This window comes from Diceros bicornis, chromosome 1 (genome assembly GCF_020826845.1).
Source record: "Diceros bicornis minor isolate mBicDic1 chromosome 1, mDicBic1.mat.cur, whole genome shotgun sequence".
Classification (NCBI taxonomy): Eukaryota; Metazoa; Chordata; class Mammalia; order Perissodactyla; family Rhinocerotidae; genus Diceros; species Diceros bicornis.
This window is the reverse complement of record NC_080740.1, coordinates 43699079-43820974: the sequence shown is the minus strand read 5'-3', so window position 1 is coordinate 43820974 and position 121896 is coordinate 43699079. Positions and strand designations below refer to the sequence as shown.

At 37.2% G+C, this 121896-nt stretch overlaps 1 protein-coding gene across 1 annotated transcript; it reads right to left on the bottom strand.

Moving 5' to 3' along the window:
* Positions 1–3071: 3071 nt before the first annotated feature.
* On the bottom strand, positions 3072–70372 carry SNX2 (sorting nexin 2). Its single transcript, XM_058539288.1, has 15 exons — positions 70239–70372; positions 42970–43084; positions 38128–38291; positions 36702–36768; positions 29375–29418; positions 27910–28051; positions 22831–22909; positions 16770–16845; positions 15694–15807; positions 15348–15441; positions 13750–13955; positions 7252–7395; positions 5933–6017; positions 5740–5807; positions 3072–3571 (listed from the first exon to the last, which is right to left on the bottom strand). Exons 1-15 carry the CDS (start codon positions 70344–70346, stop codon positions 3521–3523), a joined length of 1557 nt encoding a protein of 518 aa, XP_058395271.1. The 5' UTR covers positions 70347–70372; the 3' UTR covers positions 3072–3520.
* Between the last annotated feature and the right edge of the window lie 51524 nt (positions 70373–121896).

Below are 121896 nucleotides of genomic sequence, written 5' to 3'. Positions count from 1 at the left end.
GGATAAGATTACAACAGGCCCAGAGAGCACCGGTCCAGAGAACAAGAGAAGTCCTCAAGGGAGAGGGCCCTAAGGAAAACAATTGGAATGGCTAGATTACCTGATGTGAGTGGTCTTGTGGGAAAATGTACTAAGAGACTATGGGAAGATATAGGAAAATTAGCAATAGATTTAAAAAGAAGAGGAGAAATCAAGGCATGTTTTACCTCAGGAAAAGAAGGTCATTGAAAAAGGACCTCATCCACAGATTACCATGACTTCTCTTTATGGCCCTGATTACAAAGGCAGAATAATCAACAATCATTCACATTGCTCTTGTTGTAATTCCCCCTTTTCTTGTTATTTCTGTGTCTGGCCAACATCTACCTTCATTATTACTTGAAACGATCCTCACTGTGAGGGTTAGGAATGATACTTATTTGATTCTGGATTTTGACTAAGGAAGGGATGGTGATTCTATTCAGTCTTTTTTTCAATACTTTGAAACAAAGACTATGTCACACAGAGAGATATTAACATACACATTTCCTGACTCATGAATATGACATGGAAATGCCTCCAAAGTTCTCAAGCCAGTGACTGGACTTTCTTTTCAGAGGTGTTATCTTCCCTTCTCACTACCAGCAACGTCCCTTCATTTAACACACGGTGACTTTTGCTCAGCCTATCCGTAGTTACTGAATTTCTGCTGTCTCCCCAACTCATTAATCACATGACTGCCCATGCAGGGAGCCACAAGAAAAGTGAAGTAGCCACTTAGCTTTGTAACTAGTCACATGCTTTATTTAAAACAGAAAAATAGAAGTCTTTATAATTCCCTTAGACATCAAGAAGCATTTTAAAGGAACATAATCTTCCTTCTCTACTCATCTGATTTCCTTCCTTTAAAAAAACCCTGATTTTGTTAAGAGGCTTATTCATTTTATATTTAAAAACCACTTATAAAACAATTTGTACAAGGAACTTGTAAAACTTTACTAGATTTGGATAATAAAATAGTTTAAAAACAGCAACAATGAAACAAGGGTATTTTGAGGCTAGTATCAATATATATGAATGTATAATACAAGCTGAGTAGTTGAAAACAGCTCATCAGAAAAAAAAATCAAGAAAACTTACTCTGCTTTAGAAATCATATTTTTACATATTTTGCCCTAGCCTTGTTTTACTTTATTAATAGGTGGTTTTGATTAGAATTTGATTTCTAATAGAATATTTACATTGATGTTTGATATTTTAAACAAAATATTAAAGTAGAAAGGCACTTCAGGAATGTTTTATACCCTTGTTTTACAGATGAGATTTAAGTGATACGTCCAGTCACATAGCTACTAAGTGACAGAAGCAAGACTGAACACATGTATGTTGACCCAAGTTCAGCTTGTTCCACTGTATTATGCAGCCTTAGTCCTTCTTTAACTTACATCTGGTTAAAGAAAAAAGAAATATTTAAATTCAGACCTATCCAACTAAAAGATAATGGTATCAGCACTATTAATGCTCTTGTTGTTCTATTTATTTAAAGTATTTTAGTAATATGAATAGGAGATGTGAAGATTAATGAGTGGAGATGGGAGGAATGTTGAAGAAATTAAATCCTCTTCAAACGTTGGTAGGTATCAGAGGCTCATATAATTTACCTGAAATTTCCAGCAGATTCCTTATCTTTTGGTAAAAGATTGTTAAGGGGGAATGAAGTTTGGAATGGGGTCTGAATCTGTTACTCTCTTCAGCTTGATTAAAACTGAAAATATTTATTATTTTTTTATTTGAAGGTACTGAATGATCTAATGAATGTATCACAGTGGAATGGAAGATTTTGGCTGGAATAACTAAGTTATTATCCTATGTGTAAACTGTATCTTTGGAAGTAACAGAACTATGGATATAATACTAGGACATCACTGTCATGAAACTATTCCCATTAAGTCTATATTTTGCTCAATATTAATGGGACAACGAGATAGCATCTGATACATATTACTCCGAATTATTCATTTCTCAAAGTATCTAAGTTATCTCCAGTAGAAGTAACAATAGAAGACTACTATTTCTGCTTCAGTTTCTTCTTCTTCTTGAGAGAGCAAATATTATTTTGCATCTTCCAGATTTTTTTTTTTCTGTTCAATTCATCAACTCTTTATTATTAACCTACTATATGTCAGGTTCTCTTCTGGGTTCTAGAAGTATAAATATGAATAATACCTATAGCAGGCTTAAAATTTCAAGTAAAATAAATGGAAGCAAACATATCCTGAGGATACTTTGATATATTAATTGTATCCACTAAGCTGCTAGAGAGGACTCAAGTTACACATACCATATCTGATGCCTCTGGAAGGGAGATGTACTTGTTAAGCTTAAGAAGAGGGGCATCTTTAAGAATACTTTTTAAAAAATGAAAATAACTCTGATGCCAGTCACAACTTAACTTTCAAAAGCATTAAGGATTAGACAATAGCTATCTAAACAGGATACAGAATAGATGAGAAGGTTGCCAAAGACAAATTTCATTTTACTTCAATTTGCTTTGTGCTATCCATGGTTATTCATCAAATCATGGGGTCTTTTAGCATGGTATCATTCTTTGTCAAATATAATCACAGATGATCACTTTTAGTTTAAAACAAAAAACAAAGAACAGGCAAGGAATAAATTAAATATATGCAAAGTCTTGGATTCTGAAGATAATAAAAGATGAGCAAAATCCACAGGACTTGTAACAAAAGCACATAAATAGGTTTTTTCCTAATTCTTAAATTGGGCACTTATAATAGGGATGGATAAAAACAAGCAAAGACAATTATTCTCTCCTTTACTCAGAACAAGAGCATTCCCCACAGTTGAATCAAGAGATAAATGTTCTTTGGTTTATGATGATTTCATAAGAAAACGTGAGTTTCATTTAGTCATTTAATAATGAAAGAGCTTGGCTTTTTCTGTCAATTAAAAAAAATTAATGGATCATACCATCACCTATATACATCTAGAAGAAAAAGTTTCTTCCTATTAAAATGCTTTTAAAAGATCCCTAAATATGTTTACATACCCAAATAATTTGTTACTAATACTTCACAAGGAATATAATTTTATTACTGTAATCACAAAATCATAATTTCTGTACAGGAATGTATAAGTGAACATTAATCAATGCATTGATAATTCACTTCATAAAGAGGGTGAACACACTACAGAACATACTATAAAGAAACAAGTATTGTAAAATTTCCTGGCCTTGCTCTGCACTTTTTTAGTGCAAGTATTTAAGACACAATAGTGTTCAATTCAGCAAAGTATTGCAGAATGTCATGCCACAGTCCACTTAATTCAAAGAGGGTCAGGACATGCAGCTTGTAATAAAATGTCTGAATATATATATATATATGTATATATATATAAAAAACCACATGTATTTCATAAAATATATGGTGGTTTATTTAGATGGTTTTAAATGATTTCATTGTGGAATTCAGCATAACTGGAACAAACATCCAAGGTCTTCTTAACAGGAATAATCTTGCTAGGCAATGGCTTTGGCTTCAGGTAGGAATGCCTCCCAGTATTTTATCAGCTGTGGATGATAATAAAAATAAGATATTCTCATTACCTTTTGGTCATTTATATGTATATATCTTGTAGAGCATTAAAAAAAAATCTACACAAATAGCTAACAATGATTAACATTTACTAAAGTCTGGCTCTTAAAGGGATCATTTTAATTTCTTTCTCTGAAGTTTGTCAATATAATTCATGTGTAATTATTTAAAATATTAATTACTCCTGGCTAATTTCAGTTTTTGATGTAAACAGTATAATTTAAAAAATGTGGGGGCTGGCCCCGTGGCATAGCAGTTAAGTGCGTGCGCTCTGCTGCTGGCGGCCCAGGTTTGGATTCTGGGCATGCACTGATGCACTGCTTGTCAGGCCATGCTGTGGCGGCGTCCCATATAAAGTGGAGGAAGACAGGCATAGATGTTAGCCCAGGGCCAGTCTTCCTCAGCAAAAAGAGGAGGATTGGCATGGATGTTAGCTCAGGGCTGATCTTCCTCACGAAAAAAAAAAAAAATGCCTCCATTAAGGGGCTGGCCCCGTGGCTTAGTGGTTAAGTGCGCACGCTCCGCTACTGGCAGCCCAGGGTTAGGATCCTGGGCGCGCACTGATGCACTGCTTGTCCGGCCATGTTGAGGTGGCGTCCCACATACAGCACCTAGAAGGATGTGCAACTATGACATACAACTATCTACTGGGGCTTTGGGGAGAAAAAGGGAAAAAAAGGAGGAGGATTGGCAATAGATGTTAGCTCAGGGCCAGTCTTTCTCAGCAAAAAGAGGAGGATTGGCATGGATGGTAGCTCAGGGCTGATCTTCCTCACAAAAAAAAATAAATAAATAAAAATAAATAAATAAAAAATGCATAAGAACTTAAGATTTTTTTGACATACAAAATTGTATATAGAAACAGATTGTTAGTGTAAATTAAATAAGATTACCTTAAATAAAACTGCAATGAGCTTTTCCAATATAAAGTGATAACATCTCCTAATTCAGAGGATAGTCACATTTTATGTTATTGCTAGCCAAAAAAAATGAGAAAAAAGGAGGAAAAAAAGAAAATATTGGGCAAAAAAGGGAAAAGAGACTAGAAAGAATTAGCTGCCAATCTTTCCTGGATAGTCTAGACAAAGACTGAGGTATAAACTAAAGTTATGTTTAAAACAATTCCTATAAAAACAAGCTTATATAACTTATTTTCATATTTAAAAAATCTGACATTACAAACTAAGTATTTAAAATAAAAACTAAATATAATTTGAAGATATAAGGTCATCAGCTAATTCAAAAATATATTCTATTATATGTTATATAGGCAAGTTTTTAATCCACATATTTTAAAACTAACTGGAGGAAGAAAGCCTTCTATTCAAGACATTAAATAATCTTATCTATTACTCAAATTTATATTAAAATATACTGGAAAAAAACTCTGCTATTATCTCGTCATAGACTTTCACTCAATGTAACACTAAACCCCATGGTCTTCTCTAGTTAAGAAAACAAATGCTGGGGGCCGGGCTGGTGGCGCAAGCGGTTAAGTGTGCGTGCTCGGCTGCGGCGGCCTAGGGTTTGCCGGTTCGGATGCCGGGCGCGCACCGACGCACCGCTTGGCAAGCCATGCTGTGGTGGTATCCCACATAAAGAAGAGGAAGATGGGCATGGATGCTAGCCCAGGGCCAGTCTTCCTCAGCAAAAAGAAAACAAATGCCATTTGTGCATTACAATCACTACCATCCCCACACAAAAAAAATCCAAAAATCAAAACAATACCAAAAAGAAAAAACTTAAAAAAATTAGTTTTTAGTTTGAGTTCTATCTGTAATGGAAGTGAAGAACTTACTATAAGAATTTACTCAAACAGGAATGATCAATAGGGAAACAAAACTAGGAAGACAGAGAAAAGGAAAAGTTGTCCACCGTGTTTCTCATAGTTGAAAATTGGTCAACATCTTATCTCATAAGCATGAGATAAGCATGCTATCTTAGAAGCAGAAAGGACCTAAGCATTTCCAATTACTTTAACTACGATTTTTTCCTTTGCTGCCATTGGTTTTCTCTACTCCATTTCTTACTCCTCAAGTTTGAAAGCTTATTTCATTGATTATTACCTTCAAAATGAAAAAGTATACCAAAAATTCTAGAAGAAGTCTGTAAGTTATAAAATGTTATTAAAAAACTAGCTTACCTGTTGTTGTGTTTGTACTAATGACTCTAAGTACTTGATAATAACAGTTTTAAAATCTTTCACTCGTTCTTTCTGTTAAATAAAGTACAATACATGAAAAAAAGGTCCATTAGTACAAAACTAAATTTGATTTTACCATAAAATTGCAGCAAAATGTGACCACATTGTTAAAAAAAGTGTAAAATTATTATACTTGCCTCAAATCGTCCCACTTCTTTTCGAATCGTTTTAGAGATCTGTTCAAAATCTCTTTCTCCTTGTTGTACTTTTGCCTCCCACTAATAAAAACAAACAAAAATGCACAAATTTCTTATTCTTGTCTGTAAAAAAAAAAAAACTACAGAACTAGCAGTAATGACCACTCATTTAATTTAACGTAATGCCTGAAAACCCTGAGAAGGCTCAATATTGGCAAAGCCCAATTTAGTATCATTCAAACTTGTATCTATCTAATTTTCTAGTAGTAGAAATGCCTGTTAGCTTAATTTTCCTTAATATTTCACTGTTATATTTACTCAAGATTAGGATATTCTAGGACTTAATGAACTACAATCTCCATAGCTTAATTAAATATAACTAAGACAGATGAAAAGATTTTGAGTACAAAATTCACTAACAATAATTTAGAAGTGTTAGAGTATAATTTTCTCATTTCTTTTTTATATCATTAATTATTACAAAATGCACCAACAACATTCTGCTAATTTCAAGTACACATGTGCATCTCAACCTATATGCCCATGGAAACAGTTTAAATTAAGAAAATTGTATGACAAACATTTAAAAAACATTTTTGTAATGGTAAAATGTCCAGATTAAAAAAAAATTATGGAATTATGGTCTACTGAAGACCTAGCAGTAAACATTAAATTCAGTACAGAAACAACAAAATGTTGTGATTAGTGACAAATGGAACAGCTAAAATAAAATAAAGACTTAAGCAATGAAATGATATTTTCCCACTATGTAACCAAAACATTGGTACATACTCTTCAAAGAGCAGGTACATTTACTCTTAGTAATATAAAGGTTGTCCTACCTCTTCAATTTCCTTATTGAAGCATGGCAAAAAAAGTGTATAAATTATAATAAACTTATACAAATTTACTAAAACACCATATATAATACATATATATGGGGGATAATAAGTTGCCTGGACAGCTAAATGTGGGACAAGTCTATCTCTAAACTATTTTTAGACACAAAAAAATAACTATCAGAAATCAAATTAACCATCTCAAAGAAATGTGTAATTATTAATTAAAGGTTAATTTAAATCTTTTTATTGTATGCTTCTTTATCCATTCCATAATCATGTGCAAGTAATAAATGGCTCTGGAGATTTTAATGATGATCAAAATGTTAAACTAATTCTAACACAGTTCATAAAATTATGGAAAAATAGCTACATGTTGAATGGTTCAGAAAAAAATTTATGAAAAATTATGCATATATGAATGACTCATGGAAAATTTGAGTAAAAAGATAAATAAAGCATTTTGTATTAATCACCTCTCTTATTTCATTTTTAGCTTGCTGTATCTTATCTGGTTTGTTAGCAACCATCATTTTTGCCTCAGTTTCACGTTTTTTGAGCAAAGTAATTTGAGCATCTTCCCATTTCTGCCAGCACTTCATTCGATGGTCAAACACACCCTATAAGTGAATGACATAATGCTATTAAGTGAGAGTTAACACTGAAATACTTTCATAATACTAGAAGTGCTGTAATACTGAAAACAATAAAATCAAATATTTAAATGCTATTCTAATACACTGAGATATGGAAAATAAACATGCCAATATCAAAGAAAATACATTTCCAGATTCATTAGCTTAAAAACAAAAAACTCTGTGACTGGATGAAATATAAGAGCTCAGAATAAAACAAACAAAAAAACTACAAAATCCATTTCACTAGCCTTTAAGGGTTTTAAATGTGGCTTATAATAGAGTTTTATGCTTTCAAGAAAGATTTTTTTAATAGGAAAATGCTGGTGTCATATCTACATTGGAAGTTTTCCTACTAAATACTATCAAAAGCAGATTTAAGTGTTGGAAATATGCCAGAAATTTAAAAAATAAAATGGGAAAAATTCATAACAGGAAGTAAAGTTAAGTAAAAATGTAGTGGAAGAGATTACCAATAGCAAATAGAAGAAAGGCAAAGCAATTAAAAAGTAAAGTTGTAACTAAATGAAAAAAAAAGAGACAGTTCTACACAAGATGAAAAGGGCAAAGGAATATATATATCTAGTATGCAGAACTAAATAAAGAAATAGACAATTAGACCATAACAGAACAAGTCAACCAAGTTACTTCTTTTAAGGGGTATGGCAAAGCAAGGGCAAGTGAATGAAAGAAAGAAGTGAAATATGAACAGACGAGAGTAATGAGAAGTCCCATGAAAAGAAAAATGATAGAAAGGATGGGAGAACAAAATAATAATCCCTTTCCTAGCTTAATGTTGGGGATATATTCATACTATTTTAATATTTACTAATTGAACAAATGAAACAAGCATTAATAAATTGGGTGAATAAGAAAGCACTAAATCAGAGTTATTTTCATTTATTCCAAATAAAGAGCTTTTCTGGATCAACAAACAGTAAATAAATACATGTTCTTATAGGGACCTGCTGAAGAGATGCAGATAATGTATTTAAAAAATGTAGACTTTAGAACAAATCAAATTTGGACTGAAATACTAGCTTTGTCACTATATGATCTTGAGTAAATTAATTTAATTTCTGTAAGACACAGTTTTCCCAAATATAAAAGGGGGAAATGAGGTCTGTATTTGTGAATTGGAAATAAAATGAAAAGTATGTAGCACAGTGACTTAACCTAGTGGATGCTTAATATTAAGTTAGTAGGTACTATTATGGATTACTTCTAAATAACATAAACATATAAACATAGTTGATTAGCTCTAGATTTCTACTAAAAGTACAAATAATAACAGCAGCAATACGAAAAAAAATAACCACAATCAGACTGCATTTACATTATACAGCATATTTCAAAAATGTGGGCAATAATATTAAAAACTCCAAATCAACCAGAAACCAAAGTTATTTTTTTCCAAGGGCTGGCCCAGTGGCATAATAGTTAAGTTCACACACTCCACTTCAGCAGCCTAGGGTTCGCGGGTTCAGATCCCGGGTGTGGACCTACACACCGCTCATCAAGCCATGCTGTGGCAGGCGTCCCACATACAAAACAGAGGAAGACTGACACAGATGTTAGCTCAGCGACAATCTTCCTCAAGCAAAAAGAGCAAGATTGGCAACAGATGTTAGCTCAGGGCCAATCTTCCTCACAAAAAAAAAGTATTTTTTTCCAAAGAGTTCTTAACAATTATGCACATTTTAAATTAAACAGGACAACAGACATCCAGGGCAAACTAGTAAGTCAAAGCACCCTATCTACAGATATTTAAATCCACTTTGCTAGATTTAATTTGTCATCTCATATAATTTCTCTTCTCACATTAGTAAACTGAATCTTACTGTCCACTTTGTCTTTTTGTCTTACATTTAAAGGACCATACTTTCCTTAAAACATTTCCTATTATGAACTAATATTGCTTCAGCCAAATTAACTTGGGCCAAAATCACAAAAGTAATACATCTTAACACAAAAAGAAAAAGTCACTATCTTTAAAACAAACAAACCAACAATCCTGGCCCCTTACCCCCTACACATACAGAAAACTAAAAAGTAATTTAAGATTTGAGGCCTAGTCTTTCTTTAGGGGAACAGGGCCATATCAGCTCTTCATTTATAAATTTCTCTGTTCAATAACAATTTGACTACTTAAAATATGTACCAATAGAGGGCAAAAGCTAACCAAAATGCCCTTTAATTTCAATATTTGCTTAAGTTCTGAATATATACCAACTGGCTTTTTCACTTATATATTAATATAAACTAATTTGGTCTCTGCCCAATTTGTTATCTCATAATATTCCAGAACCATCATATGTTTATTATGGTACAAATGTAGGAGCTATGGTAAAGGTAAGACTACTAAAGTCAGGTTATTTCAGGAAAAATAATTAATCTTAACTCTTTAAGAATTAACTTTTTCTTCATTTGTTTTCCTACCCTTGTAAAACAAAAAGAAAAAATAGAATCAGAACCATACTTTATCTTCTAAAAATGCTATCTTAAAAATCAATTAAATCATAACTTAATGTTTGCCTTTTATGTCAAGATGCTAATCCACTCTAGCAGAACCAGACTCTTCTATAAGCGGAATAGATTTACACTGATGATCCACTTTGGACTTTTATCCTTCAATTTATGGTACACATAAATCCTGCCAATTTATGGTACACATTTGTATGCAAGCTGGTCTGGGTTAGACAAGGTTGCAGTTGTGGAGCAGTTTTCCTGGCCCACCAGGAAATTTGATGCTGTAATTTTAATTTAATTAATACCCTATTCTAATTCAGTGGATCTGAAAGTACGCTGCTCAGCTTCCTCAAGTCCTGAAAGGATGCTGATTACTTACAGCCAAACAATGAAGCTTTTAAACTCCTTGGGGAACCCATGTATTGATTTTTCAAAAAAACTATTTTATATGTTTTACAAATTTGGGTTTCTTGTAAGAATTCTTTATGAAGAGTTCTAGTGCTAAAAACATTGAAAACCATACCCTCCATCCCTGACCCTACTCTAGTGGTTCACAGAAGGCCAATACATGAGAATGCGTGCAATGAATTTACCACTTAATACATGTTAGCTAATAATACTAGCCAAAATTTGCAGTCCTAGATGTCAGAGGCCACGCACTGTACAAAAGAGCAAAACAGGAGTTTCCTGGATACAGGGCCAGGCCTGGCAATATTTTGAATAAGTGAAATTTCTCTCTTTCTTTAGGGTCCCAATTTCTGATGTTCTCAGCTTCTCACTTTGGCTCTATACTCTAATTCCCAAAGCACTCTTGGTTTCAAAATCATCAAAGTCAGAAAAGTACTCTCAATATGGATAAAACAAAGGGCTAAGTAATATTAAACAGCTATTAGAAATAAATAAGATAGAAAACTGGATAAAGAACATGAACAGTTCACAGACAAAATGCAAATGGCTTATCATTTGTAAAGATGCTGAAATTCACACTAACTAAAGAAATTAAAACTTATACAAAAAAATACCTTCATCATTGGGTGGGAGAAGGAACATATATGTTGATGGGAGTACAAAGAAGTATAACCTCTTTGGACAGTAATTTGGCAATATTATTGAAATTTAAAATTCACATACCCTTTGGCCAAGAAATTCTACTTCTAGGAATTTTATGCCCAAAGCGTTATTATAAAAATACTTAATATTTAAGATCAGACTGGTTAAATAATTCAAGGTACATCTATATGCTACATGATGGAATACTATGCAACCATTAAAAAGTATGTAACATATCTACATATGCTGATATAGAGACCTGTCTAAAATGGAGTGGGTGAGGGCCGGTCCCGTGGTTTAGCAGTTAAGTGCTCGCGCTCTGCTACTGGCAGCCTGGGTTCAGATTCCTGGCGCGCACCGACGCACCACTTCTCCAGCTATGCTGAGGCTGCATCCCACATACAGGAACTATAAGGACGTGCAACTATGACATACAACTATCTACTGGGGCTTTGGGGAAAAAAAAAAAGAGGAGGATTGGCAATAGATGTTAGCTCAGAGCCAGTCTTCCTCAGCAAAAAGAGGAGGATTAGCATGGATGTTAGCTCAGGGCTGATCTTCCTCACACACACACAAAAAATAAATAAATAAATAAAATGGAGTGGGTGAAAGAAGAAGGCAAAGAACAGTGCATGTAGTATGCTCCCTTTTGAAGGAAGGAAGGAAGAGATGGGGGGAGGGAGGGAGAAACGGAGAAAGAGAAAGAAAAAAAAGAAACAGAAAGAAAGAGAAAAGTAGCTTCATATACCTGCAAAGCTAATTCTGTAAAGACATAAAAGAATCTAACAGCATTTGACAGAGGAAGAGAGACTAGAGATGTTAGGCAGAAAAGAAATTCACCTTTTTGGGCTGTTATTATTATTATTATGTGCATATATTACTTTTTCAAATACAAATGAATTAGTTTAAAACATAAAACAAACCAAAAATAAAGACCACAAAAACCACCTGTCACCCTATTCCATAATTTCTCAACTCCTTTATGCAGTTGACCTGGGCTAAGCCTCAGTAGAAAACCAATCTGAAAGAGCTTAATTTACCTCAAGGTAAAGATTGACCATAGCTCTTTACTCTCTTTTAGTCAATGAATCACTAATTCAGTATTTTCCAAAGTGTGTTCCATATACGTAAAAATATATTAAGTGGAAAAGGATTCTGCTCCATACGAATTTGGAAGTCTCTGGATTAAACAAAGTTAAATGTCTCATTTTATTTTTTACTCCTAGACAGTTCTGAGCTTTTAATATGCACTCTGAATCTACAAGGCAGGGATACTGTATGCATTATTGGGATACTGTATACATTATCTCCCAAACTCAGCTGACTGTGGTACATCTTTTGGTGTCAGTGTTTTGTAGAAAACATTCTGGGAAACACGAATATAACTATAATTTCACAGAATGTAAAAATACAGCAAGAAGATTTAGGCAGTATAAGGAAAGCTGTTTTTGAGGGATCAACATCCATTACACCGGCAGGCCATCCCTGCCAGGGAGTCTTTTCCCAGGTTAGCTCTTCTCAACAGGTACTCCTTCTCAAAGACACTGCCCGGCTTCCCTTTTGGAGCCACAGGTTTTTTGGAGGTATTAGACTTTTTTACAACAGCTCTCATGCTAGGGAGCTCTGGAATGAGGTTAAGAGTAGGCGGGAGAGAAAAAGGAACCATTATCTGTAAACTGGATTTCTGTACATCACAAGTTGCCTAAATATAATAAAGTATACTCTGATAACTGCTGTCTATATTAACATCTTTAAATAACTGAAAAGAAAAATTGATTGCCAGGAATATAAAGAGTAACACCTAGGAGTAAATACAAGCAAAAGTTGGTAATTTTACCAAACCTAAGAAAGCATCGTTCTGACGTGCTAAGAATCCCCTAGTAATAACTGTCGCCATTAGCTTGAGAACAGAATATCAATAAATATACAATATATAAATGTTCTGATTGTAGATGAATACTAATTTGATCACAGACTTTAGCTGAAAAAATTTTGCATAAGAAAGCAAGGAATAAGGTCACATTAACTTTCTAGATGTTTGAATTCAAAGTAAAAGGTAAATTCCCAGCCCCCCCGGTGACCCCATGATAACTAACATTTGTAACAATAATTTAAAGACACCATAACATCTTAGAGTATCTTCTGAAACATATGATAGATAAAATAACATTCAGTTCAGTTTGTCCGAATATTGGAGATATCTGTAGAAAACTAATTTTCATGAGTTAACTGGATTACTTTTCCAAGTATTCAGAAATTGAAGACTGTTCATCCTTAAACATTACCACTAGATAGCACAATTTATTATTTAATCTAGTCCCATCTCATCTATAAATACACGTGACTACACATTTCGGTATATACACAGAACATCTGCTTACTGTCCAAATTCATGATAAAGTCACCACTAAACATATTAACACAAGAATCAGTTCTGGTTTTGTCCTGCTGCTTATTATAGTTTTAGTAATAACAATAGAGTCCAGTGGGTAGTTTCAGTTCGTGCTAGAATGAGCAAACAAATGTTATCGGTTAGCTGCAAGCCTGTATATGTAAATATATAAGTAAATGTTTTTTGCTTTTATCTTATTTGGCATTCCTTAAACCTCTTAAAAACATCAATTCTGTCCATTGTGCTGTCCAAGTCATAGGCGAAGAAAATATTAAGCTATGAATAATCATCTTGAAGTAATTTCCTATGTACTAGTAGAGTACAAAATTTACACACTTAAATACATGCCTAATAGGAAACCAAATTCTTCTTATAAGCAATACACTGAAGTGAGACAAATTCAAGGAAGATTGCAAAATAAGGCTTACTTTCACTGCAGCAATAAGGCGAATGTAGTCACTAAGTAGTTCTGAAAACATATAAAAGTCAGCAAAAGCTTGTTCTTGATGTAACTGGTCTATCTTCTCCTCAACCTCTGCAAGCTGAGACAAAGCTCTAGATAAAGCAGTATGATCCTCAGAATTACCTAACATGGCAGCACTTTTAGCAAAGGCAGCTGTGTTGGCTGAAAGTTCTGAAATAAAAAAGTACTCACTTTTAGTATTCACTAATAAAGTTTTTAAATATCGCATTGATTTTTTACTTTCTCTCTAAATTTTATCTACTCACAAATTGCTCAAATAATATTTTTAAATAATTAATATGAAACAGTCATTAAAACGTCTTGGGCATAAATGCCAACTGCTCAGAGCTCTACTGAAAATTAAGAAGAATCACTGCCTATATTTACAGCAATTAACTATGTTTAATAATTTAATATAATAATCTGCCTCCCTTTTCTCCCCTAAAGTGCTCACTCTTTCTCTGTCTATTCCTAAAAAAGACAAGAAACATATTTTTAATATGGAAAGCATTGGGAACACTTAAAATTGATTTATACTACATTCTTTGCCTTTAAATTTGTCACTGAAAACAATGGCTATAATTTTTAATGAGAATATTATTTAGCTAACAGGAGGAAAGCAAGGTACAATTGTACATACAATTCATAAAAATTTCATTTTTTGTGTGTGTGCAACAACAATGCTTAGTGAAATATTAAGAACTTCTAAAAAGAGTTTTGAACATGATCATTTCAGATACTTCAAACAAAGAAAAACAAATGTTCATAGGCTGGATACTGTCAACGACTAGCAATTACATTGCCTAGAGATTGCTCTGTTGCTCTGCATTATTTCAAGTTCTCTAAGAGAACCATAAAGTCCATTCCTTATGAGACATAATACCAAAAGTAAAGGCTATTACAAACTACTTCCAATAATAAATGTATTAGGTTTCTGCAATTATTTTACTGAAATGTATTGCTAGTAATGGCACAAAACTAAATTACTTAAGTATTTTAGAAAGCTGTATTCAAAGCCTGGTATCCTTTAAAAAATAAAACAAAACCAAAAAAAAATCTCACCATGGAATTAAAAAATTACAACTCAAATTTTCTATAAATTGTTAACAAAAAAACCCCCAGATTTTTAAATATGGTGGTTCAAAAATGAAGAAAATACTTCAGAGTTGCTTAGGAAATACAGACAAAAAACAAATATTTTAAAGAAAAATTTCAGATATCAATTTTTGAATCTCATATTTTTTATTATAATCAAAGTTGCTAATAAGACATCTTCATTCATTAAATTGTAAATATGTTCAACAAAGAGTTAATCAAGTGAACAACAGTTTTAATCCAAAATTCAAAATACATTTTTATAGGCTCAGGATTTTTCTACTTCTACACGAGAAGTTAGATTACAATAGAACAAAAAAAATATTAAATAATGAAGTTGAAATAGAAAACATTCTCTTGAACTATTGTTTTTTTCTCTAATAACTTCAGAATATTCATTTTAAAATTTAAAGAAAATATATGAATTAACTTATGGTGTTAAACACATAAATAACAAGGCAAACAAACCTTTTCTATGACAGACCAAGGCTTCAACACTGGCATGAAGTTTCCTAAGTTGCTGATCCAGATTTTCAAATTGCTGCTGTTTTTCTTCAAACCACTGAGAAAAAAATGAAAAATGGAGCTAATTTAGCCAGAACAAACCACTGTAAATTAGGTCACCAATAGCAAGCTACATCCCTTGTTTTAAAGCAACAAATTAACCATGTATAACATGGTGGTCAACTGATGTGGCTGAGAACTAAACTCAATGGGCAAATTAATATCCCATTTTCTACTTGTACAGCTTTAAAATGCAATTGTTGGGCTCATTAATTCATCTCATTATTCAAGTCGAAAAATCAGCTCTTACTGCATCCGATTCATTCATCTTGATTGTCATTTTGTTGACAGCGTCGGCAGCCTTGTTCACCATCCTCAATATTCCTGCTCCACTCAGAGCCTGTGTATTAACTGCTCTAGGCAGCTGGAATTGAATGACAAATAAGGGCAAACAAACCGGTTAAAAGCCTGGAGGTTTAACTGGGCACAAAAGGGACTGCCCTCCCTCCGCCCCCAAAAAAAAGAAAAGAAAAAAAAGGAGACTGTGTTTTCTTCACTCTCATACATTTCAATAGTGAGATCTAATTTCTCAAATACACTACCTGTACATTCTCAAAGGAAAACTTAAAAAATAGAGTTTCCATTTGCTTTTCTTCTGCACGTTTACATTTAGATGGAACAACACTCTACTTGTCAAAATATATTAAGAAATTGCCAAGCACCTTAACACTGGCCACCTGTTTGCTAGCAGAAATAAACTATAAGAAAAGAAGAAAGTCTTGAGGAAAATCTCCTTATGCTCAGAACTATGTGATTTTGAACTTTTAAAAAATTCTGCTATTCAAGTAAATTAAAAAAAAAAATCTCAAACGATAACAATTAATTAGAACTCTAAACTGTTAAGAGCCCAAAATGTGCCAAACATCTCAAATATAAAGAGCAGCAGGGTTATAATTTAAGCTCTTTCAAGTCACAAATTTGTATTTCAAAACCTTATTAAGATTATTAGAATGCAGACACACAAACATACATTCAACTATCTCTAAAATGAAGTCTAAATAAACTTATTTCAGCACAATGCCTAAGCAACAACTTAGAGCATTTCAGAATTAGATTATTTATAAGCCAGGTTTTGAAATCCGGTTTTAAAATGTTAAGAAAGGGACTGATGATCCTACAGTTATCGATGCAAAGAAGATATGTTGCTAGTAATTTAGTTAAGTAATTAAAGCTAATTGAAGCCCTAAGCAAAAAAAAAAAAAAAAAATCATTGCTTTATTCCATCTATTAATCCAATTATTTACTGAATATCTATTCTTAAATTATTACAGATAAACAAAAATAATGAGAACATCCATATACAAAAATTTCAAGTAGAAATAATACCTCTGAACTTTCCAAGAACTGCCTTAAATCAGGATCCTGTAGTAAAGTTGGATGCTTTACTGTTCTTTGAAGATACCTAGATTTAAGAATAAAATTGCTCCTTTATTTATCAGTAGCATCTTATTTTAAATCTTATTTCAACAAAAGAATAAAAACAAAAAATAACTAGGCAAAAAGATGTCCTTAGCCTGCCTCATCATATCAGTCCACTTCACTCTGTTTAGAATCTTGGAGCAATTTAATGATTTAAAGCTTTTTCTTTATCCTTTGAAAATTCATAATTATATAAAAAGAGACATGACAGGGGGTGGGGGTGGAAGTGGGGAGTGGTTAAATAACTTATTAAACTTCTCACTGCTAAGTATTAGAGTCATAAAAGGACATATAAGTTCGTTGAATAATTTTATCTTTGGGTGGAGTCAACATGTTCCCAGTTACTACTTTAGAGTCCTAAGAAACATATTACTGTATATATTCTAGTCAACTATTTTTTTTAATCGCTATTATTACCAAAATGGAGAACAGCCTACCAATTATTTTCCTTGTTAGCAGATTTAAATTATCAAATCAGCTTTGATCCTTATTTGACAAGGACTAACTTTTCTTCAATATTTCTATTTTTAAGGTTTTGCTGTTTTTGATAAATATATTCCTTATATGACACCACATAAAATAAAAAGTAAACAGAAATGCCATTATTAAATCACTATCAGCCCAACGTTAGTCATTTTCCTTTACTAGAAAAGCCCACATTTCCCTGTCATCCATAACTACCATTCATTCATAAAAAGAAAAAAGGTCCACTATTTGATAATTCTTGATTACTTATCTAATCTCACTTTTTTTAATTGCTCTTTCCCCAGATTAATGATTACATGCAGTAACATTTCAATTATATTTTACCTCAAAGTTAAGATTCTTTTATTCTATTTCTGCAGAATATTCTTGTAACTCTTTAGAAGATTATAAAATATGCCTAAAATAAAGTTTCTGAAAAAAAGTGGTAACTTTCTCTAAAATCAAATTCTATACAATTGTTAAAACAACTATTTCATCGCTGCTTAAATGTTAACTCTGTTTTTGTAGATTTAAATAAAATACATACTATATTAAACTTCATTTTAAGTCAATGGCCCACATAAGAAGTCATTATAATAGAAATAGAGTGTTTAATAGATATGCGCAATACAATCTACACTGTGGTTTAAAAAAATATTTGCTGCCTACATTATCAAGCTGAAAAAGAGATGCAGCAGGAACATTAATCCTGTAAGTTTTAAGAAATGTTGGTATTTTCCCACTGGAATTTTACTTACAATTTTAACACTGAAGTTCTCTAGTACTATTAGGTAAATTATTTAGGTGTTTAGACAGTGTACTGCTTAAAGCAGTTTGCATAAGTTGTTCATCTGAGTGCACGTAACAGGTGGTAAATAACAATCACCCAGACATTTGTAAAATGAACAAGTAGGAGGGAAAATAAAACATCTAGTACTCAACTTTTAAGAAATATTCCAATATTTCAAACCTAAATGGAAATATCGAATACCACTTACATCCTAAAATAGCTTTCCAAAGTGAGTTCTGCAGAATACTAGTCTCATGCAATAGTCCATGCAAAAGATTGGTTCTACAATCAAGAAAGTTTGAAATATATTATATACACATTCCTCTCTTTAAGATGCATAATGAACAGCAGCATATTAAATGCTGTGAGAAGTCCTGCAGGAAATAAACCTGGTTTAATTTTGCTAAATCATATGTTAACAAAACTCAATTGACTACAGATTTCCTTTTTTTACCCTAGTACCACATACTAGCATTCTGAAGAATCAATTTTGGAAAATCATATTCTAGAAAAAGACAGTAAAACTTTTCTTCTTCTCAAGGGTTACATGGAAATAAAGAACAACTAACCATTAAAAAAGAAGTTTTAAGTTGACATAATGTTAAAACTAAGAACCAAAACGTAAAATGGATTTTAAAGTAATGAATATTTATAAATACACACCACTTCAGAATTAAGGTCAGAGAGGGTGGTAGATATATAAAGGAAGAATACAGACCAAAAAGAGAAAAAGAATGTAGGAAGAAGACATGAAAAGAAGTATGGGGAGAAATCGAAACACTGAAGGAAGACAGAAATGGAAGACACAATGGCACTGATGAAATGGAAGACACAATGGCACTGATGAAAGGTAAGTATCAGACTCAACAAGAGGATGGTCAGCAGGTTTTCTTGATTTGTTCTAAGAAAAGGTGACTGATAAATTCAGAGGAATCACTTAGGGCTTTCAAGTTCCCATCTACTTACCAAAAACAAAACCAAATAAAGCAGGTTACAGAAAATGCTTGAGAGAAACAAAGTTAATATTTCTCTTGCTTGGAACTCAAACACATGGGCTAACAATGAGAGAATAAAGGCAGAAAGAGCCTGGGTCTTTGATGGCATTCATTTGTTCATTCAACAAATATTTATTGAGCATTTACTACACGTCAGTTAATGTGCTGCGTACTCAGAATAGATGAGTGAACAAAAGAGAACTAGATCCCTTCCCTAGTGGAGCTTGTATTTTGGTAAGAGAAGATAGATAATACACTATAGACACAATAAACACATCAATTATGTAGTGTGTGATAAGGTGGCAAATGCTGTGGAAAAAAGAAAGGGCTGAACAGTAGAGCAAGTGAGATCAAGAGTGTAAGGTGTGGTTCGTGGCAATTTAAATAGAATAGGTCACAATGAAGCCAATGATCAGTAGAGACTTCACTGGAAAGATGGTACTTGAATATTTGAACTTGAAAGAGGTAAGGGAATTAGCTATGCAGGTACCTGGGAACAAAAGGTTTCTAGGCAGTGGGAGCAGCCAGCGACAAAACCCAAAGGTGGGAAAATCCCTGAGATCTTTGAGGAACAGCAAAAAGCAATCAACGAGGATATGAAATCAAACAGGTAACAGAGTGAGCAGTGCACACCATGTAAGGGTTTGTAGTCCATTATAAGGACTCTGGGCTTTTACTGAATGAAACTGGGTGGGGGTGGGAATATGATCTGATTTATGCTTGGAAAGGATGACTCTGGCTGCTATATTTAAAAAGAGTAGAGGTGCAAGGACAGAAACAGGGAGACCAATTAGGAGCCTACTGCAGCTAACTCAGGCATTTGGACTAGTACTGTGTACTGGTGAGAAATGGTTGTGTTCCAGGTATCAGAAGGAAGCAACAGGATTTCCTGATAAATTGGATAATCCTAAAGTGCCTACCTCCAAACTTCTGATATCAAAGAGTGGATTAATTAATCCACACTAACTGTTTAGGCCTTCCCAGTTAGGTTTTTAGATGCTCAGAATGAACACAATCCTAACTGATAGATGGCCATTTTAGAGATAAGGAAGAATGCATTTAAGTTAAATAACTCGCCCAAGGTCACACTGATAGTATGTAGTGTGTAGTGGAGTGCAGGCTTCAACAGAGAAAGGATTCTAAATTCCTATACACTGTTGTGCTACTCTATATTTCTCAGTTTATATTTGCAGAAGTGTATCCTTAACCTATAAAATAAACTCAACATGCTCTTAAGTGAAGCACTTTCAAAATCAAGTGAGCAATCTTAAGGATACTCTTAGTAGAAGTAGTTTCTGCTTCTTTACTGAGCGTGGCATAGGAGAGTACTTAAGTTCTTAACCACTTCCTTTCTTTCTCTATATTTTAATACCAGACGTTTATCCTTTTGTTCAAGATAGTCATCTGACTTCTCTAAGTTAAACAAACAAATAAATATGTAAATGAGTATTGTAGTACATATAAAGAGAAATACTTCCCTGACCAACCAGATCAAACTAGGTTGGGTATTCCACAGATATTCCTGTTCTAATGTTTAAATTTTAAGAAATGTGACAGAAAAATAACTTTACAAAAATCATTCCAGTTCCTTTGCTTCTACATCTTTACACCTATATTTTCTTTAATCATCTTTTCTAAAGAAAAATGAACTTTTCCCTCATACTACATTGTTTCTTTTTTTTCCACTACTGCAAATTCCACTAAGGTAGCATTTAACAAGTAACATTTATCAGTAAAGAAACTATCTTCAAGATTTCCTTAAAACTCTCCTCAGTGTTTCATACTGCATGAAGGTATGGTAAGTACTATGCACTGCATTCAAGTTATAAGAAAGGTGAATGCAGAATCAAATTATATGTCCTTGGTACAATAAATCTTCATTAAGTTCCTTATCAAGCATGCCATCTGAAATATTTCAAATTTACTCATAGAAAAATAGGACTTGAAAGGTTTCTCAAAGGGTCATGGTTACACTTTCAGGAGAGGACTAAGCAAAATCAAGGCAGAGCATTATCTACCTTTATTTTTAAAAATACTCAGTCTATGACCTCTTTCACAACAGAATCAATTCTAATGCATAACCTAAACGTCTCTTGATGCAATTTAATTCCTTTTCTTGAGTAATTGCTGATTCTCACAGACATAATCTCATCTTTTAAGGCTTCTCTAATTTAAGATTTTTAAACTGCATATTCTTTAGCTTTTCTTACTGCAAACTGTTCAAACCTGACTTTACTGTGGCATTTTTTTTTTTAATTATTTTATTGAGGTCATATTGGCTTACAACACTGTGTAAATTTCAGGTGTACATTATTATATCTGTGGCATTTTCTTAAGATTTAAATAATTTATTACTAAAACCCAGAAATAAGCTGCCTTAAAAATAGTTTTAAAAAATAATTTGTATCCTGGAGAGAGAGAGAGATATACATATACTACTCCCTAAAATCTGTCCTATACATCCCACCCACTGATGCTAAGCCAAAAGACAAAATAAAACAAAGAATAATAAGGTTCAATTAAGATAACAAAATTCAATTAAAATAACTAACCAAAAAAACCTATGAAATTAGAAAACGTTTTAAGTCTAGGTAATTACCAATTTATGTTCTAAAAGTTGGGCTTTAAGATAGCTGCAAATTTGTGTCCTTACATTTTCAGCACAAGAAGAAATAAATGTTAAGATTCTGGGAGTGGAATTCCTCCCTTCCATTCCCCTTTTAGTCAGCGACAATTAAGACAAGTCTTCAAAGCTATAGGAAATGTGTCAAGTCAAGTACTCTAAAGGAATGTAGAGCGCGTATATCAGCCTTTAAGTATACAGTCTATTCAAGCAATGACTAATAATTGTGCACTCAAGTCAAAATCAACTATACAAAATTAAGAGGGACCACAAATCTAATTTTTCGTTGTATTTAATAATGTTCTTACCAAGTAATAATTCAAAAGAAAAATGAATTTAGATGAACTATAGCCAAACTATCCAACACAGTACATGAATGTGGCTATAATTTCCTAAGAACCCAAATAATACTAAAGAGGTATTATTATTATTTTTTTTGGTGAGGAAGATCAGCCCTGAGCCAACATCTGCCAATCCTCCTCTTTTTTCTGAGGAAGACTGGCCCTAGGCTAACATCCATGCCCATCTTCCTCCACCCTATATGGGACACCGCCACAGCATGGCTTGCCAAGCAGTGCGTTGGTGCGTGCCCAGGATGCGAACCGGCGAACCCTGGGCCGCCGCAGCGGAGCTCGCGCACTTAACTGCTTGCACCACTTGGCCGGCCCTAAAGAGGTATTATTTTTATCCAAAGATTTTATCAACCCTTCCCCCCGTTCACATTCATGTTTTCTTTTTACAAGTTTGGCAGTTTCTTACTTCTCTTAGAGCTGACTACAGCTATGATATACTAATTCCATCCCCAACTAACTCATGCCTTTATATTCCTGCTTGTAACATATGATACAAAAATACGTTATTTTGTTAGTCAGACTATTAATGAGGATTAATAAAAACAGAACAAGTACATAGTATTGTGTTGTTGAAAGAAGCAATTTTCTTAATGAAAGTTTAAAGCACTCTTAATAAGAGTCATCAAGTGGTACTGTGAAAAGAATTAATCATTAAAATGTAGTTGTGCCACATAATGGAATCAGACTCATATTACTGAAGTAAAAACATGAGAGTAATAAAGCATGGTTGTCTGGAATTTACCTTTCAAGAGCTGCTCTCCGTTTTTCTACAAATTCAGTGGATGATGAATCTTCTTTACCTACTTTGACTTTGGTCATGCCTTTGAAAAAATTGAATGAGACTCATGATGATTTTATATTATTTTGAAAGTCTTTTATAAACATTTCTGCATAATTTAAAATACATTTAAATTTGAACTTGACAAAAAAGCTCCTAAATTTATAACTAGTATTGTACTTCTGAGAAATTAAAACACATGATATAGTAACATCTCTATTTGGTAAGTACTTATAACAGGAGAGAAAACATAAAGCAGAGGTTGAGCTGTGTCTGTAGTTTTCTTTCTTTTATCATATTTTTATTTATTTATTTATTTTTGCAGGGGAAGATTCGCCCTAAGCTAACATCTGTTGCCAATCTTCCTCCTTTTTTCTTCCTTTCTCCCCCTCAAAGCCCCAGTACATACTTGTGTTTAGTTCTAAGTTCTTCTGGTTCTACTATGTAAGCCGCCGCCACCACAGCATGGCTACTGACAGACAACTAGTGCGTTTCTGCGTCCAGAAACTGAACCCAGGCTGCCAAAGCGGAGCACGCCGAACTTTAACTGCTAGGCCATCAGGGCTGGCTCAGTAGTTTTCTGACCTAGAATTGTTTGGATTCCTTATCTGTTATATATTACACTCCTGGTAAATTAAAATGTGTTTGCATTTCAATATGCATAATGGCATTCAAATTAGTAAATTTAAGCTCAATTATAATTTCATTTCTTCTGAGCAATAGTTAAGGTTTTTTACTTTGGGGACTAGAAATATAAAATTAAGTGTAATCCATGAATTTGCTAAATATTTCCCCTATTGCAGATTCCAAGAACATGTTCTTGTTTATTTACCATAGCTGGTTTTATAATACTTGAAATAACAAGCTCTTTCATAGAGACATTTAAAACTCTTCAAATTTAAAAAATAAAAATGTTAATCATTTCCGTATTGGCAATTTCAATTTTAACACTAATATATCAGACTGTAGATTTTTCTTTTTTGCCCTGTTCTTTTTCCTTTCAAAAATCAACTCTGTCGAAATGAAGTACTGACACATTCATGGATGAACCTTGAAAATATTACGTTAAGTGAAAGAAGCTTGTAACAAAGGACGATATAGTATATGATTCCCTTTAAATGAAATGTCCAGAATAGGCAAATCTATAGAGAAAGAAGGTAAATGAGTGATTGCCTAGGGCTGGGGGGGAGAATTAGAGGATGATGGCTAAGAGGTAATAAAAATATTCTAAAATTGATTGTGGTGATGTATAGACAACTCTGAATATACTAGAAGCCACTAAATTATACACTTCAAATGGATGAATTGTATGGCATGTGAATTGCATCTCAATAAAGCCATTGAAAATGGATTATATATCGGCGCCGGCCCCATGGCTCAGCAGTTAAGTGCGTGCGCTCTGTTACTGGCGGCCCCGGTTTGGATCCCAGGTGAGCACCGACGCACTGCTTGTCCAGCCATGCTGAGGCGGCATCCCACATACAGCAACTAGAAGGCTGTGCAACTATGACATACAACTATCTACTGGGGCTTTGGGGAGAAAAAGAGGGAAAAAAAAGAAGAGGATTGGCAATAGATATTAGCTCAGGGCCAGTCTTCCTCAGCAAAAAGAGGAGGATTGGCATGGATGTTAGCTCAGGGCTGATCTTCCTCACAAAAAAAAAAAAAAGGATTATATAAAACCATGTAACTTTTATTCAGGTAGGTATATCCAGTGAATAAACATAATTCCTCTGAAATATAATAGTTTGAAAAGGAAAACTCAAACATCTAAAATTATCTACCCTGTATGGACTACTAGATGTGCGATGTTAATTATTTCACATATTCTGTTGCCCTGAAAAAAACCTTACCACTATATAGTTCCTTGCTTTGCTTTTCTTTTTTTCCTTCAAAGATGTTCTGCTCATTCTGCTTCCTAGAAGTAATCATTATGAGCCACTGTGGCAAATAAAAAAAACTTACTCTAACCAGTTACTTCTTAAAACTTCTCAACTTCTTTGCTGCTCTTTTCTAAAAGCTTAATGAAATAGCATTTTTAAGCCAACTAAGGTTCTATAAAAGTGGTAACAGTTATGTGCTCATGAAAAGACTCCTCTTCCTTCAGTGGCAGTTATACCTTCCCAGCAAAGAGAAGTCACTACTCTTATTCCGCCACCCACTATAAATGTTTGTTACTTGAAAACCAATGGCTATGTAATTAAAAGGGCCTCCCATATTTTAAATATTTCTTAGGCAATGTATTCATTTCTTTCTTTTTTTTTTTTTGAGGAAGATCAGCCCTGAGCTAACATCCATGCCAATCCTCCTCTTTTTGCTGAGGAAGACTGGCCCTGGGCTAACATCTGTGCCCATCCTCCTCCACTTTATATGGGACACCGCCACAGCACGGCCTGACAAGCAGTGCGTCGGTGGGCGCCTGGATCCGAACCCGGGCCGCCAGCAGCGGAGCACGCGCACTTAACTGCTACACCATGGCCCCCCCCCGCCCCCGGATTCATTTCTATTTAAAAAATTTATGGACAATATGAAATTTTAAAATGACTGCTACTCTAGTTGGTTGGCTGCCAGGAAGTTCACAGATCAATCTGTTATCCACCTTAAATAACTGTTCAGACTTCATGTACACATTTTGAGGCAACTGTTTAACTTGGCATTGTCTTACTATTTTACTCTATTTATTTTTCCTGCTAATTTCTTTACTTATACATTTTTTAGAAAAACTACATTATATGTAGTTGCCTCAAATCCTTTTTGGAATAAAGTGGTATATAAATAAATCATTTTAAAACAATTTACCTCAAACGTATATAAGACAATTCTACAATAACATTGTATATAACATTATTTTTAAATACTGCAATAGCATTATTTTTAAAAACTGGAAAGTTTTCTATTTTAGGTAAAAAATAAAAGCAAACCATAATTGTATTGAAAAAAATCATACCAAAATTAGAAGCAGAATAGAATAGTGGTTAAGAGTACAAGCTCTGGAGTAAGCTGGCCTGCATTCAAAAGCTCAGCTCTGTCTCTTAGTAGCTGTATGACATGGGCATGTTACATAAGCTTGATGACCCTTAGCTTCCTTACCTATTAAATAAGGACAATGATAAGTTAACCTCATAAAATTGTTGTGAGGATTAAATCAGAGAATGCACATAAATTACTTAGCACAGTGCCTCAGCACAGTAAGCACTCAATGAATGTTAATTATTCCTATAATTTAATTAATAGTCTTACAATTTAATGGGTTTATCCTGGCCATGTATATAGATAACATGAACATAACTGTGTACCCTTTGAAGCTGTCAGAATCAGCCTCAGAAAAGGATGCTCTTAAGATTTACTTTCTTCTATTTTGAATTTACATGTGCTATTTATTATATGGCAATAATTTGCGGAAAGCTGAAGATCAAGGCAAAATATTTGTTTGAAACACAATGAACTTGGGCATGAAAATTTAGTTTTTAAATCTTTTTTTTTTTCAGTCAATGTTTAAGGATGAAACTAACATATCTAGCCATCAAAATGAGAAAAATAATTTGTTGTTTTCCCTCTTTTAGTATATAAAAACAGTTGCACAACTTAAACTCAAAGAAAAAAGGATATTAATAAATAATTCATGATAAATGAAACTTAAGTTCCCTATATAGACAGTAGGATGCCAAAAGATACCACTCCAATAGTTTAGAGAACAGAGAAATAAGATTATTAACTACTCAGCAGTTCTCAAAGTATGGTCAGAATACCCGGAAGGTTTCTGAGACCCCTTGGGGACAGGGGTGGGAGGTTGCACAAAAGTCCACTTTAGTAATCATACTAAGCTATTATTTGTCTTTTGCACTCATTCTTTCAAGAGCTCAGTGGAGTTTTACAAAGGTTATATAATATATTATATCACGGCAGATTGAGTGCAGAAGCCAATATGAGAATACAGCTATCTTCTGTTAAGCTAGAAATTAAACAGAGTTGCAAAAATTTTTTTAAAAAAGCAAGCCACTCTTATCATTTAAGATTTTTTTGTCTTACAAAAATTATTTTTCACAAAAATTTTATTTGTTAACAGGGAGTGAGTTTGTTATTTTTAAATGAATTAGTAAATACATACAATAAATATTAATAGACATAGCCTACAAAAGCAAATGCTCTTTACAGTTCTCAAATTTGGAGAATATAAGGGGTCTTGAGATCAAAAAGCTGAAGAACTCCACAACTAAATTTTTGAATTTAAAAAAAGATAAAATATAACAAATCCATTTAAATATCAGGTTTCAAAATCATAAACGATACCAATAAAACTGCTTTCAAATCCAATGTTTAAAAAAGTAAAAACAATAACTTAAAGATCAGCAAAATTCATTCTAAATATTTTTCCGAACAATAATCTTATGTATAAAGAAAAGTAAGGTAAATAAAAACCTATGACTGGAAAGATTGGAAAAAAAAACTAAAAAATTTTAAGAGATGACAGATGTCTTAATGGTGGCACAATTGAGGTTCTCCTCCTCTTTTGTAATTTTCTACATACTCTTAACTAAGCCTTTATTACTTGTACAAGTGGAAATATTTTTAAACATTAAATTGTCACAAAATAAACTAAGGTGAGTTTAAATAACTCCTATGAGTGAGGCTAGATCAAATCTTTTCGCACAATGTATAGCTGAGAACCAAACACCTCCATCCCTTGGAAAAATGTTAATAGGCTAATAATATTAAACATCTTTTGAGTATTACTCAGTAATATGATACTCTAATGACCCTAAAAGGTTAGAGTTTTCAATTGCTTTCAACTTGGCAAACTCTGACCCAATATTTAACATACTGTATTATATAAATCAAAATCCTCAAGTGTTAGAAAATAAAACTATTAGCTATACATTCTTCAGTTGATGAATGACTGTCATAAATGGAATATTTCAATTTAGTACCTCTAGACATTATGAGATGTCAGGATAGTGAATGACCACGGCATCTACAAATCTACACAGTTAAAACTGAACTAGTAACAGTAACAAAAATTATTTTTTTTTGATTTACACTTACCTACTATACTCTTTTCTGGAGCTGGTGGCACAATATAACCAACGTGTAAATACTTGCTTGCTAACTTGCTATGCAAACCAAGAAAGTCACTGAATCTTCTTTTAACTGAAAATTCACTCTTAGTGAACATGGAAAGAGAAGTCTACAAGTGAAGAAGAGGCATTTCAAATTTTGAATACTAAGCAATTATTTAGAAGTTTCTGTCATACTTAATTGTGAACACACATATATATACACACACACACTGGTCTACTTTGCAAAAGAATGCAGAGTAGTTAACTAATGTGCTGTAGATTTCTAAACTGAAAAAACCTAAATCATAGATGTTTTTACAGAAACTTAACAGGACAGAAAAATGTTTTGCTTTATTCTATCCTTGACTCATTTCATCAACTCTACTTATATTTATGCTAATGATTCTTAAATCTTGACCTCTAGCCCAGATCTCCTCTAGAGCTTCAGTCCAATATACTGAAATGCCCAAAGGACACTTCCACTTAAATCTCACTGCCACCTCAAATTCACCATATTCAGCCCTGCTAGAACTTAAGTTCCATGAGAAAAGTGCACTTGCCTATATTGTTTACTACTATACCCTAGTGCTTGGAAAGTGAATTAACAAATCTCACCCCCGTCCACACTGTGTTCCTCCCCTTGTGTTACCCTTTCTCTGGGATCACTCCAACAACCACAAAGTTCCTCTAGTCAGTAACTTAAGCATCCCCTGTCCTCACTCCTTACATCCAAACTCTGTTGATTCTACCTCCCATACAATTCAAGAAGCCATTTATTTCACTCACCCCCAAAACCAATTTCTTAGTATAAACTATTACTTCTTACAGCTAGGATTGCTGCAGACCCTCTCTCTTTTAACATTTGAAGGCCTACAATCCTTTTAAGAATTGCAATGGCCTCTTAACTGGAAATCCTGACCTCTACCTTGACCCTCCCAATTCATACTCAGTCAGGGAGATCTTTCTAAAACAAAAATCTAACTGTGCCACACTCTTGTTTGAACCTCTTCAATGGCTCTCCATTATACTTAGGATGAAGCCCAAACTCCTTAATGTGGCTGTTCATAACAAAGGGAGGCTTACTGCCAAACAATTCAATTAGGTACCACTTCTTGCAGATCCTGGAAAGTGCAATGCTTTCTTGACTTCTGGCTGTTAAACAAGCAAATCCCTTTGCCTGGAACAAGCATTCTTCTCCTTTCTCCCCACCCCCTACCCCCACTCCACTACCTCTCAGATCACTTCTCCTATCTTTACCTAGATTAGGTCCTTTCCTGCATTCTCTCACAGAAGATGCTACTCTACCGACCAAACCACTCACAACTCACTGTAACTACGTCTTTGCTAGATGGTAACCTTTGTAAAGACAGAAATCACACCTTCATCATCACCATATCCTCATACTACATACAGTGAGAGCTCAATACTGTTTTAAAAGAGCAAAGGCTCACCTTTGTTGTCACTCTGTATGCCATGTAAGCATTCATGCCATCACCTATAAGAAAAGTCAAACAATACTATTAAAAATCATAAGCTTAACCACACACACACAAAAGGTAACTATGTGAGGTGCTGTGTTGATTAACTCGATTTAGGTGATCATATCATAATGTGTACATATATTAAATTATCACACTGTAAATCCTAAATACATACATTTTTTTATTTGTCAATTATACCTCAGTAAAGCTGGAAAAAAACAAAATAAGAAACAAAAACCCCCAGAAGCTTAAAAATAAAAGTACCATTTTAATACTGTAACAATGCATTTAAAGAAAAACTATGTTAACAACCAAGATAATTATCAAAAGCAAGTACAAAAAATAATAAATACTGTGTGACGTCAGCAACATGGCAGAGTAAGCTGTTCCCTGTGTCTCTCCCCCTTCGAACTACGACTACAAGGATATTCATCGATCAGTAGAGGATACCCACACAGCACACCAGGGTGCCTGAGAGACTCGAGTAGCTGTATACCTGAAGGTGGATGGACTATCCCCCAACAAGGAGGTGGTGGAGATAGGTGAGCACCCTCTGGACCCCAGGCAGCCCAGCGCATGTGTGCAACTACTTTCCTGGCTGGAGCGATCACAGCACCGCTGTGGCCCCGAGTGTGGGAGCATACCTCAGTGCGACTATGGAAACAGGTGACGGCAGCCCTGAGTCCCCTGTGTGATCACTTCCCCATCTAGGGCCATGCAGCCCACAGAGAGTGGCAAAGGCTTGGACTCAGTGGGGAAGCCTCACTCCCCAAGCACAAAGGCCAGTGTTACCTGGGAGCAGAGGGCAGCTGAGCTGCTGCTCAGGCAAACAAGCTCCTGGCTGCCGTGAACACCCACAGTACTGTTGCTGCCCTGAAGAGGAAAGCGTGTCTCGGTGGGACTGTGGGAGCTGGCGGGAATAGCCCTGAGCCCCCAGGTGATCACTCTCCTGTCTGGTGGGAGAATCCACAATCCCACCCAGTCCCAGGGAGTGGCTGGCTCAGTCCCAGAGGGGAGCTCCCACCCACCAAGCACAACGGCTCGTGCAACCTAGGAGCAGAGGGCGGCTGAGATCCTAGTCCAGGAAAACAAGCTCCCAGCTGCCATGAACACCCATAGTACTGCTGTGGCCCAAAAGCAGGGAGCACAACCCCCGGGGTCTGTGGGAGCAGATGGCAGTGGCCCTGAGCCCCCCACGTGACTACTTTCCCATTCGGTGGGACACCCCACAGGGCCACTGCGATCCCAAAGAGTGACCCAGGCTTGGACAGGCACAGCTGACAGGGATCGCGGCAGTGGGGTCAGATTACACAGCTCCTGCCCCCGCCCAAGGGGCAGCAGGTGGAACCTGTATCCAGAAACTATCACTATGTGCGCCAGCACAAATCCACTCCATCAAATGGTATAAATAAATTTATTAATACTCCAGACCTGAAGGAAAAAGACAAACAACCAAAAACCAATCATGAAGGCATGGAAATAAATGATCTCAATGACAAAGAATTCAAGACAGCCATCATAAGAAAACTCAACCAGCTACAGGAGAATTCTGAAAGACAGTTCAATGAAATCAGGAACCAAATTACTGAACAGAGGGACTTCTTCACAAAACAGATCAAAACTATAAAGGAAAACCAAACAGAACTGTTAGAGATGAAAAACACAATGGATGAGATAAACAAAAATCTGGAGTCTTAAACAACAGGGCTGATAATATGGAGGATAGAATTAGCAATCTGGAGGATGGAAACACAGAAATGCTTCATATGGAGGAGGAGAGAGAACTTAGACTAAAAAGAAATGAAGAAATTCTCTGAGAAATATCTGACTCAATTAGGAAATGCAACATAAGGATTATAGGTATTCCAGAGGGAGAAGAGAGGGAAAAAGGAGCAGAGAGCTTGTTCAAAGAAATAATAACTGAGAACTTCCCAAACCTGGAGATGGAGCTGGAATTACATGTAAAAGAAGCCAACAGACTCCTAGTTACATCAATGTAAAAAGACCCTCTCCAAGGCATATATTAGTAAAGCTGGCAAAAGTCAACGAGAAAGAAAAAATATTAAGAGCAGCAAGACAGAAGAGAATAACCTATAAAGGAAGCCCTATCAGGCTTTCAGCAGATTTTTCAGCAGAAACCTTAAAGGCTAGGAGAGAGTGGAATGAAATATTCAAAATTTTGAAAGACAAAAACTCTCAGCCAAGAATACTATATCCAGCGAAAATATCCTTCAGATATGATGGAAAGGGCTGGCCCTGTGGCTTAGCGGTTAAGTGCGCGTGCTCCGCTGCTGGCGGCCTGGGGTTCGATCCCAGGTGCACACCGACGCACCGCTTCTCCAGCCACGCTGAGGCTGCGTCCCACATACAGCAACTAGAAGGATGTGCATCTATGACGTACAACTATCTACTGGGGCTTTGGGGGGAAAAAAATAAACAAATAAAATTATATAAAAAAAAGATATGATGGAGAAATAAAAACTTTCCCAGATAAACAAGAGCGGAGGGAGTTCATTGCCACAAGACCTCCCCTGCAAGATTTGATTAAGAAAGCCCTCATACCTGAAAAAAAAAGAAAGAAAGGGTTTACAAAGCCTTGAGCAAGCAGATAAATAAGCAGACAACATCAGAAATTGCAACTCTATCAGAACAGATTAGCAAACACTTAATTATAACTCTAAAGATAAAGGAAGGGGCCGGCCCGGTGGCACAAGTGGTTAAGTGGGCGCGCTCCGCTGCGGCGGCCTGGGCTTCGCCGGTTCGGATCCCGGGCGCACACCGATGCACTGCTTGGCAAGCCTTGCTGTGGCGGCATCCCATATAAAGTAGAGGAAGATGGGCATGGATGTTAGCCCAGGGCCACTCTTCCTCAGCAAAAAAAGAGGAGGATTGGCAGATGTTAGCATAGGGCTGACCTCCTCACCAAAAAAATAAAAAAGTTAAAAATAAATAAACAAAGATAAAGGAAAACAAAACATCAAAAATAAATATTATCACTTCATTTTAACCACAAATTCACAACACATAACAGAATAAGTTGTGACAACAACAACTTAGAAGGGTAAGGGGAAAGTGATGAAACCTGCTTTGACTAAGGGAACAAGAGGCTATCAGGGAATGGACTATCGTCTACAAGATCTTTTATATACACCTCACGGTAACCACTAAACAAAAAATCGGAGCAAAGACACAAATGATAAATAAAGAGAAAACTGAGAAAACCACCATAGAAAGCTACCAAACTGAATTACCAGTCCAAAATACATGGGGACGAGAAACAAGGGAAATACCTAACAACTGAAAAGCAAGAGATAAAATGGCAACATTAAGCCCTCATATATCAATAATCACTCTAAAAGTAAATGGATTGAATTCCCCAATCAAAGGACAGAGTGGTTAGATGGATTAAAAAACAAGACCCAACAATTTGCTGCCTCCAGAAAACACATCTTAGCTCTAAAGATAAACACAGGCTCAGAGTGAAGGGATGGAAGACGATACTCCAAGCTAATGGCAAACAAACGAAAGCAGGTGTTGCCATATATCAGACAAAGTAGAATTCAAGATAAAAAACGTAATGAGAGACAAAGAGTGGCAATATATAATGATAAAAGGGACACTCCACCAAGAAGATATAACACTTATAAATATATACGCACCCAACACAGGAGCACCAAAGCAACTATTAACAAACCTAAAGGGAGATATCAACGACAACATAATAACAGTAGGGGACCTTAACACCCCACTTACATCAATGGATAGATCATCCAGACAGAAAGTCAATAAGGAAATAGTGGACTTAAATGAGAAACTAGACCAGATGGACTTATAGATATACATAGAGCACACCATCCAAAAAGATCAGACTACACATTCTTCTCAAGGGTGCAAGGAACATTCTCAAGGATAGACCATATGTTGGGAAACAAGGCAAACCTCTATAAATTTAAGAAGATTGAAATCATAACAAGCATCTTTTCTGACCATGAATAATGGTTCATAATGCCATGAAACTAGAAATCAACTACAAGAAAAAAGCTGGGAAAGTGACAAAGATATGGAGACTAAACAACATGCTACTGAACAACCAATGGATCACTGAAGAAATTAAAGGAGAAATCAAATACCTGGCGACAAATGAAAATGAAAATACACCATACCAACTCATATGGGATGCAGCAAAAGCGGTCCTGAGAGGGAAATTCATAGCAACACAGGCCCACCTTAACAAGAAAAATCCCAAATAAGCAATCTTAAACTACACCTAACAGAATTAGAAAAAGAAGAACAAAGCCCAAAGTCAGCAGAAGGAGGGAAATATAAAAATTAGAGCTGAAATAAACAAAATTGAAGCCAAAAAAACAGCAGAAAGGATCAATGAAACAAAAAGCTGGTTCTTTGAGAAGATACACAAAATTGACAAACCCTTAGCCAGACTCACCAAGAAAAAAAGAAAGAAGGCTCAAATAAATAAAATTAGAAATGAAAGAGGAGAAATCACAACAGATACCACAGAAATACAAAGGATTATAAGAGAATACTATGAAAAACTATATGCCAACAAATTGGACAATCTAGAAGAAATGGATAAATTCTTAGACTCACACAACCTCCCAAAATGGAACCAAGAAGAAATAGAGAATCTGAATAGACTAATCACAAGTAAAGAGATTGAAACAGTAATCAAAAACCTCCCAAAAAATAAAAGTCCAGGACCAGATGGCTTCTCTGGAGAATTTTACCAAACATTCAAAGAAGATCTATTACCTATCCTTCTCAAACTATTCAAAAAAATAGAGGAAGATGGACCACTTCCTAACACATTCTATGAGGCCAACATCACCCTGACACCAAAGCCAGACAAGGACAATATAAAGAAGGAAAATTACAGGCCAATACTGCTGATGAACATAGATGCAAAAATCCTCGACAAAATATTGGCAAACCGAATACAGCAATACATTAGAAAGATCATACACCACAATCAAGTGGGATTTACACCAGGGACACAGGGATGGTTCAACATCCGCAAATCAATCAATGTGATACACCACATTAATAAAATGAGGAATAAAAACCACATGATCATCTCAATAGATGCAGAGAAAGCGTTTGACAAGATCCAACATCCATTTACGACAAAAACTCTCGATAAAATCAGTATAGAAAGAAAGTACCTCAACATTATAAAGGCCATATATGGCAAACCCACAGCCAACATCATACTTAATGGGAAAAACTGAAAGCCACCCCTCTGAGAACAGGAACAAGACAAGGGTGCTCACTCTCACCACTGTTATTCAACACAGTGTTGCAAGTTCTGGCCAGAGCAATTAGGCAAGAAAAAGGAATTAAAGGAATCCACATAGGCAAGGAAGAAGTGAAACTCTCGCTGTTTGCAGACGACATGATTTTATATATAGAAAATGCTAAAGAATCCATCGGAAAACTATTAGACATAATCAACAATTACAGCAAAGTTGCAGGTACAAAATCAACTTACAAAAATCAGTTGCAGTTCTATAACAATGAACTAACAGAAAGAGAACTAAAGAATACAATCCCATTTACAACTGCAACAAAAAGAATAAAATATCTAGGAGTAAATTTAACCAGGAGGGGTGAAAGATCTATACAATGAAAACTGTAAGACATTATTGAAAGAAATCGATGATGACATAAATGGAAATGATAGATATCCCATGTACATGGATTGGAAGAATAAACATAGTTAAAATATCCATACTACTTAAAGCAATCTACAGATTCAATGCAATCCCAATCAGAATCCCAATGACATTCTTCATGGAAATAGAACAAAGAATCCTAAAATTCATAAGGGGCAACGAAAGACCCCAAATAGCTAAAGCAATCCTCATAAAAGAGAAAAAAGCTGGAGGCATCACAATCCCTGACTTCAAAACATACTACAAAGCAATAGTAATCAAAACAGCATAGTACTGGTACAAAAACACACACAGATCAATGGAACAGAACTGAAACCACAGAAACAAAACCTCACAACTACGGGCAGCTAATCTTCGACAAAAGAGCAAAGAACATACAATGCAGCAAGGAAAGTCTCTTCAATAAATGGTGCTGGAAAACTGGACAGCCACTTGCAAAAGAATGAAAGTAGACCATCTGATTTCACCATACACAAAAATTAACTCAAAATGGATCAAAGACCTGAAGGTGAGACCTGAAACTATAAAACTCCTGCAAGAAAATGTAGGCAGTACACTATTCATCATTGGTCATAAAGGGATCTTCTTGAATTCCACGTCTACTTGGACAAGAGAAACAAAAGAAAAAATAAACAAGTGGGACTACATCAGACAAAGGAGCTTCTGCAAGGCAAATGAAACCAGGATCAAAATGAAAAGACAACCCACCAGCTGGGAGAAAATATTTACAAACCATATATCCGACAAGGGGTTCATCTCCATGATGTCTAAAGAACTCACACATCTGAACAACAGAAAAACAAATAACCGGATCAAAAGATGGGCAGAGGATATGAACAGACATTCTTCCAAGGAAGATATACAGATTGCCAATAGGCATATGAAAAGATGTTCAACATCACTAATCACCAGGGAAATGCAAATCAAAACTACACTAAGATATCACCTTACACCCGTGAGAATGGCTAGAATCACCAAGACAAAAAATAACAAATGTTGGAGAGGATGTGGAGAAAAGGGAACCCTCATTCACTGCTGGTGGGAATGCAAACTGGTGCAGCCTCTATGGAAAACAGTATGGAGATACCTCAAATAATTAAGAATAGAAATACCTTATGATCCAGCTATCCCACTCCTGGGTATTTATCCAAAGAACTTGAGGTCAACAACCCAAAGAGGCTTATGCACCCCTATGTTCATTGCAGCATTATTCACTATAGCCAAGACATGGAAGCAACCCAAGTGTCCATCAACAGATGATTGGATAAAGATGTGGTATACATATATACAATGGAATACTCCTCAGCCATAAAAAAAGACAAAATCGTCCCATTTGCAACAACATGGATGGACCTGGAGGGTATTATGTTAAGTGAAATAAGCCAGACAGAGAAAGACAAACATTGCATGACCTCTCTCATATGCGGAATATAAACTAACACATAAGACAACAGTTTGGTGGTTACCAGGGGGAAGGGGCGGGGGCACAAGGGGTGAAGGGGCGCACTTATATGGTGACTGACAAATAATAATGTACAACTGGAATCTCACAATGTTATAAATTATTATGACATCAATAAAAAAATAAATAATAAATATTGACTCACCAACTTTCTCTGGATCTGATACACCAATTTCTATATCAAAAACATCTCCATTTGCTTCTTCTTCAATCTAGAAAAGATAACTTTTTTGGTGTTAATGATTTCAATTTATATTATTGTCATAACACTAACAATTATTTTTACCATCTATCTTTTATTAGGGTCACTGTCACAACAAATAACTTAAAAAGCCACTCAGCCTTTCATTTCTGAAAAACAATAAAAGCTTTCATATTTCCTGACTACACAAAAAAACACACACACAAAGATAATAGGAAAAGGATCATCTGGAGAAGTAACAGAATATCTTGTGTTCTTACAACTCCACAGATGGATAAAAAACATTTTAGTCTTCTATAGAAATACTGTAGTCTTTTTGTCGTTGTTCTATATACTGAATCTTCAGATTATTAAAATAATTAACTCCTTAATTATTTTTAATATTAGCATTTTTCAAAGTTGTATCTCTACTCTTCAATAACCAGGAGGTTATTACTTTTGCCAGGAGAATCCCACATACCTGCAGAAATTATTATACTTATAAGCAACTTTAGAATCATGATTTCTCTAACTACCTAGTAAACACATATTCCTCCTGAAGCCAATGAAAGCATTATAAGCTCACTGAGAAAAGCAGTAGGTAGGAAAAATGATAACCTTATGAGACTACAAAGAAGCATTTTTTAATGCTATTAGAAATAAGCAATCCTAATAACACCTCTGCAGGAAAAGTTTTGTTATTCTCAAGAAACCATAGAAATTGTTAAATCTTGCAAATTTTTTAAAGCAATATTAATGTATACTCTAAGACTATCTAAAAGAAAAGTGAATTTTTCTAACCATAATCTTTTTTTCCACAGTTGCCCTCTTGTATAAATTTTTAAAAAGGAAACCTTATTTGCATTGTAATGTACATAAAGTATACAAATCCTAAGTGTACAGCTCAATAACGTTCATGAAGTGAATACATTTTTGTAACCAGAAACAAACATCATTACACCTCAGAAGGCCCTCCTATGCTTCCTCTCCACTCATAACCCATCCTCTCCCCTGCCAACATAACCACTAATATTTACAGCATGCTTTTATCAAATAAAATTACTCAAAATATCACTTTACTGTGATTAAGTTTTCAAAGCACTTTCATACATTATCATTTTAACCAATACAGGAATCCTGAGAGATACACAAACTACTATCATAAGATCATAAATGAAAAACTCCTTGACTTAAGAAGAAAAGCGATGTGCCCAAGTCACTGGGTTAAAAAGTGGTGGGGATAAAATTAGAAGCAAAATCACCCAACTTGTTTCCCATTAAAATGTCTAAAAGGCCTTGGTTAGAAATGACTAACAGGAGAGTGATGTTGGGCAGGGAACGAAAACTTATTATTTACATATTAATTTAGAATACAAACATTTTTCCATACCTCTTCCCTGGATCTATCAAAGATCACAGGAGCAGACATACTCTTTGATTCAATTCTGGGAGCAATGAGTGTAGTAGGAGTCACAGGCGTGACGGCAGGAGAAGGTTCTGAGGAGAGGATAGGTTCCCTTTCTGGACTGTCCAGAGAAACTTCTTCTGTGGCTTCTAGATACAAATTAAACAAGTTAGTTAAGGACACTGGTAACAAACCCCCAATAGTCTATACAGCAGTTAATGAATTATGAAAAGTATTTGTATACTACCCACAAATAAATATCAAAATAATGTTATTTAAAAATAATAAATATAAATAATTTTCTGAATCCTTCCTTAATTGTTTATTGAAACTTTAAAACCAACAGTGACTTTGTTGATTTCAGGAAGAATTCCAGTAGGTCAGCTTATGATCTAAACTACTGATAGGGATACAGCTAGTAGGAAAGCAATGATGTGGATAATTCCACATTCATTTGTGTTTGGATTTGTAATATAGCTTGTACCTGTGGTAACTTACCTTTCAAAATCTTTTATTCAGGCTAATATTGAGATTATTTTATACATACAAACACAAATTTTATGGCAGAAGGCTGCCCAGAACTATCTCAACTGGGATTAAAAACTTGTGATAGAAAATGCACAGTTAGTAATCTAAAGCAATTAACTGCTCAAGATTACTGGATATTAGTTGAATACACAAATATGACACAAAGCAAAGAGGTGTTTAGGTTTTAATTTAAAATGCTCATTCACTTAAAAAATCTAAAATTAAATATATTTGAAACCAAATCAAATCAATAAACTCAATGTCTACAAGCTATGTAACATTGTGCTAAATGCAATGGAGAAACACAAAGAAATGTAAAATATCATACCTGCCCTCAGGGAGTTTATAATCTAGTTGGGAAAACAAGACATAAGCATGTGGAATGTTAAATAATAATAAAAGACAAATTATAGCCAAGAGAACAATAAACAGAATGTTACAAGATATTTAATTGTTATATGAACTACAGAACAAACACTACAATTTGAGTTGAGAGGGGAGATAATACTTTATGCTGGGTAAAAATCAGGAATAGTTTATGAAGTTGATCTGAGAAGATCTGAATGGATAGAGAAAGACTTGGGGAAAAATTCCATGAAAATGAAATAAGAACATAAGCAAAAAGAAAAGTGTAAGTTACAATCAGTAGCCATAACAAAAACCACAGTTCTGCTGGTTTATAGAATTGATAGGCAGGACTGTAAGGGAAACAGGATCAGATCAGTGGTTTCTAACCTGAGATTCCTTTAGATTTCCAGAGGTTTAGAAGGTAGTAATGGTAGTCAGTGAACCATTTTAATTTTAATACCTCAAAAAGCATAGCAGTAAAAAATATATTTACCTAAGGTAAGATAAATATGTTAACATTTAAATATAAACAGGTTAACATTTTATCAAGCTACTCTTACTATTTACCTCAGGTTGATGAGATCCTTACTTGGCATAGCTCTCTTTATATGTTTATATTAAAAATAAAAATTAATAACCCAAATCTTTCAAGCTGTGGTAATCAGAGGAAGGAAAACAGAGTATAGATGCTGAATAGTCTACAGATGACCCTAATATAACAAACTAAAAGCTTATATGCAACTTCAGGCTGTTAACATTGCTGGTATTTATTCTTTCTCCAAAGAAATGAAACCAATGAGCAACATAAGAAAGACAAGAGTATATCAAAGCTAGGGGGTGTGAGATCTTTAATCTACAAACAAACAAAACAATGAGCAGCAAACAAGACAAGAAGAAGTCCCAAAATTCTGTGAAAAAGGTACTGTTATTTGCAACAGACCCATAGACAAAAAAAACTGTGAAAGACCTGGTAACTTTACTCAGATATCAGTACAGATAAAGTCATTTTAACTTTTCAATCACATTTAACTTCACTGATGCCAAGTTTTGTGTTCTTTGCACAAACTCTGACAGGCTGCTCCATAAATAGTACAAGACCTCAAAATAAGAAAAGCTAAATATGATCTAAGTAGCTAATATAAATGAAAATAAATGTATAGAGATTTAGGTTCAGTATACTAATATAGAGTCTGCCTTAAATTTTTCTCATCACCTCTTTTAGTAAAAGTAAACTAACATACTATAAATTCACAAAATTTAATTTAAACCAGACCTAAAGGTTCTGGAAGACCCGAAGGTACTAAACCCCAAGGTACTAAGTATAAAGACTAACTTTTCTTTGGAGGAGATACTTTGAGGACAAGTATAAATTATGCCAATGTCAGCTAAGTAACATTTCACTAATACGATAGACATCACAGAATTTTGTAAACAAAGGAATACTCAAACTTACAATTGGTATCATTTGCTGAAAAGCACAAGCGAAATAAGCTAAGTACCCTGGCAGAAACAAGTTCTAAAAGTCTAGGACAATTTCAATATTGGCAATTTGCTCACCCTCGCTCATCCCTCTAGGACAGTTTCCTAAAGCATGTTCAGTGAAGCTTAGTGCAGGATGTAACAAATGGCGTAGAGGGGCTCTGTAGTCAACCACATTTGGTGAACACTCTCTAAGTAAACTAACAATAGTAACATACATCACACTTGAACTTTTTCTGGTACCACTTCTGACATAACAGTACTTGAAATGCTACCGAAAACACATTAGCATACATATCAATACAATCTAATCTTCTCAAGGTTTTGAAATCAAAATGGCTAGATCACTGGAGCAATATCTATATTCTTTTCTCTGACAGAGGAAATAAATTAAGTCAATGTTCTATTACTAGACAATAGTTTTCACCATTCTGGTAACACATGTTACTCTCTATTATGGTTTCCTAGAACCATACTCCTCCATAGGAGCAGGAACGATATGCCTGTTTAAAGGCATGATAAATAAGATGCAAGTGTTTTTATTCATTCAAATAAAAAGGATCAGGTCTTAGAACATCTAATGAGGTCATTATGAAATGCAGTTGAGTTTAAGATAAAAGATAGGGCTGGCCCCATGGCTTGGCGGTTAAGTGCTCATGCTCCGCTACTGGCAGCCGGGGGTTCAGATCCTGGGCGCGCACCAAGGCACCGCGTCTCCGGCCATGCTGAGGCCTTGTCCCACATACAACAACTAGAAGGATGTGTGACTATGACATACAACTATCTACTGGGGCTTTGGGGGAAAAAAAAGAAGGAGGATTGGCAACAGATGTTAGCTCAGAGCCAGTCCTCCTCAGCAAAGAGGAAGATTAGCACAGATGTTAGCTCAGGGCTGATCTTCCTCACAAAAAAATTAAAAAAAAACATAAAAGATAAAGCATAAAAAGTGTTTATGTTTGTAGATAATGAAACAGATGACTATGTTTATTGTTTAGTCTCTCGTCTTTTTTTTTTAAGGAAAAAAACACTGACACTGACCATATTTGAATCACAATATTTAGTATAGATTACTAGGTAGACTAAAATACAAAAATAATTTCTCTAATGGGGCTAAGTGGGTGAATATCATTTTATATCCTCACTTGGCAAACTGTTCGATCAGCCATGCACACTGTTCAAAAAAAAAACCCTTTCCTTATAAACACACACACACACACGCACACACACACAGGTCTGTTAAGAGTTTCAGCAAACTCATTTATAGAGAATTCTGAGACTTCAAGGTGACAGAGTCTTTAATATAAAATGGATAATCCCAAACTTCTATGTATGACCCTATACTATTAGAGAAAATACACACAAATTTTAGATTAGTTCCTACTCAGCAGAGAAAGGACTGTGTTATCTTTTAGATTAAAACATACATGCCATGAAAAAACTTTTAATGACTGCCTAGAAAAAAGTCCATGAAAGGAAACAAAAAAGAATATTACAACTTTGGTTAACTGTGATTTTACTCTAAGTTGTTAGGTAACTGCAAAAAAAAGGGTGAAATACGGTATTTTTATTTATCATATTTTTAATTTTCTGACATGATAAATATATGAATTCATCTGTAGTGAAAACTGTTCATGGAACTAATCAAGCAGGAAACTGTATGGACCTTCGTGATGGAAGACTGTATCTTCAAATATATTGGTACAAAAATACAGAATGGTTTAAATATTCAACCACTATAAAAGCCGAAGACATTAAATTTTAACTCAATAAAACCAGTTGGGGTAAACTAAGCTATTAAACACATAAAGATTTACTATTTTAATTTTTTATCTCATTAATTCTAAGCAAGATTTTGTTTTTTAATAGCCAAATACTAATTTGTACCTAAATTTTAATCTTAAACCAGACTGTTTTGAAGAGAGTCCAATGTTTTTAAAGGTGAGACGGACTACACTAAATCCTGCCCCCATATCAAAAATAAATTTCTCAAGCAACAATTTTCTCACCTAAAAGTGACCCAAAATGGTACAGGTGGTTTACTGAAGTATTTTATTAAAGTAAACAGATTTCAAATATACAGACTATAAATTAAGTGATTTTTAAATCTAGAGTTTAATTTTGCTTTGTGACAACTTGTAAGTAACAAAGAATACAATTACTGCTATTTCTCAAAGTACAAATGCCACAACCATTAGTTTTTGAGTCTAAGTAGTGATCGAAACAATCAAACTATGAGATTTATTTTCAAATACTTAAAACCAGAAAGGATCACATTTTTGCTGCTCTCAACAGTCTATATTTTTCACAAGGCAAACTAACTGGAAATTTCCTATCCTTCTAAGTTGTTAACAAGAAGAGTTATCCCTAATACTTTACACAAAATTTCAGTTTTGCTTCAGAGAATATTTTCTATCAGGAAATATACGTACTACAATTGGCCACTATTAAAAAAATAAAGATATTTACAATTACCTGCAAAAAGATCTTCTCTGTCATCATCTAGCACAACTTCTGCAGGTTTTGGACAATTGGAGTTTGTACTAATACCTTCTGCAAGACCAGCTGGTTCTGGAGATGATGGACTTGACTGTTAAAAAACAGTAATAGACAATGGATTGGTAGGTTTATCTGTTATAATTATGTCTCTAGACACACAGAAATAGAACACTCTCTTGATAAGACGAGAAGAAAGAACAGCTATTTATAGTTCCTCCTCTGAGGGTAAAAATGAACCAAAAACACACTTTCACTCATCTTCTCCCTTCTTAACAAGTCATTTAAGATTTAAAAAAGAAAATCTTTTCTAGTCACCCCTTTAGAGATACTAATTTGTCATGTTGAGTTATAATTAACAAAAACAAAATTTAATGCTTTACATAGTCATATATAATAACAGATTATTATATAACATTCAAAAATCAGATCTTGAAAACATGTTGCATGTGTAAGATGTTCAAAGTACTGCTTTACTATAAGAGGAAAGTTTAATACTAGTTCAATTAAGACTACAAAAATTCTAAAATTTCTATAGTTTCAAACCAAAAATATGTCACCCCCCAAACATTTATATATCTACTAAGCTAAGGAACAATTTTTGTACTTCTTAACCTTAAAGTATAATAACCAACAAATCTAGATTATAACGCTTTTAGCTTTATTATATAGTTTTCTTATAATAGTTAAGATCAATACTTTTTTTTTTTTTTAACGTAACATAAAAAGGAAACTGTATATGTCAAAAGTGCACAGGTAGGTATTTTCACAAACCCAACATACCCGTGTAATGAACATCCAGATCAACAAAGCGAACATTATCATCAACCCCAGAAGTTCCACTCAGGCTCCCTCCCATTCTTTACCCTCTCCCCACCCAGGCTTCTACCAGCACGGATTAATTTTTCTTGTTTTTGCTCTTCATAAAACTGGAATCATACAGAATATACTCTTTTGTGTTTGGTTTTTGTTCTTAATGATATGTATATAAGATTCTTCTACATTGCTGTGTATAAAAAATAACAGACCACTCATTCTCTTTGCTGTAAAATATTCCATTGTGTGACGATACCACAACTGATCCATTCTACTGCTGATGGGCATTTGGGTGGTTATCAGTTTTTTTTTTACCACTACCAATAGTGCTGTATGAACTTTCTAGTATACATATCTTTTAGCAAACATGTGAACAAATTTGTGTGTGGTATGTACCTAGGAAGGGAAGAGCTGGAACACCAGGTAGGTGAAGGTTCTGCTTTAGAAGATATCACTAAATAATCTTCTAAAATAGTTGCAAAATTTACACTCCCACCAGCAATATATGAAAACTTCAGTTGGTCCACATCCTTGTCAACACTTTGATATTTCAGCTATTATGGTGGGTAGAGGGTGTATCTCATTGTGGCTTGAATTTGCATTTCCTCATTTCCTCATTTCAGCTATTACGGTGGGTAGAGTGTGTATCTCATTCTGGCTTGAATTTGCATTTCCCTGATGAATAATGATGCTGAGCAATTTTTCATATGTTTAACGGCCATTTGGATATCTTCTTTTGTGAAGGATCTCTTCAAGTATTTTGCCTATTTTTCTATAGTTCCTATTATTGTAGGAGTTCTTTATATATTCTGGGTACAAGTTCTTGGTCAGATACATATTGGAAATATTTTCTCCCACTCTGTGGCTTGCCTTTCCACTTTCTTAATGGCAGATTTTGATAAACAGAAGTTCTTCTTTTTTTTTTTTTGTGAGGAAGATCAGCCCTGAGCTAACATCCATGCCAACCCTCCTCTTTTTGCTGAGGAAGACTGGTCCTGGGCTAACATCTGTGCCTATATTCCTCCACTTTATATGGGACATCACCACGGCATGGCTTGACAACCGGTGCCTCGGTGCACACCTGGGATCTGAACCCAGGCCGCCAGCGGTGGAGCGCGTGCACTCAACCACTACACCACGGGGCTGGCCCCCTAAATAGAAGTTCTTAATTTTAGTAAGGATAAATTATCAATTTTTTCTTTTATGATTACTAAGCTTTTTGTAGGACAAATAATCTTTTGAGGTCACTCCTAATTCATAAGATTTTCTCATCAGCTTTTTAAGTAAACTATCCTCTATGGCATACGGGCATTTCTTGAGAGCTTTCAAAAACAGTTTCAATTTCTTATGGAAAAATTTAAAAGAGAGGCTTTCCTTTCTCTCAGGAGCTCATTCTTACAGACCCAAACTCTCACAAAGGAGGCTTCTTGTTACCTTAGCTATTTCACTTGAAGGAATTTAAAAATAAATAATCTTATATATTACGTCTCCTGGAAGATGTTCTTGACAACCTCAACCTTATCTCTAGCTGAATCTGGTTAGGTGACTGGCCTATATGTTCCCACAGAATATCTACTTCCACCATAATTTCTCTTACCACACTATATTATAAGCTATTTGCAGACTACAAACTCGATAAGGAAAGGAGAGTATCTTCTCCTGTTCACTACTTTTTATTCAGTTCCTGGCAGCAAACTCTCAGTGACTATCTGTTAACTGAATTCTAAGAAAATGATTATGAATATGCTAAGAAGTGGCCACAAGTCTGTAAATCAGACTGTCAATAATACTGAAAAATCCGAAATAGTCTAAAGAACATCTATATAAAAATGTAGCAGAGGAGCCGGCCTGGTGGCGTAGTGGTTAAGTATGCGTGCTCCACTGCTGGCAACCAGGGTTCGGATCCCGGGTGCGCACTGACGCACCGCTTGTCAGGCCATGCCGTGGCAGCATCCCATATAAAGTGGAGGAAGATGGGCATGGATGTTAGCCCAGGGCCAGTCTTCCTCAGCAAAAAGAGGAGGATTCGCATGGATGTTAGTTCAGGGCTGATCTTCCTCACAAAAAAAAAAAAAAAAAAGTAGCAGAATGGCTCCAATACCCATTCATGACAAAAACTCTCAGTAAACTAGGAATACAGGGGAACTTTCTCAACTGGAAAAAAAAATTATCTACAAAAAACCTATAGCTAACATCATACTTAATGGTGAGAAACTTGAAGCTTTCCCACTAAGATCAGGAACAAGGCCAGGAGGTCCCCTTTTGCCCCTACTTTTCAACATCAGACTGGAAGTCCTAGCTAATGCAGTAAGACAAGAAAAGGAAATAAAGGGTATACAGATTGAGAAGGAAGAAATAAAACTCTTTGTTCACAGATGACAAGATCGTCTAGAAAAGAATTGACAAAAAAACTCCCAGAACTAATAAGCAATTATAGCAAAGTTGCAAGACACAAAGTTAATATATAAAAGTTAATCACTTTCCTATATACCATCAATGAACAAATAGAATTTGAAATTAAAAACATAATCCTATTTACACTAGCACCCCCCAAAATTAAAGACTTAGGTATAAATCTAATAAAATATATACAAGATCTATATGAGGAAAACTACAAAACTCTGATGAATGAAATCAAAGAAGAGCATATTCCATGTTTATGAATAAGAAGACTCAATATTGTCAAGACGTCAGTTCTACCAAATTTGATCTACAGATTCAACGCAATCCCAATCAAAATCCCAGCAAGTTGTTTTGTGGATATCAATAAAATGATCCTAAAGTTTATATGGAAAGGCAAAAGGCTCAGAATAGCCAACACAATATTGAAGGAGAAGAATAAAGTTGGAGGACTGAAGCTACCTGACTTTAAGATTCTCTATAAAGCTACAATAATCAACACCATGGTATTGGTGAAAGAATAAACAGATCAATGGAAAAGAACAGAGAGCTCCAAAATAGTCCCACATAAATATAGCCAGTTGATCTGTGACAAAGGAGCAAAGGCAATACAATGGAGTCTTTCAACAAACAGTGCTGGGACAACTGACATCCACATGCAAAAATATGAATCTAGACACAGACCTTACATCCTTCACAAAAATCAACTCAAAATGGATCACAGTCCTAAATGTAAAGCACAAAAGTATAAAATTCCTAGAAGATAACATAAGAGAAAATCTAGATGACCTTGGGTTTGGCAATGAGTTTTTAGAAAGCAAAGGCACAATCCATGAAGGAGAGAATTGATATGACAGACTTCATTAAAGTTTAAAAACAACTGCTCTGCGAAAGATCTGCCAGGAGAACAGAAAAACAAGCCATAGACTGGGAGAAAAATATTTGCAAAAGACACATCTGATAAAAGACTGTTATCCAAAATATACAAAGAACTCTTAAAACTCAACAGTAAGAGGGGCTGGCCCTGTGGCTTAGCGGTTAAGTGCACGTGCTCCGCTGCTGGCGGCCCGGGTTCGGATCCCAGGCGCGCACCGACGCACCACTCCTCCAGCCATGCTGAGGCCGCGTCCCACATATAGCAACTAGAAGGATGTGCATCTATGACATGCAACTATCTACTGGGGCTTTGGGTGAAAAAACAAACAAAAAAAAACTCAACAGTAAGAAAATGAACAACCCAATTAAAAAATGAGCCAAAGACCTTAACAGACACCTCACCAAAGACATACACATGGCAAATCAGCATATGAAAAGATGCCCCACATCACATCATCAGGGAAATGCAAATTAAAACAACAACAAAATACACTATACCTCATCATGAGACACACTCTATACACCTATTGGAATGACCAAAATCTGGAAACTGACACCAAATGCTGGCAAGGATGTGGAGCAATAGGAACTCTCATTCATTGCTGGTGGGAATGCAAAATGGTACAGCCACTTTGGAAGACAATTTGGCAGTTTCTAATAAAACTAAATATACTCTTACAGATGGTCCAGCAATTGTCCTCTTTAGTATTTATCCAGAGGAGCTGAAAACTTATGTTCACACGAAAACCTGCATACAATGTTTACAGTAGCTTTATTTATAATTATCAAAACCTGGAAACAACCAAGATATCCTTCAGTAGATGAAAGTGTAAATAAACTGTGGTACATCCAGACAATGGAATATTATTCAGCACTAAAAGGAAATGAGCTATCTAGCCATGAAAAGAAACAGGAGAAAACTTAAATGCACATTACTAAGTGAAAGAAGCCAGTCTGAAAAGGCTCCATGTTGTATGATTCCAACTATATGACATTCTGGAAAGGGCAAAACTATGAAGACAGTAAAAAGATCAGTGGGTTATGGGTGAGGGAGGGATGAATAGGCAGAGCACAGAGGATTATTAGGACAGTGAAATTACTCTGTACGATACTATAATGGTAGAAACATGTCATTATACATTTGTCCAAACCCATAAAACATACAACACCAAGAGTGAATCCTAATGTAAACTATGGACTTTGGGTGATTATGACACGTCAATGTAGTTTCACCAACTGTAACAAATGTACCAGTCTGGTGGAAGACATTGATAACGAGGGATAACGCATGTGTAGGGGCAATATATGGGAAATCTCTGTACCTTCCACTCAATTTTGCTACGGACTTAACTCTAAAAAATGTCTATTTTTAAAAAATGTAGCAGAGTGGCATTTACTGACAGTGTAAGAGAAAATTAGGTACCTACACACAATCCAGTTTTCTGAAAAATATTCATTAAAAATAAACGTCGTTTTCTGCTCCTTTTCTTTACCCTCCGATAAACTAACATATACTTGTATTGAATAAGATACTGGTACTAAAGTCCTACATATAACTTGTACACTCAACTTCATTTTCAACAAAGGTCTCTGCCTTTAAAATTTCAAAATTTCCTAGGAACTAGTAACTCCTGATTCTAGTTCTGCCTACACACTAACTTGTCTACGCTTACATAATGAATTTCCTTGGGTACCAATTTTTCACCTATGTAATGAGAAGTGCATCAGATAACTGCTAATATATTCTTTTTAGCTATTTTATTATTTTATAATTTCTAAAGCCAGAGTCACCTCACTTGATTTCCTTGTGCATTTCTCAACTTGCTAGATATTAACTTTGAGGGAAAAAGAAATGAACGAATCTTGAGAGAAACAAAACAGCAAAATTTTTAAAAATTAAATACAATTTTAAAAATAGTAAATCTCAATTCGTTGCTATAATTTAATGCTTACATAAATGAATTTGTGACCAAATCTCAAGGGAAAAGACAATCAACAGATGCCTACCCCAAGATAACCCAGATGTTGGAAGTATTAGTCAAAAAAATCTTTAAAAAACTTTTCTCACTGTGCTCCATGAGGTAAAGGCAAATACATTTGAAATGAATAAAAAGATAGACGTTCTCAGCAAAGAAAAAGAAGTTACCAAAAAAATAACCAAATAAAAATTTCAGAATGGGAAAAAAGTTATCTGAAATAAAAAGTTCACAGAATGGGTTCAATAACAGAATGAAGATGACAGAAAAAAGTATCAGTGAAGTTGAAAATAAATCCATAGAAAGTATCTGAGTAACAATGAAAAAAAGTTGAAAAGAACAAAGCCTCAGAGACCTGTAGGGACAATATCAAAAAGTCTAACATTCATGTCATTGGAGTCCCAGAAGGAGAGAGAAAAGATTATTGCAGAAATATTTATGGAAATAATGGCTGAAAATTCCTGAATTTGGTGAAGGACATAAATTTATAGATTCAAGAATCTTAGCAAACCCCCATGAGGATAAAATCAAAGAACAATACGCCTACACACACCATCATCAAACTGCTGAAAGTGAGATATAGAAAAAAAGTGAAAGTAGCTAAAGAAAAAACATATTTTTACACGGGACACCAATTCAAATGACTGTAGATTTCTCATCAAAAATCACAAAGGCTAGAAAACTGTGGAAGAACACTTTCAAAGTGCTGAAAGAAAGAACTATCAACCCAGATACCAATAAACAGCAAAAACATCCTTCAGGAATGAAGGTGAAATAAAGAGTTTTCAGATGAAGTACAAATAAGAGAATTCATCAACATGTCTATTCTAAAAAAATGCTACAAGAAATTCTTTATGCTGAAGAAAAAGGAAACAAGAGGGAACACTGGATGAAGGAAAAGCAATAGAAATAGTAAATATCTGAATAACTAAAAGACTACTTTTTCCCTCTTAAATTCTTTAAAATAGGTAAGACTGTTCAAAGTAAAAACTGTAATACAAGATATAGCTATAGACTATTTACAATCTATAATGTATTCTTATCATAATTGAATGTCCATATGATGCTAATATCTTGGGTATTCATAGTTCTCTGACACTAGAATCAGAGAAAGAAAAACTAACATGTTTATACAACAAAAAGGATCCTTTTGTCTCACAGTTCAGAGTCCAAGAGTGAAGGGCAGGATGGGAATGGTATGGACAGCGGGCAACTCCGGTAGCAACTGCGGCGGCAGCAGTCACCCCACTGTGGAGCAGCTATGAGACATGCACTTCCTTTGGGTGTCCATCCATCAGCAGCTTGGAGTGTCCTGCCCCACTGCTCAGGGAACAACCATGGAGCAGCCACTCATTAAAGGTTGTCAGGACTCACTTTTCCCTGACTTTCCATGCTTCCTTCAGTTTCCCAGTGAGTGCAAGCTGTTCTCCGCTGGAAGGAAAGGAGTATGGAGAGGGTGGCAGTTGAACGAGGAAGTGATGGTGGAAGGGAACACTGATGGCTTCTTTGCCTGGAGCACAGGTTCTGGGTGATCAGAACTACAGTTGTCCAAGATATGCATTTGAGGAGACATAAGTATTTTTAATAAATGTATATTCTTTTCCCCCCTTACATCCTCACCTAGTAGTGTGCTGGAGATTATTTTTATAAAAAGTTCCAAGGTTGTCACTAGTATCTCTTCAATTAACAAGTAGTGCTTTAGATTCCAAACAAGATTAAAGAGGCCCACTAGAGCCTCTCTCTCCTACTTGTTAACACTAAAAGCTCTGGATAGAATACAAAAAACAATGATTTAAAAGTAAACAGGGCTGGCCCCGTGGCTTAGCGGTTAAGTGCGTGCGCTCCGATGCAGGCAGCCCGGGTTCGGATCCCAGGCGCGCACAGACGCACTGCTTCTCTGGCCATGCTGAGGCCGTGTCCCACATACAGCAACTAGAAGAATGTGCAACTATGACATACAACTATCTCCTGGGGCTTTGGGGGAAAAATAAATAAATAAATAAAATTATTAAAAAATAAATAAATAAATAAAGTAAAGTAAACAATAGCAGGCAGATACGGGAGGGAGCTAAAAATGTGAACAAAGACCCTTATAAGGGTGAATTTTACCATTCTTTTCCTTCTTTTCTCTCCCAGCTTTGCTCGAGAACGGTACCAATTGCAGACCTACACAAAGAATTTGTGCAGCAATGACTCCAAGAAAAACTGTCTTTCTGGCTGTAACACCAGCGTCTCTGCAACCTAGAGAACGTGGGTGGAAAATTCCTTTTCCTTTTCTTCCCTTCCCCGTCTTTTCTCTCCTGGCCCTGCCCTGAGGCCAGATCTAGTTGCTTAGCTACGTGACAGCGCAGTTATAAGAGCACTAACATCCAACACCCCAAGAGAAAATCTACTTCTTTGGCCAGTTGAACCAAGAAAAGGGGACCCAGTTGTCTGAAGAGTAATCCTCATTAATATTTTCTCTCCCTTCTTTAACTGCTTTTCTGCAAGGGTGGCCCAAGCTGACCAAAAGCATGTGACAGTGCAGTCCGCTAAAACTCTGAGAGAAGTCTATATTTCTGGGAAACAGCCTTGGAAGAAAGAGATAAGTCTCCTTCCCAAGCAAAGACCAGGTTTGTTTACCGTCCAGTATAATAAAGATATTGTCTCCTGTGGAGCAAAAAACAGACAGACTTATTGACTATTATAAATGATTTGGGTTCCTTAAGCCCAGGTTCCTCAGCTGTGACACAAACCAAAGGCAGGTGCAACATCAGCCTGGGCCCCTCTACCTCATCACCCTGGCAAGAGAGGGGCAAGGGAAATAGTCACAAACACAATACTCATGCTACTTGCTATGCTTCGAGTCATAAAGTCTTTTATCATGTCTTCTTCCAGTAACCAAAAACCAAGCCAATTTGTTAGCCTACAAGAAGGATAAAATTTCAGACCCTTCACAGTTCTAGAAAGAAAAAGTCTGTGAATCTGAAGTTAAGTCACTAAAAAATATCCAATCTGAATAACAGAAAAGAAAAAAGATTGAAAAAATAAATGAGTAGAACCTCAGGGATCTGTAGACAATATATAAAGTCTAACATTTATGTCACTGGAGTCCTAGAAAGAGAGCAGTGCAGAAAAATATTTCAAGAAATGATGGCTAAAAACTTCTCAAATTTGGCAAAAGACATAAATTTACAGATTCGGGAAAAAGCAAACTCCAAACAGGACAACTTCAGAGAAAACAAGACCCAGCTACATCATAAAAAATGGCTGAATATCAAATATTAAAAAACAAAAAACTTGAAGCAGCCAAAGAAAAATAAAATTACATTTAGGGAAACAACTGGAAGGACTGCACATTTTTCATCACAAATAAGAGACCAGAGGACAATGGCACAAAATCTTTGAAGTTTGGAAAGAAAAGAACTGTCAACACAGAATTTTATATCCAGTAAAAATATCCTTCTGGAACAAAGCTGAAATAAAGATATCTTGGGATGAAAAAAAACTATAGGAATCTGCCATCACTAGGCCAGCTCTAAAAGAAAAGTGCTTCTTTAGCCTGAAGATATATGATATGAGAAAGTAACAAAAACTTGGACCTTCAGCAAGAAAGAGCCACAGAAATGGTAACTAACTGGGGAAATACAATAGACCATTTTTCTTCTCTTAAGTTATTTAAAATGTTTATGACTACAAAAGTAAAAATCATAACAATGCCTGGTAAGGTTTTCAGTGTATGGAGATGTAATACATATGAAAACCATAACATAATGGAAGGGAGGTAAATGGACCTGTATGGTCTTAAGGCTCTGCATTTTATTTGTAGAAGTACAATATTAACTCTAATTGGACTTTACATGGTTAGGTATATATGCTGTAAACCTCAGAGCAACCACTTAAAAAGAAAAACAGTAAACAAATAAAATGGTAGATCTAATCCAACCATACCAATAATTACATTAAATGTAAATAGTCTAAACACACCAATTAGAAGACAGAGGTGGCTAAATTGGATATAAAAATAACAACACACGGAGTGACGTCAGCATCATGGCGGAGTGAGCTTTCCCGTGAATTCTTCCCCCACAAAATACAACAAAAGTAACAGCCACAGACAAACAACGGAATCCCAGACAGTCAAAAGCTGGAGCGGAGGGATCCACGCTGCCGCACATCTGAGAGCGGAACGTGCTGGGCCCCCGGAGGAAGTGGGGAGAGGTAAGGAGAACTCCGCTCCCTCCCCATCAGATCAGCGATCCGGTCCGCGCGGCTCCCAGAGAGGGGGGAGGGGCGGCCCTCGGCGGGAAACTGTAGCTCTTCGGGCGCTCTCAGCCAGTGGGAAACTCCCGCACAGAGGGCTCAGAGGAGCCACAGGGCTACCATCAACATCTGAGCAACCCAGAGAGCGGATAAAGAGGGGCAAACGAGAAGCCTCCCACGTCAGGGACCCAGAGGGCAAAAGAGAGAGCTCCCCCCTCCCCACAACCCGGAGTCTGCAGCTCGACCAGATCTAGCGGTCCGAGGCAGACCAGAATAAATTGGACTGGACCCGTGGATCGCAGTGGGGAAAAGAAACAAAACAAAACAAAACAAAACTGCGGATCGCAGCAGAAAAACTGGGGCAGAGCGCAGGGGGCTTAGACTACACAGCCCTTCACCACCACACAGTGGCGGCAGGTGGAAAGTGCAACCAGAGACTTCCAGGATGAGGAAAATCAAAACCAACACAGGAACCACAATGCAAAAATATATGAAATCACCAGACCAGAAACAAAATGACAAGCAACCAGAAATCAACCCCGAAGACACAGAAATCCATAAACTAAATGACAGAGATTTCAAAATAGCTATCATAAAAACACTCAACGAAATACGAGACAACACAGACAAACAATTAAATGAGATTAGGAGTTTCTTCACAAAAGAGATTGAAATCATAAAGAAAAACCTATCAGGGCTGATGGAGATGAAGAACACAATGGAGGAGATAAAGGAGAATCTGGAATCTTTAAAGAACAGAGCTGACAATATGGAGGAAAGAATTAGTACTTTAGAGGATAGGAATACAGATATACTCCAGATGGAAGAAGAGAGAGAACTAAGACTAAAAAGAAATGAAGAAAGACTCCGAGAAATATCGGACTCTATTAGAAAATGTAACATAAGAATTATAGGTATTCCCGAGGGAGAGGAGAGGGAAAGAGGAACAGAGAGCCTATTCAAGGAAATAATAGCTGAAAATTTCCCAAATCTGGGGAAGGAGCAGGAAATACCAGTAAGCGAAGCCAACAGGACGCCTATATATATTAACAGACAAAGGCCTTCACCACGACACCTAGTGGTTAGGCTAGCCAGGGTCAACGACAAAGAAACAATATTAAGGGCAGCTAGACAAAAACAAAAAATAACGTACAAAGGAACTCCCATCAGGCTCTCAGTGGATTTCTCAACAGAAACTTTTCAGGCTAGAAGAGACTGGAATGATATATTCAAAATACTAAAAGACAAAAACTTTCAGCCAAGAATACTCTATCCAGCAAAAATATCCTTCAAATATGATGGAGAAATAGTAACTCTCCCAGATAAACAAAAGCTAAGGGAGTTCATGGCCACGAGACCGCCACTACAAGAAATACTCAAGAAGGCCCTCAGGCCTGAAAACAAGAAGAGAAAGGGAACACAAAGCTTGGAGTAAGGAGAAAAGTAGGTAGACAAAATCAGAGAAATAGTAGATCTTTACCGGAATAGGTTAGCAACCACTTAAATACTAAACTCAAAGATCAAAGGAAGAAATTCACCAAAAATAAATTTAACCTCATCACTGTAAACACACAGCCACAACACAAGATAGAATAAGGTATAACAAGAGCAACTTAGAAGGGGAAGAGGAAAGTGACTGAATTGACTTAGTATAAGGAAATAGGAGGCTATCAGATAATGGACTATCTCATACAGAAGATTTTTCGCCCAAACCTCAAGGTAACCACTAAACAAATAATCAAATTAAAACCACATATGATAAACAAAGAGAAAACTAGAAGAATCATAAGACAGAACAACCAAACTGAATTGGCAGTCCAAAACAAATGGGACAAGAAACAAAGGAAATGCAAAAGAACCAGAAAATAAGTGACAAAACAGCAACATTCAACCCTCATATTTCAATAATTACCCTAAATGTAAATGGATTGAACTCTCCAATCAAAAGATACAGAGTGGCAGGATGGATTAAAAAGCAAGACCCAACAATATGCTGCCTTCAGGAAACACATCTTAGCACTAAAGACAAGCACAGGCTCAGAGTGAAAGGATGGAAGACAATACTCCAAGCTAATGGCAAACAAAAGAAAGCAGGTGTTGCCATACTCATATCAGACAAAGTAGACTTCAAGATAAAACAGGTTAAGAAAGACAAAGAAGGGAAATATATAATGATAAAAGGGACACTCCATCAAGAAGACATATCACTTATAAATATATATGCACCCAACATAGGAGCACCAATGTACATAAAACAACTATTAACAAACCTAAAAGGAGAAATCAACAACAACACAATAATAGTAGGGGATCTTAACACCCCACTTACAGCAATGGATAGATCATCCAGACAAAAAGTTAATAAAGAAATATTAGACTTAAATGAAAAACTGGACGAGATGGACCTAGTAGACATATACAGAGCACTCCACCCAAAAACAGCTGACTACACATTCTTCTCAAGCGCGCATGGAACATTCTCTAGGATAGACCATATGTTGGGAAACAAAGCAAGCCTCAATAAATTTAAGAGGATTGAAATCATAACAAGCATCTTTTCAGACCATAAGGCTATGAAACTGGAAATGAACCAGGAAAAAAAAACTGGGAAAGTGACAAAAATGTGGAGATTAAACAACATGCTACTGAACAACCAATGGATCATTGATGAAATTAAAGGAGAAATCAAAAACTATCTGGAAACAAACGAAAATGATAACATGCCATATCAAACCATATGGGACGCAGCAAAAGCGGTCCTGAGAGGGAAACTCATAGCGATACAAGCCCACCTTAACAAACAAGAAAAAGCCCTAATAGGCAACCTTAAATTACACCTAACAGAACTAGAAAAAGAAGAACAAACAAAGCCCAAAGCCAGCAGAAGGAGAGAAATAATAAAAATCAGAGCAGAAATAAATGATATTGAGACCAAAAAAACAGTAGAAAGGATTAATGAAACAAAGAGTTGGTTCTTCGAGAAGATAAACAAAATAGACAAACCCTTAGCCAGGCTAACTAAGAAAAAAAGAGAAAAGGCTCAAGTAAATAAAATTAGAAATGAAAGAGGAGAAATTACAACGGATACCATGGAAATACAGAGGATTATAAGAGAATACTATGAGAAATTATATGCCAACAAATTGGACAATCTAGAAGAAATGGATAAATTCTTAGACTTATACAACCTCCCAAAATTGAACCAAGAAGAAATGGAGAATCTGAATAGACCAATCACAAGTAAAGAGATTGAAATAGTAATCAAAAACCTCCCAAAAAATAAAAGTCCAGGACCAGATGGCTTCTCCAGTGAATTTTACCAAACATTCAAAGAAGATTTAATACCCATCCTCCTCAAACTATTCCAAAAAATAGAGGAAGATGGAACACTTCCTGAATCATTCTACGAGGCCAACATCACCCTGATACCGAAACCAGACAAAGACAATACAAAGAAAGAAAATTACAGGCCAATATCGCTGATGAACATTGATGCAAAAATCCTCAACAAAATATTGGCAAACTGAATACAACAATATATTAAAAAGATCATACACCATGATCAAGTGGGATTTATACCAGAGACGCAGGGATGGTTCAACATCCGCAAATCAATCAACGTGATACATCACATCAACAAAACAAAGAATAAAAACCACATGATCGTCTCAATAGACGCAGAGAAGGCATTTGACAAGATACAACATCCATTTATGATAAAAACTCTCAATAAATTGGGAATAGAAGGAAAGTACCTCAACATAATAAAGGCCATATATGACAAACCCACAGCTAACATCATACTCAACGGGGAAAGACTGAAAGCCATTCCTCTGAGAACAGGAACGAGGCAGGGCTGCCCACTCTCACCACTCCTGTTCAACATAGTACTGGAGGTTTTGGCCAGAGCAATTAGGCAAGAAAAAGGAATAAAAGGAATCCAAATAGGTAACGAAGAAGTGAAACTCTCACTATTTGCAGATGACATGATTGTATATATAGAAAACCCTAAAGAATCTGTTGGAAAACTGTTAGAAACAATCAACAACTACAGCAAAGTTGCAGGGTACAAAATCAATCTACAAAAATCAGTTGCATTTCTATATGCTAATAATGAACTAACAGAAAGAGAGCTCAAAAAGATAATACCATTTACAATTGCACCAAAAAGAATAAAATACCTAGGAATAAATCTTACCAAGGAGGTGAAGGACCTATACAATGAGAACTACAAGACATTATTGAGGGAAATCTACGATGACATAAAGAAATGGAAAGATATCCCATGCACGTGGATTGGAAGAATAAACATAGTTAAAATGTCTATATTACCTAAAGCAATCTACAGATTCAATGCAATCCCAATCAGAATCCCAATGACATTCTTCACAGAAATAGAAAAAAGAATACTAAAATTTATATGGGGCAACAAAAGACCCCGAATAGCTAAAGAAATCCTAAAGAAAAAGAACAAAGCAGGAGGCATCACAATTCCTGACGTCAAAACATACTACAAAGCAATAGTAATCAAAACAGCATGGTACTGGTACAAAAACAGACACACAGATCAATGGAACAGAATTGAAAGCCCAGGAATAAAACCACACATATACGGACAGCTAATTTTCGACAAAGGTGCTAAGGACATACAATGGAGAAAGGAAAGTCTCTTCAATAAATGGTGTTGGGAAAACTGGACATCCACATGCAAAAGAATGAAAGTGGACCATGTGCTATCGCCATACACAAAAATTAACTCAAAATGGATCAAAGACCTGAAGGTAAGACCTGAAACTATAAAACTCATAGAAGAAAATATAGGCAACACACTATTTGACATTGGGTTTAAAGGAATCTTTTCGGATGACATGCCTACCCAGACTAGGGAAACTAAAGAAAAAATAAACAAGTGGGACTTTATCAGACTAAAGAGCTTTTATAAGACAAATGAAATCAGAATCAAGATGAACAAACAACCAACCAGCTGGGAGAGAATATTTGCAAAACATACATCTGACAAGGGGTTGATCTCCATAATATATAAAGAACTCACACAATTGAACAACAAAAAAACAAACAACCCGATCAAAAAATGGGCAGAGGAAATGAACAGACACTTCTCCAAGGAAGATATACAGATGGCCAATAGGCACATGAAAAGATGCTCAACATCACTAATCATCAGGGAAATGCAAATCAAAACAACACTAAGATACCACCTCACGCCCGTTAGAATGGCTATAATCACCAAGACAAAAAACAACAAATGTTGGAGAGGATGTGGAGAAACAGGAACCCTCATACACAGCTGCTGGGAATGCAAACTGGTGCAGCCTCTATGGAAAACGGTATGGAGATTCCTCAAAGAATTAAAAATAGAGATGCCCTATGATCCAGCCATCCCACTACTGGGAATCTATCCAACGCACCTGAAATCAACAATCCAAAGAGGCTTATGCACCCCTATGTTCATTGCAGCATTATTCACCATAGCCAAGAAGTGGAAGCAACCTAAGTGTCCCTCGACTGACGATTGGATTAAGAAAATGTGGTATATATATACAATGGAATACTACTCAGCCATAAAAAAAGACAAAATCGTCCCATTTGCAACAACATGGATGGGCCTGGAGCGTATTATGTTAAGTGAAATAAGCCAGAAAGAGAAAGACAAACACTGTATGATCTCACTCATATGTGGAATATAAACCAACACATGGACAGAGAAAACTGGACTGTGGTTACCCGGGAAGTGGGGGTGGGGGGTGGGCACAAGGGGTGAAGGGAGTCATATATGGGGTGAAGGACAAACAAAAATGTACAACCCAAAATCTCACAATGTTAGAAACCATTAAAATATCAATAAAAATGTAAAAAAAAAAAAAAAAAAAAAAATAACAACACACAATGACATGCTGCCTACAAAAAAAAATCTACTTTAAAGACATAGATAAGTTCAAAGTAAAAGAATGGAAAAAATATGTTATGCAAACAACCAATAAAGAGCTGGAGTGCTAGATTAACATCAGATAAAGTAAACTTCAGAATAAGGAGTCTTACCAGCAATAAAGAGGGGCATCATATAATAAAAGGATCAATTTACCAAGAAATCATAACAATATTAAATGTCTATGTGTCCAACAGAGCTTTACAATACATGAAGGAAACACTGAACTAAAAGGAGAAACAAAAAATTAAAAATCTACAAACAATAATACTTGGAAACTTCAACACTTTTCCTTCAGTAATTGACAGAATAGATAGCTATAATAAGGAAAGATAGAGAAGACCTGGAAAACACTATCAACCAACTTGACTTAACATTTACAGAACATTCCAATAACACCAGACCAATACATTCTTTTCAAGGATATACAGAATATTCATCATAATACACCATATTCTGGACCATCAGACAAACCTTAACAGATTTTAAAAAACTGAAATCATAAAACATTCTCTGACCATAATCAAATTAAACTGGAAATCAGTAACAGAAAGCTAGAAACAACAGCCTATACAAAATACTAGCAAATTGAATGCAGCAATATATAAAAAGGATAAATACATTACGACTGTGTGGGGTTTATCCCAGGAATACAAGGTTTATTCAACATTTAAAAATCAAAATAATCCACTTTATCAATAAACTAAAGAAGAAAATCTTAGATGCAGAAAAAACATTTGCCAAAATCAACATCCATTCATGGATACAAAATTTCAGAAAACTAGGAATAGAAGAGGACTTATTTAACCTGATGGTCATCTACAAAAAAACCTTACAGATAATATATTTAAAGGAAGAAAAAATGAATATTTCCTCGTATGATCATAAAAAGGGAAAGGATATCTACTCTCACTACTTCTGTTCCATATACTGGTGGTCCTAGATACTGCATTAAGGCAAGAGCAACAAAAGGCATGAAGATTGGAAAGAAAGATATAAAATTCTAATCACAGATAACATGGTTATCTACACAGAAAATCCCAAGGACTCTACAAAAAACTTAGTAGAACTAACGAGTGGTTAGCACAGCTGCATGATACAGGGTCAACATGACACCAAGGGGCATATGCAAAAAGAAATAAAAACTCCAAAAAACTATGAAATACTTAGGTATAAACTAACAAAATATGTGCTAGACCTGCCTGCTGAAAACAACAAACACAAAAAAAAATCAAATGAGACCTAAATAAATGGAGAGAAATAGTATATATACAGCTTAAAGGCTCAATATTGTTAATAAGTTGTTAATTCTCCCCAAACTAATCTATGGATTCATCACAACCCCAATTAAAACCTCAGCAGAAATTTTTGATAGGAATCAATAAATTAATTCTAAAACTATATGGAAAGGCAAAATAACTAGAATAGCCAAAACAATTCTGAAAAGAACCAAGTCAGTGGATTCACACTACCCGATTTCAAGACTCAGTTACAGTAACCAAGACAGCACAGAATTGGCAAAATGACAGTCAACATATCAATCAAACAGAATAGAGTCCAGAAATAGATCATACATATATGCTCAATTGTTTTTTGACAAAGATGCAAAGACAACCCAATGGAGAAACTTTTTGAGTCTAGCTTCCTTAACTTAGCATAAAGCATCTGAGATTCATCAATGTTGTTACATGTATTAAAAAATACTATCAACCAACTTGACCTAACATTTATAGAACACTCCACCCAACATCAGACTATATACATTCTTTTCAAGTGTACACATAACATTTACCATAACAGACCATATTCTGAGCCATAAAACAAACCTTAACAACATAATTATCTTTCAACAAAGAGTGCTGAACAACTGGATATCTACAAGCAAAAAAAAAAAAAAAAAAAAGAACCTCAACTCATACAAAAATTAACTCAAAATGAATCCTAGGCCTAAATATAAAAGCTACAACTATACAACTTCTAGAAGAAAACAGAAGCAAAACCTTTCTGACCTTAGGTCAACGTTAGCAAAGGATTTCATGTGTGACATCTAAAGTACTATCAATAAAAAAAGAAAGGATAACTTGAACTTCACCAAAATATTAAACTTTTGCTCTGTGAAAGATACTGTTAATAGCATAAAAAGACAAGCCACAGACGGAAAAAATACATGCAAAATATATCTGGCAAAGGATCTGTATTTAGAATACAGAAAGAATTTTCAAAACTCAACAAGGAAACCCAATTTTTTAAATTGGCAAAAGATGTGAAAGCACACTTCACCAAAGAAGATAATTTTCAGATGGTGAATATGTACATGAAAAAATACTCAGCTTCATTAATCAGGAGAGAATGTACATTAAAACCACAATGAGATAACACTACATACCTGTCAGAATGGCTAAAAATCAGTGGTGTGCTGCTAAGTGTTTAGCAACCAGGTCTGGGAGAGAAGATCTTTTTTTTTTTTTTTTTTTAAAGATTTTATTTATTTATTTTTCCCCCCAAAGTCCCAGTAGATAGTTGTATGTCATAGCTGCACATCCTTCTCGTTGCTGTATGTGGGACGCGGCCTCAGCATGGCTGGAGAAGCGGTGCATCGGTGCGCGCCCGGGATCCGAACCCGGGCCGCCAGCAGCGGAGCTCGCGCACTTAACCGCTAAGCCACGGGGCCGGCCCAGGGAGAGAAGATCTTGATTTTTAGCTTTTGCTGATTTCTGTGGCATAAACACGCCCACTGGGCTGATCACCCCTCACTGAATGTGGAGTTGGGAAGATATGTACTTTCCACTATACAGATGCAATAGACATATAACCTTAAGAGCACAGAAAATAGTAAAAGAATTAGGAAGTGATGAGTTTCAAATATTTATTACCTTCGTTTTTAATATAATTTACTTAATTATAAGTTTATATAATTTAATTTTTAACAATGGCTGTGTTTACTAACCAGCTTACAAAATTTCTGAAAATTCAATAATCAGCTCTTTCGAACCAGTATAAGCCAGCCCCAAGCTCAACACTGCCTAAAATAAAAACTGACTCTGGCACCAGCCCGGTGGCGTAGTGGTTAAGTTGGCGCACTCTGCTTCAGCAGTCCAGGGTTTGGATCCCAGGCAGGGACCTACACACCGTTTGTCAAGCCATGCTGTGGCAGCGTCCCACATACAAAAACTAGAGGAAGACTGGCACAGATGTTAGCTCAGGGACAATCTTCCTCAAGCAAAAAGAGGAAGATTGGCCACAGATGTTAGCTCAGGACCAATCTTCCTCACCAAAAAAACAAAACAAAACAAAACCGACACTAAGGAGTGTTGACAAGGACACGAAACAACTAGAATTCTCATTCATTGCTAATGGGAATGCAAAATGATACAGCTGCTTTGGAAACCAGTTTGGCAGTTTTCTTTCTTTTTTTCCTTCTTGCTCTCTTTCTTTCTTAGAATCTTTTATAATTTTATTAGATTTCAGAGACGAAATGAATGGAAACCTGACCAGAAACTAAAATAGACAAATCCAGCTGCATCAAAGGTTCCTTGGGGCTAGCTTTCAGGATTCAAACACTCAATAACACATACAAAGTGTAATTCTCTCAATAGGAATAAAATTTTGATATTAAAATAACTTTTATGATGCCAGGAAATACAGTGACATGCTTTTGTCTTAAAGCATCATGCTTTTGTTTTAATGAAACCATAGATTATCAATTCTCAGACTTGGAGAACACTGTCCTAATGGGTATGGTCTCAAGTTACGTTACTACTACAGCCATTAACTTGTGGGACTAAAAGCAAATGACTTCACGTTCCTGTGCCTTATCTCCCTTGAACTTTCTGGCAGAAAGTTTGGCAGTTTTTTACAAAGTTAAAGATGTATTTACCATACAACTCAGCAATCCTACTTCTAAGAATTTACCCAAAAGAAATGAAACTTTGTTCATACAAACATACAAATGAAAACCTGTACATAAATGTTTATATCAGCTTTAGTCATTAATGCTCAAAACTGGAAACAGAAATGTCCTTCAACAACAAACAACTGTGATATATACATACAATGGAATACTAAATTCAGCAATAAAAAGGAACAAACTATTGATAAATGCAACAACATTGATGAATCTCAGATGCTTTATGCTTTTAAAGAAAGACTTAAAAAGTTTCATACTGTATGATTCCATTTATATGACATTCTGGAAAAGACAAAACTATAGGCAGAAAAACAGATCATGGTTGCCAGAGGCTGGGAGTAGGAGGGGCTAACTACATGAGAGAATTTTTTTTGGATGATGGAAGTGTTCCCTATCTTGATCGAGGTGGTAGCGAACTTTACTAAATTGAGGTAAATTTTACCTCAACTAAAAACTATCATCACAGGAAAAAAACAAGAGCTCAATTTCATAGGAAAGTGGGCATTTGCAAAATTAACATTAAAGACAAATTTTATTCTTTATAAGACAAAAGTCTGCCAAAAAAATTGAGCATCTCTGCCTCAAGCAACTTCATAGAATAACATTTTTTACAGTCACTAAAAATAATTCATTCTAAAATCCTTAAATTTAATGGTTTCAAGGGAAAGTGGTCAACTAGAATTATATCTCTTCATAAATCTCTCTCTACTAATTTTCCATACTGTTCCCTTAAAAACCTGGTCACAAATGTTTTTTCTCTGAAACACAGGTAATTCATAATAAAATTTTCAAATAAATACATTTAAAGTTGGAGGCCTACCTAAAGATTAGAAAACAGAATAAAAAAAACAAATTATACACTGTTACTACCTGTTGTGTTGGAACAATAGATAGTTTCTCTTTATCAAGAGTCGCTTGTTCTATTCTACTTACTCTCTCTTGATAATGTCACCTACTTTTCACGGTTTCAAAGACCATCTCTACGCAATTAAGTCACTCCAGTCTTCTATACTATTTCTGTACCATGTGCATACTTCAATTACACATGTGTCACCTGGTATTGCAGGTACTTGTTCATACAGCTCTGTTTACTATATTGACTCCTGTTGGTTCATACACTCCATGAGGGCAAGGACTAGATTTCCACGCACAGTCTGGTTTAGTGTTATCTTTCAATAAATTTATGACAGATTCCCAAATCTACATCTCTAGCCCATCTAGCTTTTCTAGCTGCCTGATGTTATCTTCATTGGTGTAATGTATCCCTAAGTGTAATAAACTTATAATTCCTTCTCCTAACAATCACCTGAAGAGAGGGAGGCATTTTAAGTCTTTAGATGTCTATGTTTTAATCTGCTACTGCATCAATTTCCTTTGCTCCTTTATTATTTCCAGGTTCCTTTTTGAGGCCTTTAACCTCAGACTTAACCTCCAACTCATCAACCTATGAATGATACCTCCCACTCAAATTTACCCTCAGACTACTAGCACATTCATCTTCCTAGGTGGTCACGTTACTGCCATGCATATCTTGCACACTCTCACGCCCCTGCGTAACAAATTTCGAAGTCCTTCACAATCTCACTACATAATAAACCTGTAACATCTTATATTCAGCCACTCAGAATTATTTATGGTTGCCTAGAATATGGACTGAACCTAAGTGACCCTTGCCATTCTCCTACTTTGAAACTTTATTTCACTGTTCAAGGTCTCCCTTAAGTATTACCTCCTCAATGAGCTTTTCCCAGCCAACAGAGATATTTACTGCTCATCTACTATGTGTCAGCAACATTGACAGGAATTAGAATCCATCCCCTTTCCATTTCAATGGGACTTTCAGTGAAAACTGATGTGTTTTCAGATCATATAATCACAATCTGTCTGTATCAGAGTTTTCTGTACACCTCTTTCTTATCACTGAAGATTTTCTGTCTTTCAAAGACTTGCAGTATTTTGCTGGCATTCGCACTCCCATTATCATCTAAACAGTATGGCAGAGATTAAATACTCAAGTATTTACTGAAGTCAACCTACAGTATCTTCTGAGCACATACAGCATGGAGTTATGCGGCGGGAAAGGAATTCTAAGACCTGTGAGCCTTCCATCTGGAAATTTATTTGAAATGTTCTATAAACTCTATTATGTGACAGTGTTGGGGAAAGTGTGGTCCTCATCTTAACTTCAGCTGAACCTTAGATTTGAAGTTAGTATGAGAACCAGGTGTAAACATTTATAGTCAACTGATTTTCGACAAGGGTGCCAAGACCATTCAATAGGGAAAGAATAGTCTCTTCAACAAATGGGTGCTAGGACAACTGGATTGCCACATGCAAAATAATGAAGCTGGACCCTTACCTCATATCATATAGAAAAATTAACTCAAAATGGATCAAAGACCTAAATGTAAGAGCCAAAACTATAAAACTCTCAGAAGAAAACATAGGTGTAAATCTTTATCACCTTGGATTTGGCAGAGAATTCTTACATAGAACATTGAAAGCATGAGCAACAAAGCAAAAAATACATAAATTGGACTTCTTCAAAATTTCAAAGATTTGTGCTTCAAAGGACACCATCAAGAACATGAAAAGACAATCCAAAGAATGGGAAAAATATCTGCAAATCATGTATTTGATAAGAAACTTCTATCTAGACTATATAAAGAATTCTCAATAAAAGAAAAAGACAACTCAATAAAAGAAAAAGACAACCCAATTAAAAAAACGCACAAAGGAGGGGCCAGCCCGGCGGCGCAAGCTCCGCTGCGGCGGCCTGGGGTTTGCTGGTTCGGATCCCGGGCGCGCACCGACGCGCCGCTTGGCAAGCCATGCTGTGGCAGCGTCCCATACAAAGTGGAGGAAGATGGGCAGGGATGTTAGCCCACGGCCAGTCTTCCTTAGCAAGAAAAAAGAGGAGGATTGGCAGATGTTAGCACAGGGCTGATCTTCCTCACAAAAAAAAAAAATGCACAAAGGATCTGAATGAACATTTCTCCAAAGAAGATATACAAATGGCCAATGAGCACATGAAAAGATGTCTGACATCATTAGTCATTGAGAAAATGCAATCAAAACCACACTAAGATACCACTTCACACTCATTAGGATGGGTAGAATCAAAAAGTCAGATAATAACACATGTTGGTGAGGATGTGGAGAAATTGGTATCCTCAAACAACAGGCTGGTGGGAATGTAAAATGTTCTGGCCACTTTGGGAAACCATTCTGGCAATTCTTCAAATGATTAAACATAGAATTACCATATGACCCAGCAATTCTACTTGTACATGAATGTTTATTGCAGCATTATTCATAATGGCCAAAACATGGAAACACCCAAATGTTCATCAACTGACAAATGGATAAACAAAATGTGGTCTAGCTCTACAATGGAATATTATTCAGGCATAAAAAGGAATTAAGTACAGACTTTGAAAACATTACGCTAAAGAAGCCAGCCACAAAAGACCACATATTACGTGATTTCATTCATATAAAGTCCAGAATAGGGAAGTCTATAGAGAAAGTAATTTACTGGTTGCTTAAGGTTGAGGGCAGATGGGTTTGGGGGATGGGGACGGGGGTGAGAGTTAAAGGGTATGGGGTTTCTTTCTGAAGTGACGGAAAGGTTCTAAAATTGACGGTGGTGATGGTTGCACATACTTGTGAATATAATAAAAACTATTAAATTGTACACATTAAATGGGTGAACTGCACGATATGTGAATTATATCTCAATACAGATGTTTAAAAAAAACAGGCATATAATATAAATTTCCTGACTTTATTTTTTTTAAGGTGCTGTCTTACTATTCCATGCTGCTTTAGGGCAAGTACCTTTTAAGCTTAGGATTGTATCATTTAAAGAAAAAGCAGTATCCCTAAACAATTTAAAGCCTTCCTCTCAGGTATCAAAAAAGAATGGGGCTGGCCCCGTGGCATAATGGTTAAGTGTATGCGCTCCGCTGCTGGCAGCCAGGGTTCGGATCCCGGGAGTGCACTGACGCACCGCTTGTCAGGCCATGCTGTGGTGGCATCCCATATAAAGTGGAGGAAGATTGGCACGGATGTTAGCTCAGGGCCAGTCTTCCTCAACAACAACAACAACAAAAAATAGGAGGATTGGCATGGATGTTAGCTCAGGGCTCATCTTCCTTACAAAAAAAAACCCAAGTTTTTGCCAGATTTTTCCCCTTCTCATTCCCGTCCCTGCCCCCTATGCCAGCCTCCCATCACTTTCTTGTTTCATAGTCACAAGAGAAACATGTACTAAGGGTTTTAAATATGCTTTATTTATTGAATATAGCTTTAGGTAACTGTTCTTAATTTTGAAAGGAAAAGAGTTTAATATTGGGTTAAAAACATATTCATAGCATACAGATACACAAAACTGTATAGTCATCACAAGCTTAACAATTATGACATTGAAGCTCTCTATAATTTGATTTTCACTTATATGGATTTCACTTGATTTTTTCTCCAAATACCCTCAAAAGAAAAAGTTTCTACATGAATAATGTAATTTTTAAAAACTCTGACTTACTTTTTTTTAATTGAAAGATATTAATTTATACATTTTACTTTCAATTTGTAGCCTAGGTAATAACTATTTACTTAGGCAATAACTATTCAAAGCAGATGATGTGCCTCAGAATTACCGGGGGCTCTGCAACCCATGGCTGTCTATGGACCAGAAGCAATGTCATGAGGAGAGTTTGTTAAAAATGCAGAATACCGGGCTTATCCCAGCCCTGCAGAATCTGAATATGCACTTTAACAAGATCCCTAGGTAACTTAGGTATAAAGCTTGAAAAGCACTGATCTAGAGCACTTATTAAATATGCAGATTCCAGTGAGGCAAAGGCATCCACATTTTAAACAAGAATCCTATGGTTTCTCCTACACACTAAAGTTTGAGAAGCAACTGTTTAAAAGAAAACTGGAGTACTAAAAGAACACTCCTTTAGAGCAATTTTGGTATACTAAGAAATACTGCTCTATATCCTTCCCCAAAGTTTAAAAAGCAAAAAAAAAAAAAAAATCTGATTTTATAAATCTCCCAGTTATACTACCTTAAAATTAATAACCCGAGTCTATGAAATAAGGGGCTTAGATGAACAATCAATCAACTTTCTTTACAACTTTCACAGTGCACTAACCAAGATAAATTTATTCATACTCCAACTTCTGTACACTTTTTTTTTTTTGGGGTGAGGAAGATTGGCCCTGAGCTAACATCTGTGGCCAAGCCTCCTCTTTTTGCTTGAGGAAGATTGTCCCTGAGCTAACAACCGTGCCATTCTTCCTCTATTTTGTATCTGGGACACCGCCACAGCATGGCTTGATGAGCGGTGTGTAGGTTGTAGGTCCGCGCCAGGGATCCAAACCTGCGAACCCGGGGCCACCAAGCAGAGCGTGCGACCTTAACCACTACACCACCGGGCCAGCCCCTCAAACTTCTGTAGACTTTTACTGAAAAACAACCCAAATACCTTATTAAAAAGTGCCATCCAAATGGGAAATACAGATTATAGCTCCTTTTACTGAACTCTAAAATACCTCAACTAAACAGAATGCATAGTGTTCACAGTATTCTGGTCTACACTAGTCAATCGAATTTGCTCTAATCCTTGCTGGTGGAAAACCTTTGTAGCCCTCAAAGGGAATACAAGTCCCAGGATCCTTCATAGACACTAACTTTCAATACATGTTAAGGTAGCTGTACAGTACGTATAAAGGGCTAAAACAATACTAACCCCAAAAGGTAATTTGTTATTCAAGATAATTTTACTAATTCTTAGGAGTTGCTGGTTTTGACAATTCACCCAGCAAGCATTTACTAACTGCAAATCTTCAAGATTTTGTGAGGATCACGAAGATAATCAAGGCACTACCCCTAGCCCCACGAAGCACATCCCTAGCCCTGAGGGGAGGGGCAGTTTGGCTGGGAACCTGCACATGCAATTAACAGAATGTGGTCAGTGCTGAAAACGGTTCCCGGAAGTTCCCAGTTTCAGATAACTGAATTTCAGATAATGGATATTTTACAGTAATTTCCAGTTGATTTCAAACAGATCTGAACAAGCCAAGAAAGCTGACTAAAAAGCACTTCATAAGGAAGTACAGCCCAACGTAAACAATCCTCTGGGAAATTTGCTCACATTTTAATACATATACACACACTTAAACTTGGGCTATGAGGTGTGTGTGCTCTCACCAAAAGCAAAGCAATTCAAACATGAACTGGATATAGGAGCCCAGCACAGCTCAGTTCATAGAGGGTATTTCTTTTGACAAAAACAGGAACATTCAGCTTCAGAGATGGCTGACCAAGCGAGAAAAGAGGAAAAGGGAGTGGGGATCTGTTTTCATTTCTAACCTGGTAACTTAAGGAAAAAAAAGCAGTTTCCCGGACTACTCCCTCCCTTCAACTTTTTATTTTCTAAACACTATGATCCTTAAAAAGTCTAGGAACTAAAGACGACAAACAAAACCGGTCTAATGCATTTACCTATTTAACAACCCAAAACAGAGGCACCTCCCTCCAGGGGAAGCAGCAGCTCATCCGGGGCCAGGACTGGGAGAAGTGCACCCACACGCTCCCACCAAGCCTCGGCCACTCGGCGCTCACTCCACCGCTCTCCCCTTTTAGGGGCACACTCTCCCTTGGGAAGGGACAAGCCAGCACCTCTCCAAAGGGGCTGCCGAGGTCGCCGGGGAGCGCAATGAGGTTACTGGGACCCAGGACAAGACCTTCTCGGGTCTGGAAGAAGAGGTGCAAGTGACACCGGGGAAGGACAGCTGAGCGGGGAGGGCGCTGCGATGCTCCGTCGGGTCCCGGCCCCTCAGAAGATTAGGTCGGCTCCCCCGCAGGCGGCTCTCCTGAGGAGGCCTAGCCGCCCAGGCCAACTCCAGCCCACTGACAGGTACCCGAGCTGGGGCCCGCCTCACAGGTGTCGCCCTGACCAGGTCCTTGCAATCCCGGGGGGTGGGGAGGGACAAGTCGGAGCTGGGGAAAGGCACCTAAAGGTGAGACGCGCGGCAGCGGCGGAGCGCAGCCCCCACGGCAACGCGGTCTCACCTCTAGGGTGGAGACAGTGCTGGTGAACAGGTCCTCTCCGTCCTCCAGCTCCTCAAAGTCGGTGGGCTTCCCGTCCCCCAGCGGAGGAGGCTCCCTCTCGGCCGCCATCTTCGCTCGCTCAGACGACTGCGCGAGCGGGTCCTCGCGGAGGTGTCACGTGAGCACGCACGGCTGGGCTGGCGCGCCGGCCGCCGGGCTGCCCCGCCTCCCCGGCCCGCCTCTCACGGCCCCGCCCCCGGCCTCGTGACGGTGTCCGCCCCCCCGCGCCGCGCTCAGCCCCGCCCCTTGTCTCTCTCTCCGCCTCCGCGTCTGGGTCTCGGCCGACTGTTTACCGCCCGCTTGCTGTACTGACATTTGTGGAAGAATCTTGCACTTTTACTATTAATTATTACCACAGCACCTTCCTAGCAGGGGTAGGACAAACGATTTCTGTTGGCACAACCAGTTTTAAAATCTCCTTTAGGAAGTGGAAGAGTTTGGGGACCAGTCTTTGGGTGTGGATTATACACAGAATGAGGGCAAAATTGAGGATTGGTGGGAGAGAGACATCCCTCTTAAATCTCTCTAGGCTTGTCCGATGGAACTCTCAAACATGATGGAAATATTCTATTTAAAGGCTGTCCATTAGAGTAGCCACTGGCCACGTGTGATCACCGAGCACTTGAAATGTGGCTAGTGTGACTGAGGAACTGAGGTTTTAATATTATTTAATTTTAATTAATTTTAATGTAAATAGCCACATGGGGCTCGAGGCTACCTATTTGACAGTGCTGCTCAAGATAACAAAAGGGCTCTGATTAATCTGTTGTCTGAGGTTTACTTCAATTTCATCGTGAGCCACACAATATTTTTCCTTAATAAAGAGTCAGAAAGGCTGGAAAAATGACGATTAGGAAAATCAGTGGATGATTGGTAAGAGCACCATACTCAATTCCCTGTGCCAATTACTACCTCTTCATCATGGGAAGGTCTTTTGAAGACTTTCAGCTTCAATTTCCTTATCGGTAAAATGGGAATGTTACTAACACTCCACTCCCCTCACTGCACAGGATTATGGTCAAGATCAAATGGGAAAATATGTGAAAGTATTCTGAAAGCTAAAGAGTACTATGCCAATGCAAGGTATGTTCACGGAAAAGTAAAAGGGAGAATTGCAAATAGCAAGCTGAGGTTGTAGTTTTGCTGCAGAAGCAAAGCCTCACAGGGATTCTTTATAAATTCCGTACAAACTCTTAGCTCTTACTGATCTGGGAGTTAGAAGGCCTGGGTTCTACTGGCTATGTGCAAAACTTACTTAGCATCTCTGGAATTATTTTTAAAAAAATGCATTGGAGCAGAGGTTTTTCTGGTCACTTGGACCTCTTCCACCCCTAAATTTCTGTGATTATTATCAAGAAGCATCAACCCAAATCAGGACAAAGTGTACCAAGGTCCAGATGTTGCCTGAGTGAGTTTGAAGCATGGGCCAATTGTCACTACCATGGGGCCACCACTATTGCTTTCTAGAGCCACTGCTGTCCACCTGACTGGAAGAATCAGCTATTGAGGCACATTCCCTGGCTTGTACTCCACCACCTGTGGACAATTAGAAACTTTGACCTCTTTTGAAAGCTCACAGCATGGCTCAAGATGATTCTTCTCTGTACCCTTTATTTTTACCTGTGCCTCTGTTTATTGCTTACTACTTTCTGTCTTATGCTATGGTCATTTATGTTACTAGTTTATCTTTTTAGTGGACATTCGAATTAGTTGAAATATAGGTCCAGCCACTTGTATCAGAGAATCACATTAAAAGTGGCTTAAAAAAAAATGGAATTTAATTATCCCTCATGTAGAACCATGAAGACTCCATGAGATTATCTAGGGATTGCAGGCTCCTTCTGTTGTTCTGCCCACCTGAGGATGTAATCTCTTCCTCATGGTCCAAGTTGGCTCACCACCACAACCACATTTCAGCTGGCAGAAAAGGAGTAAATGGGAAATGGAATGATATCCCCTTCCCTTTAAGGGCACAGTCCAGAAGTTGCACACATCATTTCTGTCCACATCCCTTTGATCAGCTCTTTAGTTACCTGGCCATCCCTAGCAACAGGAGAAACTAGGAAATGGCAGTTGTTATTCCACCTCCTAAAAATTGGGAGTTCTCTTACTCTGGAGGAGGTGGAGACTATTGTAGGGAACCAACAGTCTCTGTTATAGCATCCATTCACTCTTCTCATGGTAGCATACTTGGATTTCCTTTTGGATAACCATTCCTTTCCCACTTTGAACTGGAAGTCTCCTCCAACTCAGGAATGGAGTGCATGACCCGGGCTTAAGCCAAAAATAGCATTGACTCCCTCAGCCCTAGTGGTTGGTGGGAGGTCAGAATCGGCTGCATTTCCCCCAAACTCTTAGCAGCTTTGGTTGTCTTTCTTTCCCTATTCAACCTAAATTCTGTGAGCCAGAACTGTAAGGATCGTCTTGCTATTTTTCTCAGCTCTTTTCTTCCTTTGTCCTTTGCTCTTCTGTTTTGTCTTCTCTGAAATCCCAAACTCAACTATCAACTTCTCTAATCTTATATCCAGATTACTAAGAGCATTTGTAAAATAAACCCCAACCTCAACTAAAGTTCTTGTAAGTCCCTTCTCTCCAACCCCAACTCCACACTGCCTAGATACCATTATTTGTTTCTTTTTCATATCCTTCAACAATTCTTTCTAGTATAAGTTCAAAAATTCATTTTCTCCTCAAGTATCCTGTCACCTTTTCTCTTCATTTTCACCAAATGACTTAGCTTCCTTATTCAATGACAAAATAAAATCTGCTCAGTGAATCCTTCAGCCTTCAAATGCAATTGAAATTCTCTTCTCTCTGTGCTCCCATCATTCATTGTGTGTTTCTGTAAAACCTATAATATTGTACTGTGATCATGGCCATTTTTCTATCACCCCTAATGGTCTGGAGAACAGTTGAGTTTAAGGGCTATTTCTTATTCGACATTGGTTCATGGGTAGCCCTGTATTAGTTATCTATTGCCGTAAAACAAATTATACCAAATAGTGGCTTAAAGACACAAATATTTATTTTCTCATGATTTCTGTGGGTCAGAAATCCAGGAGAAAGTTAGCTGAATGCCTCTGACTCAGGGTCCCTCACAAGGCTGCCATACAGGTATCTACCAGAGCTCCAGTCAATTCAAGACTCAACTGGGAGAGAATCTACTTCCAAGTTCACTCCCGTGGCTGGTGGCAGGCCTCAAGTCCTTGCTGGCTGTTGACTGGAGATGTGAGTTCCTTGCCACACAAGCTTCTCCATAAGGCTTCTCAGACAACATGTCAGCTTGCTTCCTCCAGAGCGAGGACTCTAAGAAAGAGTGAGTGAGACGGTGCCAAGAGAGGACAAGAGAGGGTGAGCAAGACAGAAGTCAGAGTCTTTTTGTTACCTAATCTCAGAGGTGGCATCTCATCACTTGTGCTGTATTCTGTTCGTTAGAAGCTCACAGTCAAGGGGAATATGGATAACAGGATGCAGGGATCTTGGGGACCATTTTAGAAGTTGCCACAAACCTCCATAGTGTTTAGTACTCAATAAAATAGATACCCTCCTAATACCTTCAATGAATAAATGAATGAAAGTATGAAACTCCAAAGAGAGGGCTAAGTGGAAGATATAGATTTGGTAGTTGAAGCCATCCTACATGAGAGGATCCAGGTAGTCTGGGAAGCAAAACCCTAAGGATCATTTAAGAAGCTGGCAAAGGAAGAGGTGCCATAAATAAAACTGAAGAGCAGCAGTCAGAGAGATAGGAAGCAATCTAGGAGACAGGGGTATAAAGGAAGTAAAAGGACAAGGAAGAAGAAGGCAGTATCAAATGTTTGGCAGTATCAAATGCCTTGGGTGTATTAATAAGATGACAACTGAAAAAGGTAGATAATTAATGAGCACAAAAAAATGGATACAGCAAGTTGTGATGGTTAATGTTATGCATCAACTTGGGCCATAGTGCCCAGATATTTGGTCAAACACTATTCTGGATGTTTCCATAAAGATGTTTTTTGGATAGGATTAAATCTAAATCAGTGGACTTTTAGTAAAGCAGATTGCCCTCCATAATGTGGATGGGCCTCATCCATTCAGTTGAAGGTCTTAATAGAACAAAGACTGAGCTACCCTGAGGAAGAAGGAATTCTGTCAGCAGACAGCCTTTGGACTTGAATTGCAACTCTTCCCTGAGTCTGCAGCCTGCTGGCCTACTCCGTCAGATTTCAGACTCACCAAGCCTCCATAATCGAAAAAGCCAATTCCTTAAAATAAGTAATCTCTCTCTACATATCTAGATCTAGATCTAGATCTATATAACTATATGTATGTCTCCTGTTGGTTCTGTTTCTTTGGAGAACCCAGACAAATACACAAGTATAGATTATTCTTTCAAGGAATATAAATGGAAAAAATGACAGAATAGGTCAGTAACTTGCTGAAGACACAGGTTTATTTTATTGTGCACGTTTGTTTTATTTTACTGGGAGAGATTTGAACATGTTTATATATTAGGGAAAGAGGTGAAAGGAGAGCAAGAGGTTGCAGACACAATACAGAGAGAAATAATCAGAAAGGACGAGAGCTGAAAGCATACAGGCAGGAATGGGATAAAGAGTAAGTAGAGGAATTTGCCTTAAAAAGAGAAGGTATACTTCCTCTAAGAATGGAAAGAGGGAGGTAGAGTTTGTATTAGCTATTGTGCATAACAAGCCATCCCAAAACTTAGTCATTGAAAACAGCATCCATTTATTATTTCTCATGAGTCTGCAGGTCAGGAAGGTAATTTACTGGACCAGATTTTGGAAATCTTGTCTTAGGACTTGTTCATATATCTGTGGTCAGCTGAGCAAATGACTGGGGGCTGGCTGGACAAGGCTGGCCTTGGCTAGGACAACTCAGCTCTACTTTATGTGCTCTCATCCTCCTAGACTCGGCTTCTTTTCAAGGCTGTGGCAGGGTTCCGAAAAAGAAGGTGCAGACACAGAAGTACTTTTTCAAGCCTTCACTAAAGAAAGTCATATGGCCAAGACCAGGGTCAGAATGGGAAGGGATTACAAAATTGCAGGGCAAATGGTATGGAAAAGGGAGGCCACTAATTTGGGCCATTAATGCAATCAGTTTACCACAGGGTGGATGCATTTATAGACTTATTTGTAAGTATAGGGGCAGGAAATGGAAAAAGTCCACACCCAAGAGTAATATATGTATTTTTTCCTATGGGGTAAGAAAGGTTAATTGCTAAGAGAAAAGTGGTCAGTATCAGTATAGATGGCATGAGGAAATCAAAGGGTATTTTCAGTAGATCTTGTGAAGATTTAAAGAGAACATTCACCAGGGACATATAGGGAACTGGCAAATAGTACTGGAAACCTAAATGAGGTGGAGACCATAGGTTTCTGGTGGCAATAATCCCTACATTTGTGTGATTTTCTCCAGTAGTCTAGCATTGGAGGTGTAGGCGTGGAGGTGGATGGTTGAATTGATTCAAGGTTAGACATTTTTAGGATGAGCTTGGTGGAGGAACAAGGGGGCTAAGGATTTTGAGGCCCCCTCAACGGGGAAGAGTGACCAGAAATATGTGGATTCCAATCACAAGGAGGGCTAGCAGGTGGCATGTATCTCAAAGAAGGAAGAATTTTTTTCAAGAGTATTAAAAAGTGATAGTATGAAAGTCATATTTAGAACCCAACATGAGCTATATTTTTAGTGAAAAATGACATATTATTCAAGGCAAGGAGGTAGAGGGAACTTTCTGGGAAGAAATTAATGTTGTAAGAACATTTGTTTGCGTGGGAGTTGGGGCTCTAGGAGGCATAGTGGAAAGGGTGAAGACAGAAGTCAGCTATGGATGGAAGGCTGTGTAGGAGGTGAGGGGACTAGGTCAAGAAGACCCTGGAGAGACCTTATTCTTGAACATAGCTTCTGGCAAGTGAAATGACATATGGGGTAGCAGTCGTGAACAAACAAGATTCATTATGATCTTCTTTGCAATTATATTGGGAAGAATAATGATTTGGTTGCTTAAATAAGTATGATCTGCTATTGTTAAGTGAAAATATTTAAGCTTCTTATTGAAAGCTAATGAAGGACTTCACATTTGTTGAAGGAAGGAGGTCAGTCCGTCAAGCATAGAGTTCTCTTTCTCACAGACCACAAATTCAAACAAACAAACTACCATGACTCTAAAAGTGTCAGCAATCCCCTCACCAGTGACGTTACTAATAGCTGTGAAGTGGTTATAGAATTGAGTCCCCTGTGTCTCCGTCCCTGAATGGCAGCAGAGTCCTGTAGACTAAAACACCCTTTCGAAATAAGTTTCTTGTATTTCTTGAACACCATAAAGGGAGACATGCAAACCGCAACAACACTTCAAATGAACAAACAAAAAACCTTTATTCTTTCCCCTCCATTTTTTTTCTCATACCGCACACTGCCCCTGTGCCTCTCTCACCCCAAAATGCTCCTGAAAAAAACCTCACCCTATGTCTCTGAGCCGTGTTTTCCTGCTGCCCACTTTCCTGGCCACAAGTGTCCAGAGATCCATTACTACAGTCACGGCTGGCTTCATGGCTATGAGACCTGTGCAGCCACACCGCACCCTGCACTCAGAAGCACTCCATGCTTAGTTTACTGCTCTGTTGTCACTATCTTGAAATTCTTAACGATTTTGAACAAGGGGCCTTGCGTTTTCATTTTGCTCTGGGCCCTGCAAACTATGTAGCTTATCCTGACTCCAGTCTGCCTGTTATGAGAGCACCAGAGGACAGCCAGAGGATTGGGGGTCTCATGTCCCCCCAGGGCAGGGGAAGACTAGCTTGTGCTCCACTCTCACTGCTTTTCCCGAGAGAACTGACTGAGTGGCTTTGGTGGCTTCACCCGTGGCTCTCACCTCTCCACTTCTGGGAGGAGCGGTAGTGAATGTTGTAGACACTAACATATTAATAATTTTTGTCCCATCACATTCTTTTGAGGACAATAAGTCAAATTCAGACATAAATTATGAAATGTATATTTATATGGTTAACTTTTTAAGGACTGGTGCACGTAAAAAAAGACTTACAACAATTTTTTAGTGGAACAGAACATTAGCAACAAAATTAGGAAGAGAATATTTAATATTTGATATTTCTAAGAGATGCATTTGTGAATACAGAATTCTAGGCAGAGTTAGTTACTTAGGTGAGCTAAGATGGGAATGGAAACTATTAAACATTGAGGAACGAACTAAGGAAATAAGATGCAGTGTTGGGGGTCAGGTAGAGAAACTGGACCCAAAACAAAACAGAATAAAACAAAACTGAAAAACAGTTACTGCAACCTCTTTTTTCCAATTCTAGTCATGAACCCTGTTTCTTACATCAGACACTTTCTTGTTCCAATGAAATATTGTATCTTTTTGTCCTTCATTGCCCTTGACATGCTACCTTACACATTGTAGTCCTCGATCAATATTTGTTGTTTGATTGAAAATAAATCTGAAAAAGAAACAAAGCCAATTCTTTTAGATCAAAGGAAGCAAACTGTCAGACTGTGGGCTTGACACAAATGGGTTTTATTTGTCCCACTCCGGTTTTTTTATATTTTAATCAACTGGCTATATAAAAATCAGGAAATTTCACATAAAAATCCAGATTTCTGCTTCTCTTTAAAAAATTAAAAGATCTGGCTACATATGGCCCAGACCTCTATAGGCATATGCTCTCCGATTCTCCATAGTCCCCAATTCACCCTGTTGTCCTCCCAATGTGAATGCATTCCCCCCACTGTGGCAGCAGCTGTGAATTGGTCTCCCAAATCCATCCCCACCCCGTTCTTCCTTAATAATAAGCATCAGGTTTCAGCAGGCATCATGGCAACCCGGAATAAAAAGAACTTTCCTTCTCTGTTATAGCCAAAGTGGCCACGTGATTAAAAGTTATGGCAAGCCTATTTAACGTAAACAGAGTTTTATGTGCAACCTCTGGGAAATGTCTTTAAAAGGAAAAGACGTGCCCTTCCCTCAATTTCTCCTTCTGTAGCCTCGAATTCAAACGTAATTGCTGGCGCTCCAACAGCTGTTTTGGACCGTAAAGTAAACTTGGGACTGGTATAGCAATAAAGTAGAGGGGGCGTGAGTCCCTGCCTCTGAGAATCTGCCATATCAGCTCAGGGATGCTTACCTTCAGGCTTTTACATCAGATAGAAACAAACTTCTATCTTGTTTAAGCCACCATTGTTTGGGAATTTCTGTCACATACAGCCAAATCTAATCCTAAATAATACAACTACAAGTCTTCTCTGATAAGCAGGATTTTTGTTCTTTATCATGATTACTATTATTTAATGGTAAATACTATGAAAAATCATAGTGTTTGGTGGGAAGAAAGATGTATGCAGTAGATCCCATAGTTTGGGAGTGGTATATACTCCATGAATACAAATTGGTTGAAGCTCCTCTGTCTCTGGTAATATTGTGTGGTGGTAAAGCATGCAGGCTTTGGAATTTCTGAATATCCGTATGCTTCAATTTCCTCGTCTATAAGATGAGGATAATAAAAATAGAAACTTCTTTAATAGCTTCTTGGAAAGATTAGATGAGATAATGCATATAGCCAAACAGAAAAGTCTCATTCCTTACATTCTAGGCAGATGAGACAGAATGGTGGTCTGGAGGTGGCAAAGCATATGGCGCTAAAGAGAAGTTCATTTCATTCTCTGCCTATTCTGCTCTTCCCAAATCAAGAAGTATTAAAAAGGATTAGAGTAAAAGTGAAAAAGTTTTCGTCGGACCATAAAAAGTCTCAGTATGCTGTTATTTCAAGCCAGCATATATATGATCTATTTAAAGTTAAGACTAATGAGGGAAGCTCAAATCTTACTATTTTTATATCACACTTAAATCATTCCTAAAAGCAGTGAATCTGATGACGTTTGAATGGGAATTATATTTTCTTTCAAAGCACCGTTATTAGACAAGCAAATTCTCAAAAAGGTCCTGAGTTTACCAAGAAACTTAATTCTTGCTGTTGGAGTGAGCTCCTGGTTGGAATAGTTCTCATGAAATAAGAACAATGTACATACAGAACATAGACATTTCTTCTTCTAATAGAACAATTTCCATACATTTGCATAACATTTTCTTTGTTTTTTTTTTGGAAACCAATGTGCCGGCAAACTAGAATCAGAAGAAATTACATCTGTTTGGTAGTTTTAGTAACATTAAAACATTTTCCCTTAAGCCACCATCTAACCCTTTCCTGAAATAATCTCCAGTGAAGCCTAAAACTTTAAAAATATTTTTAGTTGAAAGTAAATATAGGGCTTAGGAGAAATACAGAAGCTGGTGTCGTTTTAGGGAAGTAATTTAAAAATGGTTTTATCTTGGCAAATAGAGCATAAATGGAAAATATTTGCATAGATGAAAAAAGAATATCATCATAGAGTCAATGTGTCATTTACATAGAGTTAATTGTGACATTTTTGTTCATTACTCATAGCGTACATAGCGAGAACATCTTATTCTTCAGTGTGTTTTATATTAAAGTCTTTATTTTACCAATGAGGAAGCAGCCTTTATGTACCATTCTCTTGTTGTCCTCCACGTTTAAAGGAATATTCTAATTAAGTAAAAAACCTGTCTTCTTTATATTTAGTTATGATTTAATGTTTAATGAATAAATTATACAAAATGGCCCTAACAATGATCTGAGAAACAATGTTATAACTGGTAGAGATTATACTAATAATTTTTTTCTAACAATTTTTAAACTCTATGAAGGTGTGATTGTGGGGACATTTTTTTAATTATAGTTGTCAGTTTGTTTTTGCGAGAATTTCCTAGTGTAATCACTTTGGATGGGACCAAGACCCTCCAGGTAAATACCAATTATAATGAGGCTTTCCATCTTTGATGCCAGATTCTCAAAGTATTTGAAGCCATAGCCTTTAGATATAAAACAGACTGATGGAACTTGATTAAATATAGCAGTTTAAGTTTAGGTACCAAAGTTCTGTTTAAAATGGTAGTGTGATTGACTTCTGGATATATACTTTAAAAGACTTGGAGTGTCCCTTTTGCCTGGCAGCCCCTTCCCTGAGTGACTGGGCAATTCTGTCCCTGTTTCCTGCCCCTGTCAATAAGAGGACTACATCCAGCTAGCCCAATGGGAAGGAGGGCTCGATGACCATCTCTCTGGGACAGCATAATTCAATAGAGCACACACCTAGTTCATACTGTCAGTGTCACAGCCACCTGCTAATTTGTGTTGACCTTGTTTGTTGGGGCAAGGTCAAACTCAATTTCCCTGAAGACTTGTTAGCTGTATGAATGCCTCCACCCACTGTCTCCTCCACTTGCCTAGAGTGGCCGTAGAAACTAACTCTTGTCTAAAGATGATTTCCTTTCTCCCCCATTCGGTCATGAAAGCATGGTGAGATGACAAGCTGTTTACGCTTTTTCAACACTCTATGGGACTGTGTCTTTGTGTAAAAGTCAGCTTGTGGAGAGCAGTGATCCTCAAACTCTAGTTTGTATCAGAATTCCCCCCAGAGCTTGACAAAACATAGATTTCTAGGCTTCACCTTCAGCATTTCTGATACAAAGGGTCTGAAGAGGGGCCAAGAATTTGCTTTTCTAAAAGGGTCTCCATAATGTTGATGCGATTGGTTGGAGTATCACATTTTGAGAGCCACTGATGTAGAAGAAAAGAGCCCATTTTTGGTTATGCCTCTGGACCTAGAAAGTTAGTTCTTTAATCAGCTGATATGTAGTTTGATGTTTTCTAGATCTTTGGGTATTTAAGTATCATTTTGTTTGTTGTCATAATATACATCATATGGGTGCTTATTGTGTTATTCAAGTAAGTGCTCTTTGATAATGTTCAAAACCTAAGGCTCTAGATAGAGACCTGAGTTTACATGTAGTAGGAGCAAACAGCCACCCTCATCATTTGCCTCCTTCTTCATTGGTTTCTCATTTGGTTGCCTGCCCAGCCAGAGTGTCCTGAAATTTCTACAGCCACTTTCTAGTTTAAATAATGAAGGCTAGAGCATTGTCTCCAGAAGGATATGGTTAAAAAGAAAGAAGGAAAGGAAAAAGAAAAGGAAGGAAGGAAGGGGAGCAGAAAGAGGACAGAAGGATAGAAGGAGGAAAGGAAAGAAGGAAGGAGAGGGAGAGGGAAGGAGGAAAGGAAGCAAGAAAGCTTTAAAGATTTTTAAAAACATGTTTTTAAAATGATACACTTAGGGGGCTGGCCCGGTGACGCAGCGGCTAAGTGCACATGCTCTGCTTCGTTGGCCCAGTGCTCGCAGGTTCTGATCCCGGGCGCGCACCAACGCACTGCTTGTCAAGCCATGCTGTGGCAGCGTCCCATATAAAGTAGAGGAAGATGGGCACAGATGTTAGCCCAGGGCCAATCTTCCTCAGTAAAAGAGAGGAAGATTGGCTTCGGATGTTAGCTCAGGGCTGATCTTCCTCACACACATACACACACACACATACAAACACACACACAAAATGATACACTTAGAGAATGCCTGGAAAAAACTATATTGACTTAATTAAAATAGTAATAGCAACTAATATTTATTGAGTGCTTACTCATGCCAGGTAACTGCTGGATATCTTATATATCATTTAATCTTCACAAAAATCCTGTGACTTAAGTACTACTATTATCTCCGTTGAAAATGTTTTGATGATGTTGAATCATACTTAGAACCAGATTTTAATGAACAAATTTTAATGCATGATATCAAAGGGTAAAGAATGTTTACATTTTATGTAAGCTGGGTACCCAGAACCATAACTCTAAACAAATAGCTTATTGTTCCCTGATCTTGCTTTTCTACTGCTACATTTTTGCTCCTACTCGGAACGCCTTTTCTATTCCTTTCCCTCATAGCTGAAATTTTGCCCTCTCTTCTGGTTCAATTGAAATTACACCTCCTCCATGTTTTCTGTGCTCTCCTCATCTTCTTTTGAACGGTCACATTTGATGAAGAGATGAATGTGTTTGGACATGAAATACCAGGGTGTGATTTTCATTTTTGCTACACAATAGTGGTGGAACTTTGAGCAATTCATGCCTCTGTTTCTATACTTGAAAAATGGGACTAATAATACACTAGTAAACTGAGCTGTTTTTATCTTATGGATTTATGAATCAGTAATTAATTGAGTTTCCTCTGTGTTGGCTTATAGAAAACTCAGAGATTAATTGGCAGGCCCCTTCTAGAAAATGTCCTGGATCTTATGGCATATCTTCTATGTACTACTCACTTCCCCTTTATACCATTTTCCTCTAGACTTACCTGGAAATAATAACGTTTAAAAAAATTAATTTACAAACATAATTCAGCTCTGTGCATACAAATTAGAAAATACAGACCCTTCCCCCATATACACACTCACCCACTGAGGAATAATCATTGCTAATATATACAGTTTCTCAATCTTTATCTATATCTGTCTATCTATCTATCTATCTATCTATCTATCTATCTATCTATCTAATCTATCTATCTATCATCTATCTACCAATTTAAAATGATATTCTACTATGCATCTATCTATCATCTATTTCTCTATCCATCAATCTATCTGACTATCCACCAATGGATACTACTATGAGTATTGTTGTATAGCCTGATTTATTTTCATTTAAGAATATATTGTGAACATTTTCTCTCTCTCTGCCTCTCTGTCTCTCTCTCTGTCTATCTATCTATGTACCGATTTAAAATGGTATTCTACTATGCATATTGTTGTATAGCCTGATTTTTTTAAATTTAGGAATATACTGTGAACATTCTCTCTCTGTCTGTCTGTCTATCTACCGATTTAAAATGGTATTCCACTATGTATATTGTTGTGTAACCTGATTCTTTTTTCTTTTGGGAATATATTGTGAACATTTCCCATGTCAATATTTTCTACAAATGAATATTTATCACCTATGGAGTTTTCCATCCTAAGGCTCCACAATAATCTGAGCAGGTGGAAGGGGCTAGAACCCAGCACATGCAGGAGAATTCACTTTAGGTAGGGGGAAAAACATTTCTTCCACTTTAACAGGAAGAAAGGATGTGTGCAGGTAGATTGTAAAGATATATATATATATATATTTTATATAATATATATTTTAACATATTTTTATATATAATATATATTTTATATTTATATGTAAAAATATTTATGTTTTATATATTTATATTTACATATGAAGTATATATATACATATTGACCATACGGTAAGAAGCATGGGGATGGCAAACAAGATCTTCCTCTAGTGACTTGACAGCAGAAAGTATCAAATCTCCCGTGCCAGAGGTGAGTTCAAAGGAAAAAATGGCAGTGGCTTGAATGGAATTTTGTGGATAAACCTAACCAAGAGCCTGGGAGTCATCTTTTAAAACAATGTGTGTCCTACTCAAACCTGGAAATTAAACTAGATTGAAAATAAGTGCTTATTTATGACAGTTATAGTGAGTGAAGCATCTCATGGTATCTGGGAATTTCCATATTTCTGTATTGATGTATAGTATTTAAAAATAATCTTATTTAAAAATAATACTTCATAATTTTAATGAATTTGTGTTAAAGTCTTACTGAGTGGAAAATCATGCTATGCATTTTTACTCAGGTAAGCATTTGCATGAGAAACACCAGTTCTCTGTCCTACTTCTAACTCCATCCTAGCTGATTGCTCTAAGTACCCTGTCATTTGCAGATTGCTTTGTCCCTCTCCAGTAAACAAAAGTGATTAGGTATTAGATTTCTCCCTGCTAATAAGGAATTTGAAAAATTGTTCCATTGCTACTCAGTCAAGTTTTGAAGCCCAGAGCACTTTGGCTGTGCTATTCTTGACTGTCAGCCATTTTGTCAGGCCCCTTAATTACTCCTGAGGAGATGGCAGGAGGATTGCTTGGCCTTTTTATACTTGGGTCTCTAGGGCTCATGTTTGTCTTTCACCTTTCCCCAAAGGGGAAACTTACCTTGAACCTCTGCTAGCCAGCTGTGTCATTCTTACCCACCATTTCCTGGAGACTGGGCCCTAATCTTCTTCTTCCACATAGTGTATTTTTCGTGTATTTTTCCTATGTTTTTCCATTGGCTTCCCTGGCTCTGTATGACCTTCCACCATTCCCACTGCAAACCCTGAAGATGTGCCTCTTATCTGATCCTAGGTCAGACTCTGTGCTCCCTTCCCTTCCATTAGCTTCCAGATTACCTCCTCGCCTTGAGATCTCTCCAACCACTCCCAAACCACTCCAGGACATTTTGCTAAATGGATCATGAGATTGTGCCTAAATTGCTTGCCAAAGACCCATTAGGAAATAATCCCTGAGGCATAAATTTAGAAACTCAAAAATATAAAGAAGAGCAAAAATATGAGACACATCAGATCAGTGAAGTTTATACAATAAACAGAAGCCACCCGGTTACTATGACCAGTTTTGACTAGGGAATCTACTCAGAAGTATTGAGAACAGTACAGTGACGTATGAAACACAAGGTTCTTGAGTTGCATCAGAGATGAAGACTAAAATTTTTACATTTATTCAAAAGTTAGTCTATTCAAGTTAATGTTTAAACGACAAAGGAAAATTTCCAGCTGAGAGAGAAAAGTCTACGCTAATAAAATATACACACCTTCTGTTTCTATAACATCCTGTGTTCTAGGTGAATTCTTTCCATAGATAACATCTACATTACTTGCTTATTTGACCTTACGATTACTAGTTCTCAAGTGTAAACATGTGGGATAAGCAGTCACATGATTAAAAGGTCTGAACAATATAATTCTCTAATGCCATTGTTTGTCAAATGTTACAATAAAAAATCAAAATCAACCAACAAATATTGACATAAAAGGAAGAAGCAGTTTTCTATGTTTATATATGCCAGTCCTTAACTAAATGAGCTTGTTTATTCTCTAACAAAAGCTTTATTTTTGACATGTAGAAATGTGGAAAGTATCATGGTAAATCATTATATTTGCATATAATTAATTTAAAATGATCTAGATGTGCTCAATTAAATATAAAAGGCTGCTCTGTATAGTAGGTACTTGGAATAAACTAATAAATAAAATGTATAGCTCTTGCTCTCAAGGAATTACAATATGAAATTTACAGTATGTGAAGACTTAAACAGAAGTATGAAAATGTTAGCAGTGCTGGGAAATCAGCTTAACGAGATAAGGGCTTGTCCAGGCAAATTTTGGGAGAAAAAATGATGGTGGGGGGGTAGGAGGAAGTAGTCAGCAAAAGCCTTAAGGGTAACAGAGAGAAGAATGATGGACATAAACTCATGGTAGTAATAAAAACTACTAGATAAGCAGGCAAAAGCAAGTTAATATGTATTCATCTAAGAGTCACAAGACCCAGGGGTTTACATCTAGGCGAGAATAGGAATTTTGAAAGAGCCCAGAGGTCAAATTGCAAGACCAAAGAAGGTGCACAGCCTTTCTCTGGCATTCTCTAGTATCCAGAAAATATGTTACATTTCCAATAATGTCACTACTTCAGTAAGTTCTGTAACCAACTAGATGTTAGAAGTAAAACTTTGACTGGCAAGATTATTCAATCAGAATTTATGATGATTATGTTGATGGCATAATTTTGGAGTGAAAAAGGAAGTGCAAATTTTAGTTGATAGCCATTGTCCCACACCATCTCTAGTGGGAAAAAGAAATGGGCAAAAGGCAAATGGACACCTTAGCCATCAATATATGTGCTGTGCACTTCTGAGTGGACCTATTGTGGGGAATGAATGCAGAAAGGGTAGCAAATTCTTCCTAGATGTTCTCTGGTAAGGGATCACTGCTACCTCCCACTCACTTCTTACTGTGAGCCCTTCACGGATGGAGCTGGGCATTTGACCCTAAATCATGTTTTTCCTGTTCCTCCAGATTGAGGAGAGGAGGTTGGAACTGTGCACCCTGATTCTCTATCTTAATACAAGGCAACTCTCTCCTTCTCTTTTCTCGTTCTCTCTTTTAGAGTCAGAATCAGGGAGAAGTATCCTATATGTGAATAGCCTGTAATTTTCTTCACACTCCAAGTCCTTGCCCTTGTCAAATTAAATCTGACCTCTTAAATTGGCAAGGTCAGTATGTACCTCCAAAGTTGTTCTGGAAGGGGATGACAATAAGGGGAAGACATCTCAGGTATTTGCCAATCTCAGCATAGCAGTGACATACTTCATTTCCATTGGCCACATTCCATTGGTCAGAACTAGTTACGTGGCTCCACTTATGTTCAAGGAGGCTTGGAAATGAGGTCCTTGGTTGAAATGAAGTCCCCGGACTCCATCCTCAGACTTTGGGAGCATTCTGTGTAATCTCTCCTCAAAATGCCATTAGGTCATGGGCTGAATTGGGCCTCCTACAAATTTTATTTGGCCTATGTGGTGTTGGCCAGGACAATATTGAATCTTTTTAAATTAATTGTCAATATATAAAAATAGGGAGATTTTTACATTTAAAAAAATCTACAGGGGCCAGCCCCGTGGCGTAGTGGTTAAGTGCGCACGCTCCACTGCTGGTGGCCGGGTCCGGATCCCTGGCGTGCACCGACGCACTGCTTGTAAGGCCATGTTGTGGCGGTGTCCCACATAAAGTGGAAGAAGATGGGCATGGATGTTAGCTCAGGGCCAGTCTTCCTCAGCAAAAAGAGGTGAATTGGCATGGATGTTAGCTCAGGGCTGATCTTCCTCACAAAAACAATAAATTAATTAAAAAAATAAAAAAATCTACATTTGAGGTTTCTCCCCAAAAAAGTCAGATTATTTGGCAATGCTAGGCCTATATTTCTGCATGGTACCAATTGGCTAGAGCTGGATACTTTCTTCCTTCCAGTTTGTCTCAATCCCCTTTGACAATCCCAGTTAGTCCATCTAGCTAGATTCACTGCTTTGGATTACCTGCTTTGGCGCTGCTGGCATTTGAGCTTGTGATTCTGGAGCAGAAACCCAAATTATGGCCTGTTTTGGCTAGAGATAGAGGAAAGCGTATTATTTTGCCGTATGTGTTAGTTTGTTAGCACTGCCGTAACAAAGTACCACAAACTGGGTGACTTAAATAACGGAAATTTGTTGACTCAGTTCTGGAGCTAGAAGTCTCAAATCAAGGCTGCTGGCAGGATTTGTTGTTTCTGAGGGCTGTGAGGCAAAGATCTGCTCCAGGCCTCTCTCTCTGGCTTATAGATGGCCATCTTCATGTTCACATGGCATTCTCTGTGTGTGTGTGTGTGTGTGTATCTCTGTGTCCAAATTTCTCCTTTTTATAGGGACACCAGTCATGTTGAATTTGGGCCTACTGTAACGAGCTCATTTTAACTTGATTGCCTCTGTAAAAACCCTATCTTCAAATAAGATCAGATTCTGAGAAACTGGGAGTTAGGATTTCAACATATGAATTTTGAGGGCACACAATTCAACTTGTAACACCACATTTACTCACTTGGTTTCACATGGATTTCCCGATTACACACAGATCGGAAAAAAATCTCAAAATGTTCTCAAGTAGAAAGCTGATCATCTTACCATTGTGTTGAAAAAAATTGGGCATATTTTACAGGAGGGTTGAGATGCAATATCAAAATGAATCTCTTTTCTTTGCAAGGATTGCCATGTTCTTGGTTTTCACTGTGCAGTTAACTTGGTCTATACTGAGGCCCAGAAAAATCTCTCTATTCTGCGAGGAAAGGCTTTTTCATTTGATAAGGGACAATGCAGAGGATGCTGTGTTCCTTGACAAAAGAAAGAAGCAAACTCATGACTATAGCTCTGCTCAATCTTGCATGAACTTTTCTTCTCTCCCAGGCAGAAAAATATGTTTCCTTTCATGTAACTGTCCACCCACATCTCTTATCCCCAAGGCAGTTGTGAAGCTACACACATATTCAGTGAGCTGTCAAGTCTGTCAGGAAGGGGAGTTCCCCCACAGAGCAAGCTAGAAAATATCGCCAAAGTTTAAGTTGTGGTAAATTTAACTGTTTACTGAGGTTAAGTGGAAGAGTTCCTAACTGCCACTCACATTTTTCAACTTCTGTCAGCAAAGCATTCACTGACTTCTCCGAGGGGGGTTGGGGGCCTTTCTGGGTAGGGACACTTGCCAGAGACAGCAGGACATGCCATGGTAGTTTGAAGGAAAGAGCTCCCAGTAGCCAGGGCACAATGGCAGAAAGCACTGCACACCTTCCTATTTTGCGTCCTTTACTAATAAAACACCTGGGCAAAGGGAAAAATAATAGAAAGTCTAGTAACCCTAATTCTCAACACTCTGTGTATGTACACTTGGGAGCTCAAAGAGCCAAGCCCAAATGGCCTGATTTAGATACAAAGGCTAATGAATCATTATTAAAAGTGGGAAATAAGGCCCAATTTTTGAGTTTTCATGATGGCAAGTAGCCAGTTTAACTGTTTCCTTTTTTCTGTCAGCAGTGATTTGACTGACTTCACCAAACAGATCAGTTGTTTGGGGATACATAAGCATAATCCCACATAAAATACTATTTTTAAATCTTAAAAAAGTCAAATCAGAGGGTTATGAAGATAAACAAACAACACTGATGAAAACATTATCAAAGTACTCTGCTTACTTAGAAAGACCATAATTCAAAATTCTTGGAGTTATTGAGACAGTTCAAGAGCACTTGGTGTCAGAGCTGTCAAATGATTTATTTCCTCCCTTGTGATGTGAAAGGCTGACACCTTTCATTAGCACTGGTTGAAGAAGAGGGTCTGGGAAGCCTTCTCTGGCTGCTGAGGTGCTGAGTAGCTATAACTGTGTAGAATTCTGTAACTCAGCGCAAATGAGATACTCTATGACTTGATCTTCTTAGGAACAATGACAGGAAATAACACATCATCTCTTCTCCCAAGCAGTTTTCCTCAGAATGCGTTTGGCTACATCCTCCTTTAACCCAAGCCTCTGCTGCCTGGGGCTTCCCTAACCTTCTTTTTTTTTTTTTTTTTAATTTTTATTTATTTAATTTTTTCCCCCAAAGCCCCCGTAGATAGTTGTATGTCATAGCTGCACATCCTTCTAGTTACTGTATGTGGGTCGCGGCCTCAGCATGGCTGGAGAAGCGGTGTGTCGGTGCGCACCCGGGGTCTGAACCTGGGCCGCCAGCAGCGGAGCGCGCGTACTTAACTGCCAAGCCATGAGGCTGGCCCTTCCCTAACCTTCTGTCCTTCTGGAATCACCCTTTCCTTTAATATCCAAATAACATGGCCCAAGCTCCCATCCCACTAACTGCAGTCCAGAGCCCCCCTGAAAAAAACCTCCTGAGGAGAGGAGCACCCAGCTGCTTCTGCATCCACTCCCATTGCTGTCTGCTTCTACAGATCCTCCTGCTTCCTTAGATCACTCTTGGACATCCCAACTGTCGTACTTCTATATTTCAAATATAAGACTATCAGACTTTTGCTGAAGTCTAGGAGACAACAGAGGGTAATTATAGCTCAGAATATTAGACATTTCTGTCCTCAAATTCGTCAGCTACCTCCATCACATAAAACTTCTTCTTGTATAACTTTCTCTCCAGTCTCCACTTGCCACCATATTGCTTGGGCCCCCCTCTCTTTTAGTTACTCCAAACATCCCTTCTTCAGCTGCCGGTAAGGCACCAACAGCCAATTCTCTTGATATAGTGTCTTTAGAAGTAGGCTTAGCTTGTGACTCATGGTTATGAGAAAAGTTGTCTTGGGTGTCTCTGGTTTTAGATCTCAAACACTGGCCCAAATCTTTTGTTAATATATAGCTTCATCTAGCTGAAAATATATTTTTCCAAATTTGCTTAGAAAGCAAATCCAAGGTTATGTTTGTATGACAATTTTTTTTAGTGGGCAGGTATATTTTTAGCTCGGGAAGATTTGGAATTAAATATAGAAATGGTGAAGTAGATAATCCATATTATCAATATATATTTTTGTTAAGGAATAATTTATATTTAGATATTTATAATGTTTTAGATTTGGCCTGTTAGAAGGACCCTATGATTCCAATTTAAAGTGAACTGATTTATGTTTGTGATTTTAATTTAAAATCTTACTATGTTTATAAAGAGTAAATTAGAACGATTAAGAGAATTTAAGATTCATCTTATCTATGTGTTTAACTTATTTGATTTATAAGAATCACTTGATTAAGAAGTGTGGGGTTTCTTTACTGGGTAATGGAAATGTTCTAAAATTGAGTGTGATGATGCTTACACAACTCTGTGTATATGCTAAAGCCACTGAATTATACATTTTAAATTGCACACTTTAATTGTACACTTTAAATGGGCAAATTGTATGGCATGTGAATCGTATCTCAATGAAGCTGTTAAAAAATAATCATTTGAGTTCTGGAGAAGGTTTTTTTGTGAGTCCATTATAATAATGAAAAATAAAATAAAATATAATACACTTATAAATTCAGCATAAGAATATTTAAAAGCATTAGATTAACTAAACTGTAAAATTCTCTTAAAAGTGATTGCTAAAATTTGCTAAATAAAATAATAGGATTTATAAATTATAATTTAAGCTTAAGGCAAAAGAAGGTTTTTAAAATTTAACCGTAATAAATTGAATAATAATAAAAAATAGAATACCTAATGCATGCTTAGAAATTTCCTATGGAATGAAGAGGATGAGATTTATATAATACAGTTAGTCATTACAGTATATATTAGCAGTACTGAGATCACTGTATGCTGGATTAACAAAAATTCCTGCAACACTGGGGTTGAAAATCTAGTAGTTCTGAAATTAGAGTCAACACCTTTAACCGCCTCCAGCTCTGGCTAGTTATATTTTACAGGACAGAAGCTGGCAAAATGCCAACTTTATCTGTTTTCTTCACTGTAAAATAGAGAAAGAAAGTACCTACCTCATAGGACTGCTGTAAGGATTAAATGAGGTAGTGCATGTAAATGGCTGACTTATTGGCACAGAGAAGATGCTGAATAAATGTTATCTATTGTTATTAGCTGGTCGATGACAGAACATCCTGGATAAATGCATAGAGTAGACATCTGATGTCCCTGTTGTTGTTATTTTTGGCCACTTAGTGTCTATTCTCCTTTCTCAAGCCTTGATTTTCTTTTTTGAGAAGTTACCTATTTCCCGATGTGCAATAGCCTTGGTGGAACTATCTAGGTGCTTGTTCTTATGAGCAGGCAAGTAATCCAAGTCAGACTGGATCCCCAGCCTCTTCCTCTGGAGAATTTGATTCTTGAGTGAGGTGGTGCAAGAAGAGAAAATGTTTTCTCGTCCAAGAAATGGGCAGTGTTAGTCCACAGCCAAGTGTCACGTGGTAAGCCTGGGGCCACAGCTGGTCAGCAGGGCCAACAGTTGGACAGATGAGCAGGACACAGCATGGAAGACAGTGAGGACAACCTGGGACCTGCCGGGCACCTGTGTGTCTGTCTGTTACTGTATCTGACAACCTCCCAAGAAGTTCTTTGCCCAACTCTAATTTGGAACAACACAGAGAAGGCGATTCTGAGAGAGAGCTCTTAAATCAAGTTGACAACCTCACATTCCAGCACAGTTTTTAAGAAAATAAATGGAGATGATATACGTGAACATGGCAGCACAGAGCCTGGCCCATAGTTAGTGTTTACTAAAAGCTCATTTATTTATCATAGTGTTCGTTAATCAAGTGACCTGTACTAATAGTATTTAGACTTGAAGTCACTGTTTATGACCATTTTAAACATGTGAATTGCTGACACATTTTGTTAGAGTGAATAGCATTGCTGGTCCACTGTATCTTTTCCTATGAACATATTTGGAAACCATTTATACGGATCAGATAACTGTTAATTCGGTTAAATATCAAAAACAATAATACAAACTGTGCATTTCTTGTATTTAGATTTATTTTCATTAGCCTTGTAATTATATCTTTAGTTTTAAAAATAAGAATAATGATCTTTTTCTCATTTTCCTATCAAACTTTTGATTTGTATTTGTTAGCTCAAGACCTTTTTCTTATGATATACTTTCTTCAACTTAATTTCTTTCTTTCACTTTCTAGCATAGACTTCATTCTTTGTTAAACTATGCCAGTTTACTACCTGTGTTCTTTTTGCCTGCACTTTTCTTACAAAAGAGGTAGCTTATTAGCTCTTAGGTAAGAATCTCAGTAAGTGTAATTGTATCAAAAGGATGCTGGCGGGAAACAGAAGGCATGCTCAGCTGGGATTTTGAAGAGAATTTAATGAAAGAGCGATTTATGGAGGTATAGACATGGCTAAGGGAACCAATAAGGAGTGTCAAGGCACCTAGGGACCAGCACAATTGAAAGCAATCCCTGCCCCTAGGCCTGAAGGGACCAGGGAGGAAATGGCCTGGTAGGTGCTGGATCCAAGAAGAGGGGTTGCCCAATAGGAGCTATAGTTGTAAAGGGACGGAGCCTCCTCCAGAATCTTCCACTGAAGCAGGGAAGGAGTGAAGGAAGAAATGCCTACCTTCTCCTGCCCACTGATCTCCTGCCAATGCCTCTTGTTGCCTAAACCCAATTAATGATGAAAGGACAATGGGTGTAAGTGATGCAGTCTACTGAGGGTGGCTCCCTTGGGGAGCGTAGGACTCACACGTGCAGTTGCATATGTGTGAATATTAAGTGTTCTGAGGGCATCCCCTGGGACAGTGTCCCAGAAACCCCAGAACAGGGAACAAGAGGTACTTGGAACAGGCTGATGAGAGGTGATATCCCTAACAGGTTAAGTGGGAAGCGGGTGAAACTGTCACTGGTCACTACAGCTGTGGCAGGATTAAGACATGAGGCTAAGAGTCTATGAAGTGGTGTGTGGGAGGTGTCTGATACAATTTTATAACAACACTGAGCTTAAGTTATGGTCTTTCTACCCAACTAGACTTCTGTAGATTGCATGAATGTAGGGATCCTGTCTGCTTTGTTTATCAGTGCATGCCCCATTTATCTTTTCATGATCTCTTGCACTGAGTGAAAACCACAAATAATCTCAAAAAATACTTTATTCTATTAGAAGAGTTTTAATCTTCACCCCATAAAACCGTTAATAGTAGAACGGTAGTCAATTAGCAGGAAATATAAATTTATTGTGCTTCATCTCCAATTATTAAAGAGTTAATCTCAGCAGCAGAAGGGAGTAAAAAAAGAAGCAATGAACAAGATTTCTTACAATTGATTAATAAGCTAAAAAATTGCAAGTAATCTTTTTATAATTTTTAGACAAACTAGTTCTGTTTTATGTATTTATTAATCCAATAAATTTTTATGGAACAGCTTTTAGCTTTTTGTTTTGTCTTTATTTAAAAATTTTATTTATTGTTACTATTATTATTTTGGAGCAGCTTTTAGGTTTGATGTAATGTACTAGCCACTTGGAGGATGAAAAGAACCAGACATGGTTCTTGACTGGAGGGGTGTATAGTTTTATGAGAGAAGTAGAGAGCAGGAAACTGCGAATGACCAGTAAAAGGCAATAAGTGAGAGGAGTTCCAGCCTTCCAAACTTGCCTGCCTGGGCACCAGATATGTGAACAAATCGTCTTGCATGTTCCAGCCCCAGCTACCATCTGACTACAGCTGCGTGAGAGATGCCAAGCAAGATCAGCGGAAAGACTGCCTAATTGAGCCCAGTCAAACCACAGAACCACATTGTGTAAGCTGTTAAATTTTGAAATGGTTGAGCCATAGATAACGGAAACATCCGAGCACAACAGCAGTTGTCTTCTGGATGAGTGGTCCTCCTGGGTATCCCCAGATGCTCAGGGCCCTGCACTTGAGCACCTCCTACTCTGACCTGGGGGGAAATACCTCAAAGAGGGAGGGGGCGTTTCCCACCCGGTAGATCTGAATACCCTTCTCCCACCACTCACTCTGGTGGTTCCTTTAGTGGATAATGCTTTCTCTTTAGTGTTGTATCTTTGCCTCTGGGGTTAGTGTGATTGAGAAGCACACCCATTTTTCTGAGTAGTCGCCTGTGGCACTTATTTCTAATTTTATCCCGTCTGCTTTCTTTCTTACAGGGAATTGTAAATATTTCACTGCTAGCAACTAATCTTGTTTTCCAGTTTTCTTAAAGATATATTATTTCCTGTATATATAATTCTGTCCTTTTCTAAAACATTCTTTTGGAGAAGGAGATAGTTTCTTGCAGGTAATCTGCCTTCTCGATACAGTTCTGTTTACCCATTTATATTTTCCCCTAAGTTTTGTGATCTAATTCATTGATTTTCTGCCATATTCAACTTGCTTTTTAACTGCCTATATTTGTAGACAGAATACCATCAGTGGTTAAAAGACCAGACTCTGAGCCAGACTACTTTGGATTGAATTCAGAGTGAACCACTTACTAGTGTGTATCTTGGCGAAGATATTTAACCTCCTTCAAACCTGTTTTACAGCCTGAGGAGAAAATGGAGGAAATAGCAATGACTGATAGGGTTCTTGAAAGGATTAAGAGAGAGAACACATGTAAAGTGCTTAGTGTGTCGACTGGCACATGGGACACACTTGATAAAAGGTTGATGCTATTATAGACTTTAAAATCAGCATTGATGACTTTAATTTCCACCTATTTATTTATTTATTTATTTATTTCTCCCAAAGCCCCAGTAGATAGTTGTATGTCATAGCTGCACATCCCTCTAGTTGCTGTATGTGGGATGTGGCCTCAGCATGGCCAGAGAAGTGGTGAGTCAGTGTGCACCCGGGATCCGAACCCGGGCCGCCAGCAGCGGAGCGCGCGCACTTAACCGCCAAGCCATGGGGCCGGCCTGCCCACCTTTTTATTTATCAAGTCAATGCATGTTCAAAAATGAAAACTTGGAAAACAGAGGGGAAAAAAACCCTCACTGTACATCATACCACCCAGAGAAAATTACTGTTAAAATTTTGGTGGTGTTTATATTTATATGTAACAAAATGTTATTATAATTTCCATACTGCTTTGTAAGGTGTGGCCCACTTTTTCATTTAGTGTTATATCATGGACATTTTTACAAATAAATAAATATTATTCCACACAATTATGTTTAATGGCTACACAATATTCTAAATAATAAACATCATAATTATTTTTAGTGATTATCTATATAGACACAATAATTCTCTCCTAACCAGGCCTCTGGTTTTGGACATTTATGATGTACCCTATTATCCCCTCTTATAGACTATTGGGGTAAACATCCACTTAATGAACTTGTTTGCACCCATGTTTGATTAATTTTTCAGGATAAATTTTGAGAAACTGAGTTGTTCTGTCAAAGACTATCAAAAACTAATGTTACATATTTAAAAATTGTTGCCTGTTGTTAAAATGCCTCTCCTGTGAGGTATATCTTATTAGTAATAGCATGTAAGCTCCATGAGTCATGACAGGAATTTTGGTCTGACTTGTTCACAGTTGTATGCTAGGTACACAGAACAGTGTGAATGAAAAAAATGCTTTTCAGTGAAAGAAACAAAAAAAATATTGTGAGTACACAATAGTATGAACTCAGGTCAATGAGATAATTTTGAAGACCTCTGTTGACAATACAGAAATTTATTGAGAAAAAACAGAACAAGTGTTTTTTATTTTATTTATTTATTTTTTTGGTGAGGAAGATTTGCCCTGAGCTAACATCCTCCTCTTTTTTTGCCAATCTTCATCTTTTTTTGCTTGAGGAAGATTAGCCCTGAGCTAACATCTGTGCCAGTCTTTCTCTATTTTGTATATGGGTCACTGCCACAGCATGGTCGAGGAGTGGTGTAGGTCTGCACATGGGATCCGAACCTGCGAACCGGGGCCACCAAAGTGGAGTGAGCCAAACTCAACCACTATGCCATGGGGCCAGCCCACAAATGTTTTTTTTTTTTTAAGAAGCCTACATCATCTTAATTATTTCAGAAAAGGACACCTGAACAAAATAAGGATTTTGTAAAGATGAAGGAAGGGGAATGGCTGTTGGGTAGGCAGTCAACAGCGTATGCTACACAAGTAAAAACATAGCTTTCCTAAATCTTGAATTATAATGAACATGTTACTTACAGTTAAATTTGTAGCGATACTCTTGATTGCTCTGTAGATAGACTGTAGGAGAATGATTATTTCTAAAATAATTAAGATGCTGTAGTCTCCTTAAAACACACACACGCGCACACGCACACACACACACACACGCGCGCGCGCGCACAATTCTGGCCCATGAGACTTGAGGAGAAGCCTGCTGGGTGCATAGGGGTTGGATTCTGGGAACCTTTTTTTGATCTTAAAAAGAGACTCAGGGAAGAAAAACGTCTTTTCTTTTCTTTTTTTCCCCCCGTCTTTGAACATTGTGTTCATTTGTTGAATTATCCATGGAGGAGTTAGTCTGAGAATGAGGCTGATGTGCCAAGCAGGCCAAACAGAAAGATGGAAAGAGTCGGGGCGGGGTGGGGGATCCTTGGAAATGTCATCGAGGGGCCAACTTTACCAATCCTGAACCCACCCTATCTCCTGACTTCTTATTATGCAAGAATCAGTTTTCCTACTGTTTCAGATGGTTAAGACAAGGCTTTCTGTTCCCAGAAACTGAAAGCATTCTACTTAATAAAACATACCACAGGCATCATTCCAAATATTTTGGAGCAACCTGTGTGTGTAGTACACTTACAGTCATTTGATAACTCTTATAGCATGGGTCTTACTGGCAATAGAGGTATATAGCTATATATTTAGCATATATGTATACAGTTGGTTAAAATATTTGTAAAACACTCGTAATATGCTAGGCATTAGCCTCAGCTTTAAGGATCGAAGAAAAGTAAAACAGGGCCCTTTCTTTCTGGGAGAAAAACATGATTGTTTCCCAATAATTTTTATTTTTATCATGTGTTTTCAGGAATGAAAAAATGAGCTTTGCTTAATTTATGTTTATGTGGTTTATTTCTTTCTTTAAGATCTTTAAAGCGATCATAAAGAAATTATGCTATTTTAAAACCCTAGAAAGAGAACTAAGAACATATGTGAAAGGCTCAAGGACAAGTCCTTATTTACGAAAATTGTTGTATATAAATATGTGTATTTTCTGCAGTTCTATACAAGAATCTACCTTTGAAAAGACCAAAGGAAGCGTTTTGGATTCATAGCACATCCCACTAGAGAGGTAAATTTGTATATTAATGTCCTAATAAATTTTTTAGCACATATTTTATGTGAAAGGTGAAATATTATAATATTTTTGACAGTTAATCAATAAGGTAGGGATTTAGTTTTACTACTTTCCGGGTTATTAGGCTGTTGAGTGAAAGCAATATAGCTAGTTAAAGGAAGTATCCGTTTAATAAAAGGTTTGTAGAATGCTAATTGGTCTTTAAGATATATGCCATGTTCCCAGTTGCCCTCTCTGATTTCCTTAGGTTGACATTAAAAAATTAAGCTCCAAAGTTCTCAGACCCCTTTCTCTTTCCTTTATTGATCTTCCTTTATATCTGCCACTGACCAACATTTAAACAGAACACATAAATCATACACATAAAGTTATAAGGCTAACAGACTAGTATGACAAGTAATAAGATAAACCTGTGAGGTCCTGGTTCAAACTCTGTTGATATGAGGGAGTTGTTTTCCAGTGACCAGTGCTGCACTGTGAGGCCCAACCCATAAATTCATACTCCCTAGCATTTTACCACAAGGAATGCTGTTGTAGGAACTGAGTGTTTTATTGCTGTTGGAGTTCATTACACCATTCCCATGTGTTCCACCTAGGGGGCTGTGTTGGCATCTTGAGGTCAGCATACCAACTAACCAAAAATATTTCAGAAGGTCTTTCAGAGCCTTACCCTTCAATCCTGCTCCTGATCATGTCACAAATACCTCTTAGTGGAAGATCCTTGACTTTCAGGCTGTTTCTGGTCCTTCAGAGATAATCACAGGACTCACTGCAGTCATTACAGTAAAACTATGATCTCTTCCACGGATGTGACTGAGATCTACCTCATGTTCTGCCCAACTGTTTTGAGATAGGTTAGTAGACCTCGCAAGTATACATTGTGTATATACAATGTACACACCAAGTAATTTGTGAAAGGGGATGAAAAGAGAAGTAGGAGTCCCAGTTGCTGCTTTCACTGGCTGTGCTGGATGGCTGCCATGTGCTATTCCAGGTTCATTCCTCACTCTTCTCCAACCTGTTGTCTGCTCCAGGAAGCTGACCAGTAGGGATTCTACCAACGAGTTCTTGTGGTTTCTGGTTTCTGGTTGGGGGCAGCCAATGTGTTGTTCTGACAAGAAATTAGAGGAAGGGAGGAGAATGAAGTCAGTGTATTTATGAGTCTGGTGACCTCCCTGTGAAGTCACCTTAAGTTGGCTGTTACAGAATCTCCGCTCCTCTCAAGGAGGCCTACTGTCCATAACTCTCTCTCCTTCTGGTGACCACTTCTTCCCTTTGTGCCTAAGGTGGTGACAGCACCCCCCTGCTAGCCCAGATTTCCAGACTATCTCTTGTGGTTCCTCTACATCCTGCCCAGACCTGCATAACAAGTTCATTGTGAATTATCCCAAAATGTGTGTGCTATCTGTTTAGTGTTGGGACACTGACTGTTATAGTGGGCTTATAAGACATATGTACAGAGATTCATAAAGAGATAAATTGTATTGCAGATAAACCAATATAATAGGATTCCATAAAAAGGAGCAATTCATTCTACCACCGGGTGATGGAGGAATTTTCTTTGAGGAGAGTGGTTTGAACAAGGTACAGGGGAAAATGCAGCACTGATCTCTATTTCTCACAATCATGTTTGAGCACAGGTCTCCACCCACTATGCACATTTTGAAAAAAGAGTGGAAGATAAGACAAAAATGTTAAAGATAGTCATCAGTAGCAGCCAAGCATATTTATCAAGTGCCTAATTTAATGTGAGAAATCTAGTGATAAGCATTCCTTTGTACATTAACAAACTCTTATCTTCACTATTCCATATATTACCTGAAAGATACTACAAAATGTCTTTTTTCTCCTTCACTATTTTCTATAAATTTGTTCCCTGTTCCTAAGGGATAAGGAATGGCAATAAGTTTTAGCCCATTAGTTCTCCAGCTGTCACAATATTTCACAGGTTGTGAATTCATCACCTATACCTCTAATTCTCATTTCCTTCAGTTATAAAATCTGATGTGATTGTCCTATAGAGAAATAATCATAATTACAGATATATTAAAAATGTTCACCAGGGGCCAGCCTCATGGCCTAGTGGTAAAGTTCGGCATGCTTCACTTCAGCAGCCCAGGTTCAGTTCCTGGGCATGGACCTACACCACTTGTCAGTGGCCATGATGTGGCGGTGATCCTCATGCAAAAATAGAGGAAGACTGGTACAGATGTTAGGTCAGGGCAAATCTTCCTCAGCAAAAAAAAAAAAAAAAAAAAATTGTTCATCAGAATGTTCACCAGAATTACATAATTCATTTATTCAACAAATATTTATAGAGTGCCTTCTATGTGCCAGGCACTCTTCTGGGCTCTAGGCATAAAACAGGGAACAAACAAACAAAATCCCTGTCCTCGTGAATCTCACTTTTAAGTGGGGCAAGACTGATAGTAAACAAAACAAATAAGTAAAATATATAGAATGTTAGTGCCATAGAGAAAAATAACACAGGGGAGAAGGATAGTGAGTACTGGAGGCAGGATGGTGATTTTAGACTGAGTGATCATGGAAGGGGTGGTGGCTTTGTAAGGTGTAACCTGACTGGGCTGAATTATGTTTCCCATCCCTGTATGTTTCTTGTGTAATATTTGGAGGGAAGAGGCGAAGCAGCCACCATTTTGTTTTTTATGCTTGAAAGGTCAGGACAGGTGTTCTTGTAGCTCATGTACCTTGTAGCTTATCTGCTGGTTCACTTCATTAATACGGGGCAGTGGCCGGGCCTGCCGCTGCTCCACTTTCCCCTGCATTCTGCTTCAGCTTCTCTGACTCCTAGGCCGGGTACGTGCTTAGTTCTATGATGAAAGGGACTGGCTTCTCATGTTGGACACCCACATCAACATGTTGGAGGCAGTGAGAACTGATATGGGTTCCAATATGTCCCATCGGATTCCAGCTTGTCCTTGTTCACTCCAATTTTATATCCATCTTTCCTTCCCACTCTCTTATCTGTGGGCTTCAGGCTCCAGCATCAGCTGTAAAAAAAAAGCCTAACTGAGACTGCTTAACAAGCTCCCATTTTTTTTTTCTCTCTCTCTCTCTATAGATAGATAGACACATACATACATATCTATCTATATATGTATATATACAAATCAATCTCTCTCTATCTACAGACTGTCTATCTATCTATCCATCCATCCATCCATCCATCCATCCATCCTTCCATCCATCCATCCATCCATCCATCCATCCATCCATCCATCCATCCATCTATCTAGTTCCAAGTGATTTTGCTCTTTTGATTGAACCTTGTCTGAAGCAGAAGGCCAAACTGGAAAGGTGATATCTGAGCAAAGATCTAAAGGAAGTGAGAGAACAGGTTATTCAGAGAGATATCTGTTATAAGAGCATTTCAGGCAGAGAGAACAGCAAAGGGAAAGGCTCTAAAACAGGAGCATGCCTGGTGAGATAGCAGAACCTCAAGGAAGCAAGTGAGGCAGGATCACAATAAGCCTGGAGGAGACGAGTTGGAGATGAGTTCAGAGAGGTAAAGGTGAGGGAGTGGGGGCAATGTTAGACTGTGTAGGGCCTTGTAGGCCATTGAACACATTGGCTTTTACTTTGAGGGAGATGGGGAGCTACTCGAGGGTTTTGGAACAAAGGAATGACATGATTTGGCTGAAATTTTAGCAGGATGCTTCTGGCAGCTGGGTGGAGAATCAACTGCAAGGGAGGAAGACTGGAAGCAGGGAGGCCAGTTAAGATGCTATTGCAGGATTCAGGCAAGAGATAATGATGGCTTGGAGCAGTGCGAGCATTGGTGGTGTTGAGGAGGGTTGGATTTTGGATAATATTTGAAGGTGGAGTCAACAGGCTTTTGAAGAATTTTTATGAAGAATGTAAGGTGAAGAGAAGAATTAAGGATGATTCTAGGGTTTTTGGCCTGAGCAGGTAGGTAAATATTAATATTGGAGAATGGTCCTGGAGGAAGGTTTGTAGGAGAAAATCAGGGACCCAGTTTTAGATATGATATGTTTGAAACATCTATTTTACATTCAAATGGATGGTCTGGAGTTCAGATGAGGAAAGATCCAGGCTGGTGAAATAAATCTGTGAGGTGTTACAATGGAATTTAAACCACGGGGCAGACTGAGATGACTTAGGGAGCTGGTGACCTTGACAAGGGTTGTTTCAGAGGAGTTGTGGCAATCAAAGCTTAGCTGGCATGTATTCAAGAGAAAAATGGGGGAAGAGGAATTGAAGATAGCAAACCTGGACAATGCTCTTGATGAGTTTTCCTGTCATCAATACTAATTTATAACCACAAAGTATACTTTAAAGACCACCAATCACTTGTATCTTATAGACACTTTCATTAGAGAATCAATGACAACATTTAATTTTGTGTATATGTGTGCCTTTCCCACTAGCCAACTAGCTCCCAGAGAGAAGAATCTGTTTTTCTCATCTTTCTATTCTTGCCAAGCACAATGCATGAAATAGACGTTTATTGAATAATAACCATCTTTTGTTAAGTGTTCTCTGAGTTAAATGTTTTGTCTATTTCTATACAGTTCTTGGAAATATTTAAGAGTTTAACTGGGCATGGTTTTCATATGATCACAGCAGTCCAAGAACACATCAGCATCTAGGAATTAGGTGAAAAGCCTGTCCATTTTTGAAATACATGTTGCTAGTCACAGATGGAAAGTAAGTAATGGCTCTTTTCAAAGAATTATATACTTTTTTAGATCAGAAAAAGGAAGCAGAAGAATAGCTAGGGGTGAATTCAGAAAGAAAACAAGGGATGCTAGTTTGTAGAATCTATTTGAAAGTAAATTTTTAGAATTTCTTAATTATGTATTTAATCTATTTTTATCTAGATGTAGTATAGGAAAATGCTGATAAATATTTCTTGCATTTCTGACAGCTTATTTACTTAATCCAAGGGTTAAAGTTTTAAGAAGCATAAAAGTAGCTGAGTTGTGTTAGAACTCAGAGGTACCTAGAAAAAATGGTAATTATTAGAGGAGAGATCCAAATGAGACCCTATAAGCAAGGTGGATAGAGAACTCTAAGGAAACACAAAAATTGGAATGAGGGGAACATCAAGACATTATTGGGCCAAAAAAATTGAAATAGTGCTGCTGTAATCAATGTAGATGTGTCTAATATAGAACATATTTGTTATAATCGTGAGTACTGCAGTGCCATGTATTGGGGATGCTGTGGACTGAATTGCGCCCCCCCCCCGCCAATTCATATGTTGAAGCCCTAAACCCTAATGTGACTGCATTTGGAGATAGGGGCCTTTAAGAGGTAATTAAGGTTAAATGAGGTCATAGGGGTAAGTTCCCTATCTGATGGGATTGGTGTTCTTATAAAAGAGGAGGAAACACTGGGGAGCTCTCTCTTCACCATGTGAGAGCACAGAGAGAAGACGGCTGTCTGCAAGCCAGGAAGAGAGTCCTTGCCAGAAACCAAACTCTGCTGGAACCTTGATCTTCGTCTTCCCAGCCTCTAGAACTGTGAGAAAATAAATTTCTGTTGTTTAAGTCTCCCAGCCTATGATATTTTGTTATGGCAGCCCAAGCCGACTAAGACAGGGGAGGACAGTTAAAAATTTTAAAAATACAGCACTATTTTATTAATACATGAGAAAAACCCAGAGCCTTTAGAATGGAATGTGTACATTATGCCAGGTACATTTAGTTTGATTTAATCCTCAGAAGAAGGGATCATGATTCCCATTTCAGTGAGGCTCAGAGAAATTAAGTAATTTATTCAAGGTCACACAGCTGGTAAGTGGAAGAGTCAGACTTCATACTTACCTTCATCTGATATCAAAGGCCATGTTCTTAGTCATCCGTTTTATTCATTCTTCAAACAGTACTTGAGTTTCTACTATGTGGCAGGAAGTGGAATGGGTGTAGACATAAGGGGCTTACAACATGAGATGCTAGGGTCTGGGCCAGGATGCTATATCTGATATCCTGAAACCCTGCACCAGATATGGGGAGGAACCATCTCAGAGACCAAGACAGAAACATCTAGTGGTAAGACTTGAAGTGAAAGGTGCGAGTAGGAATCTGAAGCATTCTTATGTATTCCAGAGCAGTACTTCTCAAAATATACTGTACATGTGAATCACCTGGGAATCCTGTTAAAATACAGTTTCTGACTCAGTAGGTATGGGACAGGGCCTGAAAGCCTGCACATCTAACCAGCTGCCAGTTGGTACAGAAGGTGCTGGTCCAGGAACCACACTGGAAGTATCAAGAGACTAGAGAGCAGATGCAGTACTTGTTTCATGGGGTGCCTCCACCCTTCAGCCCAGAGAGACCCCAGATAAAGACACTGCTCCTGCACGAACACATATAGTCTAGCTCACAATGGGCTTAAGAAACAGGGCCCTTTAGTAAGAAAACATGTTCTTTTATTGAATTACTACTCACTGAACACCATGTTTTAATTAAATCAGGTTTTATGGTTCTCTATAACCACAAGTGATCAGTTTGACAGAATTTTAAATTTCACAACTAACATGGTTTGGGTTTTTTCAATAGAGGTCCACGTTTTGACTCCTTTATTTGAAATCATTAAGACATCTCTATGTAGAAGGTATAGAAATAAATTAAAACAAATTCCCTAAACAAAAGCATTATATACACAATGAAGTGTTTTTATATGTTCTGAACAGTGGGTCGTGTAATTAACTTTATTTCAGTTATGGAGACTGAACCTCACTACTTTTCCTCTTTCTTTCTTTTTATTCCCCCCAGCTTTATTGAGATATAATTGACTACTTTCTCCTTCTTTTTTTTTTTTTTGGTGAGGAAGACTGGCGTGGAGCTAACATCGCTTGCCAATCCTCCTCTTTTTGCTGGGGAAGATTGGCCCTGAGCTAACATCTGTGCCCATCTTCCTCCATTTATTTTTGTATGTGGGACACCATCACAGCATGATTTGATGAGTGGTGCATCGGTCTGCACCTGGGATTTGAACCTGTGAACTCCGGGCCACCGAAGCGGAGTGCCGAACTTAACTACTACGCCACTGGGCCAGCCCCACTTCCTTCTTTCTTAACCAGTATTTCCAATGACAAATCATATCTGAGGCTGAGCAACAAAATGATTCTTTTTCTGAGCCGTGAATAGCTAGGGAACTCCATTCTATTTTGTGATGAAATACAACCTTTTAGTAGCAAGGTTTTGATAAAACCAATTTCTGTGATGATTTGGGTCTGAGGCTTTCCACATCCTTGGACAATGCTTTATTCTTCGTCATGAATTTAGAATTTTCTAATTCCTGATGTTTCCATCCAGGAAAGGCCAGAGAAGATATAAACATTTTGAACAACCTTCTAAAGTTGGCTCTAACTGAACTCTTTCATTCAAGTCCAATACAAATGCTTTTCAAATGTGAGGATTAAAAATAGTGACAAGAAATTAAAGTCTTTCTGAGTCTTCTTTTGTGATACCTGATTTAGCCTCATGATAATTATCACTTGAAATTTACATAGTGGCTTTCTCCAAATTTCTCAATACACATCACACACTTTAAAATATTGTTGTAATATTCCTATGAGAAATATAGATTGAAAGGAAGAGGAAAAGCAGCTATTATCTTCTCAGCCTGAAAACACCCTTGAAAACAAATCTTAAACTGCAAACAGAGACAAACTTTTGTAAGGTTAGGGAAGTTGGAATTGAAATGATAAGAGATTTACTTAAAGGCAAAAACAAAGCATTATCCCAGGGAGGGAAGTTACACAGGAAGTAGTGGCAACCTGATGGGAAACAACTGCAGATTAGCACAGGATGTGGCCACCCACCAGTTTAGGACTTTTCCTTCCTTTCTGGTCTTTTTGCCACTTTCCCAGAAAAAAGCAGACTTTTGCAATTGACCCCTGAATTAACATCCCTGCCTTTCCTACCCTTCTCTTGCATCCCAGTCCATCTCCTCTCCCGCCAGAGACTCCAAGGTCATAGAAGTATAGAACCACAACTGCAGAGCCACCTTCATCCCCCAACTCAGCTAAGAATCCTGCACTGCCTCTTTGGGTACCTCTAGGTAACGCTAGCTGCTGTAACTAACCCCAAACTTTCAGTGGCTTAAAACTGGAGATTTTTCAAACATATTCAGAACTAGAGAGAGTAGTAAATGAATTCCCACATCCCATCAGCCAGTGTTAACAATTTTCAACTTTTTTGCCAATCTTGTTTCATCTGTCCCCCCACTTTTTGTTATTTTTGTTGGATTATTTTAAAACAAATCCCAGACACCATTGCATTTCAATTGTAAATATTTCAGCATGTAACTAGAAGAAATAAGGGCATTAAACACACCCACCTACAATGTCATTATCCTACCGAACATGCCTAACAACAATTCTTTAATATTGTCTAATATCCAGTCCTTGCAATTTTCACAACTGTGGGAAAAAAGTCTTTTTACAATTGATATGTTCGGATTACTATCATTTGGTTGTTACATCTCTTAAATCTCTTTTAATCTGTGACTATTCCCCCACGCCATTTATTGGCTGAAGAAGTCAGATCTTATTCTTTAGATTGTCCCACATTCTGGAATTGACTGATTGTTTTCCTGTTGTCTTGTTTAATTTGTTCCTCTATATATTCCTCACTCTTCTCCTATTTCCTATAATTGGTAGTTAGACCTAGATATTTGATAAGATTCTGGAATGGTTTGACGGGAGAGGGGGCAAGAATACTTCATGAGACTCCTTCACATTTGTGGTAGTGGACCTCCAAGATGGCCCCCAATGACCCCTGCTTTCTCATATTCATGCTCTGGTGTAGTCTCCTCCTACACTGAGTAGAAGAACTGACTTATGAACCAGTAGGACATAGCAGAAATTATGACATGTGACTTTTGAGGCTAATTCATAAAAGACATTATAGCTTCTTCCTCTCTCCCTCTTGGATCACTCAATGTGAGGGAAGCCAGACGTCAGGGCAGGTGCAAACTCAAGCGGCCCTATGGAGAAGGCAAAAGAACTGAGGCTTCCTGCCAATGGCCATGTGAATGAACCATCTTGGAAGTAGATCCTCCAGCCTCAGTCAAGCCCTCAGAGAACTGTTAGTTTAGCTGACATCTTGACTGCAACCTCAGGATTCCTTGAGCTAGAACTACTCCTGAATTCTTGATCAGAGAAACTGTGCAAGATGATAAATGTTTACTGTTGTTTTAAGCCACTGTTTGGATTAATATGTTATGTAGCAGTAGAAAAAAATTTACCAGTGTATCACATACTGTTTGCCTGACATACTCTTAATGGTGCTAAGATTGATCAATAGGTTCAGGTGTTGTCAACTTGCCTAGCTATTATAAGGTTCTTCATGAACATTTCACTTAATGGTATTAACAGCCATTGATGTTCACTAACTAGATTTATTATTTTATTGGGGGTTGCGTATAATTTCTTCTGTATTAATTAGGATTCTTCTATAAAGAACAATATTCCGTTATCAACTACATAGATACACTGAAATACCATTTTTAAAAGCATGATAAATACCCTATTTAGAAGTTTCCTAATGACAAATGTAGAAAAATTACTAAAGAACTAATTATTTGGTATTTAAAAGTGCTCAAAAACTTGGAAGTTTTATGTGGGCTAAATTAAGAGACACTTTAACATTTGTAAATTTTATGTTGATTTTACATCCCTTTCATTGATTGGCCTAAATGAATTAAAAATTGGTGTCTTCAAATTTTAAATTAAAATGACATGGAATGAGGTGAGGAGGCATTTATGTCATGATGCTAAATAACTAATCTGTTCTGTTTTTCAAGGATATAGGTGGCTGCTTTGTTGTCAAGTGGTGAGTGAGATGTGAGATTCATAAAAAATGGTGCTGGGTAGTGAGTGCTGATTTTTACTGGAGGAACAGGTCTAATATGACTACCAGCATTTTCTGTGCAACTCAGCTTTAAAGAGTCTCCTGGGCTAAGTGTTTTGCAAAGCAGCAAACATTACTGCCTATGTAGTTCTTATTATAATCACTTTAACACAATTTTATGTAATCACTTCTGGGCTATAAAATGGTGCAATTCCCAAAGCTATAAGGTCATCCAAAATTATGGCTAAAAATGTACACAATAATTGTCCACAATTCCAGAAATTATTCCCCAGCCAGATCTGGTTATGAGGATGGATTTTTTTCCCTTTCTCTTCAAATACATCACCTACCACATATTTTCTAAATAAGTGAATCTGTTAAAATATTTTATTTCTTGGGATCAGGAATAGTTAAAAGCCAGTATTTTGCTTTAAATGGTTTTCAACCATTTCCTCAGGGACAGCTTTTATATACATTAAGATTTTATTTCACATTTTGTGAAAACACACTGTTTGGGGAAAGGAAACTCTGAGTTCTCACATTTTAAAAGTTCATTTTAGAAGTATATATTCCTAACTCATGATTAGCTTTGACCAGTTACCATTGTCATTAGCTTACTTTTGGGGTTTGCCCTCCATTCAATTAAGTTCCGTTTCCCAAACATTTATTGAATGTTTATGCTTGTAAGGTATGAGCTATTAAGGTTACGAATGTGAGAAAGTGAGGACGTAGTGCTCAGTATTCATCCACAGTGGCCAATACGTTTCATTTTATGAGCGAATTTTGATTGATTATTAGGGACTTCCAGGAGTGCTATATGAAGAAAAATTTAAGACCACATTCAAGGTCAGCAGGCAAGACTGCCACCATCAAAGGAATATCTTCTGGGGCTGGCTCTGTGGCTTAGCGGTTAGGTGTGTGCGCTCCACTACTGGCGGCCCGGGTTTAGATCCTGGGTGCACACCGATGCACTGCTTCTCCGGCCATGCTGAGGCCGCGTCCCACATACAGCAATTAGAAGGATGTGCAACTATGACGTACAACTATCTACTGGGGCTTTGGGGAGAAAAAGGAGGAGGATTGACAATAGATGTTAGCTCAGGGCCCGTCTTCCTCAGCAAAAAGAGGAGGATTGGCATGGATGTTAGCTCAGGGCTGATCTTCCTCACACACACACACACACACACACAAAACTCCATAGTCCTCCATTGGTAAATGGAGGTAAACTCCATTTACCTCCATTGGTAAAATGGGGGTAAACTTTACTCATAGTATTGCTGTGAGAAGAGGAAATGATGCATGTAAGGTGACTAATGACATTCCTACTACAGGTATAGCAATAAATGGAGGAAAAACAACTTTCAAATGCCTGCCAAATATTTGAATATGTATGAATAAATGAATGCTGTGGTTCTTAATATTTGTGGGGGTAGATTTATACCAAGATCTCTTTGCAAGAGATGAAGATGAAGATTATGGTCCTTCTCCCCAGAAAAACGTACACATGGACTTGTGTACACTCTTTGCTACACCTGTGTACACCATTTCAGGGAATTTCCAGACTAGCTAAAGATCCTTAGCACTAAGACATAGAGTAACAGTAGATGGAAACACTGCAGGGCTGTTGTGCATGTGCTGTGGGGCATAATTTGGATTTATTTCCTTTTTAGATCTGGGGTCAGGGAGAGTTTTCATATCTGCTTCCAAGATAGCCTGCTTTACTTTTTTTGTTTAGTCAGAGATGTGGGAAAAAGATGTTCCACTAAAAGTATTGAGTGCCTTCATCTGTTGTTTAATTTTTCTTGCTCATCTAAAGGAAATGCTATTAGATAGCTATCATCTTTAAGAAAGAAAGGGGCTGAATATTTCCATTATGCTTGTCAAAGCTCTTAATCTTTCATTTTTTTTTTCATTTCTACTCTGGCTTCATGTGTATATAAGTGCACTTTTATGCAATTAATCATTGTTTCAGTAGTATTTTTTATTATTAAAAAACACAACTTTTTCCTAATGATCAAAGTCATAGGTACTCCCGAGAATTTAAACAATACAGAGATAAAATAAAAAGGAAGAGGTCTTTATAATATGGAAGGATAATCACTGCTGATGGTCTGGAAGACGTTCTTGCAGACATATAACCACGTTTATATACACATAAAACAAGAATGGGACCATACTGTAGATACCATGGTGCTGTTTTCTTTCTTCCCTAAAGGTATCAAGCACATTTTTCTGTGCCAGTGCTTGTTGATCTATCTCCCTCTTTTTAAGGGCTGGATAATATTCCTTTATGTGAATGTATCAGAATATATTTTACCAAAAAATAAAATCTTAATTAGAAGATTTGGGTGGAGGGGGGCTATAATAGTTCACTGAACACACTGGAAAAGGAGATTATTTTATGTCTGTCCTCCCTCTCCCCGCAATTTATCCTCATACTAGCTTCACTGGAAGATTCTACTAGGAAACGTGTCTCTGTGATTGCCCCCCTGTCATTTGTTTTTACCCTGCCACAGTCTGCAGGGGCTTGCTATTGTGGAAAGAGCTCTGAGAGTTCAAAGACCTGGACTCGAATCTAAATCTGACTCTCAGTGTGTAACCCTAGGCAATTTCTTTACTTCTCTGGACTGCAGTTTCCTCATGTGCACAAGAGACATGTGGATTAGATGATCTCGGAGGCTCTTGTCCGTCTCTACTCCGGTTTCTTGAGTCCACCACGTGCTGAGCACTGCACCAGGGCATTTCCAGGTTGTCCTTATTCTAATTCTGAAAGTTAGATAATATAATTTCCATTTTTCACATAGAGAGAGTAGGGGAAGGGGGACTGTAAGAACTCAGAAGGCAAGAAGGGAGTCTGGCACTATTAGGGGACTGAGCAAGAAGAAGAGTTGGAGACCCTGAGCTCTAGAAGCAGCCTGGAGTTCACCAGTACTTGACAGTTTATGACACAGTTTCACATATGCTCTTTCAGTTGTGCTTCCCCAACTTCTGTGTGTAGATAAAAAAGATATTTTTATTCTCATTTAATGCTGATAAAACAGAGAGGTTAAGTGGCTTGTACAAAGTCATATAGATAGGAAGTGGTATTAGGGAGAATCAGTCTCTTGGTTAGCAGACACGAAAACCAGGCCTTCTGACCTAATTATGGTGATCATTTTCATAATTCATAGTGTATTACTAAATTTACTGTGCTAATTTCCCAGTTACTGTAGGTATAGAAAAGGACCCTTAAGCTCATAATTGAGAAGCATACACTGGGAAGAAAATATTTTTAGCAATAGATATATAATATTTGCATAGACTATTCCATTTTATGTTCTTAAAATTCAGTTAAAATTTTATTTTATAACCATTCTTTTTATTCATTGCCTATTTTCATTTTTAAATAATATCATATTTAGGAAACCAGCAATAAGAATATTCTTTAAAATGAAGTAATGGACTCCATTGAGCAGGCAAAGATTTGTTAAGGAAATAAGAAGCAAGGAGTATTTACCAATATAGTGAATATCTAGTTTTAATTCAGTTTGTGAACAGTTGACAGACCCCTGAGTACATGAGGGGACCATCTTGCTTCATGGGTATTAAAGGTAAATACAAATAACATTATTTGAACAAACTCGCTAATCAAGTAGAACTTAATGTTTCAATTGCAGGACTTTTCATAGCTGCTTCTCACCTTAAGTTCATTTCCACTGTTGCATTTCAAAAGAAAGTTTCAACATATATTAAGCATACAGGAATTTCCCATCTAATAGGACTATCAAATGAGAATGTGCTTACTCATTGCCCTAAAGTGTCCCTTCTGAGTATTACAGCTTGAGACTTGCTTAGAAAACAGGCAAGAGACTTCTGAAGTCTCTTAGGACCTATGCCACCTCTATGTGTAAACACTGTGCCTACTCGGAATTGGTTTCATCATCTCACTTTGTAAACTTCTACTTTCATCCCAACCAGTTCTGGCTTCAATTGCTTATTTGGCCCAGCTCTCTTAATCAGTTTCTGCCACAACACCCTACTACTCTCTCTCAACTCTTGAACAATGTTGCTCGTCTTTTCCTCCCTTCCCCCTTCATCAGTCATTTTAGAGACCTTCTTTGCCCTGGGCTTCACACTATTTTCTCTAATCTTATCAAGTATTCTTTCTCATTTCCAAGTAGGTTTTTTCCTACCTCTATGCTCTTCTTATACTAGAAAGAAAAACATTTTGCCTTCTCAAACAAAGGGAGAATTTGCTGTTTGCCTAAGTCATTTTTTTTATTCCAGCTTTATTGAAATATAATTGATATGACAATGGGTAAGTTTAAGGTGTACAAAGTAATGATTTGATACATGCATATACTGCAAAATGTTGACCACAATAAGGTTAGTAACCACATCCTTCACTTCACATAATTACCATTTTGTTGTTGTTATGGCAAGAACATTAAAGCTCCCCTCTCACAGCAACTTTCAAGTATACAATGTAGTATTGTTAACTATGGTCACCGTGCTGTACATTAGACCTCTTGAATTTATCCATCTTATAACTGGAAGTTTGTACTTCTGTCAAACATCTCCCCATTTCCCCTAGCCCTTAGCCCCTGGCAACCACCATTCTACTCTCTGCTTCTGTGAGTTCAATGATTTTAGATTCCACTTATAAGTGAGATCATCCAGTATTAGTCTTCTCTGTCTGACTTATCTCACTTAGCATAATGCCCTCAAGGTCCCTCCGTGTTGTTGCAAATGGCAAGGTGTCCTTCTTTTTTATGGCTGAATAATATTCCATTGTTTATAGATACCACATCTTCTTTATCCATTCATCCATTGATGGACACTTGGGTTGTTTCCATGTCTTGGCTATTGTGAATAATGCTGCAATAAACATGGGAATGCATATATCATTAGAGACAGTGATTTCATTTCCTTCAGATATATACCCAGAAGTGGGCTTGTTGGATCATACGGTAGTTCCATTTTTAATTTTTTGAGGAACTTCCATACTGTTTTCCACAGTGGCTGCACCAATTTACATTCCCACCAACAGAGCACCAGAGTTCTCTTTTCTCCACATCCTCCCTAATCCTTGTTATCTCTTGTCTTTTTGATAATAGCCATTCTAACAGGTGGAAGATGATATCTCGTTGTGATTTTGATTTGCATTTCCCTCATGATTAGTGATGTTGAGCAGCCTTTCATGTACTTGTTGGCCATTTGTATGTCTTCTTTGGAAAAATGTTTATTCAAGTCCTCTGCCCATTTTTTAATCAAATTTTTTTTTTTGCTATTGAGTTGAATGAGTTCTTTATATATTTTGGATATTAATCCCTTATCAGATAGATGGTTTGCAAATATTTTCTCCTATTCTGTAGGTTGCCTTTTCATTCTGTTGGTTGTTTCTTTTTAGCTTGATGTAGTCCCACTTGTTGATTTTTGCTTTTGTTGCTTGTGCTTTTGGTGTTATACGCAAAAAAAGTCATTGCTAAGACTGATGTCAAGGAGATTTTCCTCTATACTTTTTTATAGGAGTTTATAGTTTTAGGTCTTATGTTTAAGTACTTAGTCCATTTTGAGTTAATTTTTGTGAGTGGTGTGAGATAGGGGTCTAATTTCATTCTTTTGCATGTGCATATCCAGTTTTCCCAACATCATTTATTGAAGAGACTATCCTTTCCCCATTGACAATTTTTGGCTCCCCTGTCAAACAGTAGTTGACCATAAATGCATGGGTTTATTCCTGGGCTCTTGATTCTGCTCCGTTGGTCTATGTGTCTGTTTTTATGCCAGTACCATACTGTTTTGATTAGTATAAGTTTGATATAGTTTGAAATTGGAAAGTATGATGCTTCTATTTTTGTTCTTTCTCAAGATTATTTTGGCTATTTGGGGTTTTTAGTGCTTCCACATGGATTTGGAAGATAGTTTTTTCTATTTTTTGCGAAAAATACCATTGGATTTTTGGTAGGGATTGCACTGAATCTATAGATGGCTTCAGGTAGTATAGACATTTTAACAATATTAATTCTTCTGATCCAGAAACATGGATATCTTTCCATTTATTTGTGTCTTCTTCAACTTCTTTCTTCAAAGTCTTATAGTTTTCAGTGCACAGATCTTTTACTTCTTTGATTAAAATTATTCCTAAGCATTTTATTGTTTTTGATGCTATTGTAAATGGTATTGTTTTCATTTCTTTTTCAGATAGCTCGTTGTTAGTGTATAAAAACAACTGATTTTTGTATGTTGATTTTGTATCCTAAAACTTTACTGAATTTGTTTATTCTAACAGTTTTTTGGTGGAGTCTTTAGGATTTGTTATATACAAGATCATGTCATCAGCATTCAGAGACAATTTTACTTCTTCTTTTCTGATTTTATTTCTTTTTCTTGACTAATTGCTCCAGCTAGGACTTCCAATATGATGTTGAATAGGAGCAGTGAAGGTGGGCTCAGTTGTCTTGTTCCCAGTCTCAGAGGAAAAGCTTTCAACCTTTCACCATTGATTATGCTGTTAGCTGTGAGTTTGTCATACATGGCCTTCATTATGTTAAGGTATGTTCTTTCTATACCCAATTTGTTGAGAGTTTTTATGAGGAAAAGATATTGAATATTGTCAGATGCTTTTTCTTCATCTATTGAGATGATCATATGATTTTTGCTTTTCATTTTATTAACGTGGTGTATCACATTTATTAATTTGCATGTGTTGAACCATCCTTGCCTCCTATGGATAAATCCTACTTGATCATGGTTTATGATCCTTTTAATATGCTGTTGAATTTGATTTGCTAGTATTTTGTTGAGAATTTTTGTATCTATGTTCATCAGGGATATTGGTTTGTAGTTTTCTTTTCTTGTAGTATCATTATCTAGCTTTGGTCTCAGGGTAATGCTGGCCTCATAAAGTGAACATGAATACGGGTGCAAAAATCAGTGAAACCTGCAGAGGGTCTGCAGGAGCTGTGCTGGTTTCTTCCGTGGTGAAAGCTGCTGGGGTTGTCTGTAGAACAGGTCACTGGGAACTATGGTGGCTTCCACTGCATGGCTGATGTTGGTGTCCCCTGCTCTTCTTCTTTGTTCCTAGCTGTCTCTATATGTCTCAGCTTTGCGGGTCTCTGGCGGGGTAAAACCAAATCAGGTCCTTTGTGTGGTGCACCAAAACACTGGGGAAGCTGGTTACTCATCCTGTTCTCCCTTCCCAGTGAGGGGAACTCGTTCTAGCTGAGGAGTTTCCTCTTGGTGCTGAGCAGTGCTGGCCTAGGGGATGGGATGATACAGGCAAAATGAAGCTGTTCTTCCTTCCCCTTTTGTGCAATTATGCTCAGACTTTTTTGTTTCATTGTGTTGCTGGAGTTTCTGAAGCGGACTCCTGAGCTCTTTCAGAGCAATTTTTGTTCATAAATAGCCATCTAATTGTTGATCTTTGTGGGGTGATGGAGGCTGGGGTCTTCTACTTTGCCATTTTGTTGATGTCACCTCACTTCCCAAGTAATTCTTGATTTTAGGGCCATGTTGGGTCCTTTCTTTTTTCTTTTTTGGTGAAGATGATAGGCCCTGGGCCGGCCCCGTGGCTTAGCGGTTAAGTGCGTGCGCTCCGCTGCTGGTGGCCGTGGTTCAGATCCTGGGCGCGCACCAACGCACCGCTTCTCCGGCCATGCTGAGGCCGCGTCCCACATACAGCAACTAGAAGGATGTGCAACTATGACATACAACTATCTAGTGGGGCTTTGGGGAAAAAAAAGAAAAAGGAGGAGGATTGGCAATAGATGTTAGCTCAGGGCTGATCTTCCTCACACACACAAAAAAAAAGATGATAGGCCCTGAGCTAACACCTGTTGCCAATCCTCCTCTTTTTGCTTATGGAAGATTGTCACTGAGCTAACATCTGTGCCAGTCTTCCTCTATTTTGTATGTGGGACACTGCCACAGCATGGCTTGATGAGCAGTATGTAGGTCCGCGCCTAGTATCTGAACCTGTGAACCCCAGCATGCCAAAGTAGAGTGCACAAACTTAACGACTATGCCACGGGGCTGGCCCAAGGGCCCTTTCTGTACACAGGGCCACCTCAGTTTGGAGGCAGAAGAAAGACTGGTAAGTATCTGGACTGAGTATCAGATAGGTACTTTTCATATATAATTCTACTGAAGAAAGGTCTAGGCTTCTGAATCAATATATATTTGCAATATTCTTCAAAAGGGTTATGAACTCGGGGATTATTCTAGGCATGGGTATGAGAGAAGGTACAGTGGTCTCTAAACCTATGAGTACGTTCCTTTCTCTTGGCTCTCCCCAGGGTGACTGCATTTCCTGTTCTTTTCTCTGGTTATGCTCTTGTTTAAGTATTTGTTAATACAGAGGTTTGGCCTCTGCAATATACATTCAAAATAACAGATGCTTCAATTTCTTTTATCTTCATATAATATCCAAGAATAAGCAGTCCAGGGATGATATGGTGGTTTCACAGAGTTGGGGACCCATGTTCTATCCAACTTGTTGCTCTGCCATTTTCAACGTGTGGCTTCTATACCTAGTCCAAAATGCCTCCTCTAGCTATTGCCGCCATGTCCACATTGTAGCCAGCAGGAGAGACAAAAAGAGGTAAGCAGAGACCATTTCCCTTTCTTTAAGGGGAAGATAATAAATTTCAATGTCACCTCTGTGCATATGTTATTGCCCAGAACTTAGTCAAATGGCCAAAGTGGACTGTGGAGGAGACTGATGGCCATGTTCCCAGCTATAATATGGGGATACTATTACTAAAGGAAGATGGAGAAGATAGATATTGGAGCACAGTTAACGATCTCTGCCACAGTCCACTCCTTTAACCACTCAAATATCTGTGCTCATGGTTTTCTTCATAAATGAAGCATATTCACCTCCTTTCTAAAGGGAAGACAACTTGAAAGTCCTATCTACTCACTGCGTCTCGAACAAAGTCCAGGATCCCTGGGTAATGTGTAATCCTCTCATTATGTCTGGATATGGTTCCTTGTGGTCCAGCAACCTTTGAACTAAAAGACAAGTTATTTCTCCCCACAACATAGTAACCACAGTTAAAACAACCATTTAGAAAGAGAAGGAGGCTGTCACTGGTCCAGATGGGCAGGAACTGTGAGGACCTCTTCCCTGAGAGTAGATTCAGTTCCTTGCTAAGATCACATGGCAGCTTCTTGTTCTATTTTCTGGGAGGAACTCTCTGTCCATTTTCCTCCACGGCCTCATCTGGAGGAGGCATTGGGGAACAAAACTTTCCTGGGGCCTGCATAGATTTTGCAGTTCATTTTCCTGCTGGGGTGGGTTTGGGGATATGTGGGTTATTTTTTATTTGTTCCTCTAGATCATTGATGTTTCTCCATCTCTACCCTGATCTTTTTTCATGGGAAGCAGACCTGTGTGGATGGCATCAATAGGGTTTCCTCTGTTTTCTGTTTTCCAATTAGGTTCAGCCAATAGGGAGTTTCGGAGGAATATCAAAGGAACAGAAGAGAGAGGTTGGGGTATTTCTTCCCCTGCCCCTCTCCTTGCAGGCTTGCCATAGGCATGTGGTGTCCCTCCAGCAAAGGCCATAGCTCCTATCAGGCAGCTCTTCTTGTCTCTTAGTTTCACTAACTGCTTTGTCTCCTCACCCTGAGGCGTAAGGGTGGTAACTGCACTCCACTGTTCCTAGCCAAAGGGATGCTCTACTCTCCCTGTGGTCTCTTACTTCTCCCTGTGATTTATAAATAATTCCTTTATTAAACTCCCCTTAAATTACACAATTTGAATATTTCCTGATAGACTCTAACATAATACAGGGAACAGAAGCCAAAAAACAACAAGCTTATGGTTTCCTTGGAAATAAAATTCCCACTCAAATTAGTTCTCTAGTTTACTTATTTCATATCAGTTTCAGGTACAAGTAATCACAAACATAGATCTCACCTTGACACAGTTTTTGAGACTAAAATATCTGATCTTTTATTTACTGGCTTCTGTGCTCTGTCCATTTGCCCTCTCAATTTTATTTTGGCTATCTGGAGGCCACTTAAAACAATGGATTGATTGGGAAGTCCACAGCTGTAACATGATATTTGGACTGAGTTGGCTCCTATTGCCTGCCAGGGACTTTTAATCAGAAGTGCTTAGGAAAGGTTGGGGACTACATTCTAATTTTCTCTTACAGCTGCTCTTTAGAGCTACCTCTTAACATTGCTTCAGTGTTTGATACAAAAGAGTTGGCTTTTCCAAATCTTTGAGGACCCACATAATTGTACTCTCAATTTAGATTTCAGGCGAGAGAGAGAAAACTTCTTTTAACAAAACTGATTTCTCCTCTCTTAGGAGAAACTGTCTTTGACTTCATCTTTTTTGTAAGACTTTGCTTAGAGTGGCAAGAAGCAGCTAATATGCACAAAGGTTCTGACTTTTTCCAACTAGTTCCCTTAGAGTTATAGGTTCTGATAGTTTGTGGCTTTACCCCCCAATATATGGCACGTAACAGGTTAACCAAATTCTTGTCCCAGCATAACAAGAGTCACCAGCTTTCCACCCTGGATTATCTGGGTATTTGCTGCTCTCTGCTTAATTGATAAGCTAATATTACATCTTTTGTTACAGCAATCCCACTTCCAGATACTCAATCTATATTTGTTAGATATAGATTTAACTGTGGTAACAAAGACCCCCAAATAACAGTGGATTGAGAAAGACAGAAGTTTATTTCTTTCTCATGTTGCAGCCTGTGTAAGCTGACCATACCTAATATGGCAGCTCCATGAAGTCAAGGCTCAGGTCCTTTTTATCTTGTTGCCTTTAATGCGTGACTTCTTTAACGTGTGACTTCCTTGTTTTTGCCCAAGATGGCTTCTTTAGCTCTTGTTAGAATGTCCATGTCCCAACCATCAGGAATAAGAAAAAGTGGAGAGCATGATCCCTTTCTTTTTTAATATAACCAGGGAGTTGTAAATGTCACTTTTACTCATAACCCAATGGCCAGACAGTGTGAACTCACACTCTCACACCTACCTTTAAAGAAGCTTGGAAAGTATAGCTTTACTCTGGGTGGCTATGTGCCCAGCTAAAATTTTGGGGCTCCACCGATTAAGAAAGAAGAGGAGAGTTAATGTTGGAAAGAGCTAGCAATTTTTGCCACATTACTTGAATCTAAATCATATTTCTTTAAAAAGTTTGATGTCTGTAACCCTCAGTAATGAGTTATGTTGGCTCCTCAGTTTTTTTCAGTGGAGCTGAAATGTTTTATCCCCAAAAATACTCAGACTACAGATCCAGCTAGCCCTTTGGAACTCTCTGAATGCCGAAAATAATCCCTTAAAAAGAGGGCTTTTGTTACTCTCTACCAAAAATCACATAATTCAATATTTTGTTGAAATGGTAGACGGAATCCTCCAGTCTCCAAGGAAACTTTATTTCTTGATGTATGAGGAACTATAATAACAAAGAGGCCAGAAGTTAGCTGGGGAAATTACAACCCAGTTTGCCTCAGCCAAAGTTTAAAATGGTCCTGTAAGACTTTTTAAATTTTTTTCAAATAACTTAGTTTCTGGCAAATATCTCTGTATTAGTCAGGGTTCTCCAGAGAAACAGAACTAATATGATGTATATGAACTAATATGATATATTATATATATATATATAAATGAGGAATTGGCTCACACAATTATGGAGATGGAGAAGTCCTACAATCTGCCATCTGCAAGTTGGAGAACCAAGAAAGCTGGTGGTGTAATTCAGTCCAAGTCTGAAGGCTCAAGAACTAGGAGCGCTGATGTCCAAGGGCAGGATATGATGGATGTCCCAGCTCAAGCAGTGAGCAAATTCACCCTTCCTCTGCCTTTTTGTTCTATTCAGGCCCTCAACAAATTGGATGATGCCCACTCACATTGGTGAGGATGATCTTCTTTACTCAGTCTATTGATTCAAATGTTAATGTCTTCCAGAAACACCCTCACAGACACACCTAGAAAGAATGTTTTTCTGGCTATCTGGTCATCCCTTAGCCCAGTCAAGTTGACACGTAAAAGTAATCATCATAATCTCCAAGTACTATAATCAAAAAAAGACTTAAATATAAGAAAAGGCCAAGGAATGACTCTAGAGGTAGAAATATTCTGTTTAACTCTCTCCTCTTCTGCACAAACAGAGAATTATTATTTGGAGAAGTGGCTGATTCCAGGGCTGGAGCAGGGAAAGTACAAGATCAGCTTGCAACATCTCATGGTGCCAGAAGGTAAGGAAGTGGTCAAAAAGTGATGTGGAGTCATGTCAAAAGGACACAGGAAGCAACCGGAAGGAGAATCTAATGGCCAAATCTGGGAGAATTGAGCAAAAAAATTTTAAAGTTATTAATTATAACCCATAAGTTAAAATAAATATTCATGAGTCCATATTGATATAAATCAAAAATCAAATAAATGGGAGAGAGTGGACAGTTCTTCCTTATAGTACAATTCTAATTAATAAATGTAGAAGCAATGAGGGAAACAGAGAATCACCATTTGACAAACACCTCAGTAATAGTTATTATAGGCAAGAATCATTAGTGGATGCTAAAATTAGTGGGTGAAAGTTTGATGAGAAACAGGATATTTGCAGATGCTCAAAGTATTTCTCCATGAAATACTTACTAGTTACAGTGAGGAATTAAGGCAGTGGGGGAACTGGGTAGACCTGACCTTAACAAAGAGATCAAAGTGGACATCATCAGTAATGAGACATATTACATCATGTTCCTCCAGAGAGGTACACTGAGAAGGTTACAATATAACTTTTGTGGTATGCTTGCCAAAAATGCATAACCTGAATTTCATCATGAGGAAATATCAGACAAACCAAAATGAAGAGACATTCTACAGATAACTAGCCAATACTCTTCAAAAATATCACAGTCAACAAAGACAAGGAAAAGCTACAGAACCGTCCAGATTGGAGGAGATAAAGGAGATATGACAATTAAATGCAATGTGAGATGCTGGATTGGATGCAGAAAAAAGTATTAGTGGGATAATTAGTGAAATTTGAATAAGTATTGTAGATTATTTAATAGTATACTATCAATGTTAATTTCCTGGTTGATATTCTATGGTTATGTAAGATATTAACATTAGGGGAAGCTAGGAGAGGGTATACATGAAGTCTTTGTACTATTTTTGCAACTTTTTTCTAAGTCTGAAGTTATTGCAAAATAAAAATTTTTAAAAAGAAAGAATATGGTGATAAGGCTTGGGAGCTGATCACAGGCATTATGCAGGTTCTTCCTCCCCTCAAAGGTAATTGAGTTGAACTTTGAAAGCATTCTGATATGTGTACTTTTTAAGCAAAACTTACATATCACAAACTTCTTATTCACCCTCCTCTGGATCTTTATTTTTCTTACTCGATATTATAGTTTAGCAACCAGTACTCTATGCAATATTCCATATATGGCAGTACTGGAATGAGATACTGTTTTGTATCCAATGTCCTCTCCTGACAAGGCCTGGTATTTGATTTAGTTTTGGGCTGCATCACCATACTGGGTCTATGCTTTTAGAGGTCTGTAAATGTGACTTTAAGATCCAACCTCCAGATCATGACAGAATAGAGCTTTAAAATTTTGTTAGAGAGGGTTTGGATTATCTGTCCCTTCCCTCTTCCCTCTCAATGGATTATCCCAATTTACATGAATTTTTCTTTTGCTTTTTTGTTTTCTACTTTTCTCATCCTTACCAGAATCTTATGATTTCTCTGCAGCACGGGAAATGCTTGAATCTGGCATGCTCAGACATCATCTGTCTGTCAAGGCCGGGGTGGCTACATCGGAAGCTTATTTGCATGGAGGTTGAAGAGCTTCCTGGGAAAGAACTTGTGTGAGTCCTTACTTGGAGTTCAGACAAATCTGAGCATTTCTGATAGGATGGTGGAACAATCTTACAGAAGCTTGTAAACTCTAAAATTTCACGAAGATTCTCCCAGGAGAGAGTTCCTATAAATGAAGGCTCCAGGCATGTGAGCACGACCTAGGAAACAAGTCTTAGTTGGGAGGGGGCTGGTGGTGGTGGAGGAGGGTGGAGTAGGGGGCAAATCTGAACATCACATGATGTCAGTTGTCAGGATTTGTCTTCCATCAAAGCCCAATGCAGAGCAAGGAGATTTTTGGTAAAACAATTAAGGTCTGCCTACTGAATTACATACTTGCTTAACACCATACATACTTGACATCATGGCATTGGAGTCCTCGCAACAATGAAACACAAAAGTGTAGGGAGCCACTCTTCTGCAGTTTAGAAGCTGTGGGCTAGAGAGTCTCAGGGGAGAAACACAGGATGTGGCTCAGAAACAAGGGAGATCATGACAGCAAGGAGAATATTGTGTATTGGAGATCAAATAAAACAGATCTTTTCTCCATGTTACTTGTCTCTTCAGTAGCTCTGTTACTATACTCAGAGATGGCTTCCAGTGACAAAATAATGTTTCTTTTCCTTCAGTCAAATATATATTCAGTAATTCTATTGGATTGCTTAGTTTAGATGTTAAGTTTCATAAAGTATGTCTTATGTCTGAAGGCCTTATTAGGAGAAGTTCAAAAATGAACTGGTAAGGCTTTTTTAAAAAAATGTATTACCTTTCTTTACCATTCCTTGGCCATATGGTGGTTTCTGCCATTAACAAACCTTTTTCTTGAACTTTTTCAAAACTTATGAGTATATGTCATTACTTTTGGAATTAC

Excerpts from the sequence above, each read along its gene's own strand:
- SNX2 (XM_058539288.1), bottom strand. The coding sequence starts at position 70,346 with ATGGCGGCCGAGAGGGAGCCTCCTCCGCTGGGGGACGGGAAGCCCACC. Across the intron at positions 16,846-22,830 it reads CGGAGAGCAGCTCTTGAAAG|GTATCTTCAAAGAACAGTAA; the intron begins GTAAATTCCAGA and ends TCTTAAATCTAG. Across the intron at positions 7,396-13,749 it reads GCCTTATTGCTGCAGTGAAA|GGTGTGTTTGACCATCGAAT; the intron begins GTAAGCCTTATT and ends ATTCACTTATAG.